The 141,985-nt window shown below is 48.2% G+C and overlaps 4 protein-coding genes across 8 annotated transcripts; 2 read left to right on the top strand and 2 right to left on the bottom strand.

Annotated features, from left to right (window-relative positions):
* The first annotated feature begins 1,814 nt into the window (after positions 1-1,814).
* MVD (mevalonate diphosphate decarboxylase) lies at positions 1,815-10,932 on the top strand. Its single transcript, XM_066349367.1, has 10 exons — positions 1,815-1,979; positions 5,475-5,545; positions 5,961-6,075; positions 6,416-6,562; positions 7,015-7,214; positions 7,549-7,623; positions 7,842-8,060; positions 8,423-8,538; positions 9,463-9,571; positions 10,209-10,932. Exons 1-10 carry the CDS (start codon positions 1,910-1,912, stop codon positions 10,287-10,289), a joined length of 1,203 nt encoding a protein of 400 aa, XP_066205464.1. The 5' UTR covers positions 1,815-1,909; the 3' UTR covers positions 10,290-10,932.
* Positions 10,933-12,154: 1,222 nt separating this feature from the next.
* Positions 12,155-24,352, top strand: CYBA (cytochrome b-245 alpha chain). Its single transcript, XM_066349258.1, has 6 exons — positions 12,155-12,330; positions 21,702-21,771; positions 22,134-22,208; positions 22,479-22,562; positions 23,178-23,259; positions 23,920-24,352. The coding sequence occupies exons 1-6, from the start codon at positions 12,273-12,275 to the stop codon at positions 24,136-24,138; spliced, it is 588 nt and encodes a 195-aa protein (XP_066205355.1). The 5' UTR covers positions 12,155-12,272; the 3' UTR covers positions 24,139-24,352.
* A 336-nt stretch (positions 24,353-24,688) lies between these two features.
* On the bottom strand, positions 24,689-28,938 carry IL17C (interleukin 17C). 2 transcript variants are annotated; one of them, XM_066349257.1, is made up of 3 exons: positions 28,652-28,938; positions 27,995-28,329; positions 24,689-27,450 (listed from the first exon to the last, which is right to left on the bottom strand). In XM_066349257.1, exons 1-3 carry the CDS (start codon positions 28,652-28,654, stop codon positions 27,189-27,191), a joined length of 600 nt encoding a protein of 199 aa, XP_066205354.1. In that variant the 5' UTR covers positions 28,655-28,938; the 3' UTR covers positions 24,689-27,188. The 2 variants fall into 2 exon arrangements, with proteins under 2 accessions (XP_066205354.1, XP_066205353.1); XM_066349256.1 differs by having other exon boundaries at positions 27,995-28,407.
* Positions 28,939-36,370: 7,432 nt separating this feature from the next.
* ZC3H18 (zinc finger CCCH-type containing 18) lies at positions 36,371-114,636 on the bottom strand. Of its 4 annotated transcripts, none has more exons than XM_066349252.1 (19): positions 114,450-114,636; positions 104,323-104,918; positions 94,011-94,095; positions 93,149-93,220; positions 82,136-82,284; positions 81,824-81,916; positions 80,693-80,850; positions 74,172-74,289; positions 72,558-72,802; positions 47,271-47,462; positions 46,091-46,216; positions 43,434-43,535; positions 41,614-41,757; positions 41,093-41,152; positions 39,811-39,971; positions 39,412-39,611; positions 38,651-38,744; positions 37,588-37,684; positions 36,371-37,052 (listed from the first exon to the last, which is right to left on the bottom strand). In XM_066349252.1, the coding sequence occupies exons 2-19, from the start codon at positions 104,902-104,904 to the stop codon at positions 36,845-36,847; spliced, it is 2,886 nt and encodes a 961-aa protein (XP_066205349.1). In that variant the 5' UTR covers positions 104,905-104,918; positions 114,450-114,636; the 3' UTR covers positions 36,371-36,844. The 4 variants fall into 4 exon arrangements, with proteins under 4 accessions (XP_066205349.1, XP_066205348.1, XP_066205352.1 ...); XM_066349251.1 differs by having other exon boundaries at positions 39,412-39,614; XM_066349255.1 differs by lacking the exon at positions 93,149-93,220 and having other exon boundaries at positions 114,450-114,635.
* Positions 114,637-141,985: the final 27,349 nt, after the last annotated feature.

Consider the following 141,985-nt stretch of genomic DNA (forward strand, 5'->3'; position numbering starts at 1 on the left):
AGTTATACAATAACTTGAATAGTAATAACAATATCGGCACAAACTTCTAAAAGATTAGTACTAATTAATAACTCTATTTTACTGTTGTTGTGAGTCAAGGGCGCAGAGAGAGATAGCAGACGAAATCATCAAGGACTAGCAAAGGACCACCGCTTGCTCAGGCAAATGGCCTTGAGTTCATGCAGTGTCCTTTTTTCACAAGACTACAAAAGGCTTGCTATTTAAGAAACTGACATAGCATTAAGAGTAACTTTTACTTAAAGATACATAGAGTGCACCTGCAAGATAGCTAATAGCAACATAATATCAGAAGGCATTAATTGCTATTGCTGCTATGAATCCCACTACATTCCTCTCCTTATTCTTAGAAAATACAAAAATCTCATGAGAATGCTTAACTGAGAAAAGCCCAGCAACTGCCTTCAGTCACAAAACAAGTCTTTTAACAAAACATTCTTTACTTGCGAGCTGCGCTCCCATCCAAGGCCACGCAACGGGCCACTCCACTACACCTTTTTCTGAAGCTGGAAACAGGGAGAGACAGTCAGACAGACTCCAGCATGCGCCTGACCGGGATCCACCCGGCATGCCCACCATGGGGCGACGCTCTGGCCACCAGGGGGCGATGCTCTGCCCATCCTGGGCGTCGCCATGTTGCGACCAGAGCCACTCTAGCGCCTGGGGCAGAGGCCACAGAGCCATCCCCAGCGCCCCGGCCATCTCTGCTCCAATGGAGCCTTGGCTGCGGGAGGGGAAGAGAGAGACAGAGAGGAAGGCGCGGCGGAGGGGTGGAGAAGCAAATGGGCGCTTCTCCTGTGTGCCCTGGCCGGGAATCGAACCCGGGTCCTCCGCACGCTAGGCCGACGCTCTACCGCTGAGCCAACCGGCCAGGGCAAAATCTGAACCATCTTAAATCTAAAAATAAGTTTTTACGAAGGGGAGGGGAAAATGGAGTTACTGTTCAATGGGTAGAGCCTTTCAGTTTAGAATGAAGTTCTGCAGATAGATAGTGGTGATGTTTGCACATCAATGGGAATGTACTTAGTGCCAAGGAACTTAAAGTGGTTAAAATGATAAACTTTATGTTATGGGTATTTTACTATAGGAAAATAGCCAATATACCTATAAATGTGGTGATCTATTTCAACCCGATTAAAATAAAAATCCTTGCTTATATGGAGCTTTAAAAAGGAGAGTGAGGTTTGAAAGCGCTTGTCTCTGAAGCAGTTTATCCACTAGCAGGCGCCACCCAGTGGCACTCGTCAGCCGGGGGAATGCGGAGCCCGGGCGACCCCTAGGTGGCGGAGTCCGTGAGGCAATGTAGTCTAAGGGCCGCAGGAGACCCCAGGCGGCGGGAAGGACCCGGGTCGGCGGGCCCGAGACTCCATGGCATCGCGAGGTGCCGTGCTGGGAAGCCTCTTAACCTTTGGCCCCGAGTCTTCCATCCCGAGCTGCTGGGATACTTGGCCTCTCGTGCCTCACTGAGCCGCCTCTCAGCCCGCACAGCCCCTTGGGATTCAAGCTGCCCCCACTACACAGTCCGCAACCGGGGCGGGTCACTCAACCGAGTGCTCCTAACTCCTACCTAGAAGATTGCCTTTCCGCGCCTGCGCACATCCTGAGCCTACCGCGACCGCACTCCACAGGAGATCCGACGTTTGCGTCACACTCCGTGCCTGCGCAGAGCCAGAGCAAGTTCGTGGGGGAGAGGGGCGGGCTCAGGATCGTCAGTCCATCGTTCGATCCCACTCATTGGCTGAGAGGTGGAACGTAAATCGGACCTGCCAGTGATTGGTCAATGCGCGAACAGCTGGGACCGTGTGGGCCAATGGCCGTGCGGGCTGGGTTCCGACGCCTGGCGGCTGTGGGCTAGGACAGCAGGGCAGCAGGGCAGCAGTGTTCTTTGGCCATGGCTTCGGAAGAGTCCCATATGGCCGTGACCTGCACTGCACCTGTCAACATCGCGGTCATCAAGTACTGTGAGTGCGCGGGCCGGGGGTGCGGACGTAGGGGCCGCCAGGCGGGCGCAAGTGGACGGTGGATGAGGTGGTGATGCCGCGGGAGGTCCACATGCGTTTGTGAGCGCTCATCCCAGCCCTTCAACCTGCCCAGTGGTGTGGTCTGGGGAGCCCCGGACCCATGTTGCAGCCGGGACACTTGAGGGACACCGACCTCACAGGACCTACATCCTCGCGGGTCGCGGAACACTTGGTGGACGTGGTCTATACAAGACGTCAATCTTCTCGGGGACCCAGGTGGACGGACATGGTCCACACAGGATGTCCATTCCTAAGACCAGTTGCCTCAGCTCCCACGGTCACACCCACCCCAGCCACCTTTTCATTTCTAGCATGTTCTCTGTTCTAGAATGCTTCAGAAATGGAATCATTCAGGATGTAGCATTATGGGATTGGCTCATTTCACTCTATACTTTATGGAGGTTTATCCGGGTGGTAGTGGTATCGGCACTTCGCTCATTTAGTGCTAAGTCTTGTTCTTGTGTGGACAGGCCACAGGTTATAGACTCTTTGAAAGGCACTCTCCAGCTTTATTCTATTAGGAATAAAGTTGCTATCGACTTTTCTATGTGTTTTTGTATGAACATAAGTTTTCATTCTGGGATAATGCCCAGAAGTGCAATTGCTGGGTCATAGCATAGCTGCATGTTTAAATTTTTTTTTTTTTTTTGCATTTTTCTGAAGCTGAAAACGGTGAGAGACAGTCAGACAGGCTCCCGCATGCTCCCGACCGGGATCCACCCCGCACGCCCACCAGGGGCGACGCTCTGCCCACCAGGGGGCGATGCTCTGCCCCTCCGGGGCGTTGCTCTGCCGAGACCAGAGCCACTCTAGCGCCTGGGGCAGAGGCCAAGGAGCCATCCCCAGCGCCCGGGCCATCTCCGCTCCAATGGAACCCCGGCTGCGGGAGGGGAAGAGAGAGAGAGGAAGGAGGGAAGGGGTGGAGAAGCAAATGGGCGCTTCTCCTATGTGCCCTGGCCGGGAATCGAACCCGGCTCCCCCGCACGCCAGGCTGACGCTCTACCGCTGAGCCAACCGGCCAGGGCCTAAATTTTTTTTTTTTAATAAACTGTTAAATTGTTTTCCCGAATGGCCATACTATTTTACATTTACACAATGTATATTGTTTTTCAGCACTGGTGTCACTGGTTTCTGTTTTAGGTGGTATCTCCTTGTGGTTTTAGTGTGTATTTTTCTACTGGCCAATGTACCTTTTTTTTTTTTTTTTTTTTTTTTTTTGTATTTTTCTGAAGCTGGTAACAGGGAGAGACAGTCAGACAGATTCCTGCATGCGCCCGACCCGGATCCACCCAGCACGCCCACCAGGGGGCGATGCTCTGCCACGACCAGAGCAACTTTAGCGCCTGGGGCAGAGGCCAAGGAGCCATCCCCAGCGCCCAGGCCATCTTTGCTCCAATGGAGCCCTGGCTGGGGGAGGGGAAGAGAGAGACAGAGAGGAAGGAGGGGGTGGGGGTGGAGAAGCAAATGGGCGCTTCTCCTATGTGCCCTGGCCGGGAATCGAACCTGGGTCCCCCGCACGCCAGGCCGACGATCTACTGCTGAGCCAACCGGCCAGGGCCCCAATGTACCTTTTTGTGGGCTTATTTCCCATCCTGTATCCTCTTTGGTGAAATGTCTCTTCATGTCTTTTGTCCTTGTTTTAATTGGATTTTTTTTTATCGTTGAGTCTTTGAGAGTTCATTTTATGTATATTTTAGTTACTAATCTTTTTTTTTTAAATTTTATTTAGGTATTTATTTTTTACAGAGACAGAGAGTGAGTCAGAGAGAGGGATAGACAGGGATAGACAGACAGGAACTGAGAGAGATGAGAAGCATCAATCATTAGTTTTTCATTGCGCGTTGCAACACCTTAGTTGTTCATTGATTGCTTTCTCACATGTGCCTTGACCGCGGGCCTTCAGCAGACGGAGAAACCCCTTGCTGGAGCCAGCGACCTTGGGTCCAAGCTGGTGAGCCTTGCTCAAACCAGATGAGCCCGCACTCAAGCTGGCGACCTCGGGGTCTTGAGCCTGGGTCCTTCTGCATCCCAGTCCGATGCTCTATCCACTGCGCCACTGTCTGGTCAGGCAGTTACTAATCTTTTGTTGGATAGTTGGTTTGCAAATATTTCCTTCCACTCTGTAGCTTGTCTTTTAATTCTCTGTAACAGTGTCTCTCAAACAGCCAAAGTTTAGAATTTTTTGGCGAAGTTCGGTGTATTAGTTTTTTTATTTAGGGATCATGCTTTTGGTGTCAAGTTTAGGACCTCTTTGCCTGATGATTTTCTCCTAAAAGGTTTTATATTTTAAGTTTAAGTCTGTGATCCCTATTTGAGTTATTTTTTGTATAAGGTATGAAACTTGGGTCAAGGTTCATTTGGTGAACTTGAATGTCCAGTTATTCCAGCAGCATTTCAAACAAGGCTGTCCCTCCGTTGAATTGCTTTTGCACTTTTGTCAAAAATCAGCGGGGCATGCCTGACCAGCGGTGGCACAGTGTATAGCGCCTCAACCTGGGATGCTGAGGTCCCAGATTTGAAACCAGGAGGTCACCAGCTTGAGCGCAGGGTTGTTGGCTTGAGTGTGGAATCATCGACATGATCACAAGATCACTGGCTTGCTTTAGCCCAAAGGTTGCTGACTTGAGCCCAAGATTACTGACTTGAGCAATGGGTCACTGGCTCAGCTTGAGACCCTCCCACCCCCCCATCAAGGCACTTATGAGAAGCAATCAATGAACAACTAACGTGCCGCAACTACAACCTGATGCTTCTCATCTCTCTCCCTGTATCTCTCTCTCTCAAAAAGTAAAATAAAATAAAATTTAGTTTGGCATGTTTGTGAGGTCTCTTTCTGGGCCGTCATAGATCACTTGCCAGGTGTGAATCTTTATTATCTCCTATAACTCTGCCATCCTCCAAAACCAAAAGTGCAGCATATTGTGTGTGCTTGACAAAGACTTTTGAAACTTCTGAAGAGTTTACTTCGTTTACCATGATGCCCGGAGTGGAAGTGCTCTGCTAAAGATTTTGAGTCTAGAGAGCAGGAGCAGGGAGATTTGAGGTGTTTTCAGTAACTGTGGCTCCTCTTCTTTAGGAGAAGAAGGCAAAAGCCTAACAGTGGAGTTTTCAGTATCTAGTAGGCACGCCAGTGAGTGAAAGAAGATAAAACAGAAACAGTGGAGCAGGGAGATGGCGAGCCTCCAGCTCTGCTCTGGGACCTGGAGCTTAGTGACGTGGGTAGCAATCTGGGAGGTGTGGGTACAGCAAGAAGAGGACTTAGATTGTTCAGTGAGAGAGCAGGGTCCAGGCAGATGGGGGAACTGTGGGATTGGGAGTGGGGGTGAAGAGGGAGCAACAGTGGGGAGGAATAGGGCTTTGGTGGGTGGGGACAACAGTGCCTTAGTTCTCAGGGTTGAGAAACTGACTGGCCTTACCTTGGGTTGTCTGTTCCAGGGGGAAAGCGAGACGAGGAGCTGATCCTGCCCATCAACTCCTCTCTGAGTGTCACTTTGCATCAGGACCAGGTTAGTATGAACTGGCAATAAACACCAAAATAAAAATTTACTAAACTTCCGTTTACGGTTGGTGGTAAAATCTCCCTAGTCCATGACCAGTGTCTGTTCTGTGCCCCACTCTGAGGAGTGCTAATCGTGCATGCCCCTCTGGGTCTCCTCTGAGGTTCTGTCTCTGCACTGTTGTGCCTGGCCCAGTGTTCTGCTATAGGAGATGGAAGCGCCAGCCACACCTGTATAGGGAGTCTGGGCTTGTGGCCGAGCCTGCCTACCACCTGACCCCTCCTCCCTCGGCCTCAACCTCCTGTACTCCAGCAAGGCTGTCCCTGCCCCTGAATCGGTGACAATGATGGGCCAGGGTAGGAAAGCCCTCCCAGGCTGAAAGGGGTGCTTCACCCCTGAGGTGGCCCTGTATTTTCTTTCCCAGTTGAAAACCACTACGACAGCTGTCATTAGCAAGGCCTTCACTGAAGACCGGATTTGGCTTAACGGCCAGGAGGAGGACATAGGGCAGCCGCGCATCCAAGCCTGCCTGAGGGAGAGTGAGTGGGGGGGTCCTCCATCTACAGTGAGGCCAGTCCCAGCCTGTCCCTTCCCCTCCATCCCTTCCTTACTCTGGCCAGAATCTGAGGGCTCAGTAGGTACTGCTACCTCTTCCCTCTCCACCTGCTTTTGAGACACACCCCCCCCAGAGGGGGTGGGGTGGGGACCCTGTTAGCACAGCTGGGTTTGGATCTGGGATCTGTGGTTTCTTCAAGAAGGAAGTCTGCAGAAATTTGGGACAGAGGCCTGGTGTCAGCTGTACCTGTGACTCTCAGCAGGTGAGATGTCAGGAGCAGGTCAGGGCAGCTCCACCCAGTGGCTTTCTCCCCCTCCCCACAGTCCGCCGCCTGGCCCGGAAGCGGAGGAGTGGTGATGAGAAGGACCCGCTGCCTCTCAGCCTCAGCTACAAGGTTCACATTGCATCGGTGAACAACTTCCCCACGGCCGCAGGCCTGGCCTCCTCAGCTGCAGGCTACGCCTGCCTAGGTGGGTGCCCACAGGGAGACTCATGCTCTTGCAGCCGTCAGAGAGCCCTCGTCACATGAGGCTGACACCTTGGTCGTCTCACACATCTGAATGTTAAAATCTCCCGAGGGTTCTGTATATCAGACCTTCTAGGTTGTATGTGACAGAAGCCTACCTCATACAGTACTGGCTTAAGCCTAAAGTAGGGACAATTTCTTGAGCACATAAGTGAGTAGGTGAATGCTAATGGTGAGAGTTGGCTGGAGCTCTGTCATCTCAGAATTTAAAAAAATTTTTCCTCTGATTTGAGAGGAAGGGAGAGGAAGGGAGAGCAAGAGAAGCATCAACTCATCCTACTGTCAGCTCAGAATTTTTAATTTCCTGGGCAGCACATTCTCATAGGGTGCTGTGCACAGCCTGAGCTGCATGCTTTAGGTCCCCTCACCTGTCCCTCCTCCCTCCTGTGCCTACAGCCTACGCCCTGGCCCAAGTCTACGGGGTTGAGAGTGACCTTTCAGAAGTGGCTCGCCGGGGCTCAGGCAGCGCCTGCCGGAGCCTATATGGCGGCTTCGTGGAGTGGCAGATGGGGGAGCGGACTGACGGGAAGGACAGCATCGCCCGGCAGGTGGCCCCTGAATCACACTGGCCCGAACTCCGAGTCCTCATCCTTGTGGTGAGTGAGACAACTGGGGAGTGAGGGGTCCTCTTGGGCCACGCTGGGAGCAGGAGGAGGTAAGGTTTTACCTGTCTCTCGAGCTTGCTGGGGCAACAAGACGGCTCTCTGTGCAGTGTTCAAGAATGACTGCCATACACAAAGGGGTCTGCGGATCCATAGGCTGCTGTTCCCAGAGCTGTGACGTCTCTGCTACAGTCATGGGGCCTCCGCCATCAGGAGGTGCTGGCCTTCACCCTACTGTCTATACCAGCTGAGGGGAGGGACAGGATGGGGTGGGTGTTTAGGGATGGGGCCTGGGTGTGAGGTCCAGGCCATTTCTCCCTCGTTGCAGGTGAGTGCCGAGAAGAAGCTGACTGGCAGCACAGTGGGCATGCAGACCAGTGTGGAGACCAGCGCCCTGCTCAAGGTAATGCTGGTGCTGGGTCAGGTGCCAGCTCCCCAGGGCACAGCCTCTATGTCAGGACACATACCAGGCTCCACCCACATTCTCTGAAGCTGAGTTCATGTGTTCTGTTGGATGTGTGATGGGACACTGAGGCCTGGGGAGGTCTACCCAGTGCCTTTGCTCTGGCCGCTGTGCTGTGAAGCAGTGCCACCTCATTGGAAAGGACCTATGTCTTGCAGTTCCGGGCTGAGGTGGTGGTGCCGGCGCGCATGGCAGACATGATCCGCTGCGTCAAAGAGAACAACTTCCAGGGCTTTGGCCAGCTGACCATGAAAGACAGCAACCAGTTCCATGCCACCTGCCTGGACACCTTCCCGCCCATCTCTTACCTCAACGATACTTCCAGGCGTATCATCCATCTCGTGCACCGTTTCAATGCCCACTATGGGCAGACGAAGGCAAGGTGGGGCCAGGGCAGCAGCGGAAACCCAGAGTGGGCCTCAGGCCATGCGCTTCAGTAAAACCGGCCCGTGCTTGTCTGTGATCAAGCTCCACAGAACCTGCTTTCTGCGCTTACATGCGGAGCACCAACAGTTTCCGTCTCACTTTGTTTCATTTTGGTTGCATGATCTTCATGCACTTTAAAGCACTGGTGTGGGGACCCCTGACCTGGTCCTAAGATGTAGGGGAGGGGTGCCACTGCTCCGCTCTGGGTTGGCCCTGCAGGAGCTGTGGGAGGCCTTGGGTTTCCAGAAAAACTAGAAGGTGTGAGCCAGCAGAGCCACTGTGCAAACATTGACGTTGACCACATGGGTTCCAGGTGGCATACACATTTGACGCAGGCCCCAACGCCGTGATCTTTACCCTGGATGACACTGTGGCTGAGTTTGTGGCTGCTGTGAAGCACAGCTTCCCCCCTGAGTCAAATGGAGACAAGTGAGTTGTGGATCCTCCTATTTGGGAAACCATGAAGGGAGGAAAAGGGTTTCCTGCTGGGGTCAGGGATGACTGCACCTAAGGCTGTGTTGCTACATGGGGAGTCCCATGGGAAGTGTGGATCCCCTTGGGGACTACAGGCAGTACGTCATGAAGTGCGCCTTGGTGTGACCATGAACTTTCCCCCATCACGTGTCCTAGACTTACGGTTTCAGAGACTGACATGCACAAACACACATACAGCATCATGGCTTCTGTGTGGATAACGACTGTGGCCCCACTGTGGATTTCTTCCTACCAGTTGTTTTAATGGTCTCTTTTCAGTGCGGGGACACCTTCCTGCTAGGGGTGCTGGAAGTGTGGGGGTTGTTTTACCTGTTTCCATAATTGGGGCAGTACTGATGGCTAGTGGGTGGGAAACCAGAATACTAACTTCCTTACCAAGTGGGACAGCCATGATGGCCTCGAGGGCCGGTGGTGCCCTTGTCGTTAGCTCTCTCCTCATTGCCTAGTCACTGCAATGGGTGGTACGCAGAGGAACACGGTGATGGACTTGTGCTTGAACTGAGGCATTTTTCTCTTCAGTTGGTACCCCACTGGGTGGACCAGTAGCCATGGGCCAGGGATGAACCCAAATCCTCAGGGAGGTCCCCTGAAACCCTCCCTTCACAGTGACCCCAGCCTGGCCCTTGGTCATTGCTGCTTAGTTTTTTTGTGTGTGTGGTAAGGTACGTTGTGAAGTATACTGTTCAGCAGCATTACGTACATTCGTTGTGCAACCAGCATATCTATCTGGTTGCCGAATTTATTTCCCCAAAAGAAATCCTGTGTGCATTGGTGGTCACACCCCCCTCCTGCCTTTGGTCTGCATGTCTAAACACCTGTCAATGGACGCACAGCACACTCCTGCCTTCCTTTCCCCAGGTTTGTGAAGGGGCTGCCTGTGAGGCCTGCCTCACTCTCAGATGAGCTTAAAGCTGCACTGGGCATGAATCCTATCCCTGGCAGCATCAAATACATCATTGCCACTCAGGTGAGGCCTGGTACCAGCCCTCAGCCCCAGGGTCCAGGGGCCACCCACAGCCCAGCACACGTGGGGTAGTCCCCTTCCAGAACATAGGCTTATAGGCTTAGACCCAATATGTCCACCAGATGAAGGGGTTCCCTTCACCCTCTCTTCCTCTGGGGTGGGAAGCCAAGTTAAGAACAACAGCAAAAGTACAAGGAACGCCATACTTCCCTTTTCAAGGCATCTGGTTTATTGGTTTGTTTCACTCACTTGCTCTCAAAGTGGACATTTCAGGACATACTGTGACTTGTGGGGCCACGTTCCCAGTGCTGAGGTGAGAGGGTAGGGCTGGGAATGGAGACTCAGGGATCCTTGGGACCTTCAGGGCTCACCCTCCAAAAGCAGATCAGGGTCTTTGCTCAGAGCGGCTGAGCCGAGATTTTACTCAGATGATCAGTTTCCAAATCCTCATGATTTCTGTGGCAGGTCCCCGGTCTCTACCTTTCACCCACGTCTGGGTAATTGAATGCTGAGACCACATGGCTCTGCCTGCGGGAGTTGGGCACAGGGCCAGGGTATCACCTGTACTTACCTGAGAGGGTGGGGGTACTCTTGTCCCTCCCTGTCACCCTAACCTAACATTGATTTCTCTATTTGCCAGGTGGGACCTGGACCTCAAATCCTGGACCACCCTGACACTCACCTCCTGGGCCCTGACGGTCTGCCGAAGTCAGTGGCTTGACCACCTCCTTGACAGGAGACCAGCGGACTCTTGAAGGGGCTGCTTTGCTGGGACTGGGAAGCTGGGTGTGGCAGCGGCCGTGCCATGCTTGTTGGGACTGGTTGGTTCCTGGGCAGTGTGCTATGGCCAAGTGGGGGTAGTGGAGTAACCATGTGCAGGTGCTCAGGCGGCCAGGAGCAGGCCCCCTACAAAGTGCCTCTACCTATGTTGTGCCCAGATGACAGTTCGGATAGGTTGTGGGACCTTGTAGATCCAGCCAATGGGGATGAGCTGCTGGTGTGTACCCCATGAAGGATCTCTGACCCTGAGCTCAGGTCACTCCCACTGCCCGAAACAGGAGCTGTTCCACTTGAGATGAGGGGAATTGGTGTCCATCTTTGGAGCTGTAGAACTGATCACTATTCAGGGAGCAAAGTCTGCTGGCTCAGGGTCCCTCTACACGGTGCTTTGAGCGGGACAATCATCCTAGCTCATGTCAGAACTCAGGCCACTGGGTTTGGATAGAACGTTTGTTCATAAAAAGACCAGGAGTGTGTCTTCTTGGCAGGTGGGAGAGCAGCCCAAGATTCCTTGTCACATGGGAGCCCCATTGTCACAAGGAGCCCTGTCAACTGACTACTGGGAATAAAGCCAGAGTTGCTGATTGGGCCTGGCATGCTTCTGTGTAACCAGTGTTCCTGTGTAGGCAGCAGGCAGTCCTCCAGGGGAGGAGAGGGCATGGGCCATATACTTTCTCTCCTGTAGGAGGAAGAACTTGGAACTTGTCCACTTGCTGATGCTTCTGAAGAAGCTGCCTTCTGACCCAAAGCTCCACTTCAAGTGCTCAGCCTTGTGGTGGGGTGTTCAGCACACAGACACCCCCCATGGCCATGAGCCACACTAGGGGGCTGACGGGTTTGGGGATGTGGTTTGGGTCTGGCTTTAAGCGTCCAGTCCACAAAAGTGGGAAGCAGATTTGCACTGATTCGGGATGGTGACCTCCAGCCCAGAAGCGTATGGTTTCTGGAACCCAGGAATGGCTAGCACCTGTAGGAGTTTTTCCATTAGTGTGCAGGTCACTGCACTCTTCCTCACTTTGCCAGCTTCAGTGCAGTCAGCTTACAGGGAAAGGGGGGGTGGGCACCTGTGCTCTTTGACCTGCCTCCTGGTTCCCTGCCTCTACCCCTGGAAGGTCAGATGCTGCTGCTGCTGCTGCCCCTTAAGGGGGAGGGCATAGGAGGGAGATGGGCAGGGGAAAGGACCCAGCACTCCTACAATCTGTATTTTCCCAGCTTTGCACTCCCTGTTCTCTCCCCTAAGTCCTGTGAGCAGAGGGTTGCCCGGCACCCCTGGTCTCCAGGGCCAGGTCAAGTGGGGGTTGGGCCTGCCACTGTCCTTAGTAGCAGACATTAAGGTCCACGGAGGCTCTGCCCTGCTTCTGCTCAGGGACTCCTTATCTGAGGTCCTTCTTTCTGCACGGGAGCTCCTGAGTGGGTAGTGGTGAAGGCTCTGGATGTTGAAACCCATCTAGGAATTTGGCATTCTCACACGTTCCTAAGAAACCCCTGTTGGCATCTGCAGGAGCTCAGCATTCTGGGGGAACTCTGCCTAAGGAAGCAGGTGTCCACCTCACTGAGTTCCCCTTCCTTTCCTCCCCATGCGATGCTTAAGACGTCCCAGGTTGACTGGGGCCCGAACGGGCAGGGCAGGCGCCTGTTACCAAGCGGGTGAGTCGAGGGCATCTCAGACCTGTAAGCCAGAAGACCTGGGAGCCAGGCAGGCCTGAGCGCCCTACCAACCGCTGTCCCCCTGTCCGCCAGACCTGTCTGCGGGGGCGTGGCCGGAACTCCGGAGGCAAAGCTGTTCCGCGGGGCGGGGCGGGGTGGGGTGGGGGTGCCCCCGGGGAGCCATGGGGCAGGGGGTGGTGCCGGAACTCCTGTCTAGGAGGCGGCGGGCGTCCAGTGGTCTGTGTCTCAACCGAGCCGAGCTGCGTCGGCTGCCAACATGGGGCAGATCGAGTGGGCCATGTGGGCCAACGAGCAGGCGCTGGCGTCCGGCCTGAGTGAGTGCACCGGGGCTCGGTATGTGGGCCGGGGCGGGGGGCTCCGAGACCTCAGGCTACTCGGGAGGGACGGGGTGAGCTCGACATGGGGACGTGGGGAATCAGGGACCAAAAGCTGAGCGCTGGGGCAGTTTGGGCGCCAGTACCCCGGGCTGCAAGCTGAGGGATGGGGTGGCTAGTCACGGGGTCGGGGAGCCAGGATCCCGAAGGGTCAGAGACTCCTGGCTGCGGGCTGGGAGGTAGTGGATGAAGCTTGGAGGTGGGGGCCCCCTGAGACTTCTGCGGAGACCTGCAGCTGCGAGGAGTGGCGCGGAGGAGGGCCTGGGGCGCACTGGGCTTGGGGGCGGCTGAGCAGTGGGAGACCTCTGGCTACAGAGGTTGTTCGAAGACTCCCTCCACGCCGCCCGTGAAGACCCCCCGTGAAGACCCGCCAGCCCCCGTCCCCTCCCCCCTCTGCTGTCCCCTCCTCACCCCTCCACCCCTAGCGCCGCCTCCGATAGAGGAAGTTGCAGCCTCAGGGGGAAGAGGCTGTTGTCCCCGATGGTTTCCGGCGAGTCACCGCCCTCCAGGATTGGGAAAACTGGGCATCTCCCGCCACCCCTCTTGCCCTGGAGTAGGGCTTCCGCCCAGGGGTTGCAAAGGCCGCCCTCCCCAGCCCTGAGTTTTTACAAGACATCTAAAACCACCCTGAGGGACCCCTCCCAGCTTAACTTCCAGAGACTGCTCTGGGAAAGGATGACAGGCCCCGCAGTCACCTGAGCCTGTACTCAGGAGCTCTGGTGAAGGCACGATGCGATCTGCACCCCTGAACTGTCCTGGGAAGAGGAACTTCTCAGGAGGGGAGGGGTGGGTAAGGCTAGACCCAGGCAGGGTCTGAGGCAAGAGGAAGATGCCCAGAGGCTCTGCCCACCTCTGGGGACCTGCCTTTCCCAGGAAGGACCTGCACCCAGTGGGAGTGGGTGGTATGGAAGGCTGTGAGGAATGTGGTGATGAGGAGGGTCCCAGCCTCCCACCATTCTCCTGAGACCCACTCTAAGCCCTCCTTGCCAGCTGGGGACTGGAGAAGCCTCGCAAAGCTCTGGGAAGCAGGGAGTAGATACAGATGCAGTGCTCTGGCCCAGAGCTGTAATAACATTTTGGGGCAGGCAGGTTTAAGACACAAGGCCCAGTGGTCTATTCTGTGACCAGGTAAGTCATTCCCCTTTTGGCTTCTGGAGTAACTGAGAACTCAGTCAGATCATTCTCACTTCTTCCCAGAGTTGTCTCCAGGCTGTCCCCCTGCCTGCCATAGTCTCTGAGGCCTTAGATTGCTGCAGACCAGCCTCCCTTTCTCTCCCAGCTCTGCAACTCCTACCCACCCCCAGGAAGTAGAGGTGACAAAGGGCACCAAACTGGGAGCTCTCTGAGACGCCTGGATTCTAGTTCCAGTGGGTGTATATAGTGACCCTCCCGGTGTCCCTGTTCATGGCGTGCCTACTGTGTACAGGTTGTCCCTTCCTTGCCTTAGCTAATGTTTGCAGTGTTATGAGGCTGGAACTGTTCTTATGTCCACTTTACAGACAATGAAGTCGAGTCCTAGAGCAGTGGTTTTCAATTGTCAGATGGACTCTACAATCTTCATTCAACATCAGGGTAGGGTTAACTCTTTCACGGACCTGCATGACATTTCTGGTGGAGCAGCACCGGTCTGTGGACCAGCAGTTGAAAAAAACTGCCCTAGAGAACTTAAAAAACTGTGGCTCCCTTTCCTCAACCATCAAATGAGGCAGTTTGTTGGAAGGCCTCCCAGAGTCCTTCCCGCTTTGAGTTCTTCCTCTTGCTGACTTTCTTTCTGACTCAATAAACTGCAGCCACCTGGGATTGCTTAGGACTGGCTAGGCCTTACTAGCAGGTGCATTCAACAGGCTTTTCTTTTTTTTTTTTGAGACAGAGAGAGATAGACAGGGACAGACAGACAGGAATGGAAAGAGGTGAGAAGCATCAATCATTAGTTTTTCATTGCATGTTGCAACACCTTAGTTGTTCATTGATTGCTTTCTTATATGTGCCTTGACCGCGGGCCTTCAGCAGACCAAGTAACCCTTTGCTGGAGCCAGCGACCTTGGGTTCAAGCTGGTGGGCTTTTTGCTCAAACCAGATGAGTCGGTGCTCAAGCTGGCGACTTTGGGGTCTCGAACCTGGGTCCTCTGCATCCCAGTCCGACACTCTATCCACTGCGCCACTGCCTGGTCAGGCAACAGGCTTCTTTTTTATTGTAGAAAATTCCCTCTAATCAGACCATGTCACCTCCTGCTGAAAACTCTGCAGTGGATCTCATTGCAGAGAATAAAAACCAGATTATGACTGCTCTGCCCCTGCCCCCTCCCTTCACTGTCACTCCAGCTGCCTAGTACTTCTTTTTTATTTTATTTTATTATTTTTTTAAAGTGAGAGGAGGGGAGATAGGCATGTGCCCGACTGGGATCCACCCAGCAACCCCCATCTGGGGCCAATGTTCAAATCAACCTAGCTATCCTCAGTGCCTAAGTCCAACTCTTGGACCAACTGAGCTATCCTCAGCGCTTGGGGCCGACACGCAAACCAACTGAGCCATTGGCTGCGAGAGGGGAAGAAAGGGAATGGGTAGAGAAAGGGGGAGAGGAGCAGATGGCCACTTCTCCCGTGTGTCCAGATAGGGAATTGAACCCAGGACATCTGTATGCTGAGCAATGTTCTATCCATGGAGCCAACCGGCCAGGGCCTGCACAGGCCTTCTTTATGTTCCTGCCTCTCCTGGGTGTGCCCCAGGGCCTTTGCAGAAGCACTTCCTTCTGTCTGAGGCATCCTTGGCTAGCTCCTCCATTCATTTCCTGGTTCAAATATCAACTATTCAGAGATGTGTTTCCAGTGCACCTATACATGTGTCATAGTCTCCTGTTTTATTTCAGCACTCTGATGTTTATTTCTGTCCCCTCCTGAGACTGTATTAGAGCTGAGGTCTTATCTGTCTTATTCCCTGAGCCTATAAGAGTCCCAGTACAGGCCCTGGCCGGTTGGCTCAGTGGTAGAGCGTCGGCCTGGTGTGCAGAGGTCCCGGGTTCAATTTCCAGCCAGGGCACACAGGAGAAGTGCCCATCTGCTTCTCCACCCCTCCCCCTCTCCTTCCTCTCTGTCTCTCTCTTCCACTCCCGCACCCGAGGCTCCACTGGAGCAAAGATGGCCCGGGCGCTGGGGATGGCTCCTTGGCCTCTGCCCCAGGCGCTGGAGTGGCTCTGGTTGCGACAGAGCGACGCCCCATGGTGGGCGTGCCGGGTGGATCCCAGTCGGGCGCGTGCAGGAGTCTGTCTGACTGTCTCTCCCCGTTTCTAGCTTCAGAAAAATACAAAAAAAAAAAAAAAAAGAGCCCCAGTACACAGTAGTGCTGTTTAGTCCTCGTCCTCCCTGGCCAGCCAAGTGCTGTTTTTGTTCCCTTTTTGCTGATGGCAGACCACAAAATGAGGCTCAGGATGAGAAAATTAGACAGGTAGACCGCATGCTGACCGAGAACATGGGAGAACACCTTTTCCTCTTCTAACTCACGAAAGTGCTTTTGAACAAACCAAAAGAGTTATTACTGGCAACAAAAGCTCAGTGAAGTCTTGAGGTGGAAGAAAGGGGCACCTGGGGAACTGGGACCCACAGGGGCTCAGGCTTTTCCCCAGTGGGCCTCTATAAAAAAAAACCCAAAACAACTGAAATGGAGCTGTGTGCCTCAGGCCAGAGCCAGGAAAGGCTGCCTGTACAAGAAACAGACTAGAAAATGGTCCCATCCAAGGAACCTTATCATTGACTGCCAAGGCCTTGATGAAGAAAGTCACAAACAGGACCAATCCCCCAGCAACTCAGGCCTGTGCTGTGCACGGGGTGCAGGCTGAACCTTGCTTGTGCTACAAGGACCATTGACCAAGAAAATTGTATAAACGATCTAGGACTGAAAAAGCTCATAGGCCCCAACAGAAGCAGATATGAAACTTCTGCAAGGGCATTTCCTCAACCAGGGCACACAGACTGCAACAGGAAGACAAACCCTGCTGGTTGCCGCTCACAAACATAGCCACCATTTGAGGAAGCAGACGCCATAAACAGGAGAATGCTCCTCCTTAGAACCAGAACTACTAGTGCCATGAGGAAGATACTTGAGAATATAAGTACATGTTTAAACAGGCGGGTATGTTAAAAACTGTTCAAAAAATCCTGACTGGGTGGTTCAGTGGATAAAGTGTCATCCTGGTGCATCGAGGTCATGAGTTTGATACGTGGTCAAGGCACGTACGAGAAGTGATCAGTGAGTACACAACTAAATGGAACAACTAAGTGGAACAACAAGTTGGTGCATCTCTCTCTCCCTTTCCCTCCCATCCTCAATTAATGCAAAAAAAATTTTTTTTTAATATTCAAGAAGATAAGGGAATAGAAAATAAATACAGAACAATGCAAAAAAAAAGTGACTAATACAGATGTCCAGAAATAAAGAAAATATAAAGTCATTAAAAATTATCGGATTGCCTGACCAGGCAGGGGTGCAGTGGATAGAGCATCAGACTGGGACACGGAGGACCCAGGTTTGCAACCTCGAGGTCACCGGCTTGAGCGCAGGCTCATCTGGTTTGAGCAAGGCTCACCAGTTTGAGCCCAAGGTTGCTGGCTCGAGCAAGGGGTCACTCGCTCTGCTGTAGCCCTTCCCTCCCCTAGTCAAGGCACATATGAGAAACCAATCTAAGGAGGTGCAATGAAGAATTGATGCTTTTCATCTCTCTCCGTTCCTGTTTATCTTTTCCTATCTGTCCCACTCTCTGTCTCTGTCACACACACACACACACAAAATTAACGGATGAATAAACACTGTATAGAGACAAAGAGAAAATTGGTGATATGGACATAGAATGTAGCAGAGAGAAGTTGAGTCATGTACAATAATAGTACAAGAAGATCAAATGTCTATATAATGGCGGTTCCTGAGGAAAGCCTAGAATGGAAAGAGACACTATAATGGGGATAATGGGTGAGAAATCCTGTAATTGAAGGAGAAAACAAAGTTTCTTACAGAATAAAGGGATTTGTTTCAATCCTTTCTTGGACATATTGTAATGAAAATACAGACTTTTTTTTTTTTTTTTTTTTTACAGAGACAGAGAGTCAGAGGGATAGATAGGGAAAGACAAGAACGGAGAGAGATGAGAAGCATCAATCATCAGTTTTTCGTTGTGACACCTTAGTTATTCATTGATTGCTTTCTCATATGTGCCTTGACCGTGGGCCTTCAGCAGACCGAGTAACCCCTTGCTCAAGCCAGAGACCTTGGGTCCAAGCTGGTGAGCTTTGCTCAAACCAGATGAGTCCGCGCTCAAACTGGCAACCTCGGAGTCTCGGACCTGGGTCCTCCGCATCCCAATCCGACGCTCTATCCACTGCACTGCCACCTGGTCAGGCTGAAAATACAGACTATTAAAGAAAATCTTAGTGCTGGCTGGGTAGCTCAGTTGGTTAGAGCATCCTCCTCCTATGGCAAGGTCATGGGTTCTAGCCAGGTCAGGGCACATACAAGAGTCAACCAATGAATGTATAAATTGCTGGAATAACAAATCCATGTTTCTCCCTTTCTCTCTAAAATCAATACATTTTTTAAAAAATCAATAAATTAAAATTTTTTTTAAGAAAAAGAAGGCAGCGGAGGCACCGAGAGCTTGGCACTTGCAATCTCACCTCCCTCTCACTGCGGAGGTCTCCTGCCAGCTTTCCACACGTCTTCTACATGTCCAAACGTCCCCGCCACACTCCAGTCCCTGCAGCGGAGCATGGGAGTACGCTAGGTGTCTCTAGATGGAGTGTCCCCACTGAGGCCCCACGGCGATGGCCAGTAAGATTGACAGTCTTGCAGGGAGGCACACGACCTGGTGTGCAACAACAGCTCCGCTGTCATCTTTAAATATGATGGCTCCACCATGGTCCTCAGTGAGCAGGGAGCAGAATATCAGGGCTCCATCCAACTGTACGGATGACATCCTGTTGTCCGCCTTGGTGCGCTTCACCACCAGGGACCCCATGAGCAAGACGTCCAAGTTCACCCTGATTAAGTGAACTGGGGAGAATATCAGCGGGCTAAAGTGAGCCAAAACGGGCACAGACAGGTCCCTGGTGAAGGAGATCATGCAGAATTTTGCTAAAGAGTTTGTGACCAGTGATCGGAAGGAGCTGAAGAAGATTTCATCCAGAGCAAGCTTAAGAAGGCCAGGGGAGCCAATTAACAACGCCCAGATGGAGTAATCCCAGCCCTCGTCCTGCCCCTTGCCAAAGTCATAAACCTGCTCTCCAGGGGAGGGGTCAGGGCCTTAGCTACCAGCCCACCAGGGAGAAGGACACAGTGAGCAGTAACACCTGCCATCCTGTCTGTGACCCAACTCCCCTTCCCTGCTTCCCTCACACGTCCTGTTATGTCCTATCTTGCAAAGCTCATGGAACACCTTTCATCTTTTCCTTTTGTCCCCCTCTCTCTTATTCTGAAGAAAAATCATTGTGATGCCAAGATCATGCACACCCTCAGAATGGAGGCACCTCCTGTGGTGGTCCCTTTTCCTGGCATTTCTCTGAGACTGCCTGGCCTCCACCAGGGTCTCATGTTGCTTCTGGAGCTGGGCCAGTGCTGCCATCTTGGTTGTCCTTGGCTTGCCCGCCTGCTTACCGCCATGGAGGCAGCTGTGCCGGGAGCCACGCCATTGATGGCAGCCTTCACAAGCGCACGCATTCGCCCCACATATCAGGCTCAGACCTCCTAGAATGTGCTACAGGGCCCCTCACCTGCCTCATTCAATGTTGCCTAAGCTACAGAGATGGATGGTGCTCGGTGGTGAGAAGTTGAGGCCTGAATCAGACCGAAGGAGAAGATATAAACTGTGCCTTAAAAGTTGCTGGGCATTAGCTTTGCCATAGGGTCTGAAACAGCCTGTTCCCGCCCTTTTGATTAAAGTCTCATTATGGCATGGAGTGGGGGAAAGGTGTCAGTCCAGATTTGACACGAGTCTTTCAGGGTTAATTTCAGAGGCTCCCAAAGTGATGTTAGGGAGAGAGGCCCAGGATGTGGAACAGGATTTTGGTAGAATTGGGAAGTGATTCTTTATGGGAAGGTCCTCGGCCGGCATTAAGGACAGTACAGGCCAGAGCGCCCCTCTGCCACCTTAGCTGTGTGCGCAGCGGAGCCAGGCCTCAGGGAACTGAACACCTGTGGTTTTAATCCTATGTCTGAACCACAGAGTCAAAGGATTTTTTTTTTTTCAAAGAAAGATGAGAATGGCTTGGTTCTTCATGAGCATATTTTATATTGTTCTTTTCTTTCCTTGCTCATTTCATTTGGAGGGAAGAAGTCTGTGCTGAGTTGAGAAGGATATCGGCACTCAAAGAGTTTACAGAAAGAAATGTTCTTTTTGTTTAAAAAAAAAAACTTAAGATTTACCAAAGTAGATTAGTATCAGAATGATTTCAGACTTATCATCATCAATAATAGATACCAGAAGACAATGAAATAATATTTTTGGTGTTGAGACAAAAATATGTCTTCAGTATCCAGATAAACTATTATTCCAAAATGAGGGCATTTTCAGGTATCCAGACAGTTGCCGCTAATAGATCCTCATGTAAAGGACTACTAAAGGATGTTCTTCAGCAAGAGGGAAATTGAATCCAGAAGAAAGGACTGGAAAGCAAGAATGAAGGCATTAGTGTCTAAATATTGACTGTAAATAATTAATAATAATGGGTAATTTGGGGGTGAGTTGAAGTTAAACATTCTAAAGTCTACAAGTGGTTCAGGAAGAGGAATTTTAAAATTAAAGTTTAATCAAGTCAGCAGAGGGACAACAGAAACACTTGTAAAGAGAAAACACAATTGTTTTTTTAATGTAACAGAGAGAGGGACAGATAGGGACAGACAAACAGGAAGGGAGAGAAATGAGAAGCATCAATTTTTTGTTGCGGCACCTTAGTTGTTCATTGATTACTTTCTCATATGTGCCTTGACTGGGGGAGGGGGGGCTGCAGCAGAGCAAGTGACCCTTCGCTCAAGCCAGTGACCATGGGGTCACATCTATGATTCCACGCTCAAGACAGTAACCCCGCACTCAAGCTGGTGACCTCGGGGTTTTGAACCTGGGTCCTCTGCATCCCAGTCCGATGCTCTATCCACTGCACCACTGCTGGTCAGGCAAGAAAACACAAATTAAGATAAAATAAGTTCCAGTTATATGGATTCACAGTCAGTGAAATCTGTTAAATTGACTATCAGATTGCTTAAAATATAGAAAGTCAGCTATGTGAGTTTATTTATAGTAGCCCAAAACTGGAAGTAACTGAAATTTCCCAAAGACAGAAGAATGGGTAAATTGTGGTTGATTCATACAATAGAAAAGTACACAAAAGGAATGAGCTAGTGAGTCTTCCAAACCACATGAATGACCTTGACAACCTGTTGAACAAAAGAAGTCAGCTCTAGGCTTCCATTGTTGACCAGAAAAGGGGCACCAGAGAACTTTCTGGGATGATGGGAATCTTGATTTGTGTGGAGATCACATGGGGGTACACGTGTAAAAAGACATCATGCTTACACTTTTATATTTTACTCTGTGTATCAGTTATACCTCAATATATTGCTAGACATTCTAGGGATGGCTACATAACAATGTGAATGTACTTAATGCCACTGAACTGTTTATTTTAAAATGGCTAAAATGAATATTTTTGTGTATATTTTACTATAATAAAAAAATTACTGGGGAGAAAAGATCTAACAGGATCACACAGTTGGAAATAAAGGGATAGAATAGATGACAAACCATAGCCAAAGAAATGTGTCGGTGTATCAATGTCAGACAAAACTGAAATTAAGGCGAAACACAGGAATTGGGGCAAACAGGAACACTATGCAGTGAGAGCCAACCATGGAGCAGACACAAAATCACCTGTCAACAATGCAGTCTTTACATGCAAAAATTCAAAATGACAGGGTCACAGAGCTCAAGAATGAGTATCCGTGCTGGAGTCCAGGCCCCTCATGCTCAGGGCTGTGAGGCTGGCTATCCCCCCAGTAGTTCTAGGGACACAGGCCTGGCTTTCCCCAGCTCATGTAGGAAGGCATCCTCTATTATCTGTGGGTGTCTGCAGCCACTTGGGTCCCCTTCCTGGACAAAAGGGTTGACAGACTCAAGGGCAACTCTGGGTTGGGCTGTTGGCCTAGTTCTGGAAGGGGGAGCACAAGAGGAGGTGGCCAGAGCCCCCTGTGGACCCCAGCGCTGCAGGGATGGGGTGGGGGTATGTCTCTACCATGGGTCAGGGGCTCCTACTAACACTTTCTCCTCTGCCCACAGTCCTCATCACGGGTGGCATCGTGGCCACTGCTGGCCAGTTCACTGAGTGGTACTATGGCGCCTACTCCATGTATCCTCCCACCGTAGACACCATGGGGTGGGGCAGCACTGCCAGGGGTGGGACTAGTGGGCTGGAAATAGATGCCACTGCCTCTGGGGGTACAGCACTTCCCAGTTTGCAGAGTGCTGCTCACATCCCCGGGCCCTTTAGGCTCAGCGGGGAAGTGACTTGTCTGGTGCCTGGCAGGGACTGGGAGGTCGCAGCAGCCCTGTTGGCTGGCAGTCCCAGGCCCTCTGAAACCCAAGCCAGGCATGGGAGAGGGAGGGCGCAGGACAGACAGCAGAGTGGCACCTGTTAAATGTGGCTCCAGGCAGGAGCTGTATCTCTGGCCCATCAGGCTGAGCCGGGCTCTTCCTTAACTGTGGCTTCAGCGTAGCAGGAGTGTTTGTCTGCCTGCTGGAGTACCCCCGGGGGAAGAGGAGTAAGGGCTCCACCATGGAGAGATGGTGAGTCCCCCACCTGCTCTGGGGTTCATCCTGTGTGGAAGCCACAAGGGCAGGGCACTTGGCCAGGAGACCTCAGGACCTCAGGGGTCTTGTCCCTCCAAAGCTCCAGCAAACCCCCCCTCATCCTCCTGGGCAAACCAAGGCTGGCTTGCACAGCTGCTGTGGCCCCATGGTCCCTGAAAGGAAAGAAGCCAGGGTGCTCTGGGGCAGGGTGGGCAGGGGGGTTGCTGAGTAGGACCCATTCTGTCTTTTCTCCCTCACTTGACCTAGTGGACAGAAGTACATGACGAAACTGGTGAAGTTGTTTGGGCCCTTCTCCAGGAATTACTACATCCGGGCCTTCCTGCACCTTGGGTGAGTCCCCGCCTCCTCTCCAGCTCAGGGGGGCCCTGGAGTAGATCCTCCCCACTGGCCTGGCTTCCTAGACAAGGAGCTCTTGGGACACACCAAGTCCCTCTCAGCCCAGCTATTTTTCCAAACAAAACCCAGGTCTCAGGCTGTACCAGATGTTTTCCAAACCTTTATCCATCACCTCTTGCTGTGTAACAAGTCACCAAGTCATCCCAAACCTTAGGAACTTAGATCAGGAACAGTTGGGGTTCTGGGGTAGATGGGGCCCAGCTGGGCAGTTCTGCTACCTCACTCACGTGTCTGGTGGTGTCTGCAGAGGCCAGAACACCCTCGTGCCTCTCTGCAGCTCCTTGGGCTTCCCCCAGCACGGCAGCAGCAGACAAGAGCAAGGGTCCTAAGGTTGACTCCTACAAGTCAAGGCTGAGGGTAGCTCCAGGGACGCAGACTTAAAAGCCCAGCCTTGGCAGGGCCAGGTGCCCCCTCCATCCAGGGTCCTGGGGCAGCACACTTATGGTCTGTTTTATCCTGAGATCCTATGGCCTCTGTCCAAGACCTGGGCCCCAGCAGATCCCCTCTGACTGCTCTTCTGAGTCTCCCGTCCTCCCACCCCCTCCCCAGGCTGTCGGTACCAGCCGGCTTCCTGCTTGCCACCATCCTGGGGACAGCCTGCTTGGCCATAGCAAGTGGCATCTATCTGCTGGTGAGTAGTGTCATCTGTGGTCAGTCCTGCTGATGCTTGACACCTTGGTCTCTGCAGCTGCCTGCAGGCCGAACCAAGGCCAGGAACCTGTGTTCTTGCTCATGTGATGGGAACAGTGGTGGCCCATGGTCCTAGGAATCTGCATTTTAGCAAGGTCCCTGGGCCGCATACTCTTTACCACCACTCCCATCCCCACCCATCCACCCAACAGGCCTCGGTGCCATTGAGGAAGCTCCAGGACAGGGTGGGTCCAGGCTGATTGGTCCCCTGCCCTCCTGGGCCTGTCACACCCTGTGGGCTCCCTGGCCTCTTGACTCAGCATGATGGACGCACTGTCCTGACCTCCCAGTCTGGGAATGTGCACCTAGAAGTGGCCTCCAGGGGGTATTTCAGAAACCCAGGGGTTTCTTGCCCCCCTCCCCCTGGCACGGCCCCTTCTGACATGGTAAAATAGCTTTGTTTGGGGTCATGCAGAGCCAGGTCCTAACTGGCTTCAGGCCAGCCACTGAACTTCTTTGAGCCATGATCTCTTCAGGTTTTCCTGGGTTCAGACATAGTTCAGCCCTATCCCCTGGCAGGGGAGGGGGAGTGCAGGGGTGGGGGCCAGGTTGGGGGTGGACCCCAGAGGCCCCCAGGACCCAGCCCCTCTGTGCCTGCCAGGCAGCCACCCGTGGTGAACAATGGACTCCCATCGAGCCCAAGCCCAAGGAGCGGCCACAGGTGGGGGGTACCATCAAGCAGCCACCCAGCAACCCCCCACCCCGGCCCCCAGCTGAGGCCCGCAAGAAGCCCAGTGAGGAGGAAGAGGAGGCAGCAGCGGCAGGAGTTCCTGGCGGCCCCCAGGAAAACCCTGTCCCAGTGACCGATGAGGTCGTGTGACTGGTCCCTTGAATTGCTTCCTGTGTGGCTGCTGTCTTGTGGAGCTTTTCAGGGTTGGGGACCCACCTAGACCCTGAGGGCACGCCCCCTTGCCTGCCCTGTAGAACCACAGGCCCTCTTTTGGTATCATTCCCAGAAGCTGTCATCTTTCTCAATGGCATTTAAAGTCACAGAGCATCTTCTATTCCATGAAATACAGTATGTGGAATTCCAAGTATTTGAGTTTCTACTCTGGAAATGAAGTTCCCAGGCCTGGGAGGAGGGCGTGTGATGCCCCCCACCAGCTCTCCTGGACCTGCCCAGACTCACCTCCTGGAGCCCCCTAGTGTTACTCGAGCAGCTGAGTAAAGAAGGCAAGCAGGTGAGCAAGGTGGGGGGGCCCTGGGGCACCCAGCAGCCCTTCACGTTTGTGACACCCAGATGGCCAGGACAGCTGTGGGGGCTTCAGGCCTGCCCTTGCCTCTCCAGTCCTGAGGCTGCAAACACACACACCAGACACCTCTCTCCGTTTCTCTCCCTCTTTCTCTCAATCTCAATCTCTTAATCCTCCTGGGCACTGTCTGCTGCTCCCCAGCTGGGAGCCCCTGTGGCTCCCAAGCTTTGTCTGACTTCATCTCACATCACGGCCTGGAAGCCCCTTCCTCCTCAAAACACTCTCCTCAGGCATTCCCCAAAGTCTGGAAAAGTCCTTAAATCCCTTGCCTCCTGTTTGCTTCACATGCTCTCAGTAAATCCTACTCTCAGAACTGGGGGTCCTCTAATGTTCCAGGGCCAGCACTCACCACTGTACCAGCCCTGCCCCAGGAAGTCGCCACTCCAGCCTTCCAGAAGGACAACGAAACCATAGGCCTCCTGACTTCCCTTTATGGACCCTTAAACCCCATTGGGGCTCTGTCTTCATAAATCTGCTACTTGTCACCTCCCCTTTTTGCCTTGTCCCCTGCAGGCCATTTCCAGCACTGCAGTTGACCTGCCAGGGCAGCCACTCAGAACCCACAGACCCACCCACAGTCCAGGACAAGCACCCTTACACCCTGGCCCCGGTTATTCCCTGCCACACTGACCACCCTCAAGCCTCAGACACAGGCACACTGCCTTCTCAGGGCCTTTGCACAGGCTCTTCCTTCTGCCTGGAGTGCAAATCCCTGGCTGACCATCCAGACCTTTGCTCAGGTGGCCACTGTGGCCTCCCTGACCCTCTGTTTGGAATTGCAGCCCCTCCCCCTCCCCTGCTTCTCTGTCCTTAATTCCTTCACCACCAACTGCTGGGGCATGTTACTCTTGCTCTGTAGTTGTCAGTCACCCGACATGTGGCCAGCCACATGTCCGTTTTGTTCGCTGCTATATTCCCAGAGCCTGGCACATAGAAAGTCTGTAAATATGGGCTGATCCCATAGTCCTTCCAGCAGAGGCGGATTTAACGGTGGGCGCACCCGGTGGGTGCCCTGGGCCCCAACTTCTGAAGGGCCCTGCAAAACCCCAACTTTATACTTTTTTCTAATGACACCACATTTGGTTTCATATGTGCACTTTTAACATTAGCAGTACATAATATTTTTTATTTATTTAAACATATGGTTAACATTTATTTTTATTTACCCTCTCTCTCTTTTTTCTCCTCTCTCTTTTTTTTAAGGGGCCTAATATTTTCTTCTGCGCCCGGGGCCTCAACTGACCTTAATCCACCTCTGCCTTCCAGGCTCAAGACAAAGGTCACCGTTCCCTTTCGGGCGCTTGCACACAGTAGGCATGAATCAGTGAGTGAAAACAACTGGTCAGGCAGGCAGGTGCTGCTAATTGCCCTGCCAATTTCACAGCCGCCTGAGCCCATGCAGCACAGGCTGGGGATACAGGCTCCACAGGGCGTCTGTCCTAGCTGAGCCAGAACTGCCCTAGGGCCCCTTCCACAGCCGCTGAGCCCACGCACTCCTGGGCCCCGTAACTAAATGCCTTCAACAGTGATGTGCCCAAACGTGCAGGTTCAGGACTTGCGCAGTGAGAGTACAGGCTGGGTTGGCAGGTGGCCAGTGAGAGCTGGGGGTGGTGGCCAGTTCAGCTGCCCCCACTACGGCCGGTCACCAGTGGTGGACAGAAGCCCAAGGGGATGTCTGGCCCTTGGGGCTGGCCTTTGGCACTTCCTGGGCCTCTGCTGTGGCTGGGGGAGCAGGGCTCAGATCCCTGAAGTGGTGACACTCATCCAGGCTGCAGAGGCACCCCGGAGCTGATCCTCTGGGTGCTACCCTCAGAGATGCCTGTCCTTGGGGCAGACAGGTCTGTCCCAGGGATGCAGAGGGTGCCCACTGCCATAGCACAGATCTGTCCACACCCTGGGCCTGTGGGGAGAGGCCCTACTCATGGCTGAGCTGAGGCAGTGAGGCCCATTCCCAGACCCCAGACCCATCATCCCTGGGTATCACCAGGGAAGACTGTAGGGGCCTGCAGGGCACACCTGTGCTCCACTCTGTTCAAACTTATTCCCCAGCTTGGATGTACTTGGGGCTCCTGCATAGTCCTTTCTGGACATACCAGAATCTGGGGCCTGTGGCTGCCCCTGCAGGGCCAGCTGGGTACAAGGATCAAGCAGGGGTGAGGGTAAGGAGGGTGCCTTCACCCCTGTCTGTGCTGCCCGATGCTTTGCTCTGGGGGTGTTTATCAATTTAATTACACATGTTTACATTTACAATAAATAATTGTTTAAGAAATACAGGGGTGGTGGGAAGAGGGAGCCTAGGAGGACCACTAAGGTGGGGACCATTAGAACACCTTTAAGGTCCCTTCTAGCCCATTGTCTGTTTTTGCAAAAGGGTAACTGAGTGTTGAGAGGGGGCCTTCCAGTGCCCAATCTCCACTGTTTTCCCCTCAAACTAGAGGCCTGGAGTCCTGGTACCTGCCCAGGAACCCTGAGTAGCAGAAGCAGGGTCACCCAGGGCATATAAATAACCAATAAATACACATAAATAAGAGGAGCCCTCTCTGCAGAGAGATCCCTGCTGTCCAGTCTGGGAGGCTATCCCTGTCCACAGCACAGGGAGGACAAATGAGGCCAGCGGTCACTGTACCGCCCTGGGCAGGACGCAGGTGCAGCCGATGGGCACACGGATGGACTCCACGTGGAAGGCAAAAGCCCCGGGCGTGGGCACTGCAGTAGCGTCCCTGGAGCAGGGCCGGCGGAGTAGCACCAGCAGACTCTGGTGCAGCGGGACAGAGTTGAGTGCTGCTGTCTCCCGGCCGGTCCTGGTGCTGATGCAGCCCCTGCACAGGCACTCAGCAACGGCCAACTTCTGTGGGTAGCGGTTCTCGTCTGTGTCCACGCTGCAGGGAAAGGCTGGTAAGGCCCTGCTGAGAGCCCCAGAGGCGAGTTCCTCCTTCCCTGTCCGCCCCGCCCCCAGCTGCCCCACACACACTGGGCCTGAGTGAGAGCTGAGGCATCAGGCTGCAGGGAGCCCAGATGGCTGGCTGCTTAGTAAGGAATGACTGTGCGTGTCTCCAGTGCCCTCTCAAAGCACAGAAGCTGTGGTAGGTGCTTCCAGAAGCCTAGCTCCCTCTGTCCCTCCCTGTGGGCCCAGCCCAACCCCTGCAGGGGCTCAAGTGGGGGCCCCAGAATTTTCCCAGAGGACTCTGGTATTCAAGGTCTGGGCTGAGCTCTCAGAGACAACAGTGGCAAGGAGCCTATCTTATGGAGCCTCACCCTCCAGGGCAGGGGCCTGGCTGGACAGAGGTCGGGATGCTTATTTCATTTAACTGGTGAAAACACAGACTCAAGAGAACTCTTTAGGAAGCCAGTGCCCAGAGAGGGGAAGGAGAGCCCAATTTCACACGGGGAATCCCCGTGCCCAGGGAGGCCCACAGCCCTCACCGGTATCTCCAGGGAGAGAGGGAGCGCTGGTGGATGTCGGCTTCCAATACCTCCTCAGGCTGCAGCACTGGACAATGGGTCCCAGCCTGGGGCTTCTCATGCCGCCTCCTGCGGCCCACTGCCTCCAGGCTGGACACCAGGGCTACTGGCAAAGCCTGCTGCCACTTGGCAGCTCGAGCCAGCAGGTGTGCAGGAACCTGGCCCAGGGGCAGCTCCTCAGCTGAGTAGCAGCGTGATGTCCCGTGGGTGTGGGTGTGGGGGCCTCCCCGGTGTGGGGGGCCATGGTGGGCGATGCTGGCAGACAGCCAGAGCAGAAACAGAAGGCGAGGTAGGAGCTGATGGAACAGGCAGTGGGTGGTCAGGGGATTCCCAGTGACAGGGCACCTTGCTGTCACCCCAGCTTGCCCTGTTCCCTGTGGAAAGATGGGGTATAGCACATTCTCTACATTTGAGGAAACTGAGCCCCAGAGGGACTAGCCCCTCATCCCAAACTCCCCAGTGAACCAGAGCTCCTGGGTCCTGGCTCCCTTCTGCCCTAAGATTTGGGGGGTGGCTTCCTGGACCCCATCCCAACATCATCATCCCAGAGCTCAGCGAACTAACAATCCTGGGCCAGATGGCACCGTCCAGGTGGGGGCGTGGGGAGAGGTGGCTCACCATCTCAGTGGTGGCGGCTGGACTCTGAGTGGCTGCTGTGTGCCTGGCAGCAGTCCCAGGCACACCTCGCTGTGGTCCTAGGGTGCACCAGATGGCAGACCTGACCGTGGCAGTTTGGCAGAGCCCTTTATACCTCTGGCCACACCTGGGGAAAATCCAGCATCACTTCCTCCTTGGGAAGTGCCCAGATGCCGCTTCCTCCTTCCCTCCCTTCAGGTCTTCACTGACTGTTCCTTCCTCCCCAGCCCAGGGTGGGAGAAGCCCACTCCTCACTCCAGACCCTCTCTGATTACCCTCCATCCCCCACCCAAGGCTAAGCACCTGTGGGTGGAGCCACAAACAAGTCCTGCCTGTGTAACATTCTCCAACCTTCTGTAAAAGGGTTTTTGCTGAGTATTCTCCTGCAGCTTGCTTCTCTGATTCCACTGGTATGGTTTTGCTATCTGGACCTGGTGACCTGGGTACCTGGGGTGGGGCTCGCTCAACCCACCCTCCAGCACAGTACCCCTCCAGGGTTGCTTTTACCTGTCCTCTCTCAGTGGATATGAGGTTGGTTCCATTTTTCATCTAAGATGATTAAGATCAGGAAAACAGATGGGAGAGGTTCCAGGAGAGACTTGGGCTGGGGCCAGTGAGCATCTTCAGGTTTCTTCAGGGTGGGGCAAAAGTAGTTTTACAGTTGAGCATGCAAAACACAGTTTCTTGTATTATTCATTTATTTATCCATTTATTCATTTATTTATTATTAGTTTCTATGCGAACAACTGTAAACTTACTTTGCATTACCTTGTATTTGAGCTTCTGTGGTTTTATTTAATAAAATTTCTTTCTAGCCTGACTAGGTGGTGGTGCAGTGGATAGAGCATTGGACTAGGATGCAGAAGACCCAGGTCAAAACGCCAAGGTTCCTGGCTTGAGCGTGGGCTCATTCAGCTTGAGCGTGGGGTAGTTGGCTTGAGTGCAGGCTCACCAGCTTGAGCGTGGGGTTGCTGGATTGAGTGTAGGATCATAGACATGACCCCAAGGTCTTTGGCTTGAGCCCAAAGGTTGCTAGCTTGAAGCCCAAGGTCACTGGCTTGAGCAAGGGGTCACTCGCTCTGCTGTAGCCCCCTGGGTCAAGGCACATATGAGAAAGCAATCGAACAATTAAGGAGATGCAACGAAGAATTGATGCTTCTCATCTCTCTCTCTTCCTGCCTGTCTGTCCCTATCTGTCCCTCTCTCTGTCTCTGTCTCTATCACAAAATAAATAAATAAATAAAATTATTTTTTCATTTCCTTCCTTCCTTCCTTCCTTCCTTCCTTCCTTCCTTCCTTCCTTCCTTCCTTCCTTCCTTCCTTCCTTCCTTCCTTCCTTCCTGTGAGAGGTGGGAGGAAGAGACAGATTCCCACATGCACCCTGACAGATCCACCTGGCAAGCCCTCTACCAGGTGATGCTCTGCCCATCTTGGCCACTGTTCTGTTGCTCAGCAACTGAGCTATTTTTAGCACCTGAGGTGAAGCCATGGAGTCATCCTCAGGGCCAAGGCCAACTTTTCTCAAATCATTTGAGCCATGGCTGTGGGAGGAGAAGAGAGCAAGCAAGATGGGGGCAGGAAGTGGAGAAGCAGATGGTCACTTCTGTGTGCCCTGACTGGGAATTTAACCTGGGACTTCCACATGCCGGGCCAACACTCTACCATTGAGCTAACTGGCCAGGGCCTATTTAATAAAATTTCAAGCTAAAATACCTGAGATGGAGGGTGTCTTGGGAATTTTAAAGTTCAGGGTACCCTGGGAAGCTTTATTTAAGGAAGCCCCAGGAGCCCACCTGTGTCCCACCCATTCGGTGCTCCTGGCTGGGAAGGGCAGTCCTGGGGGTGCCTTTGCTAACCTGAAAAGGAGTGTTTGTAGCCAGATCTTGCAAAGTTTTGAATGGGGTTTTAACACCATCCTGTAAAGGGCATGCCTGGGGGTCCCCTGGGCTCGTGGGCACCCTCCAAGGCTGACAGGTATGGGGTGTAGATAGAGAGTGTCAACCTGCCTTCCAGTCTTTGCCTGGTGGCAGATGTCAGGATGTATAGACCATTAAGATGCCTGTTCTCTAAGTTTTGGAACTGCAAACCTGATGGACATGAAGATACCCTGAGGGGGGAGGGGGGGGGAGAGAAGGCAGCAGGACAACTGGGCTCTCCACCTTCCCAGTTAGCAGTGTGTGACTCTGGGCAAGGACTTGCCCTCTCTGGGCCTCAGTATGCACCTGTAAGCAGGGGAGTGAGTGAGGATGTTCTGGCAACAGGTGCTAATTTGTGACTGTTTTCTTGGCTTATTCTGAAGGATGGATGGATGGATGAATAGATGCATCGAGTTTCCAGGACTGCTCCTCTCTCCAATGTCCTTACCTATTCGCCCTTTGCTTTCAGGGCTCATAATTAAGTACCGCAATGGAACTTTGGCAACAGGAGATGATTCTCTTACAGTTTTGGAGGCAAGAAGTCTAAAAACAAAGTGTCAGCATGTTGGTCTCTTCTGGAGCCTCAGTGAGGACTTCCTGTCTCTTCCAGCTGCATGTAGCTATTGATGATCCTTGGATCCAGTCCATGGTTTATAGACACATCACTGTAACCTTTGCCTTTCTGTTCACACAACCTTCCCCTGTGTCTGTTTCTTCTTCTCTTTTTTTTAAATTTCTTTATTATTTTTTATTTTATTTATTATTTTTTTTTTATTTTATTTATTTTTTTTAGAGAGGAAAGAGAGAGGGAGAGAGACAGAGAGAGAGAAGGGGGGAGGAGCTGGAAGCATCAACTCCCATATGTGCCTTGACCAGGCAAGCCCAGGGTTTCGAACCGGCGACCTCAGCATTTCCAGGTCGACGCTTTATCCCCTGCGCCACCACAGGTCAGGCCATGTGTCTTCTTATAAGGACAGTCACCCTCATCCAGGATGATCTCATTTCAAGATCTGTACCTTAATTGTATCTGCAAAAATCTCTTTCTTAGATAAAGACACATTTCTCACAGGTACAGGGGCTAGGACTTCAACATATTTTATTTTTGAGGGGGGGGACACAAGTGAGTCCAGTACAACCTCTACCAGCACAGGTGCTTGTTGCTTAAATTGTCAGGTCAAGAGAAAGACCTTTTTTTTTTTTTTTTTTTTTTGGTATTTTTCTGAAGCTGGAAACGGGGAGAGACAGTCAGACAGACTCCCGCATGCGCCCGACCACCGGGATCCACCTGGCACGCCCACCAGGGGCAACGCTCTGCCCACCAGGGGGCGATGCTCTGCCCCTCCGGGGCGTCGCTCAGCCGCGACCAGAGCCACTCTAGCGCCTGGGGCCGAGGCCAAGGAGCCATCCCCAGCGCCCGGGCCATCTTTGCTCCGAGGGAGCCTTGGCTGCGGGAGGGGAAGAGAGAGACAGAGAGGAAGGAGGGGGGGGGGAAGCAAATGGGCGCTTCTCCTATGTGCCCTGGCTGGGAATCGAACCCGGGTCCCCCATACGCCAGGCCGATGCTCTACCGCTGAGCCAACCGGCCAGGGCCGAGAAAGACCTTCTTTAGGGTGAACTGAGACCTGACTCCCTGCTGGGGCCCTTGGAGTGCTCAGAAAAATTTCAGCCCCTCCTGCCACTCGGCAAAGGTAGTGTGTGAGCCCCTTGAGGGCAGGGACTATGTTGCCAGCACACCCTACCCTAGCTTCTAGGTGCTCCATTAATACATACAGCAGAACAAAGGGGAGATAAGCCTGGACAGCCCTGTGTGAAAACCAGGGTGACAATGTCCTCTGTGTGGGCCACTAACAGGTCCATGCTGGTGGGGCAGGAAGGCCAGGAGCCAATGGGGAGCAGCGGGCAGCAGTACAGCTTCCTTTGGGCTGAAAAGCCCAGCTGCATTCATGCAGGTGCTTAGTTAGGAATTGAAAAGGTTTTAAACTGTGGCTTGTACCTGTGCTCTTGGGGTGCCCCCACCCCGCCAGAATGCACTGGGTCCAGTGCAGGGGTGGGGGGGGGTGTCCCCCTGCCCAGGCCAACCCCCGCAGGTTAAGTGCGTCTTGTGTGTTCCTGAGTCTGTTCTCAGCAGCTGACTGGGTGGGTTAGCATGTGTCGCGCTGGGTGGAGGGAACTAGGACCGTGACTTCACAGCCACGCTTCCTCACAGTGGGCCCCGGGCGCCTCCAAGGCGGTTCCCCGAGGTTATGACGGCCAGTGCCCCAGGTAACTGGCACAGGGACTGGGAGTCAGGGTCCAGAAGCGTGGAGGCCGGAAAGACTCAGGGCGGACCAGGGCGGTGCCTCATTCCTAGGCTGCTGTGGAAAGCGCAGAAATCCCAGGTTGGGCAAGACTGGAAAGGTGCCGCCAGAAGGCCAGAGGGCTTCGTGAAGGCGTTGTCCGGGTAGACCCCTCAAACCACGCCCACAGGACCACGCCCCCAATTAACCACGCCTCCAAAGTCCCAGAGAGAGAACCGAGGATGGAGATGTAGGAAGGATGTATAAGGGGGACTTAAATGCAGGAGGAGGGGATGAACGGAGGAGACAGGTGCTGAGTCACAGATACTCGGACAAAGTCAGGAACAGGGAAGGCAGGGAGAGAGAAAAAGGCAGAGGCCAAGGCAGATGACAATAACACAAGAGACACAGGGAAAGACACACCAGATGCCTCTGGTGTGGCCCAGCCTGTGGCCAGAGCCCTTAGAGCCCTGGCTGGACAGAAGTAGCCAAGTGGGCCTGAGTTGGGAGGTAGCCTGTAGGAGAGGTTTGCTCCAGGCTCTGGGGGCTCCAGGCTTAAAGTTTTCACCCATCTTAGAGGGAGAGAGTGGCAGGACTCAATCCCTTCATCTGTGAAGTGGAGGTGACAATACCGTCTCCCCCTCCCCGGAGGGTGTGGTCTTCCCTATCACTGGGCCCCAGGCAGCCCTGCCTGTGGTCAGTCTATCACCCAGCTCAGTTTTCTTGTTCCTACAGTATTTTGTGCTGTCAGGAATGTCTTCTTTACCTCATTCTTGTCTATGGCCTTAAGCGAGGGGGGAGGGGCTGTCTGGGGCAAGGGTCCCTGATTGTTCACCCAGGGTCAAGGCCACGGCCTGGCTTCCTTTGGCCAGAGCTCCTGGCCTTTCTTGCTGAGCAAAGATCACTGCTGTTCTCAGGGGCTAGCAGGGGAACTGCCATGGAGCTGGGGGGTTGGTTGGCAGAGAGCAGAGGAGGGAAGCCAAATCTGGGATCGGAGGGGGTATGTGGAAGCCCAAGCTTTGAGGGAAACAGCAGGGGCCTGACCTCAGGGTTGGGAGATGTTGACCCTTGCGAAGGGTCAGTGCTAGCGCTTCTCTGGAACACTTGAGGAAATGCAAGGTGACAACTTGAGGACAGCTCTGTGGCAGCAATGGGATTGAGGGGATGGAACCAGCTTGCTTGAGCTGTGAGAGGAAGTGGGACAAGTCAGCCAAGTCAGAATTCCAGGAACAGGAAACAGCATGTGCAAAGGCCCTGGGATGGGAGAAATGGCAAACAGGCAGGAGAGAGGTTTAGCATCTGCCATGCTGATGGGCTGCTCTAGCTGTGGAGGACTGGAGGGCAGGGGATCCTGTAGTGGCCTACCTAGACACTTGAAGAACAGTCTGGTGGGTGGAGATGGAACTTGAGAAATTCCCACTAATTGCATGTTAACCACCTATCAGGATCTCGGTCCTCACATTCCCTGGAAGGCAAAGATGCCAGAGGATTCATCAAACAATAGGACTCCCTTTTCTCAGGTGCCTGGCCTGGAATGTTCTTTCCAGACCTTGGGAGGATAGAGTTGGCTTGGGGTGTGGCCCTCACCCTTCCCAGGATAGGCTCCTGCTCCAGCCTAGCCCAGGTGAGCCATAGAAAGCTGCTAGTCTGGCTTGAGGGGACCTAGTGCTGTGGCTCCAGCCTAGGCATAAGAGGTCAGGGTCAGGCCAATCTCTTGGGACCCAAAGAGGCTGGTCAGGTGTGCTAGGAGGGCTGAGTGCAGAGGCCTGTGTTGTGGGCTCACCTGTGGGCTCCTGGCTTAAGAGGGGCAGTCACTGCCCGTCTGGACTACAGGGCCCAGTGGCTTGGCAACACAGAGCACACAAGAACAGGCTGGCACTCAAGGTGTCCTTGAAATCTACTCATTCAGAAAATGGGAGTTCTCTTTGCACCTGGTTTTGACCTGATGGCAAATCATAGAAGTCTTTAAAAACTGGGATGGCCTGACCAGGTGGTGGCGCAGTGGATAGAGCATCGGACTGGGATGTGGAAAGACCCAGGTCGCCAGCTTGAGCGCAGGCTCATCTGGCTTGAGCAAAGAGCTCACCAGCTTAGACCCAAGGTCGCTGGCTCCAGCAGGGGGTTACTCGGTCTGCTGAAGGCCCGCGATCAAGGCACATGTGAGAAAGCAATCAATGAACAACTAAGAAGTCGCAACGCGCAAAGAGAAACTGATGATTGATGCTTCTCATCTCTCTCCGTTCCTGTCTGTCTGTCCCTGTCTATCTCTGCCTCTGTAAAAAACAAACAAACAAAAAAAACAACAACTGTGGGATGCCCTTGATTGAGGCTGCTGTAAGAGGACTCTTGTCTCCTGCTCTGTGGGAGGGATACGGACATGAAACAGAAAGCAGTGCACTCAGGGGCCTCACTGCATGGCCATCTCACAGCACTAGCTCCCTCCAATTTTGCTGTAGTTTCAATGCCATATAGCTGCGGGGCAGAGTGCCGGAGAATGGACCCTGTAAGTTGGTCACAGCTCAGCATGCAACCAGATGAGAACCACAGGCTGCTGTCTCCTGATACTGGCTCACAGGGCCCTCCTGCAGAATTGGAACTGGGGGGCAGCAGCGTGGGCTCTGGGGGCACTTTGCAAGTACTTTAGGGTTCTTGCTTTATGAACCTGAGGGCGGTGGAGCACCCCGAGGCCCATGGCACCACTCTGAGTTTAATCCCATCAGGAAGGCCCCTGAGCGAGCACTAGGGTCCTCCCCCAGGGTTATGCAGCCCCGCTGGGGCTCTCTGGGCCGTGGTGGGCACTGCAAAGGCTGCTGCTCTCAGAACTGCTGACATTTCTCCTTTGCCACTAGTGGACAGCGGTCTTGGGTCCAGGACTTCCCAAGCTTTGATGTGCAACAGCTGTGTGGGGTAGACGGCATATTTTGGGCTCTTGAGTGGGGAAATGGCTTTGGGGATGAGGGTTGGCCTGGTCCGAGGAGCATCCTTCCTGACCTCTGCAGCCCAGGGCCCTTTGCTGGGATAAGCAGCCACCAGTTTGCACTCACGAAGACCAGTAGGGCCAATTCCACCACAAGGAAACAGGCACGGTGGCCGGGCGAACGGGTAAGCAATTACTGTTTCAGGATGGAGGCTCCCAGCGAATAGCACAGGGGCCTCTGGGAGGACTGTTCTCAGCCTCCATCAGCCAGGGGCCCGTAAATAGCAGGTGGGCCCAGAGGACATACTGAGGGAGCCACAGGGAGGGGGAGGGTGTGGGGACCAGGTACATACAAACACCACCACCAGGGCAAGACAGCTGCTTATCAAAATATTTTATTTTAGGAGACCCCTCAAAAAAAGACCCTCCACATTAGACAGATGCCCAATAATACCCTTGACCCTTTTTTTTTTTGGTATTTTCTGTATTTTTTTCATTTCCAAATCAACTAATTTGATGCTTAAAATAAAAGACAGGAAATATTTCCCAGTCAGACTTTAGTCAAGAATATATATATTTTTTGATCCTGGGGATAGGTAAGGACCAGGAAGAGGTTGCTCAGAAGCACTCGGTGTTCCTGCCGACAGCAGGCGAGCTGCGTGGTGAGGACATGACACACAGCAGGGCAGGACTTGCCTGACTAGCAGAGGGAAGAAAAGAAGATGGGGAGAAAAAAGATATGGGTCGGCTGATCTGGGCATCTGGGACTTAAAATTTACATAAAACTGTGCCATGTCCTCGCTCGGTGCCATCTGCCTGCCTGTTTCTTCTCTGGGAAGGGGCTGGTCAGTGTGGTCAGGAGAAGGCTGGGGTTCAGCTTCATCTTCATTTCGTGTGTGTGGCTTCTTTTCCAGCTGAGAAACTTTTTTTTTCTTTTTTAATTTTTAAAAAGAATCACAGCCAAAATAAGACATTAACTGCAAAATCCAAAATGGCTGCGCTTACCCTATTTATAAAAACACGTGAGTCTTTGCCTCTGGTAGGGGAGCCGAGCCCGCGGGGCCCATTACACTTTCCCGGGAATCTTGGCCCGCTTGCGAGCAATGGCGTCCTCCACAGCTTTGAGCTGTTTTAAGAGCTCTTCCCGCCTCGACAGCGTGCTGGCCTTCCCTGATTTGGTGCCGGTAGAAGCGGCGGTGCTGGCATCTGAGGCTTTACCAGGCACACTTGTGACCTTGCTGGAGCTCTTGGACTGGGGTGACAATTGGCGCTTCCTGCGGGGAGTGGAGAGACTGTCAGAAGAGCCCAAGTGCCTCTCCCTCTCTGCACTGAGCTTCCTGCCAGGCAGGGGACATGGGGCCTAGTCTGGGGCCTGGACCCAGTAAGCTGTACCTGCCAGGCAGAAGGGATCCTCTCCCCAGTGAATGGAGGTCTCCCTGGTGGATGAGCATCTAGGGCCCAGCCCAGCACCCTGCAAACCTCCCCTCCTGCTTCTGGTCCTGTATGCAACCTCCCTCTGTGATGAGGTGAAACCCCACACTGCTGACTTATAGGCCCCCTGAGGCTGTGGATGCCCAGGTATAGGTGAGTCTTGTGCAGGCCCTCTGTCTCCTTCATCCAACCCTTGACCCCAAACTGCATGGTGCATGTGCACAGGGACTCATCCGACTTCCTGGGAAAAGGAAATTCCTCTCCTACCTGTGCCTGAAATGGAAGGTACAGGAGAACCCAGCTGCCTCTGGGTCTGCTGGCCCTTTTTGAGGCAGAGGAGCCCACGTGGTGTGGCCACGGCACAAGTGGGGCACTCACCTGTCTGGTACGGCCACAGGAGCCTTGGAATTCTGGCCTCTCTGCCGCTCTGGCTTTGGGGAGCCGAGTCTCCCACCTGACTTCCGGTCTCGAGAACCTGGAATCACATAAGACCAGGGTTCCAGTTATATGCAGGGCTAGCAGGAAGAGGGCTGGTGCAGCCTTACTGGATGCTATGACCCTGTTCCAAAGACAGTTCAGCACAATTTCCTCATTTTCACAGGAAGAGGCCAAGGGTAGCGCTGGTGAGAAAGGAGGAAGGGGGAGCACTGACTGTCAGGAGAGTGAGGCCCCAGGAAAGCCCTGAAAGCTGAGCTCCAATTTGGACTCCAGGTTTCCTGAGCCAGTGTCTACACAGCTCGCTGAGCAGTCAGACCGTTTCCACAGCAGCACTGAGCCCCTGCCCACCCTCTGCACTCCCACGGTCCCACAGTCTGGGGTGGTTTCCCAGAGCCTGCTTGTGCTGTCACAAGAGATGAGAACCCAGCCACTGTCTGTCAGCCAGATATTAGAAATTTGTGACCTAAAACCAAAAATACTACTGACTGCCATTCTTATAACTTTTGTTTTGGGAAACAGTATTTTTTTTTCATAAAAAACATTACTTGTGTTAAAATATCATGGCTTATCACTTACTTAAAAATAAGTATTAAAAATTTATCTTAGTTTTAACTTCTTTAAAAAATTTTTTATTTGTTGATTTTAGAGAAGGGAGGGAGAGGAAGAGGGGGGAGGAGGGAGAGGGAGGGAGAAGAGGGGAGAAGAGGAGAGAAAGGGAGAGAGGAGGGGAGAGGGGTGAGAGAGGGAGAGATTGATTTGTTATTCCACCTATTCATGGAAACATTTGTTGACTCTTGTGTGTGCCCTGACCCAGTATCAAACCCACAGCCTTGGTATATCTAGACGAAGTTCTAACCAACTGAGCTACCTGGCCAGGGCCATTTTCACTTCTAATACAGTAAACACTGATAACCCAGAAGTTCCTTAGGGTCCTTAAAGTTTTTAAAAATGGATGAGGTCCTGATCCCTCTACCCGCTGGGCCCCTGCAGGGATAGAGCTCACCTCGGTCTGGGGATAAGTTGGCCCGTTTGGCTGGAGGGCTTTGCCTGTCCTTGTCTGAGGGCTCATATCGCTTCCTGCTCCCTTTATCAGTGGCCTGAAATAGCGGAGGCAGCACAGTAAGGATGCAGGGTCTGAGCTACTGCTGGCCACCAGGTGGAACACACAGTGAAAGGAACAGGGTGGTGATGTCCTCACACCCAGACCTGCTCTCTGTTCCCATAGGTCCCTCTTTTGGCTCCCTCTTCACCCATGTGGCCCCAAGTGAAGCAAGACCACGGTTTTGGGATCTTTATTCTCTGTAATGAAGGTGCCAACAAAGATGCTACGCTCCCTGTGAGGGCCATAGGCCAGAAACAGGACTCCACAGACAGCCTCTCACCTTTCCAGTCCCATGAGGACTTGGGGATATCAACTCACAGAAGCCAAGTTTGCTTTGCTCTGTCCCAGTGCTGCCCTGTGGGAAGTGGCCAGCCCAGGCCCAGGGAGAAGGACCAAGGGTGCGGGTTCTCAGGAACAGGGAGAGCACCCAGCCGTCCCACGATGCTGATATCCCAGGATGCACACAGGAGCCCATCTACCCTGTGCTCACACCCCCCTCCATTTTCCACAGGGCTGTCCATCAGGGCAGGAGGAGGACCAGGGCTGACATCCAGCAACCAGGTTCAAAAGGCCATCTGCTGGCCCTCACTTGGTCTCAGTCCCAGGATGACCCCGAGGCATGTGGTTCCCTGGAGCTCCCACAGAAGTGCCTGTGGCCTTACCTTGTTCAGCAGTGTCAATTTGATCTCCTTGTGTGCCACAAATGTACCCTGCTGGGGCTGCCTGGGGGGCGCCTGCTGAGGGGTTGTGGGCTGCTGGGAGGATTTACTGCCTGTGGAAGATTTTGAGGATTTGGGTGGCTGTGTGGATGAATCCCTTTTCCGCTTATCCTCTTTAACGCCATCTTCTTTTTTGGATTTTCCTGCCGACAAGAAATGCTTGGTCACAGCCACTGACACCACATAGTGGTTTCCTGAGTGACACTTGGTATGGTGCATTATCAAGCAGGTAACATGCATGCGGGGAAAAAACTGGAAGGCCACTGTGTTCCCGTCTGACCAAGGCTACATTTACCCTCTCCTCTGGAGCCACAACACCCAGGACTCAAGGAGCCCCCATACCTTTCTCCTTCTTGGTCTGGGCTGGGGTGGGAGACCGTGAGCTGGCTGAGGACACAGGGCTGGCCAGATCTGCGTACATGTCGTCCGAGTCCACGCTGTGCATCGAGCTGCTACTCGATGTGGCACTAGACACTGAGGAGACGCTGCTCACGCTCAGGGACCTAGATACACACAGGCCTGTTGGCGCCTGCGTGTCCCCAACTAGAAGACAGGCTGGAGCTGGAGGCCCTGGGCAAGGAGGCTAATGGAGGTTTGTCTACTTTCCCCAATTTTAAGGAACATGTACCCACCAAACCTGAAATTTCAGAGGGGACTCTGGGTAATTTAAAGGTGCCACATAGTATAAAGATACTTATACTGGTTTGCTGGGCAGGGACATATGACTAAGTGTGACCCAAGACTTAGTGGTGACAGAATTGAGGGTCCCAGTTAATGATACACAACAAAGGGAGAGCTTCAACCTGCAGGGACACCAGACCCTAGAGGGGAGACCACCTGAACCCATGGCATGTCTCAGAAAAGCACAATGACAGCCAGTCTCACGGGCCCTCGGTTCTGGCACAGCTAACGCTGCGCAGGACTGGAAAGGCACAGAGTGGCCACATCAGCTTCTGCTGAGGACTTTCTCCTGCTCTGAGAAAGTGCCAAGCGCTGTTTCCTAAAACTGTCAGATGCTGGAGCAGGAGTGGGGGAAGGAAAGAGACCCCAACATTTTTTTAAAGGTTAGGTCTTTAAACCTATTTAGAAAAATTTGGGCAAACATATATAAATGACCTGCTGCCTAGAAATAAAAGTTTGACTCAAGGAACTGAAGGACTGATTCAAAACTGTCTTCTTTTAAACAGCTAAATAACAAAATTCTTTTCTACTTATTTTCTCAGATTAATTTTTTTTTTTTTTGTCCCCAGCTGCCTCAGGCACAATAGGCCAGGGCAGGACCCAGTCTTCCATACAAAAATGAGCACAAGGCCTCCGTGCCAGCCTCTCTCAATCTGCTGGACTGAAAGCACCCTGGCCTTCTCCAGCCTGTCAGGCGCTACAGGGACAGAGGCATCTGGGCCCCTCCACATGCTTGGAGCCATTAGGCCAGGCTCCCTACTAGGTGAGCATCAGTCCATTCTCTTCAGTTTGTCCAGGTGGAGACAGCCAACCATGCTGCTTGAGGGAGAAGGAACGCTCACACCTGAGGTGACCTCTTCCAAGGTTCCCGGGCCCTGACTGGGAGGCAGGAGCAGGGGCAGAAGCTGATGGGAACTTGGGCCAGAGAGATGCTGACAATGACCTGGATCTGGAACTGGAACCACTGTAGCTGCTGCCGCTGCCGCTGCCACTGATGGTTCGCCTGCAACACAACCGAAAGTCCCACCACTCACATCTCCAAAGAATCTCCGAAGGGCAGACTGTTTCTCCTTGAAACCAGGGCTAATCAATGGTCTGAGACAGATGTTTAACCAGGTACTTGTGACAGACTTGAAAGAGGGTAGGGCTTTTTCATTTACATGCACCTTTTTCTCAAAAAGAAACTTCTCATCAGCATCCCCACACCACCACTGCCTTTTTCCAGGGAAGATTCTGGATGTCAAGGGAGTGCCTTCTCAGGCAGAGCAGTGAGTGGGCTCATGCCTCCCATGCGCTCATGGGGAAACTAAGGCTCAGTGAGGTGACATGACTAGCCAAAGCCTCAAGTCATGGACAGAAAGGGTCCCTGGCCTGAGGTGCTTTGCCCAGGAGTGCCCTCTCCCCCAACCCTGGCACCAAAGATATAGAAATCCCCATGAGGGTCCCCAAGAGTCGTGTGCTCACCTCCTGGGTGGCGTCTTGGCTTGTCGCTCCCTCCTCCTGGCTTCCCGAGGGTCTCCTGGCTTGGCAGGCTCAGGGGCGGGGGCAGTGGTCTTGGGGGCCTGTGGTGGGGCTGGAGGAGGGGCTGGCTTCTTCACTGTCTTCTCTCTGTGTTGTGAGACAGGAAAGAGGTCAGACCTGGTGAAGGGGCCCAGCCATTGACCTCAGGTCATGTGACAGGGAGGCCAGGTGGGTGGGCTGTTGGTCCCATACCACACCAGGCTCTTGGAATGTGTCTGAAGCTGTACAGTACCAGCCCTACTTCCCCGCACAGGCAGGAGCAGGAGCAGGAGCTTTAGCAGCATGATGGCTCATCTAGCTGAGAGCTGGCACTGTGCTCACTCAGACCTACCTTGTGTGTGGGGGTGGCCCCTCAAGGGTTCTAGAGCATGCTCACATGTGGAAACCACATTGTAGTAAAGAAAACAGCCCCAGAGCTGTTTTACTGTCAGCATGGGAAAACACTCTGCTAATTGTTTTAGCGGTGCTGACCCTCCTGCTTTTGATGGAGCACAGAGCATGTGCCTATCAGAGACCATGTCATCAAAGTGTCCTCAGCTGGAAACTAAGTCTTGGTCAAAAGCAGGCTGCTCTAGCCTGACCAGGCAGTGGCGCAGTGGATAGAGCATCAGACTGGGATGCAGAGGACCCAGGTTTGAAACTCCAATGTCAACAGCTTGAGCGTGGGATCATAGACATGACCCCATGATCGCTGGCTTGAAGCCCAGGTCGCTGGCTTGAGTAAGGGGCCACTTACTCTGCTGTAGCCCCCCAGTCAAGGCACATAAGAGAAAGCAATCAATGAACAACTAAGGTGCCACAACAAATTTATTCTCATCTCTCTCCCTTCCTGTCTGCTGTCTCTCTGTTCCTCTCTCTGTCAAAGGGCAAGCTGCTCTACACAGTGTCAGGGGTGAAAAATGCAGAAATGAAAGCATGTAGAGTCCAGGAGGGGAAACACCTGCTGTGGGGGCTAGAGTGTCTGCACTGTGGTGCCTCACAGGTTTGTTAACCAATTGAACAGTACAATTTAGACGAATGTGGTGCATTGGACGTAAATGATACCACAATATCATTCAGTTAAAAAAGCAAGCATGTTTCTGAGGCCTGTTAGCCCACTCTATTTAGTATGAAAAACCTAGACTGTGCAGCTTTTCAATGCCTCCCATACAGCAGGTGTGGGGCTGTTTCTGGCTAAACAACTAACTACTGTTAAGAACAAGCCAGGAAGCAGGGCCTGTGATGACAGGACAGGACAGGCCTTGGGCAGGCACACAGGCCCAGTGTGCTCAGAGGCTGCCTGGCCCCTCAGGTGGCAGGACTGATTTAACCACTGACCTCCCTGAAGTGCCAGGCTGAGACACTGCACGCTGGGTATTGTATAAGTTAGGTATTTCTATCTTCTCCCATCTGGTCACATCTATTGAGAAGGATCAATGTGCCTCACTTCAGGAGTAGCAAGGAAGGTGAAGATGAGCTCGAGTCTGGCAGGCTGCTCCTTTCTGTGCATTGCAGACACAGACCCGGGGCTGAGTAGCAGGAACCCCTTCCTACCTGCCTGCTGGTGGCTTCACCATGCTGTGCTTGCTCAGAACCCCCAGGGGCATGGCCATCTCCACACTCCAAGCAGCGGTGCTGGAGCATAATTGTTGTACAAGGCCCCTAGGTCCAAACACCCACCTCTCAGAGTCCATTCGACAGTTCCCTCAGGGCTTCTCCACATATGCGACATAAAGGAAGGGGAGGCTGGGTGCTGCCAGCCTGCTTGACCACTGGGCACTTACCCTGCTTTCCCAGGAGGCAGAGCGGGCTCCCCCTTGGTTCTGACAGGTCTGTGTGGGGAAGGCGTTGGAGATGGGGACGGGGATGAGGAAAAGGACCGGGACCTAGGGAGTAAACAGAGGTGTGAGCAGGAAGCACCACAGTGCCCTGGTCTGAGAACACTGGGGACACCTCAAATTCACTTAGAAGACCACACTCTGAGTTTGCACTCATTTGCCTCAGATGTAAAATGAGTTTCAGACAGTTCTCGGTCACTTCATAAAATACATCGCCAGAGGGTAAAGGAGCAAGCTGAGAGGACACTGGTAACCACACTGGCGAGTCCTCTCGCGGCTCTGGCCGAGGCCGTGCGAGCTGTGTGGTCAGGACGGGAAGGGCACAGGCTCTGCTCTCCGTGCTCATCTGAAACCCCACCGAGGAGACACAACGTGCCAGGCCATGGCAGCATGGGAGAAATGGGGAGGGCACAGGCTCTGCCCTCCGTGCTCATCTGAAACCCCACCGAGGAGACACAACGTGCCAGGCCATGGCAGCATGGGAGAAATGGGGAGGGCACAGGCTCTGCCCTCCGTGCTCATCTGAAACCCCACCGAGGAGACACAACGTGCCAGGCCATGGCAGCATGGGAGAAATGGGGAGGGCACAGGCTCTGCTCTCCGTGCTCATCTGAAACCCCACCGAGGAGACACAACGTGCCAGGCCATGGCAGCATGGGAGAAATGGGAAGGTCAGGCAGGCACCTGAGACGCAGCTGGCTGGAAGGTGGGGCTGGTGACGGTGGCCCCAAGTGGGTCAGCAGCACAGGCTCGTGAGCGGACATAACAGTGCTATGAGGCGGACTGGCCCAGCCCGGGGAAGTTCCAGCTAAAGGAAATTGTGATGAACTCATTTCGACATAAGCTGCAGGTGTCAGTAGGACAAAGTGCAGGGAAAGGGGCTTGGGCTGGGTGAAGTTCCAAGAGGCATGGTCTGGCCAGGCTGTGGCCCCGTCATCCCAAAATTCACAAGACATCACATAGGAGGCAACCTTTTGAAAGGCTTATGGGTTTGCTGTTTTTTTCCCCCACTTAGAAAGTGTCCTATAGGATTTTTGACATTTTCAGCCAAGCTACATCAACAGCTAAGCTACATCACAAGCTGTGATGTATAAAGACAGACCACATAGGAGAAATGCCCATTCCTCCTCCTGTCTTCATACTCGCTGCCCGTGGCTGGGCAGCCCACCGTGAGAGACAGGAAGGAATGCCAGGCTCGCTCCCAAGAAGCTTCTGCAACATCATGCAGCCCGAGTCACCACCTGAGGGTCACCCCTCAGAGTGACCTCCTCCTTGTTGCCATTCCTCAGAAGGCTGCTACAGACCAAATGCACACAGGAGGTGCTGCAGGGCAGCACTCTGTTCACGTTCTCAGGGACCACGTGGGCCAGCCCAGGAGCCAGTCGAGGCGTGGAGCCCAGGAAGAGGTCTGCTGAATGACAAACCCTGGAACAGGGTCCCAGCCAGCTGCCAGTACAGTATAAACATAAGCCAAAGGGAAAGTGAAGCAGTGAAGAAAGTGCACCCAATTCTATGGAAATGGTTTTTAAGGCCCAAATGAAAACATTCTGAAACTGGTTCGGGACTCAGGGCTGGGTCCTGAGTGGAGTTTCCTTGGAACTGGGTCATGAAGAGGCTGAGGATCCTCCTCGGGGACCCCTCCTGAAGGGCAGCCGGGTTCTCATGGACTCGTCTGCTAGCTGCTGAGCTGCACTGCCCCCCCCCCCCCAACTCAGTGTGAGGAGCCTGGCAAGCCCACTAGCTTAGGATGGTTCTTTCCCCTACTGTTTATAGCTATGGGTTTTGTCCCAGCTGTCCCAGCCCTGTCCTAGCCCATAGAGAATCAATGCCATGGGGCCGCCTTCCCGATCTCTCCCAATATCCACTGCACACATACAGCAAAGCACATACAGTGGTTTCTAAAATTTCCAAATTTCCCAGCTTGGCTTCAAGCTTCTTCCCACAGTTCACCAGCCTTGTTTCTTAAATGAAGCCACATACAAGGTTTCTCCCATTGTTGATGCTCTGATCACTATCTTTTCTTTCACCTCACCTCCTACAGGCAGCATTACATGACTGCCTCATGACTGGTGCTGTTCTATAACCGCTGGGTCCTGCTTAAACTTCCTGCCTAATCCTCTCTACAACTGTCTTCAAGTAAGACTGGCTGCCAGGAAGGGGCGCCACTGGGGGACAACAGACCACCTCGAGACAAACTGGTCAATTTATTCCCAAAACATCAGGTGATATGCTTCTCAAAGAAGTGAATGTGTGTGTGTGTGTGTGTGTGTGTGTAGGGTGTGTATGTGGGTCTCTGTGTGATGCCTTATTTTTGATTTTAGCAAATCTTCAAACCAGGCCAACACAGGTGCTGTTTCTGAACCGTCTCCTGATGTACGCTGTATGGTAGATCTCCCAGCACTTGCAGTTTATTAGTTGGCACCTGGCTCTTATCTGTCAGATCTACCACGATATATAACTTGGTGAGATTGTTCTGAAAACAACAGCACCCGAAAGAACACTGTCAGGATGGAAACCTGTCATCATGCAGGCCACCTGGGATGACTTGGGCCACAACCCGAGGTGCCCAAGGTCACCACACCTGCTGAGCCCCGGGGATGTACCTGGATCGACTGCCTGAGAAGGAGCTGTGTCTGGAAGACCGGCTGGAGTAGGAGCTGTAGGATGAGGACCGGGACCGAGACCGGGATGAACCAGAGCCAGAGTAGGACGAGGACCGTGAAGATGACCTAGAGCATCCAAGGGGGAGAGGAGAGGTCAAGTCTTCCTCCATCCCAGCCCCGCCCACCAGTGTCAGGCCTACTGTCCTCAGGTGCAGGCCTGATGATATGGCTACACACACCCAGATACACACCCCTTTACACAGACACACCCACTCACACAGCCACACACAGACCTACCCTCACCACACTCACACAGATGCACTCACCCCTCGAACACTGTTGAGGACACACTGAGTCCCCTATCCCTTCTGGTGGGAATGATGTTTAGAGACCAACAATGGATGCTGACTCTCTCACTGCTGCTGTGCCACAACTCCCAGGCCTTCAGTGTGCAGAGCTAGGACATGTGTGCTTGTGTGTGCAGGTATCCGACTGTGAAGATACATGTACGTGCATTTCTCTATCTGTCCATCTGTACATGTAGTGAACCCAGAACACACACTGATATCTCCAGTCCCCGTCTGGACTATGGCTCCCCTGGACTCCCCCTTTCCGATCTGTAAAGTCCTCCTCTGGCAGGGAGAGATCCAGCTGTCATCTGACACCATCCATAATTTCCTCACTTATTTGTTCAGAGCTAGTGTACACACGTTTCAGAGCTGCAAACCCTAACTCGCAGGAGAAACAGATGGATTAATCTTCATACAGCATCAGGGTGGTTAACTTTTGCGAACCGGCACAAAATTTCTGGTGGACTGGTGGTTGAAAAACACTGGACTAGATGGTTGAAAAACATTTTTCTGCTGGTCTCTCCTCTCAGTATCTCTCCTGGAGTGACCCAGTCAGGCATTCTTCCCTCACAAACACCCCCAAAACGCACCCAGGTTCACTGGCCAGGTCTGTGTTCCACTCTGAGTCGTCTGAATGCTGGCTGATCTCAACATGTGATGAACCAAGTGCCAGTCATTTGCTGCTGACACTCCAGCACCAGGTTACTCAGTGAGTCTTGGTCAAACTAACAAACCCCTGTTTAGTCCTACAGGCTTTCCCCAGGCCATAATGGTCCATCATTCCTGTGGTGTTTATAAACTAGCCATTCGCACCAGCCTGGCCTCTTTACCTGGAGGAATTGGAGGCAGAGGCTGATGAGGCTGATGTTTTTCGACGCCTTCGTGCACGGCTAGGGGAGACTGATACCCCAAGTTTCTTCTTAGGGGACTTGGACCGGCGCCAAGGGTCCTTCCATTCATCTGCTCTCTTCACCTGTGGCCCAGCGGAGGGTGCCTCCTTCTTTGGTGGCTCAGCTTGACGGCTAAAAACACAGAAGGTTAGCAGTTTTTCAGGTCACCTTCCATTAAGCAATATTGCTATTCTGTGAAAGAAAATGATAAGTAAGACTATGACCTAACTGGCTTGTTTGAGGAACGCCTGAAAAAGAAAGGGTCATCTACAAGAGATAGCAGACATTCCACTTACAACAGTTATCTTGAACAAGACAAGCACAGCTCTCTCCATAAATGGTTTCTGCTCACATGTATCTTTCTCCTTTACTGTACTTAACCACACTGGTGTTTCCTTTTTTAAGTAAAATGTACAAAACTTATTAAATTCCTATTTTCCCCATTATACTGTGAGCTTTGAGAAGGACATGGATGGAGTTAGCCTTATCTAACATATACTCTGTAGAGCCACACAGTGGGTATGCAATAAATATTTATAAAATTAAAGGGTGATAAAGTATTTTTCGTTTTCAAATTAATGAGAAATGTTGTGAATTTTCAAACCCAAATCTTTAAAAAGACTGGTTTAATTCACCTAGAGAACATCCTGATTAAAACCCCAGAGACAGAAGAGATGAGAAAGTGGCCCAGAGAAAGTCACAGGTGCTCCTATACCAGAGCCGCTAACTTCAAATGTCTAGATTGAGGGCTTGTGGGTTAGCAAGAGGACAATCTGCTGGGCTCAAAGGCAACTGCTCACAAATCCTGGCCAGACTATGTACATGCTGATTACTGGTGGGCAGATGAGACCAGCTGGAAATGAATCAAGGCCTAAATGTGAAAGCCATGCTCTGCATGGGAGAACTTGGGAGTAGAGGGAAGCAGCAGTCACTGAGTCCTGACTGTGGGAGCCCACCCACTGCTGCCTAGTACCTCAGGGTAGAAAGTGGGGGCAGGAGACCCAGCAGCCCTTGGGAAGAGACTCAGCAGCAAGCCAGAAATATCCAAAAACTGAACACCTATAAATGTAAACATCCCTACTTAAACACAAGCCGACGAACAGAGTCCCAGAATCACTAACAGTAATTTTTCTCTTTTTCATGTTTGTTTACTGATTTTAGTGAGAGAAGTAAGAAGAAGGAGACAGGAACACCGATCTGTTCCTGTTTATGCCTTGACCAGGGATCAAACTGGCAACCCGTGTGCTTTAGGACAATGCTCCAACCACCTGAGCCATCCAGCCAGAGCAATAGTAGTTTAATATGAAGTTATCTGCTGGCCCTGTGATTTTTTTTATTAATGAAAAATGATAGCCTGGCCTGCTGAAGGCCCGCGGTCAAGGCACATATGAGAAAGCAATCAATGAATAACTAAGGTGTCGCAATGAAAAACTGATGATTGATGCTTCTCATCTCTCTCCGTTCCTGTCTGTCTGTCCCTGTCTATCCCTCTCTCTGACTCTGTAAAAAAAAAAAAAAAAAAGCCTGACTGGTGGTGGTGCAGTGGATAAAAAGCTGACTCATAATGCTGAGTTCACTGGTTCAAATCTCTGAGGTTGCTGGCTCTGAGAACTGGCTTGTCAGTGTGGGGTCGCTGGCTTGAGTTGGGGAATCGTCCATATGATCACAAAGCTCACCAGCTTGAGCCCAAACGTTGCTGGCATGAAAAGTCCAGGATCGCTGTCTTAAGCAAAGGGGACACTGGCATGGCCCTGGTCAAGGCATGTCAAGAAGCAGTTGATGCCTGACCTGTGGTGGCGCAGTGGATAAAGTGTCAACCTGGAAATACTGAGGTCGCTGGTTCAAAACCCTGGGCTTGCCTGGTCAAGGCACATATGGGAGTTGATGCTTCCAGCTCCTCCCCCCTTCTCTCTCTCTGTCTCTCTCTCTCCTCTCTAAAAATAAATTAAAAAAAATTAAAAAAAAAAAAAAAAAAAAGCAGTTGATGTACAATTAAGGTGAAGGCAACTGTGAGTTGATGCTTCTCACCATCTCTCTCTCTTCCTCTCAGTCTCTTCAAAAGTAAAAATAAAAAATTGTAAGTTCAGCCTAACCAGGCGGTGGCGCAGTGGATAGAGTGTCGGACTGGGATGCAGAAGACCCAGGTTCGAGACCCCGAGGTCGCCAGCTTGAGCGTGGGCTCATCTGGTTTGAGCAAAAGCTCACCAGCTTGGACCTAAGGTCGCTGGCTCGAGCAAGTGGTTACTCGGTCTGCTGAAGGCCCACGGTCAAGGCACATATGAGAAAGCAATCAAAGAACAACTAAGGTGTCGCAACGAAAAACTGATGATTGATGCTTCTCATCTCTCCGTTCCTGTCTGTCTGTTCCTATCTATCCCTCTCTCTGACTCTCTCTCTGTCCCTGTAAAAAAATAAGATAAATAAAAAATTGTAAGTTCATTTAAAACTTTTAGAAAATATAGAAAGACAAGGAAATAAATACCCTGTTATCTAACTCTCCAGGAAAGCTAACATTTAGCATCTCTGCATTTCCTTTCCACTTCTCTTCTATTTTCCATGACGCACACTCACATGTGTGCTCACACTCACTCTAAACACAGCTGCCTGTGACTTCTTGGCTGGGCAGTGGGAACAGCTCTTTCCACGTTATCCATCTGTAGAGACAGGGTCTTTCCTGACTGTGCGGTAATGCACTACAAGGTGTTATATAATCTGAACACTGTTAGCTGTTTCTAACTTTTTTTTAAATTTTTATTTATTGATTTTAGAGAGAGAGGAAGGGAGAGAGAGACACATAGAAACATCGATCTGTTTCTGTATGTGCCCTGACCAGGGATCAAACCAGCAGCCTCTGTGTATCAGTACAATGCTCTAACCAACTGAGCTATCTGGCGAGGGCTGTTTCCAACTTTTAAAAACACATTAAAATGACCTTTTATATGCAAATCTTATGATCATCTTATTTTTAATTTTTACTTTTGTAAAATATTTTATTTATTGATTTTAGAGGAGAGCAAGAGGGGGGAGGGGAGGTCCAGGCAGCATCAATTTGTAGTAGTTGCTCTTCGTATGTGCCTTGACTGGGCAAGCCCAGAGTTTCAAAACTTGTGACCTCAGCATTCCAAGTTGATGCTTTATCCACCATGCCACCACAGGTCAGGCCTAAATGCTATTCTTGCTACCCGTTAAAATATAGCACAGTATTTTGCAGATGCAGCTGTAAGCTGATGAGCTTGACTGGAACCCAATAACTGCATACAGAAACAGGCCCGTTTGTTCCCAGCAGCACCTCCAATGGCTGGAGGGCTCCGTCTTCTGTGCATCCTGGCACCTGTGAGTTCTGGTCATCTGCCTTGTTCTTGGCCAGTTTTATAGTAAGCTCTTCATTTATGAAGAACTGAAGCGCTTTCCCAGGCTACTTGCTTTTTGGTGGTGATTTCTGACATATAGAGTAGTGGTCCCCAAACTTTTTTGGGCCACGGATCGGTTTAATGTCAGAAAATATTTTCAAGGAGCAGCCTTTAGGGTAGGACGGATAAATGCACAAAATAAAATTATGCGACCGGCGTAAAAACTGTGTGGTCTTTTTCAATATAATTGTCGAACTTACGAGACAAGCGTCAAGAGTGAGTCTTAGACAGATGTAACAGAGGGAATCTGGTCATTTTTAAAAAAGAAAACATCGTTCAGACTTAAATATAAATAAAATGGAAATAATGTAAGTTATTTATTCTTTCTCTGCGGACCAGTACGAAATGGCCCACAGACGGGTACTGGTCCGCGGCCTGGGGGTTGGGGACCACTGATACAGAGAATAACATTTTAACTGTCAAAAGTGCTTCATGCCCTGGCTGAGTAGCTCAGTTGGTTAGAGTGTTGTCCTGACATGTCGAAGTTGTGGGTTTAATCTTCGGTGAGGGCACATACAACAATCAACCAATGAATTCCAAAACCAGACAAAAACACTACAAAAAAACAAACTATAGGCCAATATCCCTGATGAGCATAGATGCTAAAGTCCTCAATAAAATATTAGCAAACTGGATCCAGTAATATATTAAAAAGATCATACACCATGATCAAGTAGGATTTATTCCAGGGATGCAAGATTGGTATAATATTTGCAAGTCAATAAACATGATTCATCAGATAAACAAAATGGAGGATAAAAATCACATGATCTCGTATTAATAGATGCAGAAAAAGCACTTGACAAATCCAACACCTACTTATGATAAAAACCTCTCTATGCCTGACCTGTGGTGGCGCAGTGGATAAAGCATCAACCTGGAAACACTGAGGTTGCCGGTTCAAAACCCTGGGCTTGCCTGGTCAAGGCACATATGGGAGTTGATGCTTCCTGCTCCTCCCCCTTCCCTCTTTCTCTCTCCCCTCTCTATAATGAATAAATAAAGTCTTTAAAAAAAATAAAAAGAAACAAACAAAAACACAAAAAACCTCTTAGCAAAGTGGGAGCAGAGGGATTACTCCTTAATATAATAAAGGCCATATATGACAAAACCATAGACATCATCATACTCAGTGCGCAAAAAGTACAAGCGTTTCTCCAAAGATCAGGAACAAGACTGGAATGTCTGCTTTCACTACTCCTAATCAACATAGTACTGGAAGTCCTAGCCACAGAAATCAGACAAGAAGAAGAAATAGCTTGACCAGGTGGTGGTGTAGTGGATAAGAGTGTCAGACCGGAACATGGAGGACCCAGGTTCGAAACTCTGAGGTTGCCGGCTTGAGCATGGGGTTGCTGCTTGAGCGTGGGATCATAGACATGACCCCATGGTCTCTGGCTTGAGACCAAGGTCGCTGGCTTCAGTAAGGGGTCACTGGCTCGGCTGGAGCCCTCCCCCCATCAAGGTACTTAAGAGAAAGCAATCAATGAATAAGGTGCTACAACAAAGAACTGATGCTTCTCATCCTTCTCTCTTCCTGTCTGTCTCTCGTTAAACAAAAACAAAAACAAAAAACAACACAGACTGCCTAGGCGGTGGTGCAGTGGATAGAGCGTTGGACTGGGATGCAGAAGACCCAGGTTTGAGATCCTGAGGTTGCCAGCTTGAGTGCAGGCTCAACTTGTTTGAGCAAAGCTAACCAGCTTGGACCCAAGGTTGCTGGCTTGAGCAAGGGGTTACTCGGTCTGATGTAGCCCTAACGGTCAAGGCACATATGAGAAAGCAATCAATGAACAACTAAGGTGTCGCAACGAAAAACTGATGATTGATGCTTCTCATCTCTCTCCATTCCTGTCTGTAAAAAACCCAAAAAAACCCTAAAGACATCACCAAAAAACTACTAAATCTAATAAATGAATTCAGCAAAGTAGCAAGATACAAAATTAATATTCAGAAATAGGTGGCATTCTTATATACCAGTGGTAGTCAACCTGGTCCCTACCGCCCACTAGTGGGCGTTCCAACTTTCATGGTGGGCGGTAGCGGAGCAGCCAAAGTATAAATAAAAAGAGCTTGACCAGGCCATGGTGCAGTGGATAGAGCGTCGAACTGGGATGCCGAGGACCCAGGTTCGAGACCCTGAGGTTGCCAGCTTGAGCGCGTGCTCATCTGGTTTGAGCAAAAGCTCACCAGCTTGGACCCAAGGTCGCTGGCTCTAGCAAGGGGTTACTCGGTCTGCTGAAGGCCCGCGGTCAAGGCACATATGAGAAAGCAATCAATGAACAACTAAGGCAGCAGTTCTCAACCTGTGGGTCGCGACCCCGGCGGGGGTCCAACGACCAAAACACAGGGGTCGCCTAAAGCCATCGAAAAGTATTTGTTTTGGTCGTTGGACCCCCGCCGGGGTTGCGACCCACAGGTTGAGAACCGCTGCTCTAGAGTTTCTTCACTTTGACTATTACTGAAGCATTAGCTAACCAGTTTCTCTTTTCCAAATGGTTTGTGACATGCCATCTTTGATGTATATATATTCTTTTTTTTTAAAGATTTTATTTATTGATTTTACAAAGGGGGGGGATGAGAAATATCAACTCAATTGCTTCACTTTAGTTGTTCATTGCTTGTTTGTCATATGTACCTTCACCAGGCAAATCCAGGGTTTCAAACCAGAGACCTCAGTGTCCCGGCGATGCTCTACGCACTATGCCGCCACAGGCCAGGCTGCTGTACATAAATTCTTATTCTGAAGGGGGAGTGCTCATGGGCTGAACTTTCCCATTAATCTACTTCCTGTCATTCTGGAATCATATCTGCAGATAAGTCCACAATATACAGACGATCCCCAACTTAAAAAATGATTGACTTACGATTTTCAACTTCACAGCTGTGTGAAGTTGTACTTTGAATTTTGATCTTTTCCCAGGCTAGTGATATCTGGTACGATTCTCTCTCTCTCTCTGTTTTTTGTGACAGAGAGAGGGACAGATAGAAAAAGATAGACAGGAACAGAGAGAGATAAGAAGCATTAATTCTTCATTGCAGCACCTTAGTTGTTCACTGATTGCTTTCTCCTATGTGCCTTGACCAGGGCGGGGTGGGGGGAGCCTACAGCAGAGTGAGTGACCCCTTGCTCAAGCCAGCGACCCTGGGCTCAAGCTGGTGAGCCTTGCTCAAACCAGATGAGCCCACACTCAAACCAGTGACCTCGGGGATTCGAACCTGGGTCCTCTCCATCCCAGTCCGATGCTCTATCTACTACGCCACCACCTGGTGAGGCTCCAGGTCGACTTTTTATCTACTGTGCCACCACAGGTCAGACCTGATACTCTCTCTTAATGGTAGGCAGTGGCAGGTCCTAGTCAGCCATGAAATCGTGAGGGTCAACTACCAATACTTGACAGTGTATTCATTTTGTTAAATTGTAGGCAAATGTGAGTGTTCTGAGTACGTTTAAGGCAGGCTGGGCTAAGTTATAATGTTTGGTAGGTTAGGTGTATTAAATGCAACTTTGACTTACAATATTTTTAATTTATGATGGGTTTACTGGGATGTAACCCATTCTAAGTCAAGGAGCATCTGTAGTTAAACTGGGCTTTGGATTAGAATGTTATTAAATGTATTAATAGCATCTTACTATTATTCATGTATTCTTTTATGGGTGTTAGCAAAGAATAATAGTTTTCTTCATAAAAGGTCCTGCCTTTTTGGGATATATTTTTAGTTTTTATTATAAATTCTCTACCATGTGCATCTCGGCATCTTCGCTTATACCGGTCTTGCTATGACTAGTATCTGGTTTATCATAACATATAAAAATCACCGACTACTGATATTTTCAGAACTGGTCAATCAATCAATTAATCAATCCACCAACTAGCAAGTTCCATGTCTACTGTTTGTCAAGAGTCTGGCACTAGGAACAACACCCAACATTTAAAAATTGCCCTTAGGCCCTGGCTGGTTGGTTCAGTGGTAGAGCGTCGGCCTGGCGTGCAGAAGTCCCGGGTTCGATTCCCGGCCAGGGCACACAGGAGGGGCGCCCATCTGCTTCTCCACCCCTCCCCCTCTCCTTCCTCTCTGTCTCTCTCTTCCCCTCCTGCAGCCAAAGCTCCACTGGAGCAAGGATGGCCTGGGCGCTGGGGATGGCTCCTTGGCCTCTGCCCCAGGCGCTAGAGTGGCTCTGGTTGCGACAGAGCGACGCCCCGGAGGGGCAGAGCATCCCCCCCTGGTGGGCAGAGCGTCGCCCCCTGTGGGCGTGCTGGGTGGATCCCGGTCGGGCGCATGCGGGAGTCTGTCTGTCTCCCCATTTCCAGATTCAGAAAAAATACAAAAAAAAAAAAAAAAAAATGCCCTTAGGACACACTAAATTGAGGCATAAAATCCCTGTTACCTTGGCCCAAACGCAAAGAGCTATTACCACAGAAGCTCAGAAGTGTGTCCTCTTGTAAAAGTAATCCAGGAAGGAAGCAAAACCTGTCTGAATTCTAGCCTGTCACAGGCCATTTCACCTTTATACTTCCTGTGTTAATTTCATTTTAAAAATGCAACAGGAAATGGAATACCTTGGTCATTAGATTTTTTTCATTAGTCATCAAAGTGGCCCCAGCTCTATCAACTTGCAGCTCTCCTAACACAGGGAGAGAGGAACAGATGGAAAGCAAGGGAATGATTCATGACGTAGCCACAATACTACTGAAAGTTCTCGCTGTGGCGAAGGGGAAGGAGAAAGAATGCTGAGCCCTGTCCCCAACACAGCATGCAAAAGAAAATCACTTGAGGCCACAGAGCAGTGGCCAACACAGGCCTCCATAATCTTCTAGAGGCAACATTTCCTCAACCAGGGAGAATCTTTCATTCACTCTGGAGGTAAGACTATGGGTTTCATATGGAGCTGGCTCCTTTAACAAGACCAGAAGATGATCTGGAGGTGTCCCTCAAGTCTCTCATTTTCTGGGCTAGTGCCATGGATGGCAATATTATCTTATTTTATTTTTTTGGGCTAGTGCCATGGATGGGCCTGAACACTCACATCACCCCCAGAGCAAGTCCTACACAGATGGAGTAAACAGCTGGTGCCACCTTTCCCCTGATATAACAGGCCTGGCAGTCACCCCGCTTTAAAAATGGAAAAAAATATTTTAAAATTTTTATTTATTAATTTTAGAGGGAGGAGAGAGAGACAGAAAGGGGGAAAGGAGTGGAAAACATCAACTAGCAGTAGTTGCTTCTCATATGTACCTTGACCGGGCAAGCCTGGGGTTTCAAACCAGCAACCTAAGCGTTCCAGGTTGGGGCTTTATTGACTGCATCACTACAGGTCAGGCAGAAGTGAAAATATTTTAATGATGTAGGTGGTACTTGGATATAGAAAATCATGTAGCCTGACCAGGTGGTGGCACAGTGGATTCAGCATCGACTGGGATGCAGAGGACCCAGGTTTGAAACCCTGAGGTCGCCAGCTTGAGTGCAAGCTCATCTGGTTTGAGCAAAAGTTCACCAGCTTGGACCCAAGCTCGCTGGCTCGAGTAAGGGGTTACTCGGTCTGCTGTAGCCCCACGGTCAAGGCACATATGAGAAAACAATCAATGAACAGCTAAGGTGTCGCAATGAAAAACTAATGATTGATGCTTCTTATCTCTCTCCGTTCCTGTCTGTCTGTCCCTATTTATCCCTCTCTCTGACTCTGTAAAAAAAAAAAATGAGCTGAGCCTCAGGCCCTGGCAGGTTGGCTCAGTGGTAGAGCGTTGGCCTGGCGTGCAGAAGTCCCGGGTTCGATTCCCGGCCAGGGCACACAGGAGAAGCGCCCATCCGCTTCTCCACCCCTCCCCCTCTCCTTCCTCTCTGTCTCTCTCTTCCCCTCCCGCAGCCGAGGCTCCACTGGAGCAAAGATGGCCCGGGCGCTGGGGATGGTTCCTCGGCCTCTGCCCCAGGCGTTAGAGTGGCTCTGGTCGCAACAGAGCGATGCCCTGGAGGGGCAGAGCATCGCCCCCTGGTGGGCAAAGCGTCGCCCCTTGGTGGGCGTGCTGGGTGGATCCCGGTCGGGTGCATGCAGGAGTCTGTCTGACTGTCTCTCCCCGTTTACGGCTTCAGAAAAATACAGGGAAAAAAAAAATGAGCTGAGCCTCAATTAGATTTTCTCTCCAGATTTTAGGGATCCAAACCAGGAAGCAATGTTCGACTTAGATGAAAAACTTAAAACAAAAACATGTATTTTAATGGTAGATGTTTTGAAAAGAATTAATGAGTTAAGAATCAACAAGTTCATTAAAAATTCCATTTGGAAATAATGTTCATATTACATGAGGAAAGGGCAGAGGGACGAGGCAAAATCAGGTATGCGCCCACACTCTTAAACACAGCTAGTGGGGAGTGCAGCCAGGCTGTGACAGCGGCAGTCATCTCCAGGCCTCTTTTCCTTTTCTCCTTATTCTTTAGAAAGTTTTCTAAACTTTCTTGAATTGTCATGATTTACATTTATTAGAGACCACCTCAAATGTTATTAAATTTATTTTCTATTTCTGCAAAGAAAGTATTTTAATACTGTTGACAAGTACATACTCCTGGAATTTTACTAGTAATTTTTTTTAAGTGAGAGGAGGGGAGATAGTAAGACAGACTCCTGCATGTGCCCCAACCAGGATCCACCTGGCAACCCCATCTGGAGCCGGTACTCAAATCAACTGAGCTATCCTCAGTGCTTGAGTCTGACGCTCGAACCAATCGAGCCACTGGCTGAGGGAGAGAAACAGGCAGAGGAGGGAGAGAGAAGCAGATGGTCACTTCTCCTTTGTACCCTGACTGGGAATCAAAGCCGGGACGTCCATACTGCTGGGCCGATGCTCTATCCACTGAGCAACTGGCCAGGGTCACTTAGTAATTGACTTTAGTGATATGTTCTCATCTCTCACAGGAACCTCAAAGGAGGAGGGAAGTACCCTGTCTATTGAACAAAGGCACTGGAGTGTAAAGTAGCTCACAGAGCACAATGCAGTGGACATCAGTCCTCAATGGTCTGTAAACAAAACACCATCCTCAGGGCCAACAGAGGCTGTCCTGCTCACAGCAGCAAATTAAATGTGACCCAGTTAGTAGGGGAACAATAACTACAGAACAGGACTTAGGCTGATTTGCCCTGTAAATCCTGGTGACACCTCTGCCCACAGAGCCAACAACCTGAGTCCCCCAGTGGCCAGACAGATTTGCTTGGGCTGTGAGGTCACACTGGTTCCTTGAGCCGCTGGCAGAGCAGAAGGGCTGCTTTTGCTTTCTGCCAGAGCCCAAGACACTCGAAGGCAAAGCCCTTTTCTCACTGAATGACAACACCCCAGGGGAGAGCATAGAAAACTAGAGACAAACAAACAGGAAAATTGCAGACTTGCCAACATTTTCACACATGCCACCCACCAAAGCTGAAGGGAAGAAAACCCAGGACCTCAGTCAGGAATACTGGCATCAAGAGCTGGCAGAACAGATTTGGAATTTGCATAAACACTTCTAAACAGAGAGGGGGAAAAAACCCTTCAGCAATCTCTGACGGAGGAAGTGGCCTTACCCAGGCGTAGCTATGACACAATCTTATCTGCCAGGCACCTGATCCTTTGTTCAAGACTCCAGGGAGCAGAGGTCAGCTGCTCTATGACTCTCTAACAAAAATGTTAACAACAAAACAAAACAAAGGGGCCTTGAGTCAACTCAGGAGGAACTCACATCTTACATCAGCGCCAGAGGTGTTAGTGCCAATGATGCAAGGTCACCATAGAGAGCGTGTCTGGAAACTCCAACCTGGGAGGCTGACAGGTTTGGGGTCAAAGTGTAAAGAAAAAGGATGAAGGTTCTCTTTAAAATCAAAAGGGTTAAACATCCAATAAAGATATAGGAAAGGGGAATTTGAAGCATGGATTTTCTCTCGACTGAACTCACTCACACTCATGTTTGAAGAAGCTCAAGAACACCTTTCATAGCAGCTCCTCTGTGTGATTTCATCCGGGAACCTTTGTGGAGCATTACACTGCTTGTCTCTCTTAACACTGCAAAGAACTGCCCACAGAGGTCTCAAGTGCACCTGGGGCTGCCACATCCTGGAATACCAGGTGGCTCTTCCTGCCTGGGCCCCAAGCACACACTGCCTCTGAATTCCTTCCAATCCTGTGCCACTCAAGGCAGGAGGCTCCATTCCCAGCTCGCCTGGGTGGACACCTGCAAGCAGAAGAAACTCTGAACCCCAATCCATCCCACTCTCTGGAATGCCCACCTTGCGTGAAGTCCCATTCATTCGCCACCCAAGACTATCATTAGTTTTTATAATCCACTCAGTTGATTATAACCCCTCCTACAACTTTCACCATGCTGCACTGCCCTAAGGATCTGCATACAAGTAAGAATGCGATCTAACTTGTATTTCTTAGTCACATTTCTCAATTCTGTGTCCCTCACAGGACTCCACAGAGACCATCAGCACATGCCCAAGCCCACGCATGCTGAACCAACGAGGCCCGCAGCAAAATCCCAGAATCCTGACCAGGTGGCCCTGATGGAGCAGGGCTTTCCAAGGGCCTGTGGACTTTCTAAAGACTGCCATTGCGCCTGACCAGGCGGTGGCGCAGTAGATAAAGCGTTGGACTGGGATGCGGAAGGACCCAGGTTCAAGACCCCGAGGTCACCAGCTTGAGCGCGGGCTCATCTGGTTTGAGCAAAAAGCTCACCAGCTTAGACCCAAGGTCACTGGCTTGAGCAAGGGGTTACTTGGTCTGCTGAAGGCCCGCGGTCAAGGCACATATGAGAAAGCAATCAATGAATAACTAAGGTGTCTCAATGCGCAACGAAAAACTAATAATTGATGCTTCTCATCTCTCCATTCCTGTCTGTCTGTTCCTGTCTATCCCTCTCTCTGACTCTGTCTCTGTAAAAAAAAAAAAAAAAAAGTAAAGACTGCCATTGCCAGTGCCAGTCCTTCCATGAGAGGTTTGAGAAGGTGGGGGAGGACAGACAGGCTGTCCCCAGTGAGGGGGACACCTGGGGATGAAAAGATCCATCACTTTAATCCTCAGGTTTTTAAAAAATATTTAAACTTATTTTTCTTTCTTTCTTTTTAAAAAATCTATTGGGGGGGGGGGAGAAGGGGGGAGAGAGAGAGAGAGAGAGAGAGAGAGAGAGAAGGGGGAGGAGCAGGAAGTATCAATTTCCTTATGTGCCTTGCCCAGGCAAACCTAGGGTTTCGAACCAGTGACCTCAGCGTTCCAGGTCGATGCTTTATCCATTGCACCACCACAGGTCAGGCAACATATGTATATTTAAACTTAAACATAAGCACGTAAACCTGTACTGCTAACAACTTATAATTTAACTTCTAGATGAACAGATAGAAAAAACAATCTGTACTGTTTCAAGAGGTAAATAGGTGTCATTAAGACTTCCTGTTTTCATGGTGAATGCTTGTCATTTGAATACATTTTCTGAATTTCCAAGACTATGAATATTGGCTTAGGTTCTCACATCATTTCTCTATTTCCCATCCTTGAGTAAGGCTTAAACAGGTTCAACAATGCTTCTTCCTTTCTTTAAAAAAAATTTTTTTTCCATTGATTTGATAGAGAAAAGGAGAAAGAGGCATGAACTTGTTCCACTTAGTTGTGCACTCACTGGTTACTTCTCATATATGCTGACTGGGTATTGAACCTGTGACCTCGGTGTGCCACAACGACGCTCTATCACAGGGATCCCCAAACATTTTACACAGGGGGCCAGTTCACTGTCCCTCAGACCGTTGGAGGGCTGGACTATAAAAAAAACTATGAACAAATCCCTATGCACACTGCACATATCTTATTTTAAAGTAAAAAAACAAAACGGGGCCCTGGCCGGTTGGCTCAGCGGTCTAGCATGCGGAGGACCCGGGTTCGATTCCCGGCCAGGGCACACAGGAGAAGCGCCCATTTGCTTCTCTACCCCTCCGCCGCGCCTTCTTCTCTGTCTCTCTCTTCCCCTCCCACAGCCAAGGCTCCATTGGAGCAAAGATGGCCCGGGCGCTGGGGATGGCTCTGTGGCCTCTGCCTCAGGCGCTAGAGTGGCTCTGGTCGCAACATGGCGACGCCCAGGATGGGCAGAGCATCGCCCCCGGGTGGGCAGAGCATCGCCCCTGGTGGGCGTGCCAGGTGGATCCCAGTCGGGCGCATGCGGGAGTCTGTCTGACTGTCTCTCCCTGTTTCCAGCTTCAGGAAAAAAAAAAAAAAAACTAAACTAAACAAAACAAAACGGAAGTAGTACTATACGTGAGCGACGCCGTGCTTTGCGGCACCGCCACATACAGTACTCCAGGTGACCACCAATGAAAGAGGTGCCCCTTCTGGAAGTGCGGTGGGCTGGATAAATGGCCTCAGGGGGCTGTGTGCGGCCTGTGGGCTATAGTTTGGGGGACCCGTGCTCTATCCACTGAGCCATTCAGGGCTAACAATGCTTCTTTCCAATTCAGAATTTATTTTCATCTTTATCAAATAGTTGGGCAACTTCTGGATATAGTGTGTAAGGAGCCAAGAAATTAAACAGGATATACTTTTTTTCAAAAAAGCCCTGGGCACGCCTGACCATGCAGTGGCCCAGTGGATAGAGCATCTAACTTGGATGCGGAAGACCCAGGTTCGAGACCCCAAGGTCGCTGGCTTGAGCGAGGGGTTACTCGGTCTGCTGAAGGGCCCACGGTCAAGGCACATATGAGAAAGCAATCAATGAACAACTAAGATGTCACAACGAAAAACTGACGATTGATGCTTCTCATCTCTATCTGTTCCTGTCTGTCTGTCCCTATCTATCCCTCTCTCTGACTCTCACTCTGTCTCTGGGGGGAAAAAAAAAAAAGCCCCGGGCACAAGAACTTTCTCCAAGCCAAGCAATTGGAGAAAGCCCTGCCTTGGACAGATTAGAAAAGAAAGACAGGTTTACTGAAGTCTCAGGAGAGTGTCTTTCTTTTTTTTTAAGCAAGAGAGAGAAAGGGAGAGGAAGAGAGATGAGAAGCATCAACTAATAGTTGCATCACTTTAGCTGTTCATTGATTGCTTCTCACATGTACCTTAACATGGGGGGGCGGGGGGGGCTTAAGCCCAGCCAGTGATCACTGGCTCAAGGCAGTGACAACCCTGTGGTCAAGCTAGATGAGCCGGCGGCCTTGGCGTCCCAGGTCTATGTTCTATCCATGTGTCACCACTGGTCAGGCAAGTGTTTTCTTTGCTAACAGATAGATCAGTGACTGTTTTAAAGCTGACTTGAAGTGCTGGGGACCTAACTCTGAGCAGTCTGACCACCTGATCAGGGAACAGTAAGTGTAATGACAGAGCTGGGAGTAAAGTGGGAGGCAAGGCAACCTGCCCATCACAAGGCCTCTGGACAGCACCATCCTCCTACTTCAGGTTATACAAATCCTGTGTGGTTGTTGAAGGCAGTCCAGGCGTGGTCTTCTGACACACTCAGGATCAGCAAATGCACATAATACCACCATGTGAGCCCAGGCATAATCAATCAATCAATCCCAACTTATAATGTTCAAATTCAAGAAATCAATGACTTTCACCATTTAAGATGTGACTATTAATGAGATGGCACTGAAAGGTGGTGGTGATCTTCCACTGCTGGAGACAGAGCAGAGAGGAAATGGAGAGAACTGGCACCATGCTGGGCATGGCCAGAAGAGAGGCTATTGGGCCCAAGAAGACAGAGAGAGGGAAAGTCACCCAAAGCTGAGAGAAACCCAACATGTATTTTTCCCCCCCAAAGAAGACCACAAGACCCTGGCCGGTGGCTCAGTGGATAGTGTTGGCCCAGTGTAAGGACACCCTGGGTTTGATTCTCAGTCAGGACACACAGGAGAAGCGACCATCTGCTTCTTTCCCCTTCCCTCTCCCCTTTTCTCCTTCCCCTCCCCAGTAAGTGGCTCGACTAGTTTGAGTGTGGTCCTGGACACTGAGGATAGCTCAGGTGGAACACATCAGCTTCGGGCACTAAAAATAGCTTGGTACTCAAGCATTGGCCCAAGATGGGGTTGCCAAGAGGATCCTGGTCGAGGCACATGTAGGAGTTTACCTTACTATCTCCTCTCCTCTCATTAAAAAAAAAAAAAAAAAAAAAAAAAAGACCACAGAATTTCACAGACCAGTCAGAGCAGACTCAAGTGACTGTCACCCTTCTCTCTAGGGTGGCAGAGGCCACAATGCCACACAGCTTCAGAAATCCACATTTAACTGCTATTACCTACCCTAACCTCAGCTATTCCCTGCCTCCAAGGACGACCCTAGAATAGTGGTTCTAAGCCTTCGTGGGGGAATTACAAACCCCTTTGAAGAAGGCTATATATGCTCCCCACCCCACCCTGAGACCCCTTGTGTGCCTCAAACTGGAGACCACAGGTTAACATGCTAATTCCAGGGCAACTGCAAGGCTGAACTGACAGCCCACCAAATACCTGCACCAACAGGCTGCTCACAGGACACTGGCAGCCAGAGACAACCAGAAACCCAGGCTTCAGTGAGTGAAGGCGTGGGAACAACTGCTCCTTATGAGGATTAAGCAAATCCCACAGGAAATAAGGAGCCTGCCATTTCAACCCCACAGGGCATCAAACCTCAAAAGCACATTTGAATATTTAGTAAACAGCTTTAAAGATACAGGCAATCTGAGAAATTTCTCCAGGAAGGTCCCAGTTACTATTTATATTATACCTAGAAGGAAATTAATTTGCCTATGCCAAATAATATCCAAGTTTCCCGCCTCAGTTCCACATGGAAAGCACAGCCACTGCGTTGGCTGTAAAGCAGTGGTAGTCAACCTGGTCCCTACCGCCCACTAGTGGGCGTTCCAGCTTTCACGGTGGGCGGTAGCAGAGCAGCCAAAGTATAAATAAAAAGATAGATTTAACTATAGTAAGTTGTTTTATAAAGATTTATTCTGCCAAACAGCGAAAATCTGACCTAAAGTACTTGGTAAGTAATTATTATTATATGCTTTAACTTGCTGTAACTCTGCTTTATAAATTTTATAAAGTAAAGTTACTTCCCTACTTTATAAATCACCATTACTGTGGAACCAGTGGGCGGTTAGAAAATTTTACTACTAACAGAGATACAAAAGTGGGCGGTAGGTATAAACAGGTTGACTACCCCTGCTGTAAAGAGTAGACAGAGGTTTCACAAAAGAATCTCTCCACATCTACATAGATTAGATACATTCTATAGAATTGCATAAAGGTTATTGTTAAAAGGTTCTGCTCACCTTGGCCAGCTAGTAGACTCAGTTGGTTAGAGAGCTGTCCCAATATGTCAAGGCTGAGGGTTCAATCCCCGGTCAGGGCACAAACAAAAAATTAACCAATGAATGCATCAATAAGGGGTACAACAAATCGCTATTTCTCTGTCTCTCTCCTTTCCTTTCTCTCCCACAGCACCAGTAGAGGAGTGGGCAAATGTTCTCAAAAAGCATAATTACAAAAGGAAAACCTGGACAAAAAGTGATGCAAGCACTACAATGACACTGCATTTAGCCTGGTCTAGAAAAAAGCTTGAGAAATCTGAGGCGGAGGTTTGACAGAGGACAGCTCACCAATTACTGTATTTCCCCATGTATAAGACGCCCTTAATTTTGGGGCTCGGTATTTGAAAAAAATGTATTACATAAAGTTATTGACCTCGTTTTTTTGTTTTGTTTTGTTTTTTACAGGGACAGAGAGAGAGAGAGTCAGATAGAGGGATAGATAGGGACAGACAGGAAGGGAGAGAGATGAGAAGCATCAATCATCAATTTTTTGTTGTGACACCTTACTTGTTCATTGATTGCTTTCTCATATGTGCCATGACCGTGGGCCTTCAGCAGACTGAGTAACCCCTTGCTCGAGTCAGTGACCTTGGGTCCAAGCTGGTGAGCTTTTTTCTTTTTTGCTCAAGCCAGATGAGCCCACGCTCAAGCTGGCAACCTTGGGGTCTTGAACCTGGGTCCTTCCGCATCCCAGTCCGACGCTCAATCCACTGCGCCACCTCCTGGTCAGGCTGACCTCAAGTTTTATTCATCATAAAATTCATACAACTCCTTATCACTGTTAAAACTCCCATCCATTAGCTTGTCCTCATCTGCATCTGATGACGAATCTGTCTTCATATATTGCCTCGTTCTCAGTTCCATCTATGGCGTCTGAAATGCCACAAACACTGTATAAGATGCACTCAGTTTTTAGACTCCAATGTTTTTGAAAAAGGGTACATCTTATACCTGGGGAAATATGGTATCTGTCTTAGAGGGGTACCAACGGGTCAGGTGAGGGAGAACTGCAGGAAAGAGGGCTCACAGGTGGGAGAAGAAGGGAACCCTGGTATCCTGCTGGCCTGTGCCTCTTTCCTGGTAATGGGGTGCCTGGGTTTCAAATTCTTGCTAGTTGCGAAACAGATGAACCATCATACTTTATTAAAGTTTATCGTTTTCCACTCCTATCCCTTAGACCCCGTATATTTCCAGTGCATATTCTGTCCTCACACAGTGGCTGAAGACAAAAGTCCCCAAGTGGCTCTTTCTGAATGTAGTTATGTCATCCTCCTATTTAAAGTGAGAAGAGTTCTTTTCATCTAGCTACTGATAAAAAATTCCCAGCCTGTTGAAGGCTAAATACATAAACCCTTCTACAAAAGGGAAAGCATACAAAGGCATTACTGCAGGGGAATCCAGCCACCTCCTGAAGTGGTCTTCTCAGCTTTGGCTGATCAGGGCAAAGGAATTAAGAGGCTGTGCTGGAAATTCTGCTCTGGTGAAAACCCAGTTCTTAGGCTAGCAGTGGGGCTGGTGGGGCTCCAGGCAGGGGAGTAAAGGTAAGGTCCAAGATTCCCTAGCACCAGGGGGACAGGCTGAACCCATACCAAGTGACGGGAGTGTTCCACCTCTGCTGATGGTAGTAGGCGATGGGGTGGAGGCCCACAGAAGCATAAGTGAGAGTTTGGGGAGGAAAAGAAGGGAAAAAATCAGGTCAGAATTGGGAGTGGGGTAGAGGTGTGCGTGTGGGAAGAAGAGATCTGCCTAGTTTGGTGAGAAAAGTTGCATCTGATTTTAGGAAGAACTCACTTAGTCAAGCTTCTCGAGCCCTGACCTAGTTCAGCTGAGTTCTCATTGATCCCTTCCCTTCCTCACTTGGGGGTCTATGAGTGTGCAAACATAGGCTATAGAGGCTGTTCACAGCAATCTTCTGCTTGGAGGCCAAAGCACTAAATGCCATGCTTCAGAACACCTTTTTTTTGGATTCATATGTACTTTCCTTTGAAGAGGCAAGGCAACACTGGAGATATGAGTGAACACTAGATGGGTGTCTGTTCCACGAATTATTAACAAGCAGAGAAAAACAGTTGACCAACGAGTCTGTCCTCCAACAGGTTCTCTAAAAAGTATCCTCGTTGGTATAAAAACCCTCTTCTGGGTCCCTCAGCTGAAAATCTAGACACCTGACTTGCAAGAGCTGCTTGGCTCCTCGGAAACAAGCAAGACATGTTAGTAAGGGCTGAAGAAGGGGTCTGTAGCTGAGTAAACATGCTTGTAAACCACAAAACCACAAAAGTGGACTTGCTGATGTGATCAAGAATACATGGAGTTACATGGTAAGTGATATCCCAGACATCGCTTGCCCGTCTTGGCTCTCTGGCTTCCAAGACCAGGGATCTGGATACGCATGAAAACACAACCATTGTGAATACTGTAGGATTGGTAAAATTATACAGCTATGATCTAGAAAGCAGACTGAGTTAGTTCTGTTTGCAGAATTTACTGTGTAATTTTACTAATCCTACTGCATTCACTTTTGTTATGTAAAGTAAAAATGCAGACTGCTACCAAATCTAAAACTCACTTATAGCTTTATCAAATTCATCAGTGCCAGCTTTGTGTGAGTCCTGAGATTGCAGGGCCCACCAGGGATTACATTCTAGAAGGGCAACAGATAGAAAAGTGAATGAGGGGCTGTAAGAGCTATGAGGGACAAAAAGCAGGGTGGGAAGACAGGAGTGAGTGGAGACCTTTCTGAACAGTGGGATCTGAGCAAAGCCCTGAAGACACTGGGGCGGAGGAAATGCAGAGCAAAGGCTGAGAGTAGCTGGCGAATGTGAGCAGACCTCATCTCCCAGCAGTATCCCGTGGGGAATGCAGCCCTAGGACTGAGGCCATGCTGGAAACGCTGCACACTTTAGGGGAAAGGACTTCTATTGGAAAGGGGCTTCAGAAGGACCAACAATAAAAAAAAATTCAAGCTTCTCTATTTAAATAAATAAATTTTAAGGTAATTTAAAGAGTGACTACTGTAACAGAAAGATTCATCAAAGCAGCCTTTTAAAGAATGAACTCTGCCTTGGCCAGGTGGCTCAGTGGATAAAGCATCAATCTGGCACACCAGAGGTCATGGGTTTTTTTTGTTGTTGTTTTTTTTTTTTTTTGTATTTTTCTGAAGCTAGAAACGGGGAGAGACAGACAGACTCCCGCATGCACGCCCGACCGGGATCCACCCGGTACGCCCACCAGGGGGCGATGCTCTGCCCCTCCTGGGCGTCGCTCTGTTGGGACCAGAGCCACTCTAGCGCCTGGGGCAGAGGCTAAGGAGCCATCCCCAGCACCCAGGCCATCTTTGCTCCAATGGAGCCTCGGCTGCGGGAGGGAAGAGAGACAGAGAGGAAGGAGAGGGGGAGGGGTGGAGAAGCAGATGGGCACTTCTCCTGTGTGCCCTGGCCAGGAATCGAACCTGGGACTTCTGCACGCCAGGCCGACGCTCTACCACTGAGCCAACCGGACAGGGCCTGGTCATGGGGTTTGAACCTCAGTCAAGGCATGTCCCAGAAGCAATGAGTGCACCACTAAATGGAACAATCAAGTGAAACAAAGAGTTGAGGCTTCTTTTTCTCTTTCCCTTTGCCTCTTTCTCTCTCCCCCTTCTTCTCTCAAATCAACAACAAAGATAAAACATGAAAGAATGAACTCTATCAGTGCATCTAAAATACGTGACTTACTCTAAATTTCTGTAAGAACATTACTTTGCCCAATTTTAGGAAAGCATGAAAAGATACAACAAATTTAGGGAGGTCAACTCATTGCAATTTAGATGAATATAGTCAAAACTGGCACTTATCACAACTAAGTGTCCTGCTGCAGTCCTGACATTAACTTTCAGAAATAAGACTATACACAGGAAAGGAGTTTGTCTAATCAAACGGGCAAGAAAAGCAATGACAGCCTGGTTTCATCTAGCAAAGAAAAAACAGAACTAATAAATAAATAAATTGAGAACGTTGCAGGATACAAAATCAACATAAAAAATCAGCTGCATCTCTACACACTTAACAACAAACTATCTGAAAACAAAAGAAACAACCCCATTTACAATTACACCCAAAATAATAAAATACTTAGACATACATGTAAGCAAGGAGATGAAAGATCTGTACAATAAAAATTAACAGAGACTAATGAAAGACAGAGATAAAGGCATTCCATGTTCATGTATTGGAAGAATTAATACTGTTAAAATGTCCATACTACCCAAAGTAATCTACAGATGCAATTTTCCTATCAAAAATTTCAATGGCATTTTTCATAGAAATAAAACAGTTTTAAAATTTGTATAGAATCACAAAAGACCCCATATAGCCAAGCAATCCTGAGAAAGCAGAACAAAGTTAGAGGCATCATATGTCCCAATTTCAAACTATACTACAGCACTATAGTAATCAAACACTATAGTGCTGCCCCGGTCGGATTGCTGAATTGGTTAGCACATCATCCTGAAGCACATAGGTTGCAGGTTCAATCCCTAGTCAGAGCACATACAGGAATGGATTAATGTTCCTGTCTCTCTCTCTCCCTCTCTCACTAAACTCAATCAATCAATTAAAAAAAAAAAAAGAAAAGAAAAAAATAAAGCCTAGTCTGTGGTGGTACAGCAGATAAAACGTCAACCTGGAATGCTGAAGTCTCTCCAGTTTGAAACCCTGGGCTTGCCCACTCAAGGCACATACGGGAAGCAACTACTACGACCTGATGCTTCCTGCTTCTACCTCCACCCCATTTCTCTCTCTCTCTCCTTTCTCTAAAATCAATAAATCTTAAAAAAACAAAACAGTATGTATTGACATAAAAACAGACACACAGATCAAGGAAACAGAACAGAGAGCTCAGAAATAAATTCTTGCACATAGGGTCAACTTATATTTTGCAAGGGAGCCATGAATAATAAGTAAAGGACAGTCTCTTCAATAAATGGTGCTGGAAAAACTAGATATTCAAATGTAAAAAAATTAAATTGATCCCATTTTACACTTCTCAAGAATTAACTCAAAGTGAATGAAAACTTAAATGTGAGACCTGAAACCATAAAACTCCTAGAAGAAAACAGAGGGAAATAGCTCCTCAATGTGGGTCTTGGTGATGTTATAAGACACCTAAAGCACAAATAACAAAAGCAAAAGTTGCCTGGCTGGATAGCTTGGTTGGTTAGGGCATTGTCCCAAAGCACAGAGGTTGCCAGTTCAATCCCTGGTCAGAGCACATACAGGATGTGAGAGAGGAAGGTAGAGAGAGACAGGAACATCAATCCATTCCTGTATGTGCCCTAACTAGGGATCAAACCGGCAACCTATGTGCTTCAGGATGATGCGCTAACAACATATCTATGTTCCTGCCTCTCTCTCCCCCTTCCTCTCTTGATAAAATCAATTTAAAAAAATTTAAAAAAAGCAAAAATAAAAAGTGGGCTACATCAAATGACACTTCTGCACAGCAAAAGAAATAATCAACAAAATAAAAGACAACCCGGCCCTGGCCGGTTGGCTCAGTGGTAGAGTGTCGGCCTGGTGTGCAGGAGTCCCGGGTTTGATTCCCGGCCAGGGCACACAGGAGAAGCGCCCATCTGCTTCTCCACCTCTCCCTTTCTCCTTCCTCTCTGTCTCTCTTCCCCTCCCACAGCCAAGGCTCCATTGGAGTAAAGTTGGCCTGGACAGTTCCAAGGCCTCTGCCTCAGGTGCTGGAATGGCTCTGGTTGCAACAGAGCGACGCCCCAGATGGGCAGAGCATCGTCCCCTGGTGGGCATGCCAGGTGGATCCCAGTCGGCCGCATGTAGGGAGTCTGTCTGACTGCCTCCCCGTTTCCAACTTCAGAAAAATACACACACACACACACACACACACACACACAAAAGACAACCCATAGAATGGAAGAAAATATTTGTAGACCATATATCTGATAAAGGGTTAATATCAAAATCACAATAAGATATTTCCTTATACCTGTTAGGATGGCTCTTATCTAAAAACAAAACAAAACAAAAACTAGAAATAATAATGGTTGGTGAAGATGGGGAACCCTTCTGTACTATTGATGGGAATGTAAAATGGTGTAGCCACTATGAAAAACAGTGTGTAGGTTCCTCAAGAAATTAAAAATAAAACTATCATATGATCCAGCAATCAAATCCCATTTCTGGGTATATATCCAAAGGAAGTGAAATTGCTCTCATGATATCTGCACTCATGTACACAACAGCATTATTCACAACAGCTAAACATGGAAACAACCTAAGTGGCCAATGACAGATGAATGGATTAAAAAAAGCAGTATATATATTCAATGGGATATTATTCAGCCATGAAAAAGGACAGCCTGCCATTTGCAACATGGATAGACCTTGATGACATTATGCTTAGTGATACAAGCCAGACAAAGAGTCTCTGTTCTCACTATATGTTTCTCATACTAGAATCTAAAAAAGCCAAACTCATAGAAACAGAAAGTAGAATGGTGGTTGCAATGTACCAGGGGGTGGGGGAAATGGGGAGAAGTTGGTCAAAAGATAAAAATTTCCAGTTATAAAGTGAATAAGTTTTGGGATCTAATGCACAGCATGGTGACTAGAGTTAACAATAGTGTATGTATTGTATATCTAAATTACTAAGAAAAGAGACCTTAAATCTCATCACCACACATACAAAAATGGTAATTATGTGAGATGATGATGTGTTAACTAATCTTAGTGTAGTAATCATTTCACAATGTAAATCCCTATCCCCCTTCTCTCCCTCTTCCCTTACCGCAGCCAGGGGCTTGACTGGTTTGAATGTGGGCCCGGGTGCTGAGGATAGCTCGGTTGGTCCAAGCGTGTCAGTGTCAGGCACTAAGAATAGCTCAAATACCTTGATTTGAGCAAGGGCCCTAGACAGGGGTTGCTGGGTGGATCCCAACTGGGGCACATGCAGGAGTCTGTCTCACTATTTCCCCTCTCTCACTTAAAAAAAATAATGAAGAAAATGAACATCATCATGAAAGTGAAATGACAACCTACAGAATGAAAGAATGTATTGCAAACTAGATATATCTGATAAGAAACTTGTACCTAGAATATATAAAGAACTTCTACAACTCAATAATGACTACCACGAACTGGAATGTGGAGTACCCAGGTTTGAAACCCTGGGCTTGCCTGGTCAAGGTACATATGGGAGTTGATGCTTCCTGCTCCTCCCTCCTTTCTCTTTCTCCTCTCTCAAATGTATAAATAAAATCTTAAAATAATAATAATAATAATAATAATAATGACCACCAAATTTAGAAATGAGTAAAGGATCTAAATAGATACTTTTCCAAAGGAAATATACATATGGCCAATAAAAATACGAAAAGATATTCAACATCCTTAGTTATCAGAGAAAAGCAAATTAAACTACAATGAGACAAATTCATATAAGGAAGAAATTGGAACCCTCAGACATTTCTGGTGGGAATGTAAAATGTTACAGCTACTTTGGAAAAATCCTCAGTTAGTTCCTCAAAATATCAAACATAGTTACCACATGACCCAGCAATTCCACTCCTAGATTTTCAACCAAAAGAAATGGAAATTAAGTTCCCACATAAACTTTCATGCAAATGTTCATTTTCATGATAGCCAAAAGGTAGAAACAACCAAACTGTCCATCAACTAACAGTTAAACAAAAGATATTATAATTCCACTTATATGAAATGTCCACGATAAGCAAATCCATAGAGACAGAAAGTGGACTGATTAGTGGTTGCCAGGAGCCAGCTGGGCGCTTGGAGAAAAGGAGAGTGACTGCTAATGGGTACGTTTCTTTTTGGGAAACAGTGCTCTACAATTGTGGGGATGGCACCACAAGTCTATGAATACTTGATAACCGTGGAATTTGTACATTTTCAATGGGTATATTGCAAGGTCTGTGAATTATATCTCAATAAAGCTGTAATGAGGACCACCTGTCCTATTCCAGTATTTAAATATTTAAAAAGAAATAAGAGCCCTGTGAAGCCCCAGAGCCCACCTCACCCCTTGGGCCTTCTGTGGGACACGCCCTCACTGCTCACCACAACAGTCCAACTGGCAGCCCTCCTGGAGCAACAAGGAACCTGCCACACAGACAGCAAGCTAAGTGGAGAGGCCAGCGGTCTACTTGCAGACTCAAGCCCCTGTGATTCTAGCTGCTAGAGCGCCACACTGTGGCCAGCAACATGCGCACCCTGTAGTTCCTAATTCCTTCTCCCAAGCCCCAGGTGAACTGGGAATCCAGGACTTTCCTGACTTAGGACAGTAATACTGTGGTGCACAGTGCACAGTGAATGTTTCATAACATGCATGTTACATGATGGAGCAGCAACTACTAATCAAAAGAGCAACATTTCTTCAGCAACTGTTTGGGCAAGAGGTTGTAGGAAGCAGGCAAGGCCAAGACAGTGGCGCTGCAGGCTCCTCCTCTTGTGGTTCTACAACCCAGCCTGCCGGACTCCAGCAGGGAGCCCAGTGGTTGGTGGCCTACCTTGCTGGCTGTGGAGAGCGGGGCTTTGGCTTCTCCTTTTCCTTCTCCCGCTCCTTCTCTCTGTCCCGGTCTCTGTGCTGTCTGTCCTTCTCGTCCCGCTTGGCTCGCTCTCGCTCCCACTCCTCTTTCCTCCGCTGCCGCTCTTTGTCCCGCTCCCGCTCGCGCTCCCGCTGCCGACGTTCCCGCTCGCGCTCCCGCTCGCGCTCTCGTTGTCTGTTCTCTCGCTCTCTTTCCCTTTCCCGCTCCTTTGTTGAAAAGCCAAACACATACACACACCAGCTGCAATTTAAACATTTATAATGGAAAGTACAGAGAAAACACAAAAGAGCAAGCAAATGAAGATTAGGGAACATCTCTGGTGGTAATTTTGTTTGTTTCTTCTTAAAAAACAATGTTATAAAAATGGGTTAGATGTCAAATTAGAGTGGAACACAACCTAAGAGTGAACTCTTCCTACTACTAATTCTAATCAGCCTTCAAGGGCTGGTGTGAGCTCTGGCTGCCAGCGGGTGAGCAGGCTCCCTGGCCTCAGGTCTTCATGTGCACAGTGGGACAAGCAAGACTGCACAGACTCAGGCCCAGGGCACCTAAACTATTCTGCTTTAGGTATCTGGAACAGAGTGGGCACCACAAAATGGTGGCTCCTGTTTTTCTAAGTACAATCCTTGAACAACTTTTTGAACTCTTACTCTGTTTTCATTCATTTGCTCTAATATTTCAAGTTCAAAGTGAATACTGCCCAAATCACAGCACATTGACAGGTTTTGAGCTTTAGGTGGCCTGCAAAGAAATGAAGTGCACTCACTCCTGACTTTCATGCTGGCTCGCCCCGTGGACAGTGGGGAATGTGATGGAAAGGGACTCCAGCAGGTCTCTGCTACTTCCAAGGCTGTCCTGTCTGGCATGAGGCACTGCACCCCCGCAGCCCAACCGCAGTGAGGAATCTGCTCTACTGGGGAGAGGGGCATGGATGGTCAACCAGAATCCTTGTTTCTCCATTTGATGGGTTCATAGGCCAGTCACTTTTCTTTGGTCCTAAAAATGCATGACTCTGTCACAGAAGTCACAGCACAAAAACTACTAAGCTGCCTCTAACTAATTCCTTCCTAGTGGCAGCTTTTTCAAATCACCCAAAAGCATAAGATTAGGAACTCAAAGGCTGAAGCACATATATTCACAAATATACTAAATTCTCAAGAGAAATTCTAATATAGATTGGTTCTCCATTAGACCAAGGCATGGCTGGTCGAGGCCCAAAGGAATGTAAATAATTGGTTAAACATGACAATTATAAAATGGTATTACCATGGAGCCTGAAAAAGTAATATGCTTAAGAGGGTGGAGTACACTCCCCAGCAAACTAGCATTAACAACCTAATCAGCAAATCGAATTTTTTTAAAAAGGCAAAAACACAGAAAAACCCAAGGAAGTCACTCTTCAAATCACCACAAATTTAATCTGTGGATCTGAATTAGTTCTTCAGTCAATTTGGGCTGGAGTCAGCACACTGCCGACATAATTAAGCTCACGTATAAAGTCCTATAAATAAAAAATGGGATATTTCAATGCACCAATCAGTGAAGTTCAGATCTGCAAATCTCAGCCCTACTTACCCGGTAATTGTGGTATGGTTCTGTTTCTGTATATTGCACCCTGAAATTCTCATACTGCCCGCCCCGCCAGAACCGTTCCATTTCATAGTCATAATAAGGATCTGCATAAGGCTCAAGTCTGGAAAATAAAAAAAAAATAAAAAGTAAATATTTTCATTAAGAAATAATATTGCAAATGTAAAAACATTAAGAAAATAATTACTATGACTAAGTGAGATTTATTCTAGAAATGCAAGGTTGAGTCAACATTAGGAAATTTACAAGCATACCTCATACAACAGACCTAAAGAGAAAGGTCCCAGGATTCCATCTACGGATGATGCAAATGTCTGTGACAAAAATTCAATACCCCTTCCTGATAAAAATACTCAAGAAGATAGGAAATAAAACCTCCTTAAAGTGATATATGTATACACTTTAGAATAAAGCCAGCTTCTTACTGCAGGTTAACAGGGGAGGCATTTCTGTAAGACTGAGATGCAAAAAGGAGGCCTGCTGCTTCCCCAGTGACCCACCATTGTGCCAGAGGCACTGCTAATGCGATCAGACTAGAGGTGCCCAAGAAAGGCATAATGGGAAAAGGAGGGAAAAGATCTCAGTCTGCAAAATGAATGACGTTATGCCTGAAAAACCAGGACTTGATGATAAAGCCAATTCAAACATCCAGAAGAATCCAGTAAGGCAGACAGAGAAAAATTAACATACAGAATCCAAAATCTTCACATACACATATAACCAGTGAGGAGACAGAGTATAGAGAAAACTTCATTTCAGCGAGAAAATACTTACAAACAAATTACACTTAACCAGAAATATGCAAAACCTATTTGAGGAAAACTTTAAAACACTCTTGAAAGAAACAAAAGGTGCTACCACCTTGTCATCTTCACAGCCTTCCTCTGGCTGCTTTTTCTAGGAAATCTCTCGTTGATGTTTCCAGTGACCCTGGCACAGATAACGCAAGGCTGGCTCTGCCAAATGACACAGCTTTTTTTCATCCTAAACAGCCAGACACTTTTCTAACAACCTAACTCTCATGCCATGCAGGTTATATTTAATGACAATCATCAATAACTATGTGCAGGGGCCCGCAGCACCACATCTGCTACACAGAGAGTACAGTCCTTGAGGCAGACTTTTCCCATGACCTTAAAAATTCAAAACCAACACAATACATAGCTAATGAAGATCCCAGAAAAAACTTCTAAAGGGGTGTGAGGGTATGTGCTCTCTCAAAGGAGGAACTATGGGCAAATTTGTTTTGGGGAAACTGGTTAAGCAAAATAAAAATGGCTGCAGTGTTATTTACAACAGCCAAGATTTGGAAGCTGCCCAAGTGCCCATCAGTGGATGAGTGGATAAAAAAGCTGTGGTACATTTACACAACGGAATACTATTTAGCCATAAAAAGAAGGAAATCTTACCTTTTGCAACAGCATGGATGGACCTGGATAGTATTATGCTAAGTGAAACAAGCCAGGCAGAGAAAGACAGTCCCATATGATTTCACTTATATGTGGATTTTTTTTTTTTTTAACAGAGACAGAGAGAGAGAGTCAGAGAGAGGGACAGATAGGGATAGACAGACAGAAATGGAGAGAGATGAGAAGCATCAATCATCAGTTTTTTGTTGCGACACCTTAGTTGTTCATTGATTGCTTTCTCTTATGTGCCTTGACTGTGGGCCTTCAGCAGACTGAGTAACCCCTTGCTTAAGCCAGTGACCTTGGGTAGAAGCTGGTTAGCTTTGCTCAAACCAGATGAGCCCACGCTCAAGCTGGCGACCTTGGGGTCTTGAACCTGGGTCCTTCCACATCCCAGTCTGACGCTCTATCCACTGCGCCACCGCCTGGTTAGGCTATATGTGGAATTTAATGAACAAAATAACAAAACAGAAACAGACTCATAGATCCAGAGAACAGACTGACAGCTTCAGAGGGGAAAGGCATTGGGGGCTGGGTGAAAAAGGAAAAGGGATTAAGCAAAGAAAGAGAAATTCATAGACACAGACAATGGTGATTACAAGAGGGAAAGGGAGGTAGGGGCAGGTAGTAGAGAGTATACGGGGGATGAATGGTGATGGAACGAGACATGACTTGGGGTGGTGAACACACAATACAATATACAGATGATGTATTATTGAATTGTATACCTGAAGCTTAGTTTTATTAACCAATGTCAACCCAATAAAATCAAACAAACAAAACAAAACAAAACCCAGCCTTTTTCCTGCAGGCTTTCTCAGTCTTAGGATACAATGGATGGGGATAAGGCATGCAGCATTTCCTTGGCCTGCCTCCCTCAGAACTAAGCTTGGACTGCCCACCAGCCCACAGGGTTTCAATCTACAGGAGTCCATCAAGTGCTGCCATGAACTCAACTTGGCAATGACTGCCTCCTCAGGCACAATCTTTTTTTTTTTCCCTCAGGCACAATCTTGAAGGATGAAAGCTGGCAATGGTGCATTCCTAGGCCCTGGGCTTATGGCCTAACAGTCTGGCCCTGGTTTACTAAGAAGCTCTATTCCAGATAGCTCTGCCAAAGACTTTATTCCTTGAAGATGACACCCTGTGCATTTTGGGGGCTACTTGTGTCTTCTGAATCACAGGCTCCTTTGGGATTCAGTGGTGTCCTCTTGGTATAGTGCCCCACAGCCCCAGATGCAGAGATGACATTTCTTAAGGATTCTTATGCATGAGGTCTCACAAGTCAGGTGGCATCTGAATCAAGTGCCCAAGGTGGTAGAAAGGGAGTTTTACAAGCTGAGTTGGGGCCCTGGCCAGTTGGTTCAGTGGTAGAGCATCAGCCTGGTGTGTGAAAGTCCCAGGTTCGATTCCTGGTCAGGGCACACAGGAGAAGCGACTATCTGCTTCTCCACCTCTCCCCCTCTTGCTTCTCTCTCTCTCTCTTCCCCTCCTGTAGCCATGGTTCGATTGGAGCGAGTAGGCTCCAGACACTGAGGACGGCTCCATGGTCTCCGCCTCGGGTGCTAAGAGCTCAGCTGCTAAGCAACGGAGCCACGTCCCAGACGGGCTGAGCATAGTCCCCTAGCAGGCTTGCCCAGTGGATCCCAGTCAGGGTGGATCCTGGTCAGTGCACATGTGCGAGTCTGTCTCTGCCTCCCTTCCTCTCATTGAATAAAACAACAACAACAACAAACAATAAGTTAGAATGTGTCTATATAGAAAAGCATTATTTTTACTAAGTGATCCTGATAGGTAAATTGTTTAATTCCAAACAAAAGTATAAAGAAAAAACTAATTTCCCCATCCTCTATACCAGTGGTAGTCAACCTGGTCCCTACCGCCCACTAGTGGGTGTTCTAGCTTTCATGGTGGGCGGTAGCAGAGCAACCAAAGTATAAATAAAAAGATAGATTTAACTAGAGTAAGTTGTTTTATAAAGACTTATTCTGCCAAACTTAGCAAAAATCGATATAAAGTACTTGGTAAGTAATTATTATTATATGCTTTAACTTGCTGTAACTCTGCTTTATAAATTTTATAAAGTAAAGTTACTTCCCTACTTTATAAATCACCACTACTGTGGAACTGGTGGGCGGTTAGAAAATTTTACTATTAACAGAGATATAAAAGTGGGCGGTAGGTATAAAAAGGTTGACTACCCTTGCTCTATACCATCTCAGAATACTTCCTTAGTTGTTGAAAGGGCAGCTTTCCCATGGGTACTACAACCAAGTACCTAGCTCCACACAACCAGAACTGACCACATTAAGTAGGTTCCATGTGACAACTATTCAGAGCTTTTCTACCCCTAAAATTCAGAGTGAGGTCTGATGGCCTATGTCTCTGGAATTGGAATCAGTGGTTCTTACACTTCAGTGGGCTTAGAATCATCCAGGGGGCTTGTTAAAAACAGCTGGCTGGGTGGGCTCCACACCCCTAAAACTTCTGATCAGGAAGCTCTGAGAGACTGCATTGCCAACAAGCTCCCTGGTGGTGCTGCTGCTGGTGCAGAGACCATCCCTGGAGAGCCACAGCCTTCAGCTGTCTCATTACCTTTCCCCACTTGGGCTGGAACCTTGGTCATGGACACGCTGCATCACTGGGAATAGCATCTGGGCACAAAGCAGTCAAAGAGCAGGTCCCAGTAAAAGAGAACTATTAAGGCTTGGTCTTCCTGAATCTCTTGTAAAATTCCAACTTAAGTTTCTCAGTCATTCTTCCACACACTCTGCAAAGCACATCCCACTCTGCCAGCTGTTATATCTGAGGGCTGGCCAACCAGGTGCTAGAGGGGAGCTGGTGGCTTGGGTGGAGAAGGGGCCTGCTCTGCCCTGGTTTCCTTCTGCAGCCAACAGCAGCCATTCCCTCCCACTTCCCCAAGCGTAGCCTCATCATCGGCCTTGAAGATGCCAGCACTGCTGTCCCCTGTCCTCTTCTCAGAGGCCTGAGTTCTAGCCCGTTCTCCCAACTTTTTTTTTTTTTTTTTTTACAGAGACAGAGAGAGTCAGAGAGAGGGATAGATAGGGATACACAGACAGGAATGGAGAGAGATGAGAAGCATCAATCATTAGTTTTTCGTTGCGACACCTTAGTTGTTCATTGATTGCTTTCTCATTGTGCCTTGACCATGGGCCTTCAGCAGACCGAGTAACCCCTTGCTCAAGCCAGTGACCTTGGGTCCAAGCTGGTGAGCTTTGCTCAAACCAGATGGGTCCGCACTCAAGCTGACGACCTTGGGGTCTTGAACCTGGGTCCTCCCGCATCCCAGTTCGATGCTCTATCCACTGTTCGATGCTCTATCTCCGCCGCCTGGTCAGGCCAACTTTTCAGTTTTAATATTAACTCCCCCCACCATAGCAGCTACTTCTTGCAGGTGCTACCTCTTTCTGCTTCTGCAGCCACCTAGAAGACATGTCTTTATGTTAAATGCTCTGCATTAAAAAGCCAGGTGGTTTCTGCTGGGTGGACTCTGGCTGGGGCACTTTCCCACCTGACATATGCCAGAGGTCTGGGTGGGGCCGGGCATGTGCAGGTCACAAAAGCCTTGGTTAATTCTGATGCATAGCAGATGTTGAAAAAAACAAAACACAAGGAAAAACCTGGCTGTAAGTCCTGTTCTCAGAAGCTCAGCGTCTGAGAGCCTTGCAGTACTGACCTTCCCTGTCAGAGAAGGAAGCAGCCATTGTCAGACTGGCACCAAACACGGGGCAATGCTAGAGCATAGCTGCTTGTGCAGCTGAGGATGGCAGAACCAGGCCCACCAGATTGCTCCCCCCATCAGGCCTGTTTTCTGGGACCATGTTCCAGGCAGGATGAGACACTGTTAAGGATGGACCCTGAGGTTCTAAAACCTTCTCTCTCACTACTCACGAGAACCACCCCCAGAACAGGTTCTGTCTCTACAGAGACCAGCATCTGTGACTCTCACAAACACCCCCCAGTCAAGGACAGTGCAATCCTCCTCCCTTACACTGGAAGGAGGTCAGGCCTCAAGACTTGTGACGATATGCCCTCAGCAGCACACACTTCTTACTCACACACTGCTGTCCGTAATCTAACACTTTCACCACACACAGAATTAGGAAACAAAAGTTTTAACTACTCTTTTAAATCTCTACCCCTTTGACTTCTGAGCTGTTAGCTACCACGACAGGAGTGGGCACAGAACATCCTGTCTTCTCTCTGCAAGCAGAAAGGCCAGGGGAGCATGACCTGGGAACGGAGGGAACTGAGACAGCCCAGTGGGTCCAGGTCTCCAAGACTAAATCCTCAAACACAGCACTGTACGTGTTCCCTTTTCTCTGCACTCATTTCAGCCAGAAGTCAGCAACTGGGACTTTCTAGTAGCAAACATAAATGAATCAAGTGAAAGACAGTTCAGATCACCGAGTGCAGTGTGTGCTTCAGGTCATACTGTCCTGTGACCTCAGCTGACACGGCAACGAGGGCTCAGGAGAAACCTGGTCTGTTTTTGTCCCCTTAGAGGTGAGGGCAACAAACCTGGGCTTCCCCTGGGAGCAGGAGCACTGGAAGACCAGTGCTATACTGACTATGTTACACAACTTCCAAAGACTGGACTTACATTTTTCAACCACATGTACTTGGTAAAAAAAAACAAAAAGAAACCAAAAAGAAAACATTTACAATGAAAAGGGTCACAACTCCCATGCTCTTGAATTTTAGTTACACATTTCATAGGTTTTCCTGGTTCCTGGGTAACTTGGGGACAGGTGAGGAAAAGAGTTATGTGGCCTCAGGAACAGTTATATAAACTCCCAAAGCTTGCAGGAGCCCAAATGGGCACAGGCCCTTCCCAGTCACAAGGCCCTGACACAAAACTAAAACACTTCCTTCATGGAAACAAAACACTGAGGAAACTCAATTGCAAAATATGTGAAATTATCTCAAGGACATCATTCTCAGTCCAGGGAGAGCGGACAGGCCCCAGCCCTTGGGAAGCCTACGTGCTGCTGCTCTCCAGGACCCAAGACCCACATAGCTGAGGACAACTTAATTCTCTTTCAAAAGAGAAGGAAGAGGCAAACCATTCCTTACGTCGTGTCTCTGACATCTCTTGTGATCCGATAATTCCAATCTCGGAAAACTTCATTTTCTTTGTCAAACTCCCGTTCATCTTCACCAATTGTCACAGTAAACCTTTTCTCTTCAAAATCCGGCTCCTGTTCTTTTCGAATGGTTGCTTTTTTTAAAACCTACCATTGTGAGAAGAAGCAAATACCAGTTACTGCTAGGAAAAACAAAGGGAAGCCTGTCCTGATTTGACCCACAGAAGTTTGGCCAGTGTGGCTTGAGCGGGATGGCTGAGTGCTGAGTGAGCAAGGTGTGCCTAAGCTCTACACCTGGGGCACACACAGGCTCCCGTGTGCCTTTCTGCAGGACTGGAGTGCTTTGTCCCTGCACATAGCTGTGCCTGGCAGTCAGGACAGGCCCACTAAGCAGCACCATGGAGCTTACTCATATTCTGGGAAGGGTGATGAAGGTGATGGCTTCCAAATGATAGTCCGGGCATTGAAGCAGGGAGCCCCCGATAATAATTCAGTAAGAAGGACTGCACGCGGAGAGGAAGGTAAGTCTGCTCAGGGGAGAAAAGACCTAAGGGGCCATTCAATTCTCAAAGGAAAGAAGGGGTGGTGAAGTATGTGCTAGGGGAGAGAGAAGAGTTTTGTTTTAGTCTGTCATCTCACTGAAGGGAAACCGATGTAGGGAGCTCAGAAAGCAGCCTGGCCATCCAGGGCCAGAGTCTGGGCTGGAGTTAAGGAGTGGAAAGAGGGGAGGCCCATATTCGCATTGCAGCTCTCAAGGGAGAAAGTGACTTCTCCAGAAGACAGGCCACTCAGGGAAGCAGTGTGTGCTAACTCTGGGGAGTGGCTCTGAGTGGCAGGGGGCTGTAGAACCAGCTGGTTGTGGTCCAATGCTGCCCAAGACACATGAAGATAGGGGCGAGTGTTCTAGGTTGGGACTCCCTGGTCTTCTGGGCCTGGTTATGACCTAGCATAACTCAGTCAGTTCAAAGTCATTTCCCATTCTCTCGCTCTTCAGAGAAATCACAGTAATATATTCCTCACTTGAGGTTTTACTGAGTTTTTGATCACTTTCTCTGGATCAAGGAAATTCTAGTTTTGTGCAAGGACTGTCACTACTTTTGGGTTTTCTGAATTCTGTTACCTCCTTTGCATGCCGAAGTCCTCGTTCCCAGGCACTCTCTGTGGGGGGTTCTGGAGGAGGTGGAGGCAAAATTTCATCAACGACTGGCCCACCCTATTAAAAAGGAGAAAGAAAAAGTTGAAAAAGCAAGCAAACCTTTAAAATCTACAAAGAAAGAAAAGCAAAAACGCCTGAAGCAACTGGAAAGCAGTTGTGACCATGATGTTACAGAAATGCCTTTTACACAAGGTGTATTAATGTGCTTTAAGCTGGAGAGTCACAAACAGCTTAGATGTCTGATTCGCTAGCAATTAAAAAAAGGTGTTCACGTACCCAAGGGTTGGCAGGCATCAGTGGGTGAGGTCCAAGAGGCGGGGCACCGTTAGGTGGGAAAGGTTCAGCTTTGGTGATTAGGGAGTAGTTGCCCTTGTCGTTGACTCCAGGATGTATAAACCTACAATTCATTCCCCAGGTACAGTTCCCTAAGGAAACAAAAGTTAGGTCAGAATGTGTCTATGAGAGCCCAAGTGCATGAGGTCAGCTTCCTGACTGCTTTGCTTGGACTTTCCTGAGAGCCTGTGACATGCCAGACAGCATGCTGAGCACACTCACAGGTTACTGGTGTCACCCTCCACCCCGTAAGGTGCATAAGTCTGAATATGGACAGGCCAAAGACAATCAGCTGCAGTGCAAGTATGTGTAGGCTCAGTTCTCACACCTGAGCCCTCCCCCCACCCCCGTGTGCCCATCTGTATACCCACACATACCCAGGTCACTGGCAGGCAGGCCTGAACAGTCTCAGGCCAGACCTGCAACTGGGGAGTGAGCCTAAAGGGATCCTGAAGGGGGCTGGTTATGTGTTAGAGGAAACATGACCATGTGAATAGTTCATTTTCCCCTCAAAACAGAAAAGTCTAACAGCTTCCCAGACAATCAGAGGTGACCTCCACTCTGGGTTTACTGCTCAGAAACACTACACCCTCAGCGAGGCTCACAGGTGCACACACATACAGGACCATAATTCTAACTCAAAACCCACTCATACTGAAATAGAAATCGAGAAGTATAAAAATGACCAGAATTCTGCAAGCTTGTCCCATAGTGGTCTTTATCAGCTCTGTAAATTTGCATTTCTCCTATCCATGTCTCACAAACCATTTCAGTATATTTCCGGTATTTAAAACACATAGATATAATGAATTAGGTGTTCATGGCTTAGTATTATTCTGTTAAGAGAATGTCAGGGTTATTCAAGGAAACCACTTACCTTTCAACACAGAATGCAAGAAGTCAAAATTTTAAATATAATCAGTGAGTAAATCACTTCTAAAAAATTTAATTTTTAGAGTAGTTATATGTACATAGGCTCATATAGTTAAAAAAAGACATTTTCAATGTGTTAACACAGTTAATTTTCAAACCATTTAAAAATATATATTCAATTTGTATTAAAACCAACTTAATAATATATTGATCTAAATTAAATGTGAAATAAAATATTCTTAAAATTGCTTCTCTGGGAATGCAAAAATACCACCTTAACTTTTAAAAGTCCTAAGTGTTTGAGAAATCACATATAAGTCAGAGGGGAAATACTGTACTACAGGGGGTTCAGTCCCAAAGTCTCTGGTGGTATGAAGAAAGAAAGATGACTATGTAGTCATACAGCTAAATAAAAAATTTCAAACACTATCACCTTCACCATTTGACCCTTACAAAATTCATAATGCATTCCACATTGCTTTTGTAGCCAAAAAAAAAAAAAAAGCTCATTGTAGAAAATTTGCAAGTACAAAAACAAAAAAAGTATTAATATAAACTATAACTTTTTCATAATTTTATTTTATTATTTTGTATTTACTTATTCATTTTAGAGAGGAGAGAGAGAGAGAGAGAAGGGGCAGAAGTATCAACTCCCATATGTGCCTTGACCAGGCAAGCCGAGGGTTTTAAACTGACAACCTCAGTATTCCAGGTCGATACTTTATCTACTGCGCCACCACAGACCAGGCTAACTTCTCCATAATTTTAGAACCAATATATATATCTAGATGGTAGATAAATGGGTGTTATTCTCTTCTTTTATTTAAAAAAACTTCAAAACAAAACATCACCCATGAGCCAACCCAGTGACAAAAAAATTCTTTTATCACATATTAGAAGGGGGAGAAAAGAGGAACAGGCGGATAAAAAGAAATACACGAGGGCCCTGGCTGGCTGGCTCAGCAGTAGAGCGTCGGCCCGGCATGTGGAAGTCCCAGGTTTGATCCCAGTCAGGGCACACAGGAGAAGTGACCATCTGCTTCTCTACCCCTCCCACTTCTCTCTCTCCAACCGTCTTGCAGCCATAGCTCAATTGGCTCCAGCAAGCTGGCCCTGGGCACTGAGGATGGCTCCATGACCTTACCTCAGTTGCTAAAAATAGCTTGGTTGCCAAGTGACAAAGAAGCAGCCACAAATGGGCAGAGCATCAGCCCCAGATGAGGGCTGCCAGGTGGATCCTGGTCAGGATGCATGTGGGAGTCTGTCTCTCTGCCTCCCTGCCTCTCACTTAAAAAAAAAAAAAAAAAAAAAAGCAAGTAAATAAAAAAAAAAGAAAGAAAAGAAATACATTAGGAAAAGTAAAAGGCAAGAGCAGAAGTAGATGCCTTTCTAAGACACTGGAGGGTGACAGAAGCCTGACCTGTTGGAAGCCCCTGCTCTGGATATGCTAAAATCATTGCTGAGCATATGTCTGGACCCTTGACCACCAAGGAGAAGAACAGATATCCAGCAAAAGCAGCCAAAAAAGCAGTTAGAATGGTTAAAAACTCATGGGTTTTTTTTTTTTCTTTACAGAGACAGAGAGTCAGCGAGAGAGAGAGAGAGAGAGAGAGAGAGAGAGAGAGATAGGGACAGACAGACAGGAATGGAGAGGGATGAGAAGCATCAATCATTAGTTTTTCGTCGCACATTGTGACACCTTAGTTGTTCATTGATTGCTTTCTCATATGTGCCTTGACTGTGGGCCTTCAGCAGACTGAGTAACTCCTTGCTCAAGACAGCGACCATTGGGTCCAAGCTGGTGAGCTTTGCTCAAACCAGATGAGCCTGCACTCAAGCTGGCGACCTCGGGGTCTCGAACCTGGGTCCTCCACATCCCAGTCTGACGCTCTATCCACTGCGCTACCGCCTGCTCAGGCTCATGAGCCTTTTTAAAGTGACTTTTCTTTTTTTAAATGAGAGAGACAGAGACAGGAAGGGAGACGAGAAGAATCAACTTATAGCTGTTCATTGATTGATTCTCATATATGCCTTGACCAGGGGGCTCAAGCCAGCAACCATGGGATCATAACTCTGATCCTACACTCAAGTGGGCGATCTCAGAGTTTCAAACCTGGGACTTCAGTGTCCCTGGTCAAAGTTCAATCCACTGTGCCACCATTGGTCAGGCTTATAGTGAATTTTTATCTGTGTACACAAAGATCTGGAAAGATACTAAACTGTTGGGACCGTGGAAGGAGAAACTTTCATCTTTTATTGTCTTGACTCTCATTAGCACATATTCCTCTCATAATTTAAAAAAGTGTTAGGAAAAAAAAGTCTGGGAAATGGAAGCAAAAATCAATCTTGTTTTAAAATTGTGTGGTGTTGGTCTGCTTCTAAAATGCCACAAACACAAAAGTAATGTGGATTATGATTCTGACTGGATGAATAAATAGACTCACAATTATATAAGGACATGGAGAGGAGCCCGAAGTGCAGAGAAGAAATGGAAACAGCTGTGACAGGGAGTTCAGTGGGACAAGTTTCTTCATCTTGGCCACACACAAAGGCATTGACAGTGTTCTATTTCTTAACTGGATGGTGGGCACATCAGTAATTGTTTTATTCTTTTATTATCTTTATGTCAGTGTAAACACTAGTATATTTTATATATGAAATATATTTTATAGTAAAACTAAATAAAAGGAATACATGTAAACAAAAAATATCCAAATACTCTAAAAGGTATTCAGTGAAGTCTCTATGCCTCCAGGGAGCTCCACAGAGGCAGTTAACAATTTACTGAGGAATCAATCAATCAGTCAGTGTACCTATCCCTATTTTTTCCTAGAGTATACACTCTGTGTTGAATCTTTTTTTTTCCACTAAATAATATATCTACAAAAAGGAACCTGCACGCTCAACAGCAAAAGCCCAAACTCTTAACAGTGAAACAGACAATACATGCATGAAACCTAATGGGCCCCAGTAGAAATCAAGGAAACTAGAAAGAGACAACAGGAGATGAAATCCATATCCCCACCCCAGCAACCCACTGGTCACAACCCAGACACAAGACTAGCCCAAGGAATCCATCTCTCCCATTTCACGGTGTGAAATGTGAGAAGCATGCTGCATCTATGAGCATAGGTTTGAGCATGTGTACACGGGAAGTCCAGAAACTACCAGATTTTAAAATTTCTGATTGCTGGTTCCATTGGTGATCAGCACAGTACAGTGCTGATACTGTTTTTGGGCTATGCTGCCACTGTTTTTGCATTGCTTCCTACTAGAACAACTGAAATAATTTTGTAGTATCTATTTTCAATACAAAGTACTTGCTTAGCACTAGAATTTTAAACAAAGACTTCCTTATTTCTAAATAAGACATAGTGGTCTTATTTAACTATACCTTGCTTCTATTTCCTGTTAATCGAAATAACTCAGAATAGGTAATAAATAATCAGACTCTGAACATGAAGTACTTCATGATGGGAAGACAGAATATTTAAGTCTAATAATTAAAAACTAAGACCTTAAGCTCTACAAATGTATATTCTAACAAGCACAAGTCCAAAGAACCATTGCATACAAAACTGTATGGATGCAACACCAAGAACTCCTATGTCCTTTTCTTTCCTATGTCACAGAGAAATAGGAGAGAAATGGACAGACAGCTGCAGTCACATCCAGCAGTATTCTGAGATATTTTAACTTAAGAAATATACTCATTATAGTAGCCAAAAAAATTTAAAAAAAAATTTTTTTTTTAAGTTTTATTTATTTATTTATTTATTTTAGAGAGGAGAGGGGGAGAGAGAGAGAGAGAGAGAGGAGAGACAGAGAGAGAGAAGGGGGGGAGGAGCTGGAAGCATCAACTCCCATATGTGCCTTGACCAGGCAAGCCCAGGGTTTCGAACCGGCGACCTCAGCATTTCCAGGTCGACGCTTTATCCACTGCGCCACCATAGGTCTGGCAAAATTTAAAAATTTTCTGTATAAGTAATGTGTACTTGAAACCCGCAGTTCTTTTTTAGTCTCAGGACCCCATAGAGCCTTTATTTGAATGATATTTACTGTAGAAATTAAAACTGTGAAAACTTAAAGACCTAATATATAACATTTATAATTTTTTAATGTCAACATAAATGTTTTATCAAGAGTAAGCTATATTTAGAAAATATTTAGCGATAACAATAGTATTATTTTCCTTTTTTTCAAATCTCTTTAATGCTGACACAGAATAGAAGAGAGCTGGGTTTTCATGTCTGTTTCTGCATTCAATTTGCTGTGCTGCGTTTTAACTGAAAATCCAGCCACAGGCAGAAATATAGCTGGATAAGAAAGGGGCATTTTAACAGCCTTTTCAGGTACTCTCATATGTTCTGATGCTACACCAAACTTGACAAGTGGAGGCTTCTTCAGTTTCACACGAGGGATCTGTAACCCTATCACTGAACTTTACTGACTGTTCCACTGAAGTCCACTGGTCTATCTTGAACTGTGAATGGATCTTCTATCCAGGAGAGATTATGTAATATCACCCAGTGGACATTTGGAGAAATTCATTAGACACTAAAAACCTGTCAAGCTCACAGTGGAGATAGTGGCTCTCCAAAATTCTAATTTTTAATTGAGAGCTTGAATTTTATCATTAGCAACAGATATTGTCAGCCATTCTCCCTGAAGTGGCAGGCTCACTTGGTGAAGTTTTTGAAAAGACTTGGTTCTGCATCACCTTGGTGTGTCGTAGTCCTTCCTGCAAGTGAACACACGCTCCGTGGGAAAAGTGGCTGGCCCAGCTCACAGTGCAAACCTCGAACGTGCCCTCCCTGGAGATGTTTGCACTTCAGTGCGCAGCAGAGGGGCTCCATGCCCACTTCCAATTTCGTCATACTGAATATAAAAAAGACATATACTGAGGGCTCTAACTGGGGTGATAAAAATGCTCTAAAACTGGACTGTGGTCATGACTGCACAAGTTGGTAAATTTAATAAAAAGTCACTGAATTGTACACTTAAAACAGGCATATTTTATATGTAAATTATACCTTGATAAAGTTGCTTTTAAAAAAAGACCTGGAGGCAGTGCTGGCCGGCTGGCTCAGCAATAGAGCATTGGTCTGGCTTATGGAAGTCCTGGGTTCAATTCCCAGTCAGGGCACACAGGATAAACGACCATCTGCTTCTCCACCCTTCTCCCTCCTTTCTATCTCTCTCTGCCCCTCCTATAGCCATGGCTCAGTTGGAGCAAGTTGCTGAGGATGGCTCCATGGCCTCACCTCAGGAGCCGAGAGCAGCTGCCCCAGATGGGCAGAGCATTGCCCTGAAGGGGGTTTGCCAGGTGGATCCCGGTCAGGGCGCATGCTGGAGTCTTCCTACTTCCCTACTTCTCACTAAAAAAAAAAAAAAAAAAAAAAGACCTGTACACCAAGTGTAGAACAATTATAATTTTTACTGCTCTATTGCAGATATCATTAAAATTGATTCTTTAACTGTAGTCATGGTGGCCAATATGTATTAGTACAGAATTATTATTATGAAAATAGTTTTGACCTCAAGTATCCGTGAAAAAGTCTCAAGGACTCCTAGGAGTCCACAGACCACTCTGATAACTGCTGCTTTAAACATAAAACACAGGGATTCAAAAGAGGGCAATAGACATTTCTCCAGACATTCAAATGTCCAAAATGTACATTAAAAAGATGCTCCACCACTAATCCCTAGGAAAATGCAAATCAGAACCACTAGGAGGTCAGGAGATACCACCCTCACATTCATGAGGATAGTTAGTATAAGAAAAATCAGAAAATAACAAAGGTTGGTGAGGATTTGAGAAACTGGAACCTGTACAGCTGCCACGGAAAACAGTATGGCAGGTCCTCAAAAAATTAAAAACAGAATTACCAAGTGACTCAGCAATCTCGGCATATATCCTCAAAGATGTGAGAGCAGGGTCTTAAAGAGATACAATGATCCCTCGTCTATAGTAGGGGTTAGGTTCCAGAAGGCCCCACGATAGGCGAAAATCTGCAAAGTAGCGACCTTATACTGTATTTATTATTTATATATATTTAAGGCTTTATAAACCCTCCTCACACTTTTATAAACCTTTCCCACACTGTTATTAATCTTTCCCACACTTAATTTACTGCAAAAATAATTAAAATAATAAATATATAAAAATACCTATATACCGCAAAATCCCGCGATATAGCAAAAAATCAATGATACAGTGAGACCACAAAAAGTAAACCACGATATGGCGAGGGATGACTGTATTTATACACTTATGTTCAAAGCAGCTTTATTCATGTTAACTAAAATGTGGAAGCTACTCATTTTAGAAGTGAGTCCACTGTCTAATGAATGGATAAACTGTGGTCGATACACAATGGAGCATTATTTAGCCTTAAAAAGGAAATTCTTACACAAGCTATACAAAATGAATAAACCTTGAGGACATTACGCTCAGTGAAATAAGCCAGTCACGAAAAGACAAATGGTGTATGATTCCCCTTACATTAGGCATATACAATAGTTAAATTCATAGAAACAGAAAGTAGAAAGGTAGTCACCAGGGACTGAGGGGAGTGAAGAATGAGAAGTTAGTGTTTAGTGCGGACAGAATTTTAGTTTTACAAGACAAAAAGGTCTAGAGATGGATGGTGGTGATGGCTGCAATATGAATGTACTCAATGTACACTTAAAAATAGCCAAAATGGCAAATTTTATACTATTTTATTATAATTTAAAAAAGAGAGAACAGAAGCTGCTGAGACAAGTAGGCCTGGAACAGGTTGGGCCCTACTGACAACTGGGAAAATCAGAAACCCAAGAGAGGACACAATCTAAAGAAAATGCTAGTTATGTCTTTGTGACTGGAACTTTGCGTACTGAGATTCAACACAACATACATACAGGCAGTTCCTGGGTTACGAACTAGATAGGTCCTCAAGCTGAATTGGTAAGTAAGTTGGAACTGGTACATTTACCTATTAAATTCATCTTAGACAGATGTTTGTCTTAACATAGTATTTTTTACCTTTTTATGCATATAAATACTTAAATATTTTCAAACCTACAGAACTTATCTTGTTCATAACCCAGGCACTACCTGTAAATGAGAAGTAAAATTATACCATAAACAAAGTTTCAGTGCTTTAAAATATCTCAATTTGTGTTCCTAAGTACATCTTTTATCAATAAATAATCTGAAGATCACAACTTATAAAACTATAGCTAACAAACTTGAAGTTTTCCTTTTTTCTTTTCTGAAGTGAGAAGCAGGGAGGCAGAGAGATAGACTCCTACAAGTGCCCTAACTGGGATCCACCCAGCAAGCCAATCATGAGGTGATGCTCTGCCTATCTAGGGCTGTTGCTCTGTTACTTGGCAACTGAACTATTTTAGCACCTGTCGAGAGGTCATGGAGCCATCCTCAGCACCTGGGGCCAACTTACTCCAGCTGAGCCATGGCTGCAGGAGAAGAAGAGAGAGAGAGAGAGAGAGAGAGAGAGAGAGAGAGAGAAGGAGGAGGGGGAGGGGGAGGGGTGAAGAAGCAGATGGTTGCTTCTCCTGTGTGCCCTGATCGGAAATTGAACCCAGGACATCCACACGCTGAGTTGATGCTCTACTGCTTAGCCAACCAGCCAGGGCCCAAAAAAATTTTCAAATTAAGATATAATTCATATACCACAAAATATACTTTAAAGTATATAACTGAGTGAGTTTCAGTATATTCAAAATTGTGCAATGACCACCACAATTTCAAAACATTTCATCATGTCAAAAGGGAATTTTTTTTGTGTGTGACAAAGATAAGAGACAGGGACAGACAGACAGGAAAGGAGAGAGATAAGCAGCATCAAATTTTGTTGCGGCACCTTAGTTGTTCATTGATTGCTTTCTCATATGTGCCTTGACGGGGGGGGGGGGCAATAGGGGGGCTACAGTGGACCGAGTGACCCCTTGCTCAAGCTGGTGAGTCATGCTCAAACCAGATGAGCCTGTGCTCAAGCTGGCAACCTTGGGGTTTCGAACTTGGGTCCTCTGCGTCCCAGTCCAACGCTCTATCCACTGTGCTACCTCTTGGTCAGGCAAAAAGGAACCTTTTTGTACTGATTAGACATCACCCCTTTGATATTCCTACCCCCTAGCCTATACAATGTCTAATCTATTTTCTGTCTCTGTGGATCTGTCTGTTCAGGACAGTTCACATAAGTGAAAATATAAAATGTGACCTTTTTTATCTGGCTTCTTTCTTCCACTTGGCATAATGTCCTCAAGTTTCATCCTTGTTGTAGTTTCAGTACTTTATTCCTTTTATGGCTGAATAATATTCCATTGTATGGGCAAACCAAATTTTATTTATCCATCATCAATTGATGGATATTTGGGTTGTTTCCACACTTTGATTATTGCAAATAATGCTGTTATGTTCATGTACAAGTTTTCATGTGGATATACTTTCACTTTTCTTAGATGGATATCCAGAAATGGAATTGCTGGGTCATATGGTTGCTGTGCACTTCACTTTCTGAGGAGTTGATATACTATCAGCACTGTATAAACGTACCATTTCTCTGCATCCTTACCAAACACAACAAACTTCATTTTTAAAGTGACTTCTACTATTAAAGGGAACTTACACATATCCATCTCAATTTAATATCCAACTTATAAACTGAAGGTAAGCAAAAACATTTATATCCCAAAACTTTCTCATAACTAAGAAAAAGCAGGAGCTATGTTCTGGAACACTGAGAAAAATCAATCATTTCCTTTTATACTATTATCACAATTCTCCATAGCAGCGGTTCTCAACCTGTGGGTCGCGACCCCGGCGGGGGTCGAACAACCAAAACACAGGGGTCGTCGAAAGCCATTGGAATAAACAAACAGTATAGGAGGAAAAGGTAAATATATATTTTAAAAAATATTCCTGAAACAAGTTACTGATTGTGCTTAATTAAGCTTTTGCAAAAAGGCCCCTTCAGATTTTTACACTGCAGAAAGCCTTACCAAATGGTCTCACTCCCTGAAATCCAAACTGAGCACTTAGTTTGACCCTGGAGGCACCTCTCTCCTATTGTGAGGTGACCCCGTGAAGTCCAGGGAGATAAGTGTCCTGTCCTTGTCCATCTGGAATCTCCTCATGATGCTGATCTGCAGTTCCAGTAACAACTTCATTTGTATGCATGCTTTTCTTGCTAAATTCTGGAAACTACTCCAGTGATGTGACCCCAGCATCTGGATCAGAGCCTCCGTGGCACGAATGGTGGACACTGTTGCCCCTTGCCGTGGGAGCGTCCGGCTAGTTCTAACCAGCTGGCTAGGCTTCTGAGCCCCCATTTGTGAACAGTGCTAATTGGAAATGAATGCAAGTACATTTATGTATACATATACATATTTGTTTCCATTGCTTTAATCTAGAAACTTCAGGGATATACTGACATTTGTTCCCAAATCAATATGGAACGAAGGTCTTCTGCTTAAGTTGAAATTTTCCGAAATAGTGACACTTCCAATACTTTCTAAAATGTATTGTGTGTTTATCTGCATTCATAGGGTGGCTCTTCTGCTCATGATGTAACGCCTGCTCTACAGCACGTGACTGCAGTGTTTGTGCTCCCTCAGGCATGGTGGAGCCCATTACATGCAGGTGGGTCAAACTTTGGCTTGGCAGAAACAATAAGCAGCATGTAAATATCACAGGTCAAGGGCATATGCCCCGAGGAGCAAGCCGACCTAGGTCCTGAGTGTGCTGCTCCCTCAGCTCCCATGTACCCTCACCATCAGACCACCCCTTGGTACTAGGGATATGATCGTTCAAGGGCTAGCTGAAGTGCAGAGCTGCCTCTCCATGAGATGGAACTCCATGTGCCCCTGCCACCCTGCCCTCCCTGTGCAGTCAGTGCACGGTTTCCTCGAGCCTCAAGTGCCTCTAAGTATTAAGACTCACAACTGCTCTCTGTCCCTCTAAGCCTCCCCTTTCTTCTGGCTTCACAGGAGTATTCTGGGTCCAGGAGAAAGAAGTCTGGCCTCTGGAGCAGGGTGACTTTGAAGGACTAAAGAGAGTGAATATTGTATATTTTGTACCTTTAACCTGGTCTCTGAATGGTATGGAATTTGATATTGGTGGAAGAAGAGTGGATAATGGTGTCACAACATCTGGAAAAGAAGTACAGGAAGCTCTTGTGAACTTTAGACAGAACAAGAGGCTGGGTCAGTGAGCAAAGTCATCAAGGATCAGAGTAAAATTAAGAGAAAAATATCTTCCTACCTATCCAAGGAAAATGCTGAATTATAAGACATATACCAAAACTACTTCTGCACATTAAAAAAACCTTAAGATTGGAAATTCTCATTTTCATTTCCAAATCTCCCAAGATCTTAGTTCATACTTTTCAACAAAATTTTATCACATTGCTATCTGTTACCACTTCTTGACTCACATCCTTTACTTTTCAGGAGAGAGGGAGCCTTGCTGCTTTGAGGTCATTCCCTTGCTATTTAGAAATATATTTCAAATGAAAGACATACTTCTGATACATCATGTGGAAAAACGGTAACGTTCCTTTTAGAGGTGCGAAACTGTCAAAACTGGTGCCTGGGGGCATCTGGCCTTATAAAAAGAACCACTTACAAAAATGACTGATGCTGTCTACATTAAAGTCATGAGTCTGTTACAAACAGGTGGGCCTGGAACCACAAGTGTGAAAATGATCAGGGCTGGCTCCCCTCTGATTCAGTCATTCAAGTGATGAAAGGACCAATAAAAGATTTATTGTTTCACATCAATACCACCACCATTGCCACCATAAACTGCCATTCTCTGGCCCCAAGGAAAGCCTTACACACACTCCAGGGCACTTGACAATGCTTACCCACCACCACAGTCCCAGGTAAAGCCGAGGCCACACAAATGGGCCATGCAAAGGCCCCTCACTCAGACAATTACCTTTCATGAAGAATCGGCAGGTGGGACGAGGCCTCACCTTCCTGTCACTGGGGTCCTTTACTTCACCCTCTTCCAGATCATCATCCTGAAACAGAGGACAATGTGACTTGCAGAAGGAATTATCTTTAACAAGAGGGATGAAGCAGGAGGGGCATCTACCAGCAGGCACGACTTTCACCAAACCAGAAGGGATATATATGGTCATACAACACATGTATGGGCCACTCACCAATTCACATTCATTTTTCAAACGTCAGATTCCTCATTCACACAGTGGGAAATTTCAATGTTTACCTAATAGGCTGAGGAATGCCACTAAAGAGCACTGAATGAAAACACTGTGAAGCATGTGTAATACATGAGACAAACCTGGGTTTCACTGTATTTCTCTTAATTAGCAACTCTGAATACATTTCAAGTTTTTAATATTTTGTATATTTAGAACAAAACATTTTATGTCCTTAAAATTCAACACTAACTCCCTCTAATTTAAAAGGCTGGGGTGTGGAGGAGGGAAGTTAGACACAGGTCAGCGATGCCTCCTGGACAGCGTTGTGGACCCATCTTTCACCTTAGATTGAGGCCCTTCTCTTTTCATTCTTAGTCCTGAGTTGCTAATTGTGGCTGTCAAACTTTAGAGTGAGAACTTTAAAAAGATCAAAACTAGGCCCTGGCCGGTTGGCTCAGTGGTAGAGCGTCGGCCTGGTGTGCAGGAGTCCCGGGTTTGATTCCCGGCCAGAGCACACAGGAGAAGTGCCCATCTGCTTCTCCACCCCTCCCCCTCTCCTTCCTCTCTGTCTCTCTCTTCACCTCCCGCAGCCAAGTCTCCATTGGAGCAAAGTTTGCCCGGGCGCTGAGGATGGCTCTATGGCCTCTGCCTCAGGCGCTAGAATGGCTCTGGTTGCAACAGAGTGACGCCCCAAGATGGGCAGAGCATCACCCCCTGGTGGGCGTGCCGGGTGGATCCCGGTCGGGCGCATGCGGGAGTCTGTCTGACTGCCTCCCCGTTTCCAGCTTCGGAAAAATACAAAAAACAAAAAAAACAAAACAAAAAAAAGAGCAGCCACAACCTGAACCTCTGCCTTGTGCTCTCCCTAGTCCCCAACTGTCCCAGGGCCTCAGTTACCACTGATGGTTACAGACTCTCACTTGCTCCCTTCGGTCACCAGTGACTTGTGCATACTTCTCTACTTGAGATGCTCCACACCACCCCTCACCTCTCGCCCAAGCAGGTATTCAGCTGCCCTGGTGACATCTGTTGGTCTGTCCATGATGAACTCATTGCACTGTGTCCCAGCCTATCCCAGCGTGCCCTAATACAGTCAACCCAGAGGTCTAGAAGTCACTGGACCCTTCTCCCCACATCTCCTGTAGCACCACCATCTTTAAGACAATGGCCCAGTCCCCACTGGTCAGGGAAAGCACTAACTGGTGTCCTTCCAATCTTTCCCACACGCTCCTCACAATGCACAATGACCTTTTCAAACCCCAGCCAGACTGTATTCTTCCATCATCACTTAACACATTTTATTTTCAAATTGCAGGTTGAGTCTCCCTTCCTCAGTGTCCCCTGCCTCCCTTCACAATGGGTCCCCACAGCTTCCTCCAGCCATCACAGCCTGCCCAATGGAACTGGAGGCTCTACCAGGCAGGACTGTGTGTGTCGCTCATCATGTACTGCCGGTCCAAGTGCAGTGCTGGGCTTGTAGTAAACGGAAAGTATTTGTTGAATACAAAAATGCTGAGGTCAAACCCTGGATTTATCAAAACTTACTTTTAAAGCTTAAATAAGTTGTATAACTTTTGCTTTAAAACTCTGAGTTCTTGCCCTGGCCGGTTGGCTCAGTGGTAGAGCGTCGGCCTGGCGTGCAGAAGTCCCGGGTTTGATTCCCGGCCAGGGCACACAGGAGAAGCGCCCATTTGCTTCTCCACCCCTCCCCCTCTCCTTCCTCTCTGTCTCTCTCTTCCCCTCCTGCAGCCGAGGCTCCACTGGAGCAAAGATGGCCCAGGCGCTGGGGATGGCTCCTTGGCCTCTGCCCCAGGCGCTAGAGTGGCTCTGGTCGCAACAGAGCCACGCCCCGGAAGGGCAGAGCATCAGCCCCTGGTGGGCAGAGCGTCACCCCCTGGTTGGGCGTGCTGGGTGGATCCCAGTCGGAAGCATGCAGGAGTCTGTCTCTACTCGTTTCCGGCTTCAGAAAACTACAGAAAAAAACACCCCTCTGAGTTCTTGCCTGACCTGTGGTGGCACAGTGGATAAAGCATCGACCTGGAAATGCTGAGGTCGCCGGTTTGAAATCCTGGGCTTGCCTGATCAAGGCACATATGGGAGTTGATGCTTCCAGCTCCTCCCCACCTTCTCTCTCCTCTCTCTCTCCCTTTCTCTCTCCTCTCTAAAATGAATTAAAAAAATTAAAAAAAAAAACAAAAAAAACCCCTTCTTAAAAAAGGGACTGATGCTTGAGTGTTATATTCCTTACAAGAGTAACAGAATGATTTTTTTTTGAGAGATAAATTTATTCAAGTTTATTCTTTTAAGGTTCCTAGAATACACCTTAGAACTGAGTTTTTATCCTTTGAACATCTCCCCATCTTACCCAAACCCAGGATGATTTAAGTCTTAGAGAAAATGTACTTAGTGTATGCTAAGTGATTGAACATGTCTCTCCCCTGGTCTTTTATAGCCAGTTTTGCTTTATACTCCTTTCCTCATACTAATGATTACTACACCAAAGCCTGAATATGATATTTTACATGGGCTCAAATCTAAGTTTGAAGCAGATTCTCTTTGTTCTCATTAACAAACAAACAAACAAAAAACCTCTTCTGAAAGGTTAGAACCCATTCAAATCTTCCTGTTTCAGTTAGACATTAAGGCATGTGACTGAAATAATGAGTACAGAATAGTTTTTCAGAAGTCAGGATTCATAGCAGTGCACTAGATCAGATTTAAAGGATGTGTTTCCTCAAGGGTATTACTTGCAATATTAACAAGAACAGAAAAAACCACCTACCCATCTTAAAATTGGTAAGCAGTCACGATTCATATGACAGAGTATATGCAACTTCTAGAAACGAGCAGTAAACAGACCTAGATATGCACAATAAAGCGTTCAATATAATGTCAAACCAACAAACACAGAACAGCATCTAGATGACACTGACCACTGTCATCAAGTCCACACATCTGCCAGGATAGAGACAGAGGGCTGTACACACTAGTATGCTGGGTTTATGGTCTCTCCTTTAATTAAAAAACAAACAAAACAATCAATAAATCACTCAGCAATATAATATCCTGAATTTTCAACTAATGATTCATTTAACACATGACTTTTCAAGTGATGGATGATTAAAACAAGTTTTTAAATCTTACAGAGTTTCAAGAAAACACAACTCAAAAAAGGGATCTCTACAGCCAAACTCACGATGCTAACTGTTTGACGGCTATTACATCAAGTGCATAACATATGAGAATTCTTTCAGGCCTCCTGATCATGTGACCTAGAGCAGAGGCAGCAGATAGCAGAGGACAAGGAGAGGCCTTGGTGGTCTGGCCAGAAGCAAACTGGTGGGTGTATGAGAAAGATGGTGCCTGTGAAGCTCTCAGCAAATATCACCCTGAATGGTTAAAACGGCACAGGTATCTAACCTGGGGGAGTGTGCAAGACGTTCTACAGTTTACAAACCTAAGGAACAGCCATGGCTCATTGACATACCTCTATCAGCACTTCCTCAGGGTTAATTTGTGCGGGGCACATTCAACATTAATGCCTTTAAAAATACATGACTGGATGAAAGACTGAGTTCAAATCCTCATGGTGTGACTGTGGGCACATATCTCCACACTGAGTCGTGGTTTCCTTTAGCAGAACAGGGCTGCCTTCAGAGTCCTTACACAGTGCCTCGCATAAAACACGAGCAGTGAGCACTTAACGAGTGATTACTATTTTAATGGAAAAATACCTGAGGCACAGTGTGCCAAAATACATATATCTCTCAGCAATGGTAGCATAAGTGATTTTTACTTTCTTCTTTCAGGTTTTTATTTTCCTTAAAACAATAAAAAAGCCTACATAGTACTCACATAAGAAGTTGTTTCCAACACAGCAGCTCCCACTGCAATGGCAGATAAGGAGATGGTCAGCACATGGTGCTGTCGTGCGGGGAAGCAGATGCAGCATGTGAACACACACACCAGAACAGAGGCCTAGGCGCCTCCTTAGACCCCAATTCCCACATCTGCAAAGCAGGATAATAATACAGGTCTACAATTCCTAACTCCAAACCTCCTCACAGCCAGATGTTTTGGGAATTCAGATATGTTTTGGTTTTAGAGAAGTGAAACTAGGTGGGGTCTGAAGCAGCACCCTGTAACAGTCACAGTAATTTTTCTGTGGGGAGGTGTGTCACAAGAGGGTAAATACAGGACCACAAACACCCTGGCATCAGATGTGAGGAAACTTCTATTCTCAGAATTTCTGGGCACTCCTGGCCAAGAGTAAGGACTGTGGCCTGTACTTACTCATGTGGCTGTGTTGGCCAGACCTGCTGGTGGCTGACGCCACATGAGTTTTTCTCAAATGTGGCACAGGATTCCCAGGCTTCAGCAAAGGGAATGATGCTACCCCTCACCTAAGAGACTTGGAGGAGAGTGAATAAAGAGAATGCGCCACACAAAAGGAACAGGCCTTATAGACAATGAAACCTCAGCCATGAGGATAAGATGAGGAGGACCTTTTTTTTAAGATAGTATACAACCAGACATAAAAGGAGTAACTATAAGGTCTACCAGAAAGTTCTGTCCGTTTCTATCACAACAAGTTTCAACACGTAAGTACATGTTTATTTGGCGCATGTGTGCCTCTCTATTTTTATCACTTGATGTATACATACTGATGTAGCAAATTAACTAAAACAAAGTTGATTCACGTTAGTCTTAGGTGTGAAGCGATAGTGTACCCATGGCTACTGATAAAGTTCATTTACGCCACTGTAATTTTTACAAATTTCAACAAGGAAGAAATGCTACAGAAGCATGTCTGTCGCACCCATCATATTCCTCGGACTTAGCACCCTCCGACTATCACTTGTTTTTGTCCTTATAAAATTTTTTGAAGGGCAAAAAATTCAAAAATGAAGAAGATATCAAACAAGTACTAGTTCAATTTTTCGCATCAAAAGATAAAAAACATTTTTCAAAAATGGGATATACAAATTACCCTCACACTGGCAAGAAATCATTAATAATAATGGCAATTATATTATTTAATAAAGTTTATTGACGGTAAGAAAAATTTGTATTTTGTTTTATTCCAAAAACAGACAGAACTTTCCGGTAGACCTTATATATTTGAACAGGAAAAAATATAAAATTCTACCTGCAAAGAAAACGCTTCAAAGTATATTTGTATGTGGGTATGCCAAGAGCTACCACTTCTAACTAAGGAGTCACATGGACTGTCCACTCAGGACATGTCCTGCTGTCTCTGGAGAGGCCACCCTAACAATGTGAGAATCATGGCTAAAAAGGAAGAATGGAATAACACATATAACCCCAAGGGATGGTATACTCTAGGTGGCTGAAGTTCTCTCAACTGAATGACAAGATATAAAAACAGAACCAAGTAAACAAGCCAAGGAGAGGATGGGCAGACCAAAGAAGGGAGGACACAAGTCTGTAAAAGTGAATCAAAGACCCATGAAGATGGTTCAATTTGCTCATTAAACCCAAAATGAAGGAATGGTTCTAGTGAGACTAACCAGAGGCACAAGCGAAGGAAGGAAAAGAAGTCCTTGCACAGTGGGAATTGATTGTGGAGTCTAACTAAGTTCACTCTTCTTGAGAGATGCACAGGTAGAAACAAAACCACAGATGAGCCTGATTGTCTGAAGTGTGGCTTCCTGAATAGGTAAGAGACTAATGATTCAATAAGGCTCATACCAGGTTAAGTTGTTGGGGACCCTTGGCCCCCACTCCACATACCCAGGGCGCTGAAACAGCTGGCCCACAACCCTATGTGCAAAATCCCACCCCCACCACAGCAAGGTAGTGGCACTTCCAGAAAGGCATTTGTATCTGAAGGGTGTTCTGGCAGCAAATCATAAACATATAACTAATGCAAGATCTTAGCCACATACTGTGTGGTTTAGACAAAAGAAGTTCAAGGGTTTATTGTACAAATTGACATCACTATCAAGGAAGCTTCCAAGAGAGAGGAAAAGTTGGGGAGGATGGGGGTGAGTCCCCCTAAATCAGTTCACTGTTTCAGTGACCTAAATCGTAAAGGGAGAAAAGCAGGATAATGCACCTGACAGAAGGGAAGAGCTCCTCAGTTACAGGAGGATGTGTCTCATGGCATTCTAGACTCCTCAACCCAGCTGTTTCCAGCAGAGCAGGGACAGACACTGAGGGAGGAGACGGAGCAGCTGCATGTGCAGATGCCCTCTGAACTGGGAGACTCTTGACTCAGCCAGGCTGGCAGGATGCCAGCTATGTATGGACCTGCTCAGGGGCCTTAGTGAATGCACATTTCCTCCCCATAAAACATCCAGGTGGTTCATGCTGATACTAGAGCTGCCCTTGAAAGCCATGGGGAAAACCCCTCTGCAATGTAGTTTCCATTAGGACCAGAAGCTACTTTGCAGGGATTTAAACTAAAGGGGGAACAGATCAAAGGCCTGCTGTAAGCAGGCTGTTCATGGACCCAAGTGCACTCCCCTGGTTCCTGCTCTATCAGAGAAATGTACTGGAGACAGGGTATCTTGGGAAAGAAACAGGAGTGTATGCTTGATAAGGACAAAGGGCACACACTGTAGCAGAGATCTGACAGGAAATGAAGGGTTAGAACTGGCATAGAGAGTGGGAAAAATGAACCAGCAGCCGTCATTCGTGTACAAGCGGATACGTGTCTAACACTGGATTCTTCCAGTTGTGCTTAGGGCTGGTTCTGGCTACCCACAACCAATGCTTCAATGACCCTCTCTATGGAAATGGCTCTTCCAGCGCAGACCTGCTACTGCCACTCCACGTTTCAACAGTACTCAAATTAAACATGCTCCAGAGGAATGGGTTTCTCCATCTGCTCAGCAGGTAGTTACTGGCTGCCTAAAATGTGCCCAGTCCTGTGGCGACTGAGGGAGCCAGCCCAGTAGGTTCCAGAAGTAGGTAACTCGTGTTGCTGGAGGTAAGAAGTAACAGAAACAAACACACTGATGATCCAGTTGATTTAACTGTGGAAGTACAATAAAGGTGCCAGGTACAACAGACAGGTAGGGCAGGAGTTAGAGCCTACATAGAGGAGGTGACATTTACACCAACACTTACAGGACAGGGAGGAGCCCAGAGTCAGGCAACTGGAGGAGCACCTGCAGGGCAAGCACGCTCATGTGAGGACCCAAGTCACCCTTTACAGTGCCTCCCACCATGGTGAGGTCTGCCTGTCCCTGCCGTGGGGGTCTGCTCTGCTCTATTCTACCCTGTCATATCCCCACCGCACTGCAATGAGTCTGGCACACTGTAGGACCCACTGGTGCTGTGTCCAAAAAAACAGATCCGTAGGGGTGAGTTGAGCAAGAGGCATGGTCTGTGCTTTGGGAAAGAAACCGTTTCCCACGGCTTAAAGGAACTGTGTTCTCAAGGTCTCCTCAGCGGCTCACTCTTTCTAACTGTGGAGCCCTTGGTGCCACACGGGGCAAACAAGCCACGTCAACCCACCAACTGTGGGATCTGACTGGTTAAGAAAATCAAACTGGTTTATTATTTCATATGCTGTTTGTAGGGGAAACAAGCAAATCTCCAGAGGATGGGTGTTTTCCAGGGGCAACTCAATTCAACTCAATGTCCTATACCGCCACATCTAAGTGCAGTGCAAAAGCACTTGGTGAGAGATGCCAAGGTCACCCAGGACTGGCAGGGAGACACTAGATCCCATATGGAAAGGCAGAAGAGTAGATGAATTTCCTAAGACTTATTCAACAGTTGAAGCAAGAAGAGTTTGTGACTGGTCCTGTCTTAGTGAGAAAATGAACTTTCCAAAAGCCTTGGGCTACAATTAGGAGCCCCCCATATTCTCTGGTGCCTAAAAAAATCAACTCACACACAGGTAATCTCAATCAAGGACCATTTTCTGCTCAAAATTTCATCCACACAGATTAATCTGAGTGTCATGGCAGCGTTTTCCCCTTTGCCAACCCTGTGGTAGAGGTGAACTTTCCAAAGTGGAAGGGAGGGAGAGCTGGCAAAATCTAAGGGAGCTTGCATGATAATGTCAGAAAACACTACCCTTTTAAATAATATTAAACAAAATAATATTAAACAAAGGTTATTAACTCAGGAGGTCATCTACACTTATAGAAGATTAAAAAAAAATCTAAAATTCTAAGCATATAACCACACACATACCCCACAAAGTTCTGTTCTTATGAACCAAGTTAGATAAACAATGTCTAAAGCCCTACAAACTCACTAGGCACACTATGGCTACCATCACATTTGAGAATAGACTGAGCACACTGGCACCGACAAAGTATTAGAGAAGCGTGGTACCTTCAGTAAACCTGTGGTTAAGAATTCAACTAGTAACCTTTCCCCTTCCAACCCAAAACATTTCTGATATAATCTACACACCTTTCACTGTGATGACTCTCAGATAAGCAGAATCTCCTTCCCATGGGTACTTAAAAAAAAACACCCAGATTATATAAATCTGTTGTCACTCTCTCAATTCCTTTCAGTAAAAGCATTACTCAGTAGGACTTTAGGCTCTTTGCCCTCAAAACTCAACTTCTAAAAAATCAAGATGAAAGTTTTTTCTAAAAGGTTTTCTGTAACAAAACTCCAAACTACCTATATCTAAGGTGATATCAGTCTTACCTTTTCTTCAACCTGAAGACCAGATTATTTAAATTTTGAGAAAATGTGCCTGACCAGGTAGTGGCGCAGTGGATAGAGCGTCGGACTGGGATGCGGAAGACCCAGGTTCGAGACTCCGAGGTCACTAGCTTGAGCGTGGGCTCATCTAGTTTGAGCAAAAATTCACCAGCTTGGACCCAAGGTCGCTGGCTCAAGCAAGGGGTTGCTCGATCTGATGAAGGCCCATGGTCAAGGCACATATTAGAAAGCAATCAATGAACAACTAAGGTGTCACAATGTGCAATGAAAAACTAATGATTTTTGCTTCTCATCTCTCTCTGTTCCTGTCTGTCCCTGTCTATCCCTCACTCTGACTCTGTCTCTGTAAAAAAAAAAAAAAAAAAAAAAGAATTAAAAATAAATTATGAGAAAATGTGATGGTCTGATCAAAAGCAGAGGTGTTGACTCACAACCCTATTTTATCTAGGCCTGACAGTCTTATTTGGCCCACCTGGGACCCTCACCAGAAGACAGGCTGTAGGACCAAGATAAACTGGAAGAAAGACTCTGAAATCTTTTCAGTCTCAAGAACCTGACAAGGACTGAAGATCCACGATGGTTCTGGTTGAATGACAATGCAAATAGGATTTAAAGATAGCAGATAGGCCCTGACCGGTTGGCTTAGTGGTAGAGCGTCAGCCTGGCGTGTGGATGTCCCAGGTTTCATTCCCGGTCAGGGCACACAGGAGAAGTGCCCATCTGCTTCTCTACCCCTCCCCCTCTCACTTCTCTTTCCCTCCCTCCCTCCTTCTCTCCCTCCTGCAGCCATGGTTCAATTGGAGTGATTTGGCCCTGGGCACTAAGGATGGTTCCATGGCCCCTGCCTCAGGTGCTAATAGCTAAGAGCTTGGTTGCTGAGCAACAGAGCAAGGTCCCAGATGGGCAGAGCATCGCCCCCTAGTGGGATTGCCGGGTGGATCCCAGTTGGGGTGCATGTGGGAGTCTGTCTCTCTGCCTCCGTTGCTCACTCTAAATAAAATTAAAAAAAAAAAAAGAAAAAAGAAAGATAGCAGATGAAGGAAAATTACCTCTTCACTTGTTAAAAAAAATCCAAAACTTAAAAAAAAAAATTGGGCTAGGTATTCTAACACAATCCAACCAACAGCACCAGACATGAGTGAGGGTCCATGGAAATTCTTTCAACTACCAACTGGCAGACAGAAGTTTTCTGAATCTAGACTATTTCTCTTTGATTTTTAGCACTTCCTAATTACCATGGTGACTGTTCCCAGAACAATCCTCTCATTTTCCCGCACTCCTCCATCCCACCTCCTTGTTCTGAGACGGAGCTAAGATAATTCTATGAAGAGCGCTCCTCCTGGTACCAGGCTGAGATGCGGCTGGTGGCAGGAAGTCCTTCTGGGCTCTATCTATATACATCTGCAGCTCAGGCATACTCACATCGATCTCCCCATCATCAATTTCTCCATCATCATCCTCTTTTTTTTTCTCCTTGGCAGTCTCCAGGGGCTCCTTGTCTTCCACACTGTGGACACCTGCCTTTCCCTCCTCTGCGGGAACTCCTTCTCCCTTCTCCTCATCATCTTCGGCCCCAGCCTTCTCAGCTTCATCCTCCTGCCCAGCAGGGGCTGGCTCTTCGGGGACCTCCTCATCATAGTCTAACTCATGCTCGTCCAGTTCCCTCGTGACTGAGGAGGCCTCGTCTCTCAGGTCACTTCTGCGGTCTTCCTCCCTCCCATCCCCCTCCTCTGCGTGTGGGGGGCTTGTTGGGCCCCTATTCAGCTCCTGAGGTTCAGAGTCCTGGTCTTGATCCTCATCAGAGTGACTCTCCTCTTCCTCCTGGCTCAGTCCCAGGGCAGCGTTTTCCTCATCCTCCAAATCAGAAGCCCTACCCACAGCTCTGTCCAAATCTTGATCAGACCCACTTTCTCTCAGAATATCATCATCTGAGAGCCCCTGCTGCTCCTCTTCTTCATCCTCTGGAGAGCGAGGGTCCCGTTCAGGGCTCTCGGGCACATCCATCGGTACCCACAGTTCTGCAAATGAAAGAGAACACAGATTCACAGGATTTATCAAAATGGAAAGTAAATCTTGCCCTGGTTTTTCTGTTCCCACACTTACTCCTAACCTGCAAGGGTGAACAGGACCTGCATTTTGCGTGGTCCTTCCCAGGTCCTCCAAACCCCAACCCCCCCTCCACTGCTGCTGGCTGTTCTACCAAGGAGGACAGTAGGCTGTCCCTGCACAAAGGCCTCCACCAGGATGAACTATGTTCGCTAATCTGTGCATTAAGTGTCTCATATCTGCAGTAACTGACAGGAAGACAACTGGGGTACCCCTTCTTCTCATCAGTGCAATCCAAATGGTTAACAGAAAGTGGGTGATAAGATGCACATTATAAATGATAGCCTTTTGGATTCTCCGATTAGACTGATGATAAAATTCAAGAAAAGGTGCATTATGGAATAAGGTAGCAAAGCTGAAGGCATGCATCTAACCATTTTCTCTGCAGTCATCCTGAAGGCTCTGGAACAGAAATCTGGCCCATCTTGAGGAGTCCCTAGGTTACAGTGTTCCTGAGTGCACCTTTCCAAGTATGGCCCTGACTGTCTCAGAAGATGTACTTGGCATGATCTTGGGCCTCACCACAGACCTGGATGTTGGAGCCACCAACAGATGCTCAGAAGGCAGCATTCATGTACCCTTATTCTCATAGGAAAGTCAAGATCCACTGTTTTAAGAGGTATGTTGTGGAAAAAAACTCTGGCAGAAAATTTTGTTTTATTTATAGATTTATTGGTTTTTAGAAAGGAGAGAGAGAAAGAGAGGGAGAGAGAAAGAGGGAGGGAGAAGTGGGAAGCATCAACTCATAGTAGTTGTTTCTGGTATGTGCCTTGACCAGGAGAGCCCAGGGTTTTGAACCAGTGACCTCAGCATTCTAGGTCAGCACTTAGATCCACTGTGCCACCACAGGTCAGGCCTCTGGCAGAAAATTTTATATATTTGGTACAGCTGATCGTTGAATAACATGGCTTTGAACTGTGCGGGTCCACTTATATGTGGGTTTTTTTTACTGGCCCACAGAGTTCAAATCCACATTGTTCGAGGGTCAACTCTGAGGTTGGGAATCTCAGTCCGGGCTAAATGTAGTTATCCTTGGCTTTTGACTGCTCAGGAGGTAGGCATACCTACCCCAGAGTTATTCAAGGGTCAACTGTAGTTTCTTATGTAAAAAGATCAATGTCATTTTTAGATTTCATTTCTATTTTTACTCTAGATTTAATTATAAAGTAAATATTTTCTGATTTTCCCACACTAATGTGCAGACAGTACACACTGTTCCATTTGTTTTAAATACAGACTGCTCAAAATGGCGTAAGAGTGTGAGTGCATAAAACCAACACTAAACAAATCTATAAGCAAATACCATTCACCAATGAAGGGCTTAGCAAGTCAACGCCATTGAGTTAGTTTGAAATAATAGTAATAGTGAAAGGTTCAATGGTCACTTGATTCTTCAAAATTCCTTATTTAAAATAATGTATTCAAGTCATGCTGTTTGTCATCCTAGCAAGATCTAGAAACATACACACGTATATTTATAAACCTTAAATACGTATAATTACTTTATGTATTTATATAACTAAAGATCAGGCTTGAGCATGGGCTCACCAGTTTGAGTGTGGTGTCACTGGTTTGAGTGTAGGATCATAGACATGACCCTATGGTTGCTGGCTTGAGTAAGGGGTCACTGGCTCAGCTAAAGCCACCTGGTCAAGGCACATATGAAAGCAATCAATGAACAACTAAAGTGCCGCAACTACGAGTTGATAAGTCTCATCTCTCTCCCCTCCTGTCTGTCTGTACCGAAAAAGACATACATACATACATACATACATACATACATAAATAGAGATACACACACCAAGAGCTGGTATCTGAATCTATAGTTAAAAATATTTTCCTGGCTGTTAATTTAATGGAATTATTATTGAGCATACATTAGGACAAATCATTTAAAATTTCATCACTTTATAAATAAACTAAATGGTTAGCAGTAATAGAAATTTATGAACCAATCAATTCAAAGTCATTTAAGTAAATACACTGCTCATAAAAATTAGAGGATATTTCAAAATGAGTATGAACCGATAAAATATCCCCTAACTTTTGTGTAGGTTTTGAAAATGTATAGTTTCGAAAATGATTCAATTTTCAGCTTCTACCTACACTACTCAAAGGCAGAATTACTGGAAAGAATTATTAAAAAGTTAGTCTTGCCCTGGCCAGTTGGCTCAGTGGTAGAGCGTTGGCCTGGCGTGCAGGAGTCCCAGGTTTGATTCCCGGCCAGGGCACACAGGAGAAGCGCCCATCTGCTTCTCCACCCTCTCTGTCTCTCTCTTCCCCTCCCGCAGCCAAGGCTCCACTGGAGCAAAGTTGGCCCGGGCACTGAGGATGGCTCTGTGGGCTCTGCCTCAGGCGCTAGAATGGCTCTGGTTGCAGCAGAGCATCGCCCCCTGGTGGGCGTGCCGGGTGGATCCTGGTTGGGCGCATGCGGGAATCTGTCTGACTGCCTCCCAGTTTCCAACTTCAGAAAAATACAAAAAAAAAAAAAAAAAAGTTAGTCTTGCCTGACTGGCAGTGGCACAGTGGATAGAGTGTCGATCTGGGACCCTGAGGACCCAGGTTCAAAACCTCAAGGTCACCGGCTTGAGCGCAGGCTCACTAACGAAGAGTGCGGGGTTGCCGAATTGAGCATGGGATCATTCACATGATCCCCAGGTCACTGGCTTGAGCAAGGGGTCACTAGTGTAGCCAGAACCTGCCCCTCCCCCCACCATCAAGGCCCATATGAGCAGCAATCATGAACAACCAAGTGACGCAACTACAAGTTGATACTTCTCATCTCTCACTCTTCCTTTCTTTGTCTCACTTAAAAAAAAAAAGTTGCAGCCCTGGCCGGTTGGCTCAGCGGTAGAGCGTCGGCCTAGCGTGCGGAGGACCCGGGTTTGATTCCCGGCCAGGGCACACGGGAGAAGCGCCCATTTGCTTCTCCACCCCCCCCCTTCCTCTCTGTCTCTCTCTTCCCCTCCCGCAGCCAAGGCTCCATTGGAGCAAAGATGGCCCGGGCGCTGGGGATGGCTCTGTGGCCTCTGCCTCAGGCGCTGGAGTGGCTCTGGTCGCAACATGGCGACCCCCAGGATGGGCAGAGCGTCACCCCATGGTGGGCGTGCCGGGTGGATCCCGGTCGGGCGCATGCGGGAGTCTGTCTGACTGTCTCTCCCTGTTTCCAGCTTCAGAAAAATGAAAAAAAAAAAAAAAAAAAAAAAAAAAGTTGCAGCCTGACCAGGTGGTGGCGCAGTGGAGAGAGCGTCGGACTGGGATGTGGAGGACCCAGGTTTGAGACCCTGAGGTCACCAGCTTGAGCATGGGCTCATCTGGTTTGAGCAAGGCTCACCAGCTTAAGCCCAAGGTCACTGGCTAGAGCAAGAGGTCACTTGGTCTGCTATAGCCTCCTGGTCAAGGCACATATGAGAAAGCAATCAATGAACAACTAAGGAGCCGCAATGAAGAACTGATGTTTCTCATCTCTCTCTCTTCCTGTCTGTCCCTCTCTCTGACTCTCTGTCTCTGCCAAAAAAAAAAAAGTTGTAATATGGTATACAGTGCTGAAATGAAACTCCAGCCTACTCCCATGATGACTTCCTGGCCTCCCTGTGCAGGGCAGAGGCTGCCATTGTGCATAGTGCACTTCTAGCCCAGGGCACCGAGCAAAGATGAGAAAACTACCAAGGACAGGGCTGGCTGCTAGGGCCCTTAGATTCTAAACTGTTCCAGACAGAGAATCAGGGTGGTTACAGCAATCAGCCAAAGACCACTGGCAAACTCGCAGCCTCCCCCAACTCCTTCGTTAATGATATTAATAAAACATAAGGTTTTCCTTTGTATATGATACCCTATGTCTATCTCTGTATGTTTTTTTATTACTTTGTAAGTAAGAAACCTTCTCCATAGAAGGGCAGGGACTTTTATCTCCCCAGCTGCTTAAGCTAACACCTGGTACCCTGTAGGCGGACAGTCACATGGAACTGATTACTTAGCCTTGAAACCAAGCAAATTCTGATTTTCATATTCTGTAGTCTAACAATGACCTTGACACGAAGCCAGCCCTTAAATCAATTAACCAAAATAGAATGTCCTCTCAACTAGTTTAAAAATCACACAACTGCTTGGCCTGTGTCAGCATAGTAGATAGAATATCGATCTGGATGCTGAAGTCGCCAGTTCAAAACCTAGGCTTGCTCAGTCAAGGCTCATACAAAAAGCAATCAATGAATAACTAAAGCAAATATGAGTTGGTATTGCTCGCTACCTGTCCCTCTCTCTTCTCTCTGTAAAATCAATAAATAAAACCTTAAAAAATTAAAAAAAATAGCCTGACCAGGCGGTGGCGTAGTGGATAGAGCGTAGGAATGGGATGTGGCGGACCTAGGTTCGAGACCCAAGGTCGCCAGCGTGGGCTCATCTGGTTTGAGCAAGGCTCACTTCAAGCAAGGGGTTACTCAGTCTGCTGAAGGCCCGCGGTCAAGGCACATGTGAGAGAGCAATCAATGAGCAACTAGGGTGTCGCAATGAAAAACTGATGATTGATGCTTCTCATCTCTCTCCATTCCTGTCTGTCTGTCCCTATCTGTCTCTCTCTCTGTCACTGTAAAAATAAATAAATTAAAAAAAAATTTTTTTTAAATAAATAAAAATCACACAACTAATATGCTGCAGGACACCCTCCACTCCACCCCCCCCCCAAAAAAAAACAAACCTGTGATTGGCCTTGCAACACACTATCCTATTCACAGCCACAAAGTATCATAACCTGATTACAACCCTTTTCCAGGACCCAGGTGCAAATTGGTTTCTGCTTTGGTTTGTCTGATTAGATCCAACCAAATTGCTTTTTATATTTCGACAAACTTAAAATTAAATCTTACGAATAATAAATAGAAAAAAGTGCCAAACTTCAAATAATGTAAGAAGTGGGCAAGTAACGTGGGACGCTGACCTCTTGGTATGCTGTATCTTTATGAGATACATGGGCCAGTGCAAATAGCATGAGTTCCTGAGGTAAAACTTGAACCCCAGCTCTACTGTTTCCTAGCTTTAGGGTCTTGGGTAAATTATGTAAACTTGGAAGACTTCAGTTTCTTTATCTGAAATATGGGGACAATAGTATCTAGTGTAGAAGGCCACTGCAACAAATAGATGAGATTAGCCTGATAATGTGCCTGACACATTTTAATTTAAACTGAATTAATGTGAAAGTGAGTAAAGGTAATCCTCAACTTTCAAACCCATACTCCTATCACCCCTCTCAGGTTTAGTTCAAGTCTATTAGTACAGGAGTAATTCATTCACTGCTTCATTCAGCTAATGCCTGAGAATCTACTTACTTCAAGACTATATTATTAAAAACAACTTCTGCAGAAATTCAACAGCTACCACTGTCCATTGACAGACCAATACTCTGTGTCAAGTGCTTGACCAATTTCCTCACATTAACCTTCCAAATAAGTGATGGTCCCCTTCATAAGGAAACTAAGGCCACATGGCCACTGAGTCGCTATCCGAGGACCACAACTTAGAGTTGCAGCTCAGCAAGTACTTAGTCCCAGAGCCCTGGACTATGCAGGAAATGAGCTTCTGCTCCCAGCCTGGGAACTAACCCCCACTTTTGCCATTATTCCTCTAGGAAAATGGGACCTAAGTTCCAAACTGATTTTATAAATTCCATTTTGGAACACAACCCATGCATAAATTGGTGACTTATATTGAATCAGTAGATTATGTCTGTTTTTCTTTTTTTTCCTTCTAAAGTTGCTTGCTGATGCAGCTATGCACCTATCTTAGCCCTTCTAGGACCAAAAACATACCTTTTCATATAAATGGAAAAGTTAATATGTTTATACATATTAATAAGTGTAAAAGTAGTGATGACCATATGGAGATCAAACTTGTGACATCCGTGATTTTGATTTTAAACTTGCCTGAAGTTTGAATTTTAGGTACTTAAACAGAAATGCCCTCCACAGTTTGAATAAAGGAATTGACATCAACATTCTAAGGACACAAAGTTAACTTCTCAACTCTAAAAGGTAATTCTCAGCACTGACCAGAGGTGGTGAAGCCAAAGGTTCTGAGTGTACCTGCTACTATCAGGGGCGGTTGGTGCTCTTTGTCAGTGGTGCTTAGCCTTTGGGAGGAAGGACTGCTCTGAGACTAAAACGGTTTGGCTCCATTCTCTAGAAAAATCTGGACATACATAATTTATCTTCTACTTTGGGGAGTTCAAAAACTCCTGAGGCCCACCCATAGTCCCCAGATTAAAAACTCTTGACCTAAGTATACTGTGCATTATTCTAATATGTATCCATACTTACCACATTGTATTGAGATGATCTGTTTGCAATGTCTATTGGGAGGCTCTCTTGTTCCCCATGAAGTGCCTGAGTGGAAGGGCTCAGACTCACCTCTGTGTTCTCTGGGCTCAGCAAATGTCTGGCACTTAGTAGCTGAGCTCCCATGTAAGATACTGTCTAAATTGGGACGTGTTTGATGCCTGACCTGTGGTGGCACAGTGGATAAAGCGTCAACCTGGAAATGCTGAAGTTGCCGGTTCAAAACCCTGGGCTTGCCTGGTCAAGGCACATATGGGAGTTGATGCTTTCTGCTCCTCCCCCCTTCTCTCTCTCTCTCTCTCTCTCTCCCCCCCCCTCTATAATGAATAAATAAAATCTTAAAAAAATAAAAAAATAAATAAAATAAATAGGACGTGTTTGAGACCAGAAGGGGGCACTGTTAACAATTACAACAAGCATGAACAGGAGCTGTCCAAGGCATACATCCTTCAAGGAGACCCTGTTGGATTACCTGGGAATTTACAACCTGAGGCTGCTCACAGGTGAACACCTTGCAAATGGAAACATGCCAAAGAACCTCCCTGTTATTAGAAGCAACCCGAGTCACACGTTGCTGCACTGAAGAGTGTCACTGCGGGTCAGAAGATAGCTTGCGTTTCAGGGTCTTCTCTGGGCAGGTTAGCTGTCTCCCGTGGTGTCTGTGTCCTAAATTAATTCAAGATTAATTCAATTTGGCAAACATCTGAGTGCGTGTTCTGTGTAAGATGCTAGGAAAAACCGGCCTGTTAAGTGTAGAAAATGAGATGGAGGGTCCTTTGGTCATGTCTTCACCAACTGTCAGGAGCACAAATTTTCTCCTTTTGTTCTTACATAATCACCCTGTAATCTAGGATTCTTGGCAAAGTTTAGAACTAATTCTTTTTTTTAAATGAAAGATTATTATTATTTTTTTTTTATTTACAGAGACAGAGATAGAGTCAGAGAGAGGGACAGACAGGAAGAGAGAGGATGAGAAGCATCAATTTTTCATTGTGGCACCTTAGTTGTTCACTGATTGCTTTCTCATATGTACCTTGACCGTGGAGCTACAGCAGACCGAGTAACCCCTTGCTCAAACCAGCGACCTTGGTTCCAAGCTGGTGAGCTTTGCTCAAACCAGATGAACCCGCTCTCAAGCTGGTGACCTTGGGGTCTCACATCTGGGTCTTCTGCATCCCAATCCGATGCTCTATTCACTGTGCCACCGCCTGGTCAGGCTAGAACTAATTCTTTAGTCCTTTTATCCATAAAATGGTAAACTTGTCCAGAGAATAGAACAAGTATCCATCACTGTGCTTCCACTGCCTACTACATTTGGCAAATGTTGACTGATCTTTGTTGAACGAAGCAATGACAAAATCTCATTACTTGATAAACTACCTGTTGCATATCAGAAATAAATTGAAATAAGTGCCTAATTTTTAGAAGACTACCTGAACTCAAGCATAGTGGCTGCAGTCTCATTTCCCAGCAATCACTCTGGAAGGCTGCACACTGATTCCAACAGCACTGCTAAAGTATAGAAAATTGTGGGAACATCTCTTTTGACTGACCCTTTGAACCTGCAGAATACTCTTTTGGCATTCTCAGTGGCAGCAAGATAGGTCACTCTGAGAAACTGCAGGAAGACATTCAGAGCCTGGTCTGGCAGGTAAGACAATTCTGGGTCAAACATGGGGTATGACTATTGAATAAGATAGACTTCCTCATATGGCTTACTATTTATTACCAAAATAGGAGTTCTCAAGAGGTTTTGGTAAAGGAGACCTATGACATACAAGGTCCTCTCAGGATAACAACTTTAAATAGAGCAGTCCCTATTTAAATTCCTTAAGTTCTAGTATCTTTGGTTAAAATTCTGATTCATAACTTCATATACTTACAACATCTAACGGAGGGATGTCAAGGTTGGTGAAAGATACCACCGTCAGACTAAGTTTGACCACCAAAAAGCTAAGGGAGTAAGCACTCACCTGGAGATGACCTGTAGCTGTTAAAAAAAGTAAAAAAACAAAACAAAGCAGACAAAGAAAAATTTTAAACAATAAAAGCCACAACTTACCTGTCTGTTCTCTGTAACGATACCACAAAATTTTATTACAAAATTTGAGCATTTCCCACCCAAAACTGGAGAGGAGTTCCAGCCTTAGGGACATATTTAATTTGTTTCCAGACCTGGCTGTGCTCCACATGTCTCAGACTGTAAAATTATCAGGCAAAGACTCTCTTCACAGGACTTGGAAGTGAGAATCAGCCCGGGTCCAGGCTTACCCTGAGAATCCCAACCTCTGCTCCCAGCAAGGGCCAATCCACAGGATATATGATGGAAGTGAGTCTCAAAGAAATGACGACAGCCCTTGTTATGCTCATCAACAGTACTTCACATTGTCAAACGCCCTTTTCCATTTTCCCCAAATGGCTCTGAAGACTGACCTCTGGCATTTGAGTTTGCTGGTATTTAAAATGATGATGAACCACTCTACCCAACAAACTCGGCTATCAAAGTATTTAGGAAAACTGAAGTTTTAGCAGGAGCAAGACTGGAAGTCTCTAAGTAGGTTCTTCCAGCATTCTTTAGGCTCCTAACCAGAGGGGCAAGAAAGTTACATATTCCTAAGAGTGGTGTGCGTCTCGGGGCACAGCCAATATGTCCAACCAGTGCACACTGGGAAACTGAGAGAGCAAGTTCCAGGAGGCACCAGGGAGCTCAAACTTCCGAAGAGCCCATCCTCAAGTCCCCACGGCTGCCTCCAGAGAGCGAACTTGCATGTCTCCCTCCCTACATTTGAGGACGGCAAACATGTGCCACGCGAATGTCCCGGAAGAGGAATGACAGCTTTAGAAGAATCAACTCCACCGCGGGGCGCGGAGGCAGCCGCGGCGAGCTCGGGTTGAGCGGTTCCAGGGTCAGCTCGCCGCCGACGGAACGTGCCTGTCTCAGCGTCCTCTCCCCGGGGTTCAAGAGCCACGCTTCAGCGGGGGTGCAGGGCAACCCGGAGCGCTGCACGGAGGCGGCGACGGCGGACTGCCGGGCCTGGACTCCGCGCCACCACCACGCTCCCCGCCTGGCCGCCTCGGCCTCCTCCCAGCCAGCCCAGCTGCTCCGCCGCCTACCTCAGCTCGAGGACGGGGAGGGGGCCACGGTTCCGCTGTGGTCGGGGCGGCACGGGGAAGACGTCCCTCGGCCCTTCCGCTCTTTACAGGCTCCGGCTTAAGGCGCGACGCGGGCGGAACAAACGGGCTCCACTACCCGCGGGGGCCGGCCATTGTGCGACGTCATCAGGCCGCGACGGCAGTCCTGAGAGCCGGCGGGCTTCCCTCGCCTGCCCCGCCCCCCGCCTGCTTCCTTCCGGCCTCCGCGCCACAGTTCCGCATCTCCCCGCCCCAGCGCGGCGCGCGCCCGAGCCCTTTAAGGCGCAGGCGCCGCAGGAGGCTCCGCCCCTAGAGGCGGATCTGAACCCGGGAGCTGCCGACCGCTCGACGACGTCTGCGCGGAAGGCCTACTGCGCCGCGTGGTCACGTGGTGTATCGAATTCCCGCCTCGCAGATTTGCGTTGGGGTTGGGGAGATCAGCCCAGTGCCGAGACGGGTGGTTTCGCCGTTGGAATTTACAGGTTTAACTACTTCTGTCGGACTCAAGGACTCCAGTTCTCTTAAATGTAAGCACTCAACAAAAAAATCACTTTGGGGATACTGAGTTTACCATAAATATCAAAGCCTCAACAGTTTTAACTATTTCCATGGGACTAAATAGCTCCCACTCTATTAATCAGTTCTACACAAGATTAATTATTTTTGAGATAGTTTAAATATGAAAACTTAAAAATGTTAACTATTCCTGCTTTCTTAAAAGTAATCAATCAGCTGGGAACCGTCCTACACTGTTGGTGGAAATGTGAATTGGTTCAGCCACAGTGGAAACCAATATGGACATTATCAAAAAATTAACGATTAGAACTACCATATGATTCAGCAAGTCCAGTTCTGGGTATTTACTGAGGAATTCGAAAACACTAATTTGAAACGAGATCTGCACTCCCGTGCATTTACAATAGCCAAGAGGTGGAAGCACGGAGGATAGATGAGTGGATAAAGAACAAATGGAATATACTATATTAAGTGAAGTCTTCAGCCATCAAAAATGTGAAATCCTGTGACCAGGCGGTGGCGCAGTGGAAAAATGTGAAATCCTGTACATTTTCGATGCACCTTGAGGGTATAATATTAAGTGAAGTAAATGAGACTAAGACAAATAATCGTGATTTCATTCATATGTACAATATAAAACAAAAACAAAACAGGAGAGGCAGACAACAGATGCGTGGTTACAAGAGGGGAAAGGAGGTGGAGGGAGGGCAAAACAGGCAAAGGGTTCCTTTGTATGGCAGCAGGTGGAAGCTAGGGTTTTGGTGGTGAGCAGGATGTAGTATATACAGGTGTCAAATTTATAATGTGCCTGACCTGTGGTGGCGCAGTGGATAAAGCCTTGACCTGGAATGCTGAGGTCGCCAGTTTGAAACCCTGGGCTTGCCTGGTCAAGACACTAATGGGAGTTGATGCTTCCTGCTCCTCCCCACTTTCTTTCTCTCTCTCTCTTTCTTCTCTGAAATGAATAAATAAAAAAATAATTAAAAAAAATTTATAATGTGGCACACCTGAAACTTCTATAATATTATAAACCAATATAATAAATCAGTTCAAAACAAAAATTTGTCATTTTTGAGATACTGAGTTTAAATCTCAAAGACTAAACATGTAAAACTATTTCTGAGATACTAAGTAGCTTCTGCTCTATTAAATAAAGCCATTTTAACACAAAATTAGCTATTTTTGAGATGTGGAATTTAAATATCAAAGCTTAAAAATTTTAAACTACTTCCATCAGGCTGAATAGCTTTGTGTCTTTTGAATGTGATCAGCTTAACTCTGTTTCACGATCAGAAGGCCGTCACGTGGTATTCACAGCAATTTACAGCTTACCAGCTGCTTTCACACACGCTCACTGGGAGCCTCAGAGGCAGCCTGCAGAGAATCAAACGGTGCTCTCTTCATTTAAAGACAGCCTGCACTTAGAAGGGTACTGGGCTTGATTGAGTTCCCTGCCGTCCCCGCTTAAGATTTCTTTTTTTTTTTTTTTTTTTTTTTTTTTTTTTTGCTTCTAAGTTTTTATTAACATGACTTTTTGGAAAACAAGCATCCATACCAGTGTGTGAGGTGAAAGTGGTAGGGGACGGCAGGGCAGAGGGAAGGAATTCGGCTTTATTGGTAATAAAGCTCCCAGTTCAGCCCATTGTGGATTTCATAGCCCTCCAGAGAAATGTGGTCCTTAAAAACCGTGTACCACTTCTTTAGTACGGTGTGTTACAACGGGAATCAGTTTGGGCTATGATAAGCTTCTTTTTTTTTTTTTTTTTTAAAAGACCTTTATTCAATTTTCAGAGAGGAGAGAGAGGGAAAGAAGGAGAGAGAGAGAGAAGGGGGAGGAGCAGGAAGCATCAACTCCCATATGTGCCTTGACCAAGTAAGGCTGGGGTTTCAAACCGGCAACCTCAGTGTTCCGAGTCTATGCTTTATCCCACTGCGCCACCACAGGTCAGGCCTATGATAAGCTTCTTAAGGTCTCTCTGATGATGTCATTGATGTACTTCACACGGACACCCCCCCCCCCCATGGTCATTGCAGAAACCCTTGATTATCCTCTCTGAAGCTATGTGGGGCAGGGGTTGAGAGGCAGCAGAGTCAGAACATCAAGGATCTCTCAGGCTTCAAGACCTCTGGTTGAGACTTACGTTCAGTTCCCAACCTCCAGACCCGAGTCCTTTGGGGCCCCAAGTTGGTGTCTCAGGACTGCAAATCCCAGACAGGTGGGTCTCCCCACTTCGAGGGGCCTCTTGCAGGCCCATAGAATGTAGATAGCTGGGTACTTTGGATTGCCTAGAACCTCCCTGCCTTAAAATTCTTAATCATTTTTGAACAAGGGGCCCAGGTTTTCATTTTGCACCAGACTCTGCAAATTATATAGCTGGTCTTGGCAGTAACTAAGGGTTTGGAGGAATGGTGAGCAGAGCAGGCCTTTCTTCACCCCATCTTTCTCTTTTTGTGTGTGTATGTGTGACAGAGACAGAGAGAGGGCCAGATAGGGACAGAGAGGCAGGAAGGGAGAGAGACGAGAAGCATCAGTTCTTCATTACGGCACCTTAGTTCATTGATTGCCTTCTCATATGTGCCTTGACTGCGGTGCTCAAGCTGCCTGGTGACCCCTTGCTCAAGCCAGCGACCATGGGATCATGTCTATGATCCCACGCTCAAGCCAGCAACCCCCTCACTCAAGCTGGATGAGTCCACGCCCAAGCCAGCAACCTCGGGGCTTCGAACCTGGGTCCTCTGCGTCCCAGTCTGATGCTTTATCCCTAGCACCACCACCTGGTCAGGCCACTCCATCTTCCTCTTCCAGGAAAACTTGGCATAGCCTGCCACCATTCTACCCACAAAAGGAGCATCTAGTCCACAGTAACATGGAAGGAATTCATAGATGTTTGCCCCAATGTTATCTGAGTCAATGAATGAACAAGGGAAGAAATGAAGGCATTAACATAGAGTTACCATATAATCCAACCATGCCACTTCTAGGGTTCTAACCCAGGAGAAGTGAAACATGCACACAAAATCTTGTACATTATTGTTCATAGCAGCATAGCCCCAAAGTGGAAACAACCTAGATGTCTATGGACTGATGAAGGGTAAATAAAATGTGTTCTATGTGTACAATAGAATATTATTCAGCCATATAAAGAAATAAAGTCTCTGTAAGAGGAGATATTGGAGAGAGACTTCTCTTCTATCTCTCCCTGCCTATTCCTGTCATGTGAGGACACAAGAAGGTAGAGTCTGCAAGCCAGAAAGGGGGCTCTCACCAGACCCCGATCATGCCAGCATCCTGATCTAGGACTTCCAGGTTCCAGAACTGTGAGAAAAATTTCTGTTATTTAAGCCCCCCAGTCTGGTATTTTGTTTTTGTAGCCTGAGCAGACTAAAAGATTCCGTTTACATGAAATATCCAGAACAAATCCATAGAGTCACAGAGTAGAAGAGTGGTTACCAGGGGTTGAAGGAGGGAGATAGGGAGTAACTGCTAAGTGGGTACAGAGTTTCTTTTAGGAGTAATGAAAATCTTCTGGAATAAGGGAGTGGTGATGGTTGTACAACTTTGTGGATATACTAAAACCCACTGAGCTGTGCACTTTAAAAGGGTGAATTTTATAGCATCTGAATTATATCTTAATAAAGCTATTTTTTTAATAAAAGATGAAAGGAGACAGGAGAGGAAGGAAGGGGAAGAGGACATGCAGGATGAGAGCTGAGAGGAGGTGGGGGTGAAGAAGGTGGAAGGGCTGGGTGAAGGAAAGGGGCTTTGGGGGAGGGGAAAGGGGACAGGACTCCTGTGCACAGCTCTCCCTCCTATCTGAATTTCCCCTTTTCTCCATCCCCCTCTACTTGGGTTCCAGCCACTGTCACCATCTGCCAGGATTACTGCTGCAGCTCCAGCTAGTACCCTGACTCCCTGCTCTCTCTGCCCCCCACACCCCTCCTCCCTCAGACACCCAGAGCCACCTTTCCTTGCTCTCAGGTTGGTTCCAGACTCACCACTCCAGCAGCACCCTCTGCCCTCAGATGAAACCCAAAGACGCTTGCTCTTTATAACCCATCCCGCCCAGCCCTCGTGCTCGCTCCCTTGCCCTCAAATTGCTCCAGACTTGTCTTTGCTCTCATGCCTTTGTGCATGCCACTCATGCTGCCTGGAACACCGTTCCTACTTTCCCCCTTCATCTGGCTAGCTTTTAATCGTTATTCAGGTCTCACTGTGGATGGACCTCCTCTCAGAGCCCTTGATTGTCTGTGCGGCTGGGCACAAGCTCCTGGAGGGCAGGACTGCAGTGATCACCCTGTAACCCTGGGTCAGGCGCTGAGTTGCTCATCACAATGTTTGCGACACTGGAGTATGTGTGATTAGGGGGGAGCATTAGAACAACTGAGAAAATGGCTGAGCCTGGCCAGGCGATGGCGCAGTGGATAGAGCCTCAGACAGGACATAGAGGACCCAAGTTCAAATTCCCAAGGTTGCCTGCCGGCTTGAGTGCGGGCTCGACTTGAGCCTGGGCTCACCAGCTTGAGCGTGGTGTCGCAGGCTTGAGCACAGGATCATAGACATGACCCCATGGTCACCTGGCTTGAGCCCAAAGGTCACTGGCTTGAAGCCCAAGGTTACTGGCTTGAGCCCAAGGTCGCTGGCTTGAGCAAGGGGTCACTCACTCTGTTGTAGCCCCCTGGTCAAGGCACACGAGAAAGCAGTCATTGAACAACTAAGGTACTGCAATGAATACTTGATGCTTCTCGTCTCTCTCCCTTTTTGTTGTCTGCCTCTCTCTCTGTCAAAAAAGAAAGAAAGAAAGAAAGAAAGAAAGAAAGAAAGAAAGAAAGAAAGAGAAAGAGAAAGAAAAAAAGACAAAGAGAAAGAAAAGGGCTGAGGTGGGATTAGAATCCAGGTCTCTCTGAATCTAAACACCATGGGCTTGAACCTCTGCTAAGTCAAAGGCCCTGGGTGTGAGAGTACAAGCAGTGTCCCTCTAGGCCTCAGTTTTCCTGCTCTGTAAAGTGGGGCAGTTTATATCTGCCGCCTCCCTCTCTGGACGGAATGAAGAGTTGTGGTGACAGACACAAACTTGGTTGATTTGTGGAGCTCTTTGCTCACGGCAGGCCTTATGCCAAGCTCCTCATGAACAAAGCCCCCCCCCCCCCCATCATTATCTCCATTTTATAGTTGGGGAAATAGAAGATGTAAAGTCGTAAGGTCGTAAAGTCATAGGGAGGCGATTTTACCCCAGGCATTTGAACCACAAAACTCAAGCCTTTCCTGACATAGTGAACAATGCTGTGTCCAGATTATGTTACCCTGGCTGTGATGGTTATGCAAGAGAAATGTAAACATCTGTTTTATCATTTGGGATCACTATCACTAGCAGTCACTCTGACGCTAATGGGCATATTTCCCCACCTTCTGAGTGCTGACAGGCATGGTCCCATCCGACAAGGGCCACTGCGTTGGTTGAGGACAGTGGTTCGAATTCACGTTATCATGTAAAATAGCTGCTGCCACTGAGCTGTGACAGACGGTGGAACACTGATTCTGAATTTAACAAGAGTGGTAAGCTACATGGGGCCACAACATGTTGAAGAACAATGTGGCATTATTGAGAGTGGTACCTGGTGACCAGCAATTCTGCCTAGGCATATACCAGCTGTAGAAACAGCACCTGGGAGTTAGTTAAAAACACACATTCTCAGTCCCAGCCCCACAACTACATCAGAAGCTCTGCCAGTGCGGCCAGCTGTCTGCATGTGGAAAGGTCCCAGGGATTCTGCTGCTCCATGGGTGACTTTCTAGTATGGGCACCAGAAGACATGAACAAGGATAGGCGATCTTTCCGTAAAAACAAAGAAAACCCCCAGAAATGACCCAAATATTTATAGGTGATTGTAATAATGTACAATATTGTAATTGTTAAAAATTTTAATACATGAATATCAAGTGTACTATCTACAGATTGGCAAAGCTTTTTCCTTTCCACTGTGAGAAGCTGCTTCCAGGCAGGGTATTGACCACCCACTAGAGAAAAATAGGGAGCCACAGTAGACTTGAGCAGGGGAGAGACAGGAAGAAAGTGGCATGTGATTTTAGAGCCCCCTATCTTATAGCTCCTACATCTGAATCACTTGTGCACCTGTTGTTTTTCCTCTTGGTTTTCAGTGCTCTGGTGCCTTCTTATAGCATGCCTTGTACTTTTGTGATGGACATTGTTGATAAATTATTGTGGGGACAGGCACTCAGATGGAGTTTTGTACTCCCAAAGAGGGCAAGACTTTCTTCTTATAGGCAGATCGTTTCAGATCCAGGCCCTGGTTAAGGCTTACTTCTGGGCTGCAAAATAGCTGTTCTGTTTCTGAGAGCGTGGCCGCTCTTCCTGGGAAGTACACCTTCTTCATGCTCAGAGGAAAGCCTGCACTGTCTGTTTGTTCTGCACCTCTCCAGGTGTGATCCACGATCTGTTCTAGTGCCATATGGGGCTGTTGAATGTTATCTAAAGTGCTCTTCTCTGCTACTTCTTGCAGTTTTCCTGGCTTGAACAGCTTAGGGTTGCCCACAATCTCAGAGGATCTGTACTGGTATTCAGGGCTCCTTTTCTGCAGTTTCCCCTCAAGTCCCATATGGTTTGGACCCCAGTCTGCTCAGCTCAGCAAGCCTGTACAGTACTGGCTGCTTCTGTTGCCGCCCTGCAACACCAGCAGGGATCAGCCTGCAGGGTAAAGAGGTGTGTGTGTGTCGCTTTGTTGTTTCTCTTCCCTCAAGGGTCAGAGCCCCCATGTCCTACCAGTATTGGCTCTCTCCTTCAAATGCCTCAACATATGCATATGTATCTTTATGTTTGTCCACTTTTATAGCTGTTGTTCGCTGGGGTGGGGAGTTCAATACAAGGATCTGTCTGAAAGCGTTTTTTTTTTCCTGAAAGCATTTTACAAAGGCGAATCTGATGGACGAAACGACAGGGAGAAGGGCACCGGAGGGCTCTCCCTCCGGCAAGTTTGCCCAACGCCCAGCTCCCCCTTTGCTGTTTTGTCTAGCTGCCGCCAGAGGGCGCGCCAACCTAGGTGTTCCCGGCAGGTGGCGCTGCGTGGGCCTGGAACTAGGGCATCCGGATCTCCGCCATAGCGATCAAGGAGTGGACAAGAGCATCCGTTGTTTCCAGATGGATTGTGCTATCTTAGTTTTGATGGCCTGTCAGCCCTTCTCATTCTCAGGCCGCAGCACGGAAGAGGTCTAGAAGGCTTGGGCGGGGTTAGGTTCCTGGACGTTCAAATGCTGTTCATCCTCTTTTACTTGCTCAGAGCCACGTAGGGGATGCAGGAAAGCCCCAACCCCATTCTGTGTGGAACCTCCGCTCATATCCCAGGCCCTACCCAGACACAGTGCAAGGGCGAGAAGAAGAAGGGTCTGACCCCTGTGGACCCTGTCCCCTCCAGGCTTTTTCCCAGCCTTGGATGGGGACCCAGCACCGACCCTACCCGGCCTCCTTTCCTCCAAAGAGATATCCAGGGGTGACCCTCAAGCTCAGCCCAGTGTGGCCACCTGCCCGCCTCTCTGACAGGCCTCAGAGGGAAGTATTCCTGGCACCTCTGCACCTGAGGCTGGGGGTTTCTACTGTTGTTTCTTCAGCTCTAGCACCCTCCCACCCCCACCTGGTTTCGGCCCCTGCAGGCTGGTTTGGGTGAAGGGATGGATGGATGTAGGTTCAGTTCCCAGCACAGGGCCTTCACCAAGGGCCTGGGATTTCTTCCTGTGGTTTTGCTTTACGGCTTCGCTTTGGCATAGCTGAATTGCCAGCATCACTACTCTTACATTTTGGGGTCATTATTATTCTTTTTAAATTTACTTACTGATTTTAGTGAGAGAAAGTGAGGGAGAGACACAGGAACATCAATCTGTTCCTGTATGTGACCTGACCCAGGATCGAACTGGCAACCTTTGAACTAGGGATGATGCTCTAACCAACCGAGCTATCCAGCCAGGGCTGGGGTCATTATTAAGTAAAATAAAGGTTTCTTGAACATAGACACTGTGATGCCATGGCAATCATTCTGATGACCAACTAGCTACTACGTGACTACTGGGTGGGGAGCTGGACAAAGATTTACTTGCTTGGCAGCACGGTGGGGATTTCATCGTGCTACTCAGAACAGTGCATACTTTAAACCTTACAAATTCTTTATTTCCGGAATTCTCCATTTAATATTTTTGGACCACAGTAGATTTTGGTTAACTGAAACCACGGAAACTGAAAGCATGGATAAGGGGAACTGCTGTATTTCTTTTTTTTTATATATATATAAATAAAATTTTATTTTAATGGGGTGACATCAATAAATCAGGATACATACATTCAAAGAAAACATTTCCAGGTTATATTGTCATTTAGTTCTGTTGCATACCCATCACCCGAAGAGAGATCATCCTCCGCCACCTTCCATCCAGTTCTCTCTGTACCCCTCTCCCTCCCCCTCTCCCTCCTTCCCTGCTGTATTTCTTTAAGACAGTGATTTTCAACCTTTTTTGAGCCGCGGCACATTTTTTACATTTACAAAATCCTGAGGCACACCACCTACCAAAATGACACAAAATGACACTCTTTAACACAGTACATATTATACATATAGTTAATAATATAGTTTCTAAATGTATTTATATTCACTTAGTGTGAAACCTGGGCCTGTTTCGATGAACACAAAAGGGATATCCTGGCAGGAATGGTAGAAAGACACACGAAGCTCTTCCTCAACAGTTCTCAGTCTCTCTCTGTTTTTAGTTTTTATCGCAGTCAAGCTTGAGAAGCTCAGCTCACATAGATATGTGGTTGAAAACAGGAGCGCTAATAGATACTGGAGCTTTCATCAAGGTTGTGGGTTCAAATCAATTTGGCAAATACTCTCTATATAGAGACTGGACAAAATCAATTTTAGAAAATGTTGGATACTTGTGTAACATCATAAGTCCTCAGAGCATCTCTACTGTCAGATTGAGAAGTTTGCTTTCTAGGTAAGGATTCTGAAAGATACTAGAGTTCTCCCTGAGGTTGTGGGTTCAAATCCCATGGTCACCTGGGTGCAGGGGCCTTGGTTCTGTCTGTTTTGATGGTGTATATAGACTGAGCTCTTTAAGAAGATGACCCTTTAGGAGGCCATATACAATATAGATAACATTGTGATGCATTGTATATCACCCTCTGCGGGGGCCTCTTTTAAAAAGAAAAAGGTCAAATATCTATATACACCATCAGGATACACATAACCAGCTGAGGCTGAGGCTTCGTCTAGTGGTGGCAACATTTACCTCCAGTCCTGACCAGGATTAGAAATCGGGACCATGGGAAGGAGTAGCAGATTCAACTACTCGCTGTGGCCACACAATGACAAGTGCCTGGCAGCCCGAGCGGGGACCTTCCTGGGTGTGGATGAGCGGCAGCCTACTATTGGTTCATCGCTAGTGGTCGGGATGAATCCTAGAAGGTGATTGGTCAGTGAGCGTTCCCTGTGCCTCCACTCTTCCTGTCGCTGATAGCTGGAGGGATTGTGAGGGGAATGTTTATGTTCGGATGGAGGTGGCAGGCCGTGGGCCGTATCCAGCACGTGGGCCGTAGTTTGGGGACCCATGTTTAATTTCCCCACGGCACACTTGACCATGTCTCACGGCACACTAGTGTGCCGCGGCACACTGGTTGAAAAACACTGCTTTAAGACATCAGATAGTGTGCTGTGGGGACACAGCATCAAGTTCTCAACACTCTGAATAGACTTTTGTTAGCAAGTTGTTGTATTACAAATAAGCGCCATGGAACTGGTTTACACCTGGGAGATGCCACCAAGGGTTTTTTTTTTGCTGCCGCCTCTGCCACCGCTGCTGCTAGATTGGAGGTATGGGGGCACTTCTTTCTGAGGATTCCTGGGGCACGCAGAAGGTGGGGACATGAGAAATGTGGCCTGTTCACAGATGGGCTAGTGGACGTGGGAATACAAGGCAGATTGAAAGCACTCTCTACATAGGTGCTGGGCAATGATGCTCTTACTGCTCTGTCTCCTTCCTGTCCTAGAGGGGAGGAGAACTTCCCCCAAGATCAAGGGCAGGGAGAGTGGTGTGGAGGAAGGGCCCAGCATGAGGCGGAAGAAGCAGGTTTGAGGCCCAGCTCTACTGCTTCTAGACTAGCTTTCTCATCCATCAAGTGGGTAGAAAGTAGCATCCTCCTTTTTCATATGCCCGCTGTGCAGATTCACTGAGGTGGTCCCCACACAGACAGCCTGGTGCCTGGGCTGTAAAAGTGCTCCCAGAATCACAGTTGTCATTGCCGTTTCATTCATTATCGCTGTGGGCCGGGTGACTCTGGACAAACCTCTTCCCTCTTCTGGACCTCTGTTTTCACTTCCATGTGATAAGAGCCTTGGTATGGACAGTTTTGTAGCCCCATCCCATGTCATTAAATTCTTTCTTCTTCTTTTTTTTAAATTTAGTGAGAGGGGAGGCAGAGACAGATTCCTGCATGTGCCCTGACTGGGATCCACCCGGCAAGCCTACCAGGGGGCGATGACTCTCTGCCCATCTGGGGCCCTTGTTCTGTTGCAACTGGAGCCATTTTTTAGTGTTTGAGGTGAGGCCATGAGGCCATCCTCAGCGCCTGGAGCCAACTAACTCTAATTGAGCCATGGCTGCAGGAAGGGAGAGTAAAGGAGAGGAGAGAGGAGGGGAAGGGAGGGGAGACCCAGGTCTAGGCTGTGAGCAGCCTGGCCACAGGGATGCACGATGCCTTTGGCTGCCACAGTCATTGACCTTTGGAGATGGGCAACAGAAAACCTACCTGAAGGGAGGAGGTAAAGGGGAGGAGGACGGGTAGAGAAGCAGATGGGTGCTTCTCCTGTGTGTCCTGCCCAGGAGCTGACCGCGGGACATCCACACACTGGGCCAACGCTTTACCACTGAGCAAACCAGCCAGGGCCGTGTCATTAAGTTCCTTTTTCTCCCCAGGTCACCTGAGCCTGTGGCTTACTCTGGAAGGCTATGTGGAAGTCAGCAGGGTGGTTTCAGTACCAGCGAGGGGACAGCAGCCCAGGAGCTGTCCATGGGACTGACTCCCGGGGAGTAGCTCTGGAGGACAGGGCGTGGTGGGGTGGGTGGGCTGGGGTGGCAGCAGCAGGTAGAGAAAACTGCCATCCCCTGGGGACAACAGAGCCCTCCGTGCGACTATACCTGCGAGGTCACAGCCTTCCTAGCCATCCCAGGCAGCCCCAGTGAGGAACTTGGTGCTGTTCTTGGGGCACTAGAGACCACAGCCTGCCACCCTTTTCTCTTTCCATCAGCCCTCTCTCTTCACTCAGCTCTATTTAGGCAGGTCTTGGAAATCGCATGGTTTGGGGAACAAACTAGTGAAAATACAACTGAGCCAGAACCGTACAGGAGCCCATTGACAGCCCATCGTGCACAAACACTCGCAGCCTAGACCTATGGCGAAATGTGACACAGCTGGGGAAGTGGCAGAGCTGCCGTCACACACAGCGGGGATGAATCTCTCTGCATCGTGATGTGAGTGGAGTCAGCAGGACGTGAACACGACATGAGGTCCTGGTGTAGAAAGCTCACACACAAGCAGGGTAAAGGGTGCTGCTTGCAGATGTGAGCCTGGGAAATGGCCACCTCCTCAGAGGGAGAGCTGGGTGATGTTTACCCATGTGTTCATTCATTCATTCAGCGTTAATTCTTGTGTAATTCTCTATCATATTACATTTTGCAATCGAAATGTAAAGAAAGAGAAAGACACGAGTAGTTACTGGAATTTCTGGGTGAGGAGCCAATCCCTGCATTCCTGTGGGTCTCGCTTTCCCCATCTGGAAAGTGGGCATTTAGACTGGACAATCTCTTGGGTCTCTTCTAGTTCTGATTTTAGCACCTGACAAGCATTCTAGCTTTGTGGTTAAGCATGTGGACTCTGAAGCTTGCTGACTGGATTCAAACCTGCTCTTCCACTTCCTAGATGCTAGGCCTTGGGCAAGATGGCCCAGAGGTGGCATGTCTAGGGCCGCACAGAATGAGGACATTAACTGAGGCCTTCTGACATCCATATGTTGTCTTGGTCCTGACTCTCCCTGGCTGTGCCCGTCTGCAGTTCAGTGGCCTCCATCTCCTTGCTATTTGCACTGACCTGGTGGCCTGGGTGTTGTGGGGTGGGGAGACCCAGGTCTAGGCTGTGAGCAGCCTGGCCACAGGGATGCACGATGCCTTTGGCTGCCACAGTCAGTGACCTTTGGAGATGGGCAACAGAAAACCTCCTGGGACTGGTGCAAGGACAAAGGCCTTTGAAGGGCACTGGGGTCCCTGGGCTGCAGCAGATGTGGCCATGGCTGGTGAGCCTCAGGGACAAAGGTCCTCAGGAGGCAAGTTCCCACTCCCTCTCTCTCAAGGCTGGCTCTTTTTGCTCTGCCAGCCTCCTGGCTGCTTCAGAATGGCCACAGGGTTCCCCAAATCTTAATGGCCTTTAAATTATCCCATGAAAGGACCAGTTTATTGTTTCCATTCTAGTTTCCCCAGATGGAGAATCCGATTGGCTAAGCTGGGTTAGGTGTCCCCACTGGGGTCTAATCACACACTGCTGGCCCAGGGGCCACTGGCCATCCTATGGCTGCAGGTACTTTGTTATCTGCCTCCCAATGTGGGCACAGACCACGTGCACGGTGGCCTGGGCCAAGTAGATCATCGCAGGCATCTGGGGGATGGGTACGTCCATCTCCTGCCTGCTCTGGCTCTTCCTGGTGGACCTTAACGACAGTGAGAGCCACGGCCCGGAGTGGGGCTACAAGGTGTCCTGCAGCCTCTACCTGCTCATCAACCTGCTGGACTCCACTGTCTTCTTTGTCATGCCCCTGCTGGTTGCCACTGTCCTTTATGGGTTCAATGGGACAGTCTTGTTCTGGAGCTTCCTCTCCTACCTGCCTTACCGCAGGGGCGATGAGGCCTGGCCAGAGGCAGGAACTGAGGATGTGGGCAGCAGGCCGGGACACAGTGGGCAGCTGCCCCAGACCCAGAGGCTTCCCGCCTTCCAGGAAGCAAGTAATCAGGTCTCCTCTGGGGTCAGGCGAGGCCGGTAGCTGGGTGCTGGGGCAGGGGAGGAAGTAGCACCGGAGTGGGGCAGGGAGACGCAGCAAAGGTGTAAGTGGGCAGAGAGAAAGGACACAAGCTCAACATTTGTTCATTAGTTCAACAAGTGCCCACTATGTGCCAGGCATGGTTCTAGGCGCTAGGACACAGGGAAGGACATGACAAGATAGACATCCTGCCCGACCGGGGCTCATGTCAGGTGGACACACACCATGAGCACCACAAGTACACAGAAAAAGGAAGACACAAAGCTGGAGGAGGGGTCATTTAGGGGGAAGTTCGGAAAGGCTGTGCAGAGAGGTGACAGCAAAATAAAGACGTGCAGTTGGTGAGGGAGCACACCGAGGAGCAAATACCCAGGAGGTGCTCTCGGTGGGAAGAGGCAGCAGGGAGCCCCAGGCGGGAGGTGCTCTCGGTGGGAAGAGGCAGCAGGGAGCCCAGGCGGGAGGTGCTCTCGGTGGGAAGAGGCAGCAGGGAGCCCAGGCGGGAGGTGCTCTCGGTGGGAAGAGGCAGCAGGGAGCCCCAGGCGGGAGGTGCCTGGCTTTGAGGGTCGGCGAGGAGCATGGGCAGGGGAGGGTCCTGTGGGTGGAAGCTCTTGGCTTTGACTCAAGAAAGTAGGAGCAAATGTTGAAGGCGTCTTGAATGGAGGGACAGAGTCTGCCTCAGACGTCAGTAGGATCCCCACATGTTTGGAGCCTGAGACAGGAGTGTACATGTTTCCATATGTAACAACAATGGACACTCAGACTGAGGCAGGGAGGACACTGAGCAGAGAGGGCACCTAGAGTGGAGGGAGAAGGAGAGGGTGGGTGCAAGACAGGAGAGAGATGGGAGATAGAAGCAGAGACAGAGAGAAAGAAAGACAAAGAGGGAGAGAGACAAAGAGAACAGAGACGAGAACAGAGTCAGGAATATTCAGAAAAGCAGAAGCGGGGTGTAACGGCCCATACTATGGATGCACAGAACGTCCAACTTCCTGAGGCAAAGAGAGTGATGACTTCCTGGGTACTGCTCTTCCTTCCCAGAATTTGTGAGGAGACTGCTATTATCCTGATGCTACAAGTGAAAAATAGAGGCCCAGAGAGGCTAGGTGGGCTGCCCAGGGCCACACAGCTGGGAAGCAGGGAGCAGGGATCTAATTGAGGCCAGCCTGCTCCAGCACCCACACTCTCACCTGCTACCTCTGCGTCCTGGAGGAGGCAGCAGGGGCACCGAGAGGAGGGGGCCTCTGGAGCTCCCCTCAGCTCTGGGGCTCCAAGGTAGCTCCTTGCAAGGGTCAGGCTGGTGGCTGCCCCTCTGAGGAGGTCAGGACACATGACCCTTCCTGTTTCTGATGACCCCTGCTCCCTCAGACATTGGCACAAAAAAGCCATGATCCTAATAGACTGTCCTTGGGCTATAAAACCCCTGTCCCCACCCCATCTCCCTGACAGTCTTGTCTTTCTGGGTCTGGTGACTCCCTCCCTCCTGGGCTGAAAGAATGCATGAGATCCTACCTAAAGGAGTATGCATGTAGCTAGAAGGGGCCAACATGGAAGCTTAGTCTTAGTGAGGCCACTTTGACCTCCAGGCGTAGCCACTTGTTCCCTTGTGGGTGAGCGCCTGACCCCAGAGCTAGACGTGACAAAGGCATGGGACCCCTGATCCCATTCCTCTTTCAAGATTACTTTCCTCCTGGGCCCACACAGCAGTTATTTTTGGTAGGGGCTTGTTTGGGAGGAGGTCTGAGTTTTTCAGAGGTGGCCCGAGCACAGCCCTGGCAGGGGGGCACCTGTGTAGGATGGAAGGAGAGTCAGCAAGAATGGGGAGGTGCCATGAAAGCTGGGGCCACCCAGCCATGGTGCAGGCAGTGGGGGGGGCTGTGTTTCACACCTGGGGGATGTGTGGGTAGGATGAGGAGATTGGAGGCCTCCATGAAGAAGGGGCACCACACTTGCATGCTGGAGCTGAGCTCAGCGGACAGGCGTTTCCTTTGACCACTGATGGCCAGTCGTTGGCGTTAGGAGGCCAGTCCTGTGACAGTCGTGCTGTCTGAACTGTTCCTGTTTTTGCACAGGAACACCTCATCAGTGGGGAAGTTAACATTTTGTTGCCCCTTTCCAGAACATAGATGAAGATCAGGAAGTTAATTTGTGCATCCCTTACACACCTGCAAATGGAAACAGAGAACTTTTAAAAGTGTAAGAAGTCACCAAGCACATGCACCTCCAGCAGCGAGCCTGTGTCTCTGCTTTCATTTGACACATAGCTCTCAGGTGCTCTGTTTAGGGGTTCAGGTCCCCAAACCTGGTGTACCAGCCCCACCCCATTTCCACTGTAATTTCTCTATTGTGAAACCCCTTACTCTACTCAGTTTATATGTCCAAGTTCTTATTGCTGGAGACGAGAATGGTGATTCCTACATGTGGATTCCCTGGGCTTGGGCTGGAGGCCTGGAGGTGCTAGGCCCAGGGCCAGGAGCAGCTCAGTGGGAACAGTGAGAAGTGACAATGTGGTGAAGTAGGCTATGAAAACTGACAACTGGAGCAGACAGCCCTAGCCCTCTGGCTGGGCTGTCCCCCACCCACCTTAACCACGACAGTGCCTGGTAACAGGCAACACCCTTGTTTAAGGTGACAGGGACCATACACTATGCTGTAGATATGTTTCCCACCTCTGGCTGAAAGCTAGAGCTGTGGTGTGTGAAGGCATAGACCAATGGTTCTCACTGTGCCATGAAATCTGCACACATGAACATCGAATTCCAGTTTGTTCATGAGAGTCATCTGGCCACAGCTCAGGTTGGTGCTCTCCTGGCATCTGCCATCAGTGGAGCTTCCAGCCATGGGTAAGGGGGCTCAGCAGTAAGGGTGAAGCCAGCCAGAGGAAGGGCTTGTGTTTTCTGGGAATGGGTCCAGAATGCTGTGCTCAGAAAGTGAGAACCACTGGTGTCGCGGTCCTGCCACGACGAGTCTATTACAGGGTCCTCGAACGGGAAAAGGTATGGAATTGAAATAAATGATAAACAGGGACTTAAAGATACACACACACACACACACACACACACACACACACACACGGGTTCAGGAGGACGCCACAGCAAACAGTCTCTACTGTTCCTTAGCTGTAACCCCCCCCAACCCCCCCCCACTCCCAGAAGTACATCCACTTTTATTCATAGAAAAAAATGTGGTCCATCAGCAATTCAATTAAGTTTCCAAGGCAACTCAAAGACAACCCCCACCATACCATCCAAAGCTACTTTAATAAGAAACTAGCTTCCAGCTTTCTGCGGAGAACATGGGTGAGACAAATGAGAATCAGGTGTAGCTCTTTGTAACTAGGCAAATAAGTGGGGTTTGGGCCCAGCACCTCTGTCCAGCTTGCAAAAATACCGATTTTCAGTCCCCAACACGCTGGGGTGGAGTGTGACCCTGAGGAGCTCCCAGGCACTGAGATACGTTGGCATTGTAATGGTGCTAACTTGTCAAGCGCCCGTGGAGCTCACCGCTACTCTGCTCTGATGGGGGGGTGTGCCCTCAGTGTGGGGCTGAGACCTCAGGGTAGACATCCTGCACGGTGTGGCTGATGAAGGGGCCGGTGGACCTATGAATCCTGGCAGGGGCTCCATCTCCTCTCACAAGGAGTCAGCTGTGAGGACCAAGGAAGAGACGTGGGGCTGGGCACTTTCTGGCAGAGTTGGAGCTCATGCCGAGGAGGGCCTCATCTACGAAATGTCTGGACCAGCTGGAGTGCTGCTGTGTGTGCTCCCATCTGAGCTTTCTCAGGACAGTGTTGGACTTGACCTTAGCATGTGCTCCCAGTAAACAGGGGCAGGGAAGAAGTTCCAGGCCCTTTTTGCTTTCTGAATATCCTGGGAGATGCTCACTGCAAAGAACCCCTTCCCCAAATGACTGAGCTGAGGTCCTAGTCCGCTCTTTCTCATAAACCTCACAAGACCCACAGATGACCCCCTGGGTTACCTGAGATCAGGCCAGACCCTAGCTCCCTGTTCATTGTCTCATGGTTGATTACCTGCAATTAGAGCTGTCTGTCCCCCTGATGGACACAGAGGAAAATGTTTCCCAGGCAGTTGACCCGGATTCCCCCTATTGCAAAATAAACCTACCTGTAGACTATCCACCTGTCACCTCAGACCACCTATCACCTCCCTACTCCTCATAGAGCCCAGGGCAAAACCACCTGCCAGGACATGTAATCTTCAGACCCATGGAGCTCTCCCTGTTCCAAAGGCCTGAAGAACACCAAGGGCCATCCTATGGTTTTGTCTTCGGCATCAGCTCCAGTGGTGGTTCTGACTTAGAATTTCGGTGGGGCAGAGGCTGGGAAGGTGGAGGGCGGTGGGAGTTAGGGAGCCATCCTCCAGGGAGGGTCTCTGGGCCCTCCCCCAGCATCCATCTCTCATTTTCCACTTGGATGGATCCTCATGATGGTCCTGAGGATGAAGGAAGATGAAATGTGCGTGAACTGTGAAGTGTTCCTGGTATGTGGGGTTCACCATGCAGTAGGTCATCATTTGGTAGGCTGCTGGGAGCTATCTATTATAGATGGCTTGGTCATCTGAAGACCCCAGCTAACCAGCTCTGGAGGCTACTTCCTATTGCAGAGGACTCGGGCCCCAGGAGTGACGTGGGAAGGGCTGGAGGGGCAGAGAGCAGAGCGCTGGGGGGGGGGTGCTTTAGCTCCCCCTGGGATGAGTGCTCCAGGATCGGAATGTTCCCTGTCTGGCCCTGTGTGGGAGTGGGGGCCAGCGGGCCAGAGTGGTCACTCAGATCCCCACGGCACTAGAGACAGAGGGACACAGCCCAGTGGCATGTAGAGAAGGTCAGGGACTTGAGGGGCACTGGGCTGTGCCTTGATTGGCTGTGTGTCTAGACACCATATTAATGTCACTGAGCCTCCAGTTTTTTCTTCAGCAAAACAAGAGAGCTCACTCCCATGACCTAAAGTGGGGCTGGTGAGTACTTAATCTGATAGTTCTCCAAGTGTGGTTGGCAGAACCCTCAAGGTCTGCACCATCAAAACCACTCAGACGTCCCAACCCCTGGCCAGTTGGCTCAGTGGTAGAGCGTCGGCCCAGCGTGTGGAAATCCAGGCTTCAATTTCCAGCCAGGGCACACAGGAGAAGTACCTGTTTTTTCACCCTTCCCCTCTCCTTTCTATCTTTCTCTTACCCTCTGCAGCCAAGGCTCCATTGGAGCAAAGTTGGCCTGGGCACTGAGGACAGCTTCATGGCCTCTGCCTCAGGTGCTAGAATGGCTCTGGCTGCAACAGAGCAACGCCCCAGAGGGGAAGAGCATCGCCCCTTGGTGGGCATGCCGGGTGGATCTTGGTCGGGCGCATGCGGGAGTCTGTCTCTCTGCCTCCCCGCTTCTCACTTCAGAAAAATACAAACAAAAAGCCACCCCGATGTCATTTGCCTTTTTCACAAGTTGTCTTTCTCACTGACAGGGCAGAAGCAATGTGATGAAACTGCTGATGTCTGAGTTGGATGGAGGCTTTGGCCCCAAGCTGTGCTCATGGTCCCTGTGTCAGTCATACACATGCAATCAGAGAAACAAGGCTCACACACGCAGATGGAAAAAAACAGCTTTCCCTGAGACTGTCCTTCATGAGACAGCAACAAGGATTCATTGTATTTGATCCCAACTCTTGCATTCTGGCTTTTTAATGTTTTTGGCAACAAAATGGGAAGTGTGCAGGTTGTCTGGAGGGAGGGCCTGCATGCCAGGTTTGTGCTGTGAGCTGTGCCAGCTGCTCTTCCCATGGAGCGTTTGTTCACATGTAACAGGAACTGCAATGTGCCATGGTGACACAACCAAGTCTTCTCAAGGACACACCAAGTGTGCCTGCTGCTTTAAGGAGAACAGCTGACAAGATCTGTTACTCATGATAAAATTTGAGCTCTCAAGTGAAAAGTTGAATTTAGGAGAGTCTGTCTCCACAGTGATCTTGACAGCTCTGTAGTGTTCAATGACATTTCTGATGAAATCGGTGGTGATATTAACATGTGCTGTGTTTTGATATTATATATTGAAGTGTGTCACCATCTGGAAGATTAGTATGGCTCAGTGCAAACTTAGATTTTCCAAATGACCCAATGTGGGAAGTTCGAAATCATACCCAGTTAATAAATCCTTTAATAGTGCAGAATTGACCAATGGATTTTAATGTAACAGAGGATGAAAAATTGAGTGATATGGTAGATGATTGCACATCAGAGCTAATCTTTAGGAATCTATCACTTGAGTTTTGGTGCAGCCAAGATGGTCTGACAAGGCTATTAAAACATGCCTCCCTTTCCAAACACATGTTGTGTGAGGCCAGATTTTCTTTGTATATGTCAGCCAAAGTAATACATCACATCAGAGTAAATGCAGACCTTTCTCAATGAGTTTTCTTTTTCTTTTGGAAACTATTATGTTGCGTAAAAACATTTTTTGTGTTAACATGTAATAAGTTTATTCTTGTTAATTTTAAATGAAATAAGTATTTTTAAAATTCTCAGTTTTAACATCTAATATGGTAAATAGCTATGGATACAACCCAAAAATATCAAAGCTCTTTGGGGTTCTCAGTAATCTTTTTTTTGTATTTTTCTGAAGTTAGCAGTAGGGAGGCAGTCAGACACCTGCATGCACCCGACCGGGATCCACCCGGCATGCCCACGAGGGGGCGATGCTCTGCTCATCTGAGGTGTTGCTCTGTTGTGGCTGGAGCCATTCTAGTGCCTGAGGCAAAGGCCAGGGAGCCGTCCTCAGTGCCCTGGGCCAACTTTGCTCCAATGGAGCCTTGGCTGTGGGAAAGGAAGAGAGAGACAGAGAGGAAGGAGAGGGGGAAGGGTGGAGAAGCAGCTGGGTGCTTCTCCTGCGTGCCCTGACCGAGAATCGAACCCAGGACTTCCACACACCAGGCCAACGACGCTGTACCTCTGAGCCAACCGGCTAGGGCTTTGGTTCTCAGTAATTTTTAAGAGAGTAAACTGGGTTCAGATACTAAAAGGCTGTGAACCACTTAATCAAACAATAGAATTAATTTGCATAGTACCTGGCAAATACCTTTCTTGATAAGTGATCATTTTCTCTCCTTCTGGTTTACTTTTGGGGAGACTGAGGTTTAGAAAAGAGAGAATCACTATGGATACAGGCAGAACCAGGTGCTGCTGCTGGACACCTAGCCAGTGATGCCTGTTTGCTCTGCTCACCCCCTTCCTCCCGCTTGCCTCCCCACACACCTGTGATTCCCAAGCAAGGGCATCTTGTTATGATATTTCTCTAAGCAGCTTGGAGACCTCATGACACTCACTCAGAATCTGCCCCTCCTTCTCAGAGGCTGCCAACATCTAAAAACACCTCGAGAGGGCAGATCACCTTCATAGATGGACAAACCCAGTGCTGGCTTTTGCGGAGCCTACATTCATGTCCCCATTCACAGCAAAATCACTGCCAAATTTTAGCTGTAAATACGTGCTCATTATATGGAAAACTAGGAAAAGAGAAGAAGTGAAAAGAGCTCCTTGATAGTTTCATCCAATATTACAGCACAAAGTATAGTTAACCCCTGAACAACTCAGAGGTTAGGGGTGTCGACTTCCTATGCAGCCAAAAATTCAAGTATATCCACAGCTGACCTCTGCATGCTCGTATTTCCAACTGCAGAGTTGAACCTTGAACAATACGAGATTGAACTGTGCAGGTCAAGTGAAAAAGATCTGTGCCTAAGTGGACCCGTGCAGTTCAAACCCATGTTGTTCAAGGGTCAGCTTTAATCAAATCTGTCATCCCATTCCAGTTTCCCCCCGGGCCACTGAGGCAGCTACCCTTGCTGTCTTCTGAGAGCTAAGGAAGAATAGGAGACTATCTACAGTGAGAAGTGTCCTGCTGAGTCCAGACCTGGGCTACAGCCTTACCTACATCAGCTATTGGGAAAATATTAAAAGAAAAGAAAATATATAGAAGAGAGAGAGGATGGTTTTATTGCCAAATAAGCAGGACCCCAGAATGTCATGCCTGTCACCTCCACTAGGTCATCAAAGATTGGAAAGCCCATTCTTTTGTTTAGCAGATGTATGTGTTCCCAAAATAAACATAGTTCAGCCCTGGCCAGTTAGCTCAGTCAGTCAGAGCAGGCATCCCCAAACTACGGCCCGCGGGCCACAATGCGGCCCCCTGAGGCCATTTATCCAGCCCCTACTGCACTTCTGGAAGGGGCACCTCTTTCATTGGTGGTCAGTGAGAGGACCACTGTATTTGGCAGCCCTCCAGTGGTCTGAGGGACAGTGAACTGGCCCCCTGTGTAAAAAGTTTGGAGACCCCTGGTAGAGCATTGTCTTTAAACACTAAGGTTACAGGTTTCATCCCTGGTCAGGGCACATACAGGAAGCAACCAATAAGTGCACAACTAAGTGGAACAATAAATGAATGCTTCTCTCTTTCTCTCTCAAATCAATAAAAAACAAACAAAAAAATAGACATAGTTCATGCTGAATCCACCTGGTAATAGAAGGGCCATCTGTGTTAGCTAATTGCTTTTATCTAAAGGAATCATAACACTTCTGTCTCTGACGGGCCAGCCTTGCAACTGGGAGCTGGGCATCTTCTACGATAGGCTCCTGTTCTCCATAGAAAATGAGAGGTAGGGTTTTCTTTTTCTTTTTTTACAGTGACATAGAGTCAGAGAGAGGGATAGATAGGGACAGACAGGAACGGAGAGAGATGAGAAGCATCAATCATTAGTTTTTTGTTGCGACACCTTAGTTGTTCATTGATTGCTTTCTCATATGTGCCTTGACTGTGGGCCTTCAGCAGCCTGAGTAACCCCTTGCTCGAGCCAGCGACCTTGGGTCCAAGCTTGTGAGCTTTTGCTCAAACCAGATGAGCCCACACTCAAGCTGACGACCTCGGGGTCTCTAACCTGGGTCCTCCGCATCCCAGTCTGACGTTCTATCCACTGCGCCACCGCCCAGTCAGTCAAGGGTTTTCTTTTAGCAAGAAAGAGAGAGAGGGAGGAACAGACAGGGACAGACAGGAAGGGAGAGAGATGAGAAGCATCAACTCATAGTTGCAGTACCTTAGTTGTTCATTGATTGCTTTCTCATCTGTGCCTTGTCCCTGGGGTTCCAGCCGAGACAGCGACCCCTTGCTGAAGCCAGCGACTTTTGGGCTCAAGCCAGCGACCATGGGGTCATGTCTATGATCCCATGCTCAAGCGACCTCACACTCAAGCTGGTGAGCCTGTGCTCAAGCTGGCAACTTTGGGGTTTCGAACCTGGGTCCTCAGTGTCCCAGACTGACATGCTATTTACGGTGTCATTGCCTGGTCAGGCACCGGCACACTTTTCTTAATGATCGTATTCAACAAAAGGCTCGCAGGTCCTCGAAAGAGACACTACTGGATTATAAAACTGCAAGAGGCTTATATAGTTTTAAAAAACATTACATACATTTCAAAAGAGTCAGAGCAAGAATTTATAAGTTTTTAAAAGTAAATGCTCTAAAAAAGGAGAAGAGGTGGTTCTATTCCCCTTTTGCAACTGGAGAGTTAAAATTTCCCCCGATTTTGATGTGTATTTACATCCAGCCCACCAGGGTATCCTGATGGGGTTTGGAGGTAACCTGCCAACTTGCATCTGGAGCAGGGAGGTGCCGCACACAGAGAAACAGGTGTTAATTCAGGACTATTACGCCTGTGAAGAACTGGCAGGGTGTCATCAAGTTCTGGAGATGCCGGCTCTCCTTGACTGGGAATTAGAAGCACTGAGCTGTCTCCTAGAGAAGTCAAAGTTGATCAAACCCTTTGAAACACAGATTTCAAGATCCACCTGGTTCTGTTTCTGGGCAATAGTTCTCTCTGTCTTTGGGAGATTGGTCTTAGAATGTGAATACAATCCAGCTAATGTTCCCACAGAGCCTGGGATTAATGTACCTCACCTGTTCCTCCCGTGATTCTGGAACAGGACCTTCCCTGCTTTGCCAAGGAGAAAGAAATGAAGCTGGTGAGTTCCGGGCCTGGCTCAGCATCACACTGATAGAACACAGGAAGCAGGACTTACCCCTATTTTGAACTTCAAACCTTTGTCCTCTCCAACCTGCTCCACAGCCCCTTTTGTTTTTCTTGATCATCTCTATTATTTTGAATTTTTTTTTTTTTTTTTGTATTTTTCTAAAGCTAGAAACGGGGACAGTCAGACAGACTCCCGCATGCACCCGACCGGGATCCACCTGGCACGCCCACCAGGGGGCGACGCTCTGCCCACCAGGGGGCGATGCTCGGCCCCTCCGGGGCATCGCTCTGCTGTGACCAGAGGAACTCTAGCACCTGGGGCAGAGGCCAAGGAGCCATCCCCAGCGCCCGGGCCATCTTTGCTCCAATGGAGCCTTGGCTGCGGGAGGGGAAGAGAGAGACAGAGAGGAAGGAGAGGGGGAGGGGTGGAGAAGCAGATGGGCGCTTCTGTGTGCCTTGGCCAGGAATCGAACCCGGGACTTCTGCACGCCAGGATGACACTCCACCACTGAGCCAACTGGCCAGGGCCTATTTTGAATTTTTAACAAGTAAAATGTAAGAGCCGCCCATCACCCCGTAGTTGAACTGAATGAAGTGTCTGTGGGATGAGAACACCTGTAAGGAAGGAGAGTTGCTCTGAAGTTGTTGGAGACATTTAATGCAGGTCTCCTGTAAGCAGGTCACGTGCAGGTGCAGATGTAGGAGGAACAGGCTTGGCCACTGTACAGATATGACTGATGGCCACAAACTCAGGCCCCCAAGGATGCATGCCCACAGGTGGAGAGACACTTAAATCAGAACAGAGCTCTAATTTTACAGCTGGGGAAACCGAGACCCCAAGAGGAGAAGGGACTTGCCCAAGTTCACTTAACGACTGTAGCTCTGGGTCTCAGTTGTCCTGATGCTTGTGGGCTTGGTGACCATCACAGCAAGGTCTCTGCTTGGCTTGCTTGCATTGTTGTCCTGTCTCCACAGCACCCAAGAGGCACCTTTGTGGGTTTTGTTTCCTTAAATATAATCAGGGCTTCTAGTCCTCTCACATCAGGCAATGGATAGCTCCCATACCTGCCTTTCACCCTTGTCTGGCCTGGAGGTATCCCTGGAGCCTGACTCCAAGGCAGGGTGAGGAAGGGACCCAAGGGCTTAGAAACAACACTCCTGTCACAGTGAGAATTTCTGGCTCATGCTTAGAGAGTTTACAACAAAATCAGAATCCAAACAGGCCCTTTGGGCCGCTTGTCCTTTTTGCTGTCTTGATTCAATGCTGTTACAACTAGAGGGCTTATTTTGAGATTCTATTTCAGGTACAAACATCTTAGTGTCCCAGGACTGCTGTGACAAAGTACTGCAAACCAGGGGGCTTAAAACAACAGAAATATATAATCTCACAGTTTGGAGGCCAGAGTCTGAAGTCAGTAGCTCTAGGTCAGACTGTGTATTCAGGGCTGTGCTCCCTCTGGAGGCTCTAGGGGAGGATTTTTCCCGCCTCTTTCAGGACCTGAGTGCCCAGGTCTCCTTGGCTTGTGGCCACATGCTTCAGGCTCTGCTTTTATGGTTCCATGGCCTTCTCTGCTTCTGAATGTGTCACACCTCCCTCTTGTAAGGATCTACAAGATGACACTGGGTCCACCCAGATAATTCAAATTAATTGCCCCCTCTCAAGATCCTTAGTTTAATCACATCTGCAAAGACCCTTTCTTTAAATAACGTCCCATTTATCAGTTCTGGGGCTGAGGACCTGGTCTATATTAAGGGTCTTAGGTGAGTATGAACCACTGGTCTAAATTCTTAAAAACTACTTGCTGATCTGTTCTTGGATATCATGAGGTTACAGAAAGGATAAGAAATAGTGTCTCCTTAGCATGTGCTCCGGCGACTCTAAGTGTGTCTGTTTGCTCTAATTTCTTGCTTTCTTACTTTAATGGTGGGGTTAGCTCAGGCTCTGAGTTTGGATCAGAGTTGCTGCCTCTGTTCTTCACTCATGAGCAGGTGGCAAGTTAGCTGAACCATCTGAGCTTTACTGTCCTTACCTGTAAATAGGACTGGAAGCAGAATGACACCCAGGTGCTCTTAAATAAGATGCTATATGCAAAGTGCTTGGTAGTAAGTAGCCTTGCCTTGCGGAGAGATCCTAAAAATTGGGAGCTTTTAGTATAAAACGGGTTTTTACTGAAGCACAAATTGCCCTGTCATTTTATCGAGACATTGAAACCAAATCTCTTCCCAACTAAGGGAGAGTTGGGGATATAGCCCCGGAAAGCCAGCGGAAGTCCTGGGGCCTCCCTTCCTGGGCTGGGTATTCCCTCCCAGCTCTGCAAGCTGGGTCCTTCCAGATGGGACGCCACTCTGTGGAACCCTCACCCCAGGCTGACTCCCTCCTCCTCGGGTCCTGCTAAACAGGGTTAGACCCTCTGCTTAGCACATTTCATTCCACATAACTTATCTTTTAATTGAAAGTTTATAAGCCCTTTCATCTTGCATATTGTAGCTGAATTAATGTGTGCGTTTATTGAATAATGAATGTGACACCTCCCAGATGCCCACTGAACTTGCCTTTCGTGGCAGGTTTGAGGGAGAGAGAGAAAAGCATTTCACTTGCGATGCTGACAAACTGTGGTTTTAGGACAAAGCGTAGAAGAAATGATGACAACTTTGGGGAACATTAGCCTTTGAAGGCCTTGGCAGAGTATTTCCTCATTGGTTCTCATCTATGGTGCAAAGTCCATAGGGGCTTCACTGTCTCCTCACTGTTCCCACAAGCCTCACCTGTCATCCTGCAGCCATTGTTAAGTGCCAGGCATAACAATAATAAGTGCAGGCTTTGTCTTTAAGGAGCCTTTTATTTGGTACAGAGAGGTAAATCTGCACATAAATCACAATAATTCATGGGTGAGTGTCCTGGGGCTGCCGTAGCAAAGTACCACACAGCTGGGTAGCTTAAAAACAACTGAAATCCATTCTCTCCCTGTTCTGGAGGCCAGAAGTCTGAGATTAAGGTGTGGGCAGGGCCCCGTTCTCTCTGTAGGCTCCAGGGGAGTATCCCTCCTGCCTCTGCCAGCTCCTGTGTTTACTGCAGTCCTGGTGTTCCTTGGCTTGTGGCTGCATGATTCCAACCCCTGCCTCTGTCATCACATGGACTCCTCCCTTTGTGTGCCTGTGTCCTTGTCTCTTCTTGTAAGGACACCAGTGATTGGACCAGGGCACACCCAATTCCAGTGTGACCTCATCTTAACCTGGTTATATTTGCAATGCCTTATTTCCAAATAAGGCCACATTCACAGGTACCAGGGTTTAGGATGTGGATTTCCTTTTGGGGAGGGTCACAATCCAGCCACTCCAGCACCCAAATGAGGGGCTTCAGAAGAAGAAGCAATTCCTCCAGTCTCTTTGTGTGGAGCAAAAAGGTAATGACACTTGAATCTGCAAGAATGAGCAGGATTTGGGCCTGAGGAAGACACTGAAAGGGCACCCCAGGCAGAGGAGATGCTGCTAGGTGAAGAGGCGCCTTGTGGGTCAGTGGGCATGCGGAATAAAGGGGTGGGGCTCAGGAGCAGACAGGACACTTGGGGCAGGGGAGCGCCAGTAGGAGCTGGGCCTAAAGGGACACTGCTGGCTGGGTGTCATGTGACAGAACCCCTGCAAAAGCTTGCTGCTTCCTAGAGAGCTGACAGAGCTGGTCTCCTGTCCTTGGGGATGATGGTCCCTGGGGATAAGGACGAAAAGCCAAGAGAGGCCACACAAGACTCAGTTCTACTAGCCTCATGACTCAGAGTTGTCTCTGCCTCTGTCTACAAACATGTTTATTTGTCTATTTTCAATTGTTTATTGATTTTAGAGAGAGAGAAAAGGAGAGCGAGAACAATATCGATTTGTTATTCCACTTATTTATGCATTCATTGGT

Source organism: Saccopteryx leptura, chromosome 9 (assembly GCF_036850995.1).
Source record: "Saccopteryx leptura isolate mSacLep1 chromosome 9, mSacLep1_pri_phased_curated, whole genome shotgun sequence".
Classification (NCBI taxonomy): Eukaryota; Metazoa; Chordata; class Mammalia; order Chiroptera; family Emballonuridae; genus Saccopteryx; species Saccopteryx leptura.

Coding starts and splice junctions, on each gene's coding strand:
- IL17C (XM_066349256.1), bottom strand. Junction 27,451..27,994: donor CTCTCTCCCTGGAGATACCG/GTGAGGGCTGTG, acceptor CTTTCCCTGCAG/CGTGGACACAGACGAGAACC.
- ZC3H18 (XM_066349251.1), bottom strand. CDS start 104,904: ATGGATGTGCCCGAGAGCCCTGAACGGGACCCTCGCTCTCCAGAGGAT. Junction 93,221..94,010: donor CTGCCGATTCTTCATGAAAG/GTAATTGTCTGA, acceptor CTTCTTTTCCAG/ATGTTGTGACACCATTATCC. Junction 47,463..72,557: donor CGCTCTCCACAGCCAGCAAG/GTAGGCCACCAA, acceptor CTGTGTTTTTAG/CCGTCAAGCTGAGCCACCAA.
- MVD (XM_066349367.1), top strand. CDS start 1,910: ATGGCTTCGGAAGAGTCCCATATGGCCGTGACCTGCACTGCACCTGTC. Junction 1,980..5,474: donor CATCGCGGTCATCAAGTACT/GTGAGTGCGCGG, acceptor TGTCTGTTCCAG/GGGGAAAGCGAGACGAGGAG. Junction 5,546..5,960: donor TCACTTTGCATCAGGACCAG/GTTAGTATGAAC, acceptor TTTCTTTCCCAG/TTGAAAACCACTACGACAGC.
- CYBA (XM_066349258.1), top strand. CDS start 12,273: ATGGGGCAGATCGAGTGGGCCATGTGGGCCAACGAGCAGGCGCTGGCG. Junction 12,331..21,701: donor GGCGCTGGCGTCCGGCCTGA/GTGAGTGCACCG, acceptor CTCTGCCCACAG/TCCTCATCACGGGTGGCATC. Junction 21,772..22,133: donor TACTATGGCGCCTACTCCAT/GTATCCTCCCAC, acceptor CTGTGGCTTCAG/CGTAGCAGGAGTGTTTGTCT.